This window comes from Liolophura sinensis, chromosome 8 (genome assembly GCF_032854445.1).
Source record: "Liolophura sinensis isolate JHLJ2023 chromosome 8, CUHK_Ljap_v2, whole genome shotgun sequence".
Taxonomy (NCBI): domain Eukaryota; kingdom Metazoa; phylum Mollusca; class Polyplacophora; order Chitonida; family Chitonidae; genus Liolophura; species Liolophura sinensis.
The window spans coordinates 47,755,871-47,879,258 of record NC_088302.1 but is presented as its reverse complement, the minus strand read 5'-3'; the positions used below and the strand labels follow the sequence as shown (position 1 = coordinate 47,879,258).

Below are 123,388 nucleotides of genomic sequence, written 5' to 3'. Positions count from 1 at the left end.
GTAATGCATACCAGCCAGTACTGGGCAAAGTAATGTGTACCTCCCTGTGCTGGGCAAAGTAATGTGTACCTCCCAGTACTGGGCAAATTAATACATATCAGCCAGTACTGGGAAAAGTAATGTGTACCAGTCAATAAAAGACGAAGTAATGGGTGCTAGCCAGTACTGGACAAAGTAATGCATACCAACAAGTAATGGACAAAGTAATGGGTATCAGCCAATGAAAGATAAAGTAATGGGTACCAGCCAGTGCTGAACAAAGTAATGTGTACCAGCCAATAAAAGACGAAGTAATGGGTACCAGTACTGAACAAAGTAACGTGTACCCGCCAGTAATGGAGTGTAACTGAAGGGCAAAGTGCCTGTTATCATTTATTTATTTATTTGATTGGTGTTTTATGCCGTACTCAAGAATATTTCACTTATACGACAGCGGCCAGCATTATGGTGGGAGGAAACCTGGCAGAGCCCGGGGGAAACCCATGACCATCCGCAGGTTGCTGAAAACCTTCCCACGTACAGCCGGAGAGGAAGCCAGCATGAGCTGGACTTGAACTCACAGCGACCGCATTGGTGAGAGACTCCTGGGTGATTACGCTGTGATTACGCTGCGCTAGCGCGCTAACCAACTGAGTGCCTGTTGATAACTTATTATTATTATACCTCACAGAGTCAGTCTTGGTTTCTGTTGTTCAATACATGGCCACATGACATTCCGCAAACCAGGATGTAGAACAATCATGAGCCCTAGGGGTGCAAAGCAGCGTCATGCTTATAAAGTAATATCCCATGTTCATGAGGCAATAGCAAATGACCTTGTGCTAATATCCAACAATCACATGCATTAATTCTACTGGAGTTACGTCCCCTTGCTTGTCTCTGACGTCTAAAGTAAACAACAGGACCATCGCTGTACAATTTCAAGTATCAGCTGAGCAAGTACACTTTTTTTTTTTTTTTATTGTATAGTAAATCATATAGTGCATACTGGGGGATGAGATGTCAGGAATTGTCATATCTCAAGAGATGCTGAATATATTTACATATAGATATTTAAAGAAATAGAGAAAGATCCCCTGGTGAGGAGAATTTACATAAGAAAAAAATAATATTATAAATAAATAATATATTCCGAATATAACATAATGTAGAAAGTTGAGAAGGCGTTTTATTTCTTTTTTCCCCTACACATATATATATTTCTGACAATCCTATCCCTAAGTATGCACTATCTGTATGATGCTGTGTCTGGTGTCAAAGCATGTTTCACCAAACAGTAATGTTGTAGAAGACAAATGCAAATTGCCAGCAATCAACAAATATCAATACCAGGTATCTCATTTGGTGTCCACAGCGTGTGTCACTCTGTACCAACCAGTAATGAAGTAGAAACTGAGGGCAACTACCAAACAGTGGTTAAGATGCTAGGACCAATGTGGAATATGTTTCATCCCAGTCTGGGGCATGAAATTCACATTCCACATTGATCACTGTTCACAGTGATGCCAAAATCATATAAAAGAGCATCACAACATATTTGCAAATATTTTTGTATGGTGGGTATTTGGGCCAGCTTTTGATATTTATCATCAATGTATAATAATGTCCCTAATAAAAATGCGATTTATGTATAATAAATAAATTTGAATACAAATTTGTTGTCTATATCCAAACATACGTATATAATTTGAATTATCATAATATTTATGGATATATTAAAAACATACATGATCAAAATCCAGGTTGAACACATTTATAACATCACTACAGGAAGACTACATATACCAAAAGGTATATACAAAAATTATTTTCAAGTATCTAAGACCAAAGTTACAACTAGCTTTTCACACTCTTTCATCTGAATGATATGTAATATTTACGTTTTCCCTACTTTTAAGCAGTTGACATATGTGGACAATTGTCATGTCTGTCATCAGTTAAAAACCATTTGTCTTCCACAAATATGGTGTACATATTGGGACAGTGGTCAGAAACTTGCCAGAGGTCTGTGGTATACCCCAGTTACTCCATACGGGTTAACTAAACCCACAAAACACTGTTATTAAACATCAAAGAAGCAAATTGGCAAACTGTACCAACGGTAATGGTGTACAATTGAAACAAAAATCACAGATCTCAACATTAATATTGTTATCGTGGTTGGTCTTGGAAGGTTCACATGCAAAACAGAAAGTTCCATGGCAGTTGAAATTGAAATACTGTACACTCAAAACATATCCATCCAAATCTCCTGATAATGTACAGATGACATCCAGATATACATGTATGGGAAAGGAAATCAGGCTTAGTACCCACAAAACCATCACACATTTGATTAGCTGCATGTTTGTGTTAAAATATTGACGAATCAAAATCTTGTAATCTTGTTTGCAAGGATGATGTCACGTCCTCTGAATTATGTACGTTATGTACATGTACCGTGTCTTCTTGTGGCCCAGCAATACCATGCCACCAAAGTGCTGCTGCAACTGAAGCAACAAGCCAAAGACACCAGACACAACACCCCCCACCCATTCACATTATACCGACACCTCTCAGTGCTGCGTGCTAAGCAGCAGCAAGTAAAGTTTTGGAAGTCTTTGGTAAGATTCAACCAGGTTTTGATCCCAGGTCTCCTGACTTCGAGGTGGACACTCCAACCATTAGGCTTCCAGAAGACATAATGCCCTATCCGGTCACAATATGTGGGCACCAAAAAAACTGGGGCAAATACGTGTCTAAAATCTTCACTTTTTGTGTTGAAACTTACACTTTTGCATTTCTATATCATCCTGCCTTCCAAACAATCCTCTAAACACCTTTTGTAAGATCAAAACACCTCTCAGAATCTGATAAAATTTGAAACTTTGAGCCTTGCAGCAAAATATTCCTGATGCTTGACCTGACCGACATGTTTTTAAAACAGGGGAGGTAACAAGGGTCTAGGTACTGGTCTAGGGGCAAAAGAGCTATAGAATGGCTTTTCTAATTAGTGTGAAAAACATACAAATGAGAGAACCCAGACAAACTTTTCTGAATTTCCAGTCTTTATTTTTCTTGCCTTGCTCCAAGCTCAGTACTTCTGGAATGTGTGCACATAATCTTTGATAATCAAATGGATGCCACGTCCATAATATTTATAAAACATTTGGCTCAGAATGCATTATGTCACGGATAGATCGGCTGTACAGTTATCCAATGGTTCATGATATACATGCATAGTGTACGAAATTGTTAACACTGCAGATCCAGGTTCATAGTGTACAATGTCTTGTAAAGACTAGTCAATCAAAAAACATTTCATACTGTTTGTAGAATTTGACAAATGGCAATGTGAAATGAAAGTGTCGGTTTTACTTTCCTTAGATTACAGGTAGCTAGTTGAGTTTGAGGAGTTGATGCTACAGATAGCATCATGTGAGTGCGACTTCAGTAGCACAATTTATTGGTGAGCAAATACCGTGCATTACTATATGATTTAGTGATCTTGCAACATTTGCTACATGCATCTTATATTTTGGGAGGAATTTGCGGTGAATGAGGTTTGGTATATTATGAATTCAATTGTTTAATCTTCAGTCTCTAATAAATAGTTACTGAATGAATAGTTACTAATACGAACTTGGAATTGCGTGAATTGGAAAGTTCAACCATGCTTCAGTGCCCTGTAAAAATAGAACATACAGTATGTCTGTAACACACCACTACCAGCTCGTCACAATCAATGTCGCAGTGAACAGAATGGAACACCTGTCATTGGTTGAATATTGCATCATTGTTAAATTTTATATAAATTAAACGCCATCAAATGGTATAAAATAAATATGCATTGTCCATTATATCGTTTATTCATGAATTGGAGAAATCTGGCTAACAATTGTTTACAGGTTTTTTGATATCAATATATGAACAATTTACAAGTTGTTTCTTGAAAGGTATTCTTCTTCTCTAAGGTAATTATCCCTTCCCCTGTTTTCACTTACCTTCACACCCCAAAAACTAATATACACAAACACACAGGCTTCAAGAGACAAAAATCAATCAAAATTTACAAACATTGCACATAAAAGGATACATATATAAGGAAGTAAAATTCCAACACTTTGACTGATAGCAAGACATGCTTCATATAATGCACTTCATGGGTTAGATTTGTATTTCTTAATATTTCCTGAAGTAATACAAATTAATTCATTGGAAGAGGCATACATAGACTGAAATGTTATGACAATGTACCTTACTTTATGTGCTATTGTAGGTGGAACACAGAACTACTTGTACCTGTGTTTTTCATTATTAGTAAATATATATCAGTTACATGAAAAGTGGGGGCCTTTCTTGTTCAGTTGGTTAGCTAGTGCAATTTAATGACCAAGGAGCCTCTGACCAATGCGATCACTGTGAGTTCAAGTCCAGCTCATGCTGGCTTCCTCTCTGGCCATTCATGCAAAGGTCTGCCAGCAGTCTGCGGTGGGTTGTGGGCTTCCCCCGGGCTCTGCCCGCTTTCTTCCCACCATAATGCTGGTCGCTGTCGTATAAATGAAATATTCTTGGTGTAAAACACCAATCAAATAAATAAATAAACAAATGAAAAGTGTAAAATACATTTTATGGACAAACATTCATTATTTATTAGAGATTTATTTTTTGTTTTCTTCTTCTGGTGAAGCTATGCTCAAGACAAAGGTATATGTGATCTGTTATAGTTGTTACAAGTGTGTACTTATGTGAACGACACACCAGCCCAGTGATCAGTCATGGATAGGCATCCTCTGTCATAGTGTTGAGATCAGTCATGGGTAGGCATCCTCTGTCATAGTGTTGTGATCAGTCATGGGTAGGCATCCTCTGTCATAGTGTTGTGATCAGTCATGGATAGGCATCCTCTGTCATAGTGTTGTGATCAGCTGGTTAGCTGGGTGGCCTTGGAGAGTGTCAGTCTGGGACTACAACTCTGGCTTGACAATCTTTCAGCAATGACAGTTTCCCACACACCCAGATATCCTGGGGACATCAGCACAGTATACTGTTTTGGCTTTTTTCACAAAAATAACTGTCACAATTTTGCACTATCATACAAACATTGTGAATTACTTGTGGACAGGACAGTTTAATCAAGATTAAACTAGTGCACCTCAAGTATCAAACAAGAGCACAACAAACAAACAAACATGTTGACATCACAACATACCAAAGTCATCCTATTAAAAAAATATCATTTAACATTTTGTGGTCATTTGTTTTACATTTCGTTTGGGATAGGCCAGGTTTATTTTTCATAAGACACAGAGCTCTTACATACTGTAGCACAAAACTGCATGATATAGCTGACAATGGTATTGATTGAGTATGTAAATTCCAAGAAATTGGTCTCTTTGTTCTCAGCACATGACAAAAAGGAAAAATTTGGCCTATCTGATTATTTCTTCTTCAAAACTGTTCAATGGTTAGTCCCCAAAATATTTATAATGTTTACATTTCACTTTATACTTTTACATGTAAACCGACTTTTAAGTCGGACAGTAGTCAATCATTTGGAGTGATGTGGTATTTTCTAATCATAACCACAGAAAGGTTTCCCTCACACGCAACACCTAAACCTCATAGTTGTTAACCATATTATGGTTTTCGTCAAACTCAATCTTTAACCTCATCTGTCAACCACAGAAAAGTTTTCCTCACACTCAATCTTTCACCTCATATGTCAACCACAGCAAAGCTTTCCTCACACTCAGTCTTCAACTTGATATCTGTTAACCACTACAAACTTTTTTGTAAGTTCAGGAATGGCACATGGCTTCTGGAGACCTGTCACATGCAGTGGTGTCAGTATGCCTACGGTGGCCTGCTCCGTGACCCTCAAGACACAGGTATTTCTTCTCCCTCAGGATGGCTTCTCCCCCCACTGCCTGTGAATATTATTGAGATGATCGGCTGCCCGCTGGCTGAGATTGAGGGCTGCATGAACCTGGTTTAGTCCTGACTCCCTCAGCAGTGACAAGCCACATATCCCGAAGTAAGTGTGAAGGGCATCTGCAAGGAGAGTGATCAAGCTCTTTGAGAACTGGCTATGTATAGTGTTATAGCTACAGGTAAGTTCAGGTCCGTTTACCTTTTGCTCACAAACACACATTTTTAGAGGCAAATAAATGTAATAAAGTATTACTTTTGTTGCAGGAAATGACCGTACCATATATTTACGCACAGAAGTTTTTACAACACACAATCAGAAGACTTTCATTTAGTCCTTTCAGTGTTGATACATTTGCTGAATACAAATTTCACTGAGAAATATCTGTAATCAACTTCCCGTGTCCATGCAATTCCAATTTAGAATGTCAGTCTACACGCACATTTTGTTTCTTTACAGCCGGAACTGTCCTCCTATTGCAGAAGTGTTCTTTTCCCGTGTTTTTTATATCGGGAACCTCCCATTAAACACAGAAAACATACTCCGCACGAGATTTCTGAAAACTACCACGATTGACTTTTACCCTGTTTCAGTAGCACTGCATGCAAGTCCGGCATACTGGGAGACGGAATTTGTTTGGGTTGTTATCACATTAGGAGTTGGCACAACACCGTCAATGGCTTTATAAACAAAATGTTTACTTCATGATTTCCTCCATACAGTTTTACCCAGATGTGATTTCCGTGTCACCAGCGACAGATAAGATTATTGTTTTGCCTTTCATTTCTCCAGCAAAAATCACGTGAATTGTGACTGGTGGATAGACAAGTGGAAATTTTGGGTCCTGTGATTGTGAACAGCTTGCATCTACATGTAGATAAAACCAATGGATATGTCTAAACTTTCATCTGAGGGGACTCGATTAAGAATTATGTAAATTAAGTATTCATGTTTACGAAATATGGGCAAAAGTTGACAGTCTTTCAAATTACAACACAATCAGCAAGAAATGTTTAGCTACAGCAGTGCAAATGCAATTAGACTTCTTCATTTTGTCTGCTGGTAGGCCTAGTTTGCACTCATGGTGTGCTAAATTCTGCTACAGCTTTATATATGGCAAGTCCTGCAGTTTAAAAAAGGATATTTGACATGACACATGGGTAAAGGTACTGGGTAGTCAAGCTAAATTCCCATTTATCACAAAATAACTATCATAAAACAATCAATCCGTTCTGTAGTACACGTACTAAAATCATTATGATTAAAACTGAGGAAACCATGCTGGTGGTGGTAGGAGCATAGACTACTTCTCAGTGAAGCGTGAGCTTGTGTATCACATTCTTGAACCGTCAGTATAATCCCCTGACCACCTCTGATGCTCTCCTGCGACAACCAATCAGTAAGAATCACAATCACGCAATGAATCATGGAATACACTATCTGAGTCCCAGGGCAAAACTTTAGGTCATTTATTGTATATATACCTGCCACATATTGTTCATAACAAGCCATCTGAATGACTCTTCCTTCCATTTTAAATAACAGTTTTCATATTACTTATGACCTACAGGCTTAAGATCTGCACCCTATATATATCTATGCCTACATAAGGTGTATATAAAGGCAGAGACTTTATGCAAGTTCCTGCAAGAATTATCCCCCCCTGAATTACTGTCTCCTACCCGGGCTATGATCTGGCCACTTGGAGAATCCCCCTGTGATATGACCCTCGGTAGACAGTATGTAAGTTCTGTTAGAGCTGAAGTCTGTCAGAGAAAATAGGCCTAAAAGCTGAAAAAAAAATTTATAATAAATATATAATAATTATACAATAATTAAAGAAATAGTCTTTGAATAAAAATGACATTGTTCAATTTATCTGTATTACTCCCAGAAAACAATCAATTTTATGGTAATAAAGTACTATAGCTAAGTTGCAACTGGCCTAATGAGCAGCTGTACATATTTTTTTAAAACCTATATAATCATAACTACCTGCTACTTATGTGGGCATTGAGAACACTTGTCATGTTTAAAACTGATGTTGTAATGAAGTCAGAAGAGAAAAAGACTTAAGATTAACATGCCAGAAGGTCCCGAACTAAAGAATTTTCAGAAAAACAAGCAGAAGATTAAAGCAAAATTTCATGTGGTAATCTCAATTGCCAAACTATTTATATCACGTCGTGTTTGCAGCAATCATTTTGTCAGTGTTAGGAATAAGCATTTCTGTTGTATTCATTTTAAAAATACCTTGATGAGTCTTAATTTTGCAAGTTTATTTGTACAGAGTCTCTGTATGTTCAGCTCATGAGAACCAGAATGTTTGAGTTTGACCCTGAATATTGTGTACAAATCTGTCTTCGGCAGTTTGAGTCCAAACTATCAAATAAAGTAAAAGGTTTCTGTATGTAAAAGTGTTAAAACCAAATCTTAAATCAGGTAGCAATTCATGAGAAGGAACTGAGTAAGATGTTCACTATTAAAGTTTCTTACATGTATGAAGTATGACATTTAAACTTCTTCTGAAATGACTGCTGTATTCTATGAGGCACCAACATAATACAGTTAGTGGACACATCTGAGTGTAGAATTAGATATTATACATCCTGTAATGGCTTAGTCAGGTGAAAACCGTTTCCACAGAAGTTTTTGTGCCATAGCCGAAGTACCTGCAGTGTGGCTGCCACCCAAAAAGAGTAACAGGTGTCAACTGGTTTGTTTGGTCGGCCATGGAAGCCGGATCGCTGCCGCAGAATACACCAGGTTTTTATTCTCTTCAAGTCTTTTGGAGTAAATGTATTCTCCAACTCATCCATCAGTATTAGTGAAGCTATAGCACAGAATGTTGAGCCCCCTGAAACAGATAAATGTATTTGATGTCTCTCTTAAGACACCTTATTAGCTCTTCATCACAAATTTTTCCCTATTCCTTAAAAAAATTAGGCCATCCTTAAAAAATTCTTTGCTGAGCGCAACCCAGGGACATTAGGAAATTTTTTTGTATTTTTATTTTTGTTTAAGAAAAAGATAATGATTTGAGTGCACTGAGAGAAAAATACATAAATAACCTACATAAAGTCGAAAATCCCTTGTTGATCAGCATACAGCCAATGGACATATTTTTTACCGATGGCGAAGAGCTGGAAACACCTATCATTAATGCATTAATTACGATTTTATTTTTACTTTTTAGACTGTTTAGGGCATAAAGTCTTTTTTTATTTATTTACATGATTGGAGTTTTACATCGTACTAAAGAATATTTCACTTAATTTAATTTAATTTAATGCTTTATTTATTTATAGAGGATTTCCCACAGCCAGTGGCCATGAAGGGTTTTCCTCAACCAGATTATTTACATTTAATTACAACATTTGAAAAATGATATTATGAAAATAATATCTGCTAACTTACAATTATATAGTAATAAATTAGAATAAAGTAATAAAATAGAATAAAGTGGTGGGAGGAAACACAGCCCCGTGCTGGGGTTAACATTTTGAGGCGAGTAACCTTACCATGTGCTTCCAACCCAGGACCTTGACAGAGCAGAGCCCCGTGCTGGTGTTAACATTTTGAGGCGAGTAACCTTACCATGTGCCTCCAACCCAGGACCTTGACAGAGCAGAGCCCCGTGCTGGTGTTAACATTTTGAGGTGAGTAACCTTACCATGTGCCTCCAACACGGGACCTTGACAGAGCAGAGCCCCGTGCTGGTGTTAACATTTTGAGGCGAGTAACCTTACCACGCACCTCCAACCCGGGACCTTGACAGAGCAGAGCCCTGTGTTGGTGTTAACATTTTGAGGCGAGTAACCTTACCATGCGCCTTCAACCCAGGACCTTGACAGAGCAGAGAACCCGTGTTGGTGTTAACATTTTGAGGTGAGTAACCTTACCATGCGCCTCCAACCCAGGACCTTGACAGAGCAGAGCCCCGTGTTGGTGTTAACATTTTGAGGCGAGTAACCTTACCATGTGCCTCCAACCCAGGACCTTGACAGAGCAGAGCCCCGTGCTGGTGTTAACATTTTGAGGTGAGTAACCTTACCATGTGCCTCCAACACGGGACCTTGACAGAGCAGAGCCCCGTGCTGGTGTTAACATTTTGAGGCGAGTAACCTTACCACGCACCTCCAACCCGGGACCTTGACAGAGCAGAGCCCTGTGTTGGTGTTAACATTTTGAGGCGAGTAACCTTACCATGCGCCTTCAACCCAGGACCTTGACAGAGCAGAGAACCCGTGTTGGTGTTAACATTTTGAGGTGAGTAACCTTACCATGTGCCTCCAACCCAGGACCTTGACAGAGCAGAGCCCCGTGTTGGTGTTAACAATTGGAGGTGAGTAACCTTACCATGCGCCTCCAACCCAGGACCTTGACAGAGCAGAGCCCTGTGTTGGTGTTAACATTTTGAGGCGAGTAACCTTACCATGCGCCTCCAACCCAGGACCTTGACAGAGCAGAGAACCTGTGTTGGTGTTAACATTTTGAGGCGAGTAACCTTACCATGCGCCTCCAAACCAGGACCTTGACAGAGCAGAGCCCCGTGTTGGTGTTAACATTTTGAGGTGAGTAACCTTACCATGCGCCTCCAACACAGGACCTTGACAGAGCAGAGAACCCGTGTTGGTGTTAACATTTTGAGGTGAGTAACCTTACCATGCGCCTCCAACACAGGACCTTGACAGAGCAGAGAACCCGTGTTGGTGTTAACATTTTGAGGTGAGTAACCTTACCATGCGCCTCCAACACGGGACCTTAACAGGGCAGAGCCCCGTGTTGGTGTTAACATTTTGAGGTGAGTAACCTTACCATGCGCCTCCAACCCGGGACCTTGACCAATGCCTCCATCATAAGACTGGAAAAAACAAAACCAGTTGAATCAACATACAGGCTGTAATCAGAATTGCAATATACATACAGGCCTGTATGGAATACTTTTGGTGTGACTTTGCTTACATGTTGTTTTCAGATTTGAATGTATTTGAATTTTGAATATATTAGATATCTATATCATAGATATTCTTTAACACTTGAGATATCAGAATAACTCTGGTTTCCATACAATACAAATTTTATGCACAAGCTGCATCTGTACTAACTGGTTCCACAGTCTTGAGTTATTTATTCATTTATTTGATTGGTGTGTTACGCTGTACTCAACAATATTTCACTTATACGACGGTGGCCAGCATTATGGTGGGAGGAAATCAGACACAACCCACTGGAACTCACAACCATCCGCAGGTTGCTGTCAGACCTTCCCACGTATGAAGAGGAAGCCATGATGCCAGAGTCTTGAACTGATTTATTTATTTAATTGATGTTTTTTACGCCATACTCAATAATATATGACTGAAGCCAGCATTATGGTTGAAGGAAACCGGGCAAACTCACGACCATGTTGCTGTTGCTAACCTTCCCCTGAACAACTGGAGCTAAGGTCAAAGAGTCTTGAATTTTATTATTATAGAAATTTAAAATTGTCAGCAACTACAACTTAGTGACATTCCATAGAATAGAAACCATAGTGACCAGAAGATAAGGCAGCTACTGGGCTGTGAGAAGGATGGCTACACGCACCAGACTGTTCTTGACATACTTCTTTACTTTGTCTCTGTTCACCCCAGACCAGTCAGCAATCATGTAACTGATACAACATGCACAGTACACAAATCTCATGTCGTTTTCGCTGCCTTCAGGAACTGGGCAGAAACTGAAAACAACAACAGAGGAAAGCTGTCTCTCTTCATATAAGATGATTTTATAATGACAACACCATTATTAAACGATACACAAAAGGTACTATAAAACTAAGAGTGTGCTTTACAGAAATGAAGAGTATTATGCATAATTTCCTTCAACAGTCAGAAATATTAAGAAATGAAGTCATCAATGAAACTACTGGGAATCTAGGACCAGGTTAGGACCAATTTCTCTACTGCCACTAACTTAATATAATGTCTAATGCCATGATCTCACCACAGTCTATAATGTAACACTATGCAAAAAATTTAATGAAGCCTTTATTGCACAGAATTGTGTCTTATAATACATATGTTTGCTTATGGCTAAGCAACATCCTTTCTGATATGCTGCCAATGTTTCCTAGGACCAGGGACCTGTCTTACTGCCACACCCATTTCTAATGCAGACTCATGGATACATCATGCCAAAGTCGACACTATCTAGTCACTGTACACAGACTCCTAGATACATCATGCCAAAGTCGACACTATCTAGTCACTGTACACAGACTCCTGGATACTTCATGCCAAAGTCGACACTATCTAGTCACTGTATGCAGACTCTTGGATACATCATGCCAAAATCGACACTATCTAGTCACTGTACGCAGACTCATGGATACATCATGCCAAAGTCGACACTATCTAGTCACTGTCCGCAAACACATGGATACATCATGTCACAGTCGACACTATCTAGTCACTGTACACAGACTCCTGGATACTTCATGCCAAAGTCGACACTATCTAGTCACTGTATGCAGACTCTTGGATACATCATGCCAAAGTCGACACTATCTAGTCACTGTATGCAGACTCCTGGATACATCATGCCACAGTCGGCACTATCTAGTCACTGTATGCAGACTCTTGGCTACATCATGCCAAAGTCGACACTATCTAGTTACTGTACGCAGACTCATGGATACATCATGCCAAAGTCGACACTATCTAGTCACCGTATGCAGACTCCTGAATACATCATGCCACAGTCGGCACTATCTAGTCACTGTATGCAGACTCTTGGATACATCATGCCAAAGTCGACACTATCTAGTCTCTAGTCACTGTACGCAGACTCATGGATACATCATGCCCCAGTCGACACTATCTAGTCACCGTATGCAGACTCCTGAATACATCATGCCACAGTCGGCACTATCTAGTCACTGTACGCAGACTCATGGATACATCATGCCACAGTCGGCACTATCTAGTCACTGTACGCAGACTCATGGATACATCATGCCACAGTCGACACTATCTAGTCACTGTACGCAGACTCATGGATACATCATGCCACAGTCCGCACTATCTAGTCACTGTCCGCAAACTCATGGATACATCATGTCACAGTCGACACTATCTAGTCACTGTATACTGGCACTATTCCTCTTTGTACATGTACCCTAATTGCTAAACCAGTCAGGTATAAGAATTTGTCCTTTCAAAATCGAAACCCATCTGTTCCACTTTTGTGGCAGATACTACGTCACCTCTTGGCCCCCACAATTAAGTGAGAAGTTTTTTTAGAGAACATGTATAACATATATTTGTCACAACTGAATGATGTGGCCAACACATACAAAAATGGTGTTAAAATGGCTTTCGTAAAGCCCAAGCAGTCAGTGTGGAAATTAAGTAGTCTGCTGTGATAGCTGTCAAAGCAAATAGGTTGGGAGGAGTGCTCAAATTGGGGCTGCTAAGCTGGTTCCATTCTTCTAGCATGTTCATCGATGACATCATTTCTGAACATTTCCAACTATTGATAGAAAATATACATAAAATAGAGGGGTTATCAAGAAATACAAAATATTTCTCAAAAATCGTAAAAACATACTGTTTGTTTTATACCAGCTCTTCACGTATCCTTTAACTGTTAGGAATGCCTGCTTAGTTGTAACCCTGTCAAACTACTCGTATTTGTGTTCCTTTCAAGCTTTATAAATGTACATACATCTACGTGTTACTTTGAAATACCGGAACCTAATGTATGTGGTCAGGTATATTGGTGGAATTGTCATGAATGACAGATTAGGGTAGTGTTTCGATGTTAATATCAATCCACACGTTACTACAGAACCAGCCATACAAACCTGCCATCAGGTAGCTGTAGGCTTTTCAGTCCCTCCACCACAGCCCTTTTGTTGACCCTGGACAGGTCATCCCCGAGTATGAGCAGCATGGCTAAGGCTGTGTATGTCATGGCAATGTGACCACTGTCATACGGGATGACAGTGTGCTGAGCCTATAACACAAGACACGGAACATGGAATTTGAGCTTCTCAAATTTACAGTATTTTGTGTGTATAAATATTCATTATTTTGCTTGAGTCTCATACTGTAAATTTGCACTGTACAGAATTGGAATTCATAGAATTGCTAGCACTGCTCATCAAAAACTAAACCATAGCAAAACTGAATTACATCCAAAGGGTCTAGTTTCTCCGTCCTTGTGGTATTTTGATACTGGGTATAGAGCCAGCATGATGTAGCTTCATGAGGTAGATGTGGTACATGTATGTGGAGCAAATGATAAAAATTGTACATGTAAATGCTGATAACTGAGCACAATTGCACATGCCCTTTTTATGCAAAAATGAAGATAATGCTTATATGTTAAAAGTGCTTAAGACAGACAGTTTCATAACTTTCAGTGTGTTGCAAAAAACTGTATTTTCATAAAGATGGCTGGACACAAATCACTTCCCTAAATTCATACCGTGGACCAGAAAGCTCTACTGTTTGCACAGGAAAATACAGCACAAACCATTTACCACATGTACCATTATGTGATAATATCTGAGTATTCCGAAAGGCCACGATTAACATCACACGACAAGGGAAGTAACTCTTAACGACAAAGTCTTACTATTCAGAATTCTGCCTTCCCTTTTTCTCTGTACTTGATCTGTCCACATTGGGTTCACTTCAAGAACTGAACATTGATAACCAAAATATCAACCAGTTTTGGTAGTTTATCACAAATCCACATTTACTCCATGTGATATGATTCATAAGGCTTGACTTCTAGGTCTCGAGCCCGGTCAGTTGAAATGGAGATGATGATTTTTAACAAGTAATACTGGTCATATGTGTGTCTTCATTAATTTACCTATTTTGTTTAATTGATGTTTAACCCTGTACTCGAGAAATTTTCATATATAATATTATGAGGAAAGTGTATGGAAACCTGGGTCCCCAGAGGAAACCATTGCCTTTCTCCATGTATTTCTAAAATCTCCTCACAGTCATAGTTGAAGCAAGAATAAAATGGTAACTGGATAAACGTATATCCCCATTAGTCAAGAGCTCGACAGTTGCAGAGGGTTTTTCTGAGTGTACATTATAAATACTCTTATTATTTCTCTTTCCCACAGCTTGTTACTTCAAATAAACAAATCAACGAATAAACTCATGAAATTACACTGATAAAATGTACATAATACAAACTCTGTAAGTCTGTGTTCTTCAGAGTTTAGTTTCTCACCAATATTAGTATTTCATTAATTAGCTTTACCTCTCTATAATCAAAGGCATTTCCAATTGTAGATGAACCCCGAAAACCACACATGCCAATGTTGGAATCTGAAAAGACAAAAAAGAAACAGTTAGTATAGTTCATATGACGTGTCAATATCATGTCATTAAGATCAAAAGTAAAATATAAATATTACAGAAAATAACTTAGCTCTTTCATTTCTTAACATTAGCCAACATGATTGATAGCCTTCTCACATAACCTAATTAGTGCCCCTAACATCATCATTTTTGAGAAAACAAAGATAGCAAGAAGTGGAGTGGTGCTCTATATGGTAGTGTTGAAGAAAAAGAAGACGTTTTCTTCTTGTGATGTCGTCCTGTCTATATCTGCATACAATGGATCAGACTTTAAGTGGTAACATCTCTACAATTGCTTTTAATCAATCAAACTCAGACGTTTATTAATATGAAGTACATTCCAACATTTGCGTTTAGCTTTAACTCCAAAACAATCAAACAAAAAAAAATGCTATTGTAACCCTTTAACCTTTTCACATGTTTGTAACATGTCTATTGTGTAGATTGGTAAAATTATACTTTTGTGAAGTCCAGGAATTGGCTAAACCAACCAATGTACTTTTGTTTTAAAAATCAAATTTAGAAGGTGCAAAAATCACACTGAATCTTGCTCTTTCAAATGTAAAAACGTTGAAGACAATATTGTCTTGTGAAGAATCTTGCCTTTGTTGTCTGGAAGAACTTGCTGTGAATAAATCCACTCAATAATGTCTGGTTTATCCTTGTCCAGGACCTCCATAGCATTCAGTATGTCTAGTCCGGATATGGCAAAGAATGCCACAGTCATCCTAGAGAAGAATAACAACACAGAAATCAATCAATCAACTGTATAGGCCATCCATCTCTTGTTTTTAGCTTCAGTTTCACTTTGAGTCACAGTCTAGGCAGTTATAAAGTATTGCAGAATCTCTTTTTCAATTCATAACGAAAACCGCGTGAAACGGGCTACTGACAAATACATGCTTCATCCAATTCTTTACAGTCCACTGTAGAGTGTAGACCAATCTGTGTTTTGCGCACCGAGTTTCAACCTTAATGCTTCCCTTCCTAGCTCAAAACCTACAGATACAGATTTTAGAGCAATGGACGAAGTCCGGTTTTCGTCACTTGAATTGGTTTTGAAATTTGTTTCGTAGTAATTTTTAATTTCACCAGTACATAATTGAGGGACAATACCTGCTTGTATCCAAAGATGCGTATCTCTCGGGCAGAACCTGTAGACATCGCTGGAAAAATTTGACGTGTTTATTCCGATGGAAAACATCCTTTTCAGAAGTTGCCATGCTGAGTGGATTAACATTTGTATCTCTAAAAACAGAAGAGTTCCTGTGGAAAAGGGGCGTAGGGCTGGTGCTGAAAATCCGTTTTCCTTCTGACGAATGACAAGTGTAAATTTGTTCTTTATCGATTCGCTATTACTTCCTAATTTTCAGTAAATTACTTAACAAGACGTGTATAAATATCTTTACCTAGGGATGGATGAAATCATTAAACATTAAATTGTATTCACGGATGGCTTGATCCGACTTTAACCGTGCAGAAGAATACAGATGTCGCAGCTCTTTGCTGAAATAATTACCCAACCAACGTAGCCCTTAATAAAATAATAGTTCAATAAGGGCCCATTGCAACGCTTGATGAAATAATTATTTACATACATAATTAGAGATCCCGTTCTTCCCGAACGGAATCCCTATTGTAATCGTTCTGTTTTTTTCTTATTATTATTATTTTTTTTGCACCAACTTTGTTAGCAAGGAAACTCCAACACCGCTCAACAAAGAAGTCCCAAATTTTGCTCATATATTCTGGCGGTGAATATCTCGGGTCAAATTCTCCATTTTTTTCTATGTCACGTGGTTCGGCCGCCATATTGAATTTTGTGTAAAACCTTTAAAAATTTTCTTCTCAAGAACCACTGGGCCGATTGTTTTCAAAATTGACATGCAGCTAGAAGGTCACGAGTTACAAAAAGCTGGCAAAAATGGTTGACGGTCAAAACTCTGGATGCTCGTCATTGGTCGAAGTTGTGACGTCACAAATAGTTCTGAAATGTCAGTTGTCCTCAACGTATTCTGATGTATCTTGAGCTGCTGATTCCAAATCTGCTTATATTTTTTTTTTATATCTGTGTAACTTTTTGAGATATAAGCAAAAAAACTTAAAAAAAGTTACGTAATTTCAATGACCTGTAACTCGAGAAATATGAGAGCTAGAAATGTGCAACCTGCACTAAATTGTAGCCCAAGACATGCTCTTTCGAGCATTTGCCAACGGATTTGAGCTACAATCAATAGTTTTCTCGCTAGAAGCGTTTAAACGACAACACCGTTTTTTGTTTAGAAAAAGATGGGATTCCTATTGCTTTAACATGGAGTTAGATGAGGACTGGACTGGGTTTATAATATTTGACCTGATGCTTTCGGCTACACTGTCTGTGATCTCCCGAAGCGGTTGTAGGATGACATTCAGCTATACAGTACTCTGTTAGATGGCGTAGAATTCTAACTACAACAGCAAACGACGTGGACCTGTAAAAGTTAGCTTTGTTTTGCGCAGGCCTTGTCTTCTTTACTATACGCTAACCAGGCCAGGGTGATTGACAGACATAGCCATGTGCCCTGGTGCAAGTGTTGACTTTCTAACAACGGCCTAGATATCAGTAGAGCAGTGAGTCTGTTCATGGCAGGTCGTGGATTGAGACATGAAAGTACAAACTTTGATTTTCTTTTTGCTTTCTTTTCTCTTACCGCTGACGCCTGTCAGCCTGTCAGTCATGTCAGAGTTCGATCCCAGCTTAGCCAATTAGTCAGGCGATGAAAATGTTGTGAATTTCAAGGTTTTAAGTAGGCTGCTAGGCGTAGTTGGATGTTCTGATGACGAATCATTAGAGTGCAATTTTCGCCCATATTTGGAGGTCACTTGACACGAAACCGCTGCAGCTGTGGAGCTGAAAATGACTGAGTACAAAGGGCTATATGGGTACTGTAGGCATCCGGAAAATCATGGAAGTGTGTCAAGAAATGTGGGAGTTGCAGTGCCTCAAATATTGTCCAAAGGTCGATTTGCTGCAGCCTATTTGGCACTTTGACGTCCCCATGTTATATGATGCATTTTAAATGCATTTGCGACTAGGATGAAGGTACGAACATTGTAAGCATGCTACCAGACGTAGTTTGACGTCCTGATCATGAATCTGGACTTCTTTCTTTCCGGCGACGTATAGTTTTGCCGCAAATTGCGATGAAAACGCGAAAAAGCGCTAATCCCACCATATTTGGAGGTGTGGTGAGAGAAAACCGTTACAGCTGTAAAGCTGAACATCACTGGGTGGAAAGCGCTACACACATACTCTATGTCCGATTTTCACCGACTTTGTTAGCAGGAGAACTCCTACACCGTTCAACAGAGAAGTCCCAAATTTTGCTCATATAATCTGGCGGTGAATCTCTCCAATCTCAAATCTGCAACAGGCAGCGTCGAAGATTTTTTCCCGACGTATTGGTCTATACGATGATGAACATATTCCCCTGTTAGAGGTCCTAACCCACCAACACGCCAACTGTGTGCCTGTGTCCCCCGATGGTCACAAACAAGAAATCCATGTTACAGACTAAAACGAATATTATCTTCACTCCTCAGGTCCGCCGGTTTCGGAACTTCCCACAATAGTTCGGCCCAAAGTCTCTTCCGATCTGCGAAGAGGTGAAATTGGAGTGAGTGAGTGAGTGCTTGGGGTTTAACGTCGTACTTAACAATTTTTCAGTCATATGACGACGAAGGAACCCTTAGAGTGCATGTAATGTGCCTCCTTGTTGCTGGACGGATTTCCACCGCTCCTTTATCTAGTGCTGCTTCACTGAGACGACTAATCGAAGGCAAGTAAGCCGCCCCTCCCGAGCCATTATACTGATACGGTCAACTAGTTGTTTTCACTATCCCCTTTATGCTGAATGCCAAGCAAGTAATTTACAACTTCGTCTTTTAAAGTCTTAGGTGTGACTCGACCCAGGATGGAGGTGAATTTGGATGATAATGCCATAAACCTAACCCTCATTAATGTACACTATATGCATTGTCATTCCGACAGATTATGAAAACAATTCTAAGTCTATAGAGATTGATTGTTGATAATCTAATATCTGAGCAAAGCCTACATGGATATTCTATGGAAGTCCACTATCGAAGATCTACGGCACATGGCCCACATACCTGCCTGATTTAGCTTTTTAACAATTTGGTAACCTTTTCTTGGGTTTCTAGCTGGATAAAAAACAATTCTTGTTTGTATGCAAACTTCTTGCTTAACAAAGCTGTTGTACAGTAATATTATGTATACAAGCGGAATACATCAGGAGGTATTATCAGCGGTTGTATCTCTGACGATTCACTTGATTCGGTGAGAGAAATAAAGTATAAACAGGTATGGGCCTGCACACAACCCGCTGATATATGATGACAAACCGGTGATGTTACTTAGGTCCGAAAAGACACTTAATAAAGAGGTTTTCACCTGCAGGGAGGAAAAAATTCATTGATGTGGAAACGTCTTCATCCAGGTGTAAAAGCTTTTACCACGAAGGTAAAATGTCAATCCTCTCCGGCCGTACACGGGAAGGTCCTCAGTAACCTGCAGATGGTCGTGGGTTTCCCCCGGACTCAGCCCGGTTTCCTCCCACCATAATGCGGGCCGCCGTCGTATAAGTGAAATATTCTTGAGTACGGCGTAAAACACCAATCAAATAAATAAATAAATATATAAATCCAAGTCAGAAGATGGCGGAGCTTCAAATTGTATGTGTACATTTATATGAAAACAGTTTTTGTCACGCCGACAAGAGGAATATTTACAATTTTGACATTATTAATTCTCGCTTGAATATAGTAGTACACTCACTGTATGGAGTGCCACGGGTTGTAGCATTTATTACATTCTGCTCATTTGCGTTGTGTGACGATTTCAATCAACGTCACATTCAAAATATTACTACAAAAACTAGCGCGTCAATTGTGGATATTTCCTAAACGCCACCATCAAACCATAGTCAAAGACCTGAGTAATTAGGTGTGTGTACATATATTGTCTTTTCTTGTGGCAGAGCAAGTCCATAACGCCAAAAAACTGCCGTCGCTGAAGTATCATGTCGAAGACACCAGATATGACACCCAACCCAGTCACATACTGACACTGGCCAAGATCGTCCTTGATCTAACCTCTTAGTGCTGAGCAAGGCTGCAACAAGTAACATTTGGTATCATCCAATGCTGCCCCGTTTAAGAACCATAATTACTAAATGTATGCTTGCAGTGGAATGAAAACACTACACTGACATCAAAATCCCTATTATAACAGGTATCTGTGCAAAGTGTGGAATGATCCATGGGTAATACATGTATTAATTATCCTAATACGTGTCGAATTCAGTTCGATGTCTGCATGATAGATTTTTTTATATAGTTAAATTTGTCCCCGATTACTGAAGCACACTTGTCAGCTTACCTGGTATAAGGCTTTACTTATTTATTTTCATATTTATTTATTTATTTATTTATTTATTTATTTATTTATTTACTCATGATTGTATTTAAAAACCGGGTGGTCAAACCGTCACATCTTTAACCATGCAATTAGTGTAACATAACCATCATATTTTATTTTATCGGTTGTAGTGTATGATCTCATGGTGGTATCGTATGGTTTTAGAACTGGATGTTATGAAATTTTGTTACAAAAAAACTTTAATGTGTTCGCTGAGACAGTAAAGCAGGCTGTGTTTGTGCGTAGAGTTTTGCTCTAGCCGCATGTTGGTACACCTACTGTAAAGCAAACCACTCTCCACGCCCATTGTCCACCATGACGCTTGTTCTTGAATAATTATGACTTCATCCGAGGCAATGATTTCATCGGGTTGAAACCAGTCTTATGGAGTTCAACACTATGAATTAGAAACAGTCTTCTAACTGCAAGCGTACAACATATCAATCAATAGGGCTTGTGGCGTTACATGTCACTTATGAAAGACAGTTTTGGACTGATTTTGGCGATAGCTGAATATAGGCAAATAGTTAAAATAGACTATAGTAATAAAATGTCTGCACCGTTATGCACCACTTCACTTGCCTTAAGGCCGATGGCACGATGATGCCAAGCGATTGTGCGATGGCGCGAAGCGACGGTACGTAGTAGTGCAGTATATACGTCAGGTATGCTGCTAGCATCGTGCCACCGCTTCGTGTCATCGTGCCGTCGCTTCGTGCCATCGTGCCGTCGCTTCGTGCCATTACATCGTGAAATCGTGTCGTCGTTTCGTGCCATCGTGCCATGGCTTCGTGCCATGGCTTCGTGTAATCGTTTCATGGCGTCGTGCCATATCTTCGTGCCATCGTGCCATATCTTCGTGCCATCGCGGTATCGCTTTGTGTCATCGTACCATCGCGTCGCATGACCGTGCCATCGCTTGCTGACATCGCAAACAAACTGATACATTTGGGAGAGTAAATGAGGGAATTATATTATATAAATTGTTACTGAGCGAACTGCTTCAGTTTCTTACTTAAGTCAATTAAGTCAATCAATTTCAGAAGATCATATTTGAACTTCGGTTAGCAGAAGTACACAGGTGGAACTGGCGGATAAAACATTTTTCTAGAGTTTGCTTTTCTGGAGATTACATTCTTGGTGAATTCTTGATTGATCAAATCGAATATGGTTCTTCCCTCACACAGTTTGTGGAAAAGAGAGAATTACTAAAGTTGGTTGTTCTTCTTGGAAACTTGCTAGTGGGTTGTTATTCTGATTTGGTGCGGGTTACGCTGATGTGTTAGTTTATTTTCAAATACAGTGCTGGATGCATCATTGTTGTGACTTTGAATGAACAGCAGGCGAGGTATGTGGTGTCGCATACGCATTTGTATAAAACCTGATTCTTCGTACAGTAACAACGCGTTCATCCAAACCAGTCATACCACGCAGAGCGTCCTTTTGGATATTTTTTATGGTGTTTATCTGACCTTCAGTGATATCGTCCCAAGTTATATCTACACATTCCATAGGTGATGTAATAAAACAGTTATACATAGTTTCTCAGCATTTTCTACTCAGGCGATAATTTAGGAAATCTGTTCATGTATAATTTTTATTGGCAGCCTCTACTAGTTTGTACAGTACACCTTACACAGCAAGGTTTAAGAATGACCTAGGTTAACACAAGTCAATTTCTACCAGCATGCTGCGGTCCAGATGAGTTCTGTTGACCTATATCACATAGACCTACATCACGTTGTCGCGTCCCACAGCACGAGGAAGGAGCAACTGAGGTGCGAACAGTAACCGTCCCCGTCCTCTCGCCCCGCAGCCCGCATGAGGACGGTACATCTGTTATGCAGAATTTACGTGTTAAACATTTATTAAAGCATCCTCCAAATGCACTTGACTAGTTGAATAAATGTAATACAAAAGTAACTTCATGTACGACATAAAGTGAATGTTTGTGACAAACAAAAGTTACGAAAAATTAGGCACACCTAGTATGGATGTAGATTAAAACTCCAAAACAACAACATTCCAAACCGTTTTCTACTCACAAAAAAAACAGAACATTTCAGGACAATTCTTTATACAAGCAATCTGTTTAATATGAAAAACTTTTTTTGCTAAAGAAGAAAATCCCAAAATCACACTGAGTGACATCTAAAGCTAACTTTAAACCCATGATCGTATTTCATCATTTAAATTATGTTTAATCATGCAGATGATCTGGATTACAGCGAGGGAAAGTTCGGTCGGCTCAACCTGATATGATACGCCTATCTAATACGGCTATCGAAGTGTTTGTTCACGGCTGGCTAGCATGAGAAGGAAGTAGAATACCGGGGGAGCGCAAACAGACCTAGTCAGAGCAATGGGCAGAGAGATCTCAGTTTATAGGCCGTCTCTACACCTTACAGAGAAGACATGTAACATAAGGGCAACTCGTTAGCAGTCATCGTTGGTGACGCATACGACATCTAGTCGACCACTCCGTGTCAAGTCGATACATACGTTACGGAGCGTCTCAGTCAGGATATCCCATGCTACTCGCGCCGTGGTATTGCGCGATGACGAGGGCTATGCATAGGACTAACGCTGTACCTCCACCGATCATGTAGTATGTCAAAAAGTGTACCTTAAATACACAACCACGACAATTCACTGAGCCAAGGTCGGTTGGCAGACACAACACTTGTGTGTGTTTGTGCGTGTGTAGGACCCCTGGGAAAAAAGTCTGTGCCATGTAAAATTACTCTTGCGCTTGAACGTGTTTTATGCGTGTTTTACGCATTAGTGCTTCAACTCATGCTTACTGAGTGTTATGTTTATTTTTCTGAATGTAACTTTTCTTTTCATCAAAGAGAGTGTTAACAGTTGTGCATGTTAGTACATTGTGAGTCCACATGCGTCTGTCATCACGTTTCGCCATAGCTATTGTGTTAGCTCTTTGCGTCTGTATTTCCCTATACGGAGTTCTCATAGGCAAATTGGGCGTGGGCAAGTTCTACCAGGTGCCCCGAGAGGCCTTACAAAAAACAGGGGGCAACTATGCCCGGGAAGCTGGAACGACAAGAAAGAGCGCTCTGGAGTCGGACTTCGTAGTGGCCGACATCGACTTCAAGTATGCCAAGCCACAGAACGGGGACATCTTCCCGAAAACCCGACCTTTCCTGGCGAACGGCTTGGAAAGGGTCACGGTCACTGCGGAAGATTTCCGAACGCAGCCTCACGTGCGGACAGGGAACGCTTTGATAGATGAGTATGGGAAGAACGATCTGCAGCGGATGGGTGAGAATGGACGTGGCGTTACGTTTGTTGGGGAAGAGGCCAAGGTGGTTCAGGGTCATTTGGCTGCATTTCATGTGAATGTCCTGGCCAGTGATCTTATTTCCTTACATCGGACTGTACCTGATTCTAGGCCCCAGGGGTAGGTATCCAGTCAGGCCTATATATTATTTATTTATGTACTTATTTATACAGATGTGAAAACCACCTCACACATATATCTTACTCTTCCACAGCTTCTGCAGGATTTGTTCAGGTCTTCATGAATTAGAGAATTGGTCCTCTAGATGACAATCAATCAGTTCACTAATAACATATGCACAGAAACCTAACATTACAAACATACAGTATCCTAGGCATTTAACTATAAAATATTCAATAGGTTTAGTATAGGAGGGTTTTCATTGTACATATCCGCCTACCAATCATAACCTGTACATATACAGAGAGACAGATGTACACAGATTGTAAATTTAAGGTCGACAGATAAGCAGATACCGTCTTGTGACACAAAACAAAAATGAGGCCTCAAAGGCTAAAGGTCGGTTTATGTACGTCTTGAAACATCATATATGCCTTTGTTTGGTGATGACAATATGTATAGTAGGCCTTGATCACGTGTTATTATTTTTTGACCATCGACCGGTAATATGACGGAGTTATCGTGTGATAAGTTTAGGATGATTTCTCGGTAAAGACGTCTGCTTGAAAGAGTTTAGCAAAGAAGACTTCTTTGATTTTGGAGAACATATTTTCAAAGCAAGATGAACACTAAACATATTGTTGACCTACTTGCACTACCAGTGAGTCTGTGGTACCCAAAACTGACCTAGTAATCTATAATTCCACCTAAGCCATATCGTCGAACTGTCAACCTTTTTCACAAATATGCATTCATTCATTATACTTAGTCGCTTTGCACCTGCGCTGTCCTCAGGCTGTAGGAACGGAATGTCTTATACAGGTAAAAACCTTTTTACAAAGCTGTCACAAATATGGGAAGTACATGTACTATGATCTCTCCACTATATGTTGTCATGGAAGTTACACCTTGGGTATGTTGCGACTGCTTCGTAAGACGGATCCCTACACGGCTCCCATTTTACAAAGCTGTCACAACGCGAGGGCAAGCACATTCACCGCGGTGACATATCTCTCCATTATGAGTTGTCGTGGAAGTATACCAGGCGTACGTTGCGACTGCTTCTTACAACGAGCCAGTGAGCCTGTATGTATAGAAACATTTCGCCAGTTGTTTGAAGGCGATTGTTAAGACATCTGTGTAAAGAATCTGCCCTTTTGTCTCCGCATAAGAGACGAAGTACAGGCAGTATTGTGTGATCAGCCTCTGGAATGTTTGACCTGAATAGCCCAGCCTTTTTGTCTGTTTGATCTGCAGAGCTCAGCTTTCCCTTTTTCTCGCGCTTGTTAGCTGAACTTCCGGCACTGTTTGTACTGGTTAACATGTTTCTGTAGTCCACATTCCCGTCTTTCTGTCGTCTTCGATACACAATCAATGGTTGCATGAGTTCCGTAATGTATAGACAACATGTCAAGTATACGCAATTTTCCTCTTCTCCGACAAGAAAGGAGATATCTTTAAAGTTTAGAAACTGCTAATGCCTAAATCATCAACCATAATATCAGAAGAGAAAATATATTCAAGGTATTTAAATTGTAAAGAAACAACTGCTAGCAGACAAAATAGACTGAACGTATTTAAATCGTAAAGGAACAGCTATACGGTTAAAATGTGACCTGGAGATATTTAAATTGTATACATGATTATTCCTGTGTCACAACAGGATGCTTTTATGAACCTTAGCCCCATCGAAATATCTGTATTTGTACTCGACTTGGATTTTGATTTGGATGTCTTACCCATGGTAGGATATCGACATGTCTTCCGCATTTACAGTCTTCCGTCGGCGGTATTTACATGAACTGTCAGAATAATGCACCGAGTTAGGTAAATCGACAAGAGGTGGTATTTCACCGATTCCGTGCGACCATTGACCAACTATCACACTTTCGTCGCTGCTCTGGTTTTATTCTTTATGCTTGTACGTCTTTAATTTTAATTTCATACATCAATGCTTCTCTGTTACATGTTGTCAGCCTGATGAACTAGTTATGTATTATTTCTAATCAGTGCTTGTTTTTTTTTTAATAATATCTGTACATGTTTTCTTCAATTTGTAATTTGTGATTCTCAGTTCTAAGCAAGGAATGTGTAGAACAGACGTTTTTTCAAGTTCTCAGCATCATTGCCAGCTAGGCTGCATGGGTCTGACTTTTTGTACGCTTTAACATGATACATTCGCCTTTAGGAATGAGTGTATAGATGTTAGCTGGGACACAGATCCCGCAGCGAATTGTTCCTGTTATGAACACTGATGTCTAGATTTTTTCAGGTCATTGCTTTCAACTCGCCGAAACTTTGTGCGTAACAACAGTTCAACACGCAATATCTCTTCCTGTTTCGTCTGACAGTCCCGGCAGGTTTTATCCTGTTCGTGTCATTTGGCGTAATGTGGATCAAACATCAAGGCTAATCCATGAACGCGCGAGCATTTTCTTTCATGACGTGTTTCATAGGTGTTCTTTGTACGTGACAGTTTAAAGTGTGCAATGATATACTGTGCTTGTAGCAAATGCAATGTAAAGTGTTAGAGAAATACAATGATAGTTTGACTGGAGGGTATCAGTTATACCATTCTCACACCTTAATATAGCGTCAGCACTAAGAGTGTGTGGGATGGGAGTGTGTGGTAAAGTTTCATCTTAGATAATCATAAAGTTGTTAGTGAAACAACTTTACTGAAAGTAACACCCACTTATCTGATAAGCTCATTCATATATAGGGGCTATGTCGTTATTGTTTTTATCGCCAGATGGATGAAGTATGCATGTTCACCGTGAAGTCTACCGATTAGCTAATCCTTCTTATCTATACGGGATTTAGGTCCCGCGTGCTGTGTGGTCATTTCAATCAACGTCACAAGTTATTACTGCAAAAACTAGTGTGTCAAGGTTATTCCATCAAACGCCTTCATTCCAAGTTTCTTAAGTTTTACAATGAGTGCAATTCTCTTGTAAGTAAATATGGACAGAGAGTTCAGAATCTCTGGCACTCTGCTTCATGATTGTGTCTATTTCCACTTAATTTGGGACTAGGGGATGTATATTCATCGTGTTGAATTAGATCGCCACGTTGGATATACGAACAGTTGCAATCGAAGCGCAGCTGAGATACATATTTTGTTATGGACAATTGATATTCTAGCATGGTACACAATTGGAATACTGATTTCAGTCGCCTAGAACATACCTTTCGTCTTTCCAATATCACTGAAAACTGTTGACCGCTCTTCTTTGTATGATTCCGTCCTGTTTTCATACTTTGTATTATTTCTTAGTTCTTTGGTAGTTTATGTTTAACCTCGTTTTGGCTGACACCCGTAATAGACTTCTTCAGTCAAGGAAATTACTGAATAACAAAACAGTGGGACATATGAAATGATTAAATGTTATATTTCATAAAAAAATCATATTTTTTTTACCTATTTTATGGCGTAAAATGGCTTGCGTCATTGCTGTGTTTTAAGCAGTGTAAAGAACCTATCCTGAGGTATTGTCAATTGTCTGTACCTGACAGAAATTCTCCTGGCCGTCTAGTTTGTTAATAACTATAATTTGTAATTGACTGTAAATATTTTCCCAGAAAGCAATTGTATTATCCATGTGCCTGAGGGGGAACTGCGTGTCTTTTCAGTCGATCTGTCTTTTCGTTCCAATAACCGAATCACTGTCTTGTTACGCACAGAACTATTTATCATACAGCTGCTAAAATGCTGAAGCTTGTGTGAGACTTACACGGTTTAAGTGTAATCTGTTTTTCCTGCCATGGCTTAAAATGGAGATTAGCCAGGTATATCCGGAATTGAAACAGCCAAGGGCAAGCGGAACCCAAGGCTGGCAACAGGTAAACTGTTGTCTTTGACACTGTGTTTACTATGTTCTATCACACACTGAGCCCTCTCTAACGGAGTTAAATCATAAGCAACAGAAATATCCACGGTGAAAACTCTCTCCGATTTGAGTGTAGATTTGAATCTTAAACAGGTTGCGTGTTCGAATCTTACTCCCGCTATACTTTGATCGAAGTTGCATGACGATGACCGGTATTTTTCCCGATCTTTGCCCGGCTTCCACTGCTCTTAAACACGATAACCACTTGATAAACACCTAAACCAAATGAATACACTCTTAAAACAAGTGTGTTACATTTAATGCTGTAAATATCACGAGGAGTCACTGCACTTTTATAAAGTGTTAATGTTTAACACTCGCCTAAGTTTTCATATTCCAACTTCATTAAAAGTTGGATTAACATCTGAAACCAAGACTTGAAACAAAGTTTAAAAAATAACACTTTAATGGAATTGGAATATGAACAACTTTGAAGAGTGTTGAAACATTAACACTTAATAAAAACTGGTCAAATACATGTAAACTCCTAAAAGTGCAATCATTCCTCGTGATCTTTACTGTGTTAGAGGTAAAACTTTAGTTTTAAGAGATTGATTGAATTTATTTCAAGGCAGATAAAAATCTTTTAAGGAGCTTTGTTGAAAAGAAAAAGACTGCAGTATTGAGTCATCTGCATGAAGTTACTTGTCATATTTAGTGAATTTACTGTGATAAACACCTCGTGCTTATTACCAGTATACATGTAAGAACAAATAAAGTCCACAGAAAATGAATTTTAAAAATCTTGAGTTGCGAAGTAGTCCCACGTGAAGCCTTTATAAAGAAAAAAAAATGTTCAAACGCCCCATATCATTGGACACACGCAGAGAGTCAACTAAAATATCTGAAGGCTGAAAGATAGGAAAAACAGTTCCGCCTAAGATGAGATCAAGTTCCTCGGGTCAGAGCAAGCGGTTTTGTATTGCTTATATGTATATACATATATATGAAACAACCCCTATATATCTATGAAGGCACAGTCAACTGAACAAATCACTTTAGTTATCTATAAGTTAAGTTATACGTATTTTATGAAATTATTTAAAACTCTCTTTTGTGCAGCTAATAAATACCTATGAATAAAACCGTCAGTCTCCTGCAACCTGTATACAGTTTGTGTAAGAATTTTACCGCCATTTTCCCCTGTTCTAAAACTGTACCTCTCGTGCCACTCTGAATGGTCTTTAAGTGAAAATAAACAATCAAAGCATTATTATCCAGAATAGGGTAGGCGGGTCTTGGTATGGAGACTGGCACACAAACAAACGACGGTATGGGGTCTTCCCGTATACAAAGATCAACGATCAAAATAGTGACCTATGCCAATCTTTATAGGCAGTACGAAAAATGAGGGTTGCACATAGCCACGTAATGTGGTTTACCGTGACACAAGACGCCCTGGTCCTGACGCCTTTGTCAAGAGGTCAATGCGGTATATGTCCTGTATGTAGGATGTTTATAGGCAGCCATAATATACACACGTGGCAGCCCCCTAGTAATATATTGCTGACGTAGGCCTACATATACCACAGGTTATACCATCGCCTTAAGCGACAATACTTTACGTCTCCGCTTTACCGCAGTAGCCCCCTACCACATCCCACTGCTGCCTAACTAGAAGTGCTGCGTCATGCATTATTAATAAGTCGAAAATGCTTTCGCGTGAGGTGATACTGAATGATACTGAAGCAGCATTTAAGGCTGAAAGGAGAGTCTCTTTTAGGGGGTTGTCACTTAGGGCACACAGAATACCAATATATGTTTTGAAAACTGTATTGGTGTGGCAATCACCAGATAATCTGGCTGAATACATCTGAATCATGTTTGACGCATGAATCGCATGGTGTACAGCCTAAAACTGAAATTTTATACGTACACATGTATTATATTAAAATCATGTTAAACCTAAAACGTGTAGGTAATGAGGAATGGAGGATGGAAAGCATATATTATGTTACATTAACACTTTCATAGGTTCTAACATCACACATAATGCCAAAAATTTAGAATCAAATATTACTTAATGTCAAATTAACACGTTTACATGCTGATTCACACTTTCTGGTTGTGTTTCACATTATAAAGGTTAAAAAAACCCTCGTAGTATCGCTTAAAAACGGTCAAGATTTTGTTGTAAGAGTGTGATACTTTGATCGTAACATATACTCACGTTGTTTACCACGGAAGATGCAAAGCCGTCAATGTGATAACAGCAGAAGTTTTAGTTCATATTATTGCCTTGTTACACAATGATTTTGGGGCTAAGTACAAAAGTGTCACACCTACATATGTAAAACAGCTATGTATACATGTTTCACACATGTAGTGGTGATATAGAGTGTGTATTATGAAAAGTTTGTGACACGCAATATCTGTACTAAGTGTTGAGAAGACAAGACAGAATGTGAAATCCTTAGTTACAACATTGCTTAAGGGAAGATGATTATTGCTATACGAGCGTCAAACCATAACACTGGGTGCCGGGTTATATATGCAGAAAAATAGACTTGTCTGGCGGTTTACATTCCCGGGAATCCGCTATAGGGCTGCCTCGTCTCGGTGTCGGTGAAGTTCGATTGGATGCGGTATCATTGATGTTGGAGGGTGTCTTTGAAATGATGTGTCGGCGAAGAAGGAATATTTATTCATATATGTATTTATTTATGTATTTATTTATTGATTTATACTATTTCTTCCATTTCAAAATGTTTTTTTATCAGCATTCAGAACTTGTTTTTTTGGGATATCAAAAGAGGGATATATTTTTAAAAAGTGATCAATTCTCATTTCAAAAGTGTTTTTTTTTTGTTTACAAGCTAACATTTGTTTTAAACTTTAACGCCATACACTAAAATTTTGACTTTTGCAATGACAGTCAGATTTATGGGTGGAGGAAAGCGGAGAGCAAGTGGTAAACCACCGACCTTTGCCAAGCTATTGGCAGTCTTTCCCACATGTGTCGTACATATGTGCATACTGTGTGTGGAAGACATGTGACCTTCAACGAAAGTTAGACTTCGCAGACGGCCATGCACCAGATTGTCTTCTGCCGTTCGTTGTCATCAGTCACACAAGCTGAAGGATGGCGATGGACAAGAACATTCTAGATTCCCTGGTTCCCGGTGATCTTGAGGAACTGATGACAACAAGGGGTCGATGATGTTCGTGAACCGTTTGCGCGGGTTAATGTTCGTTGAAGATCAACTGTTTTCCACAAATATGGCGTGCCAGTAAGATGTCACGTGAGAAAGATCGTCAGTAACTTGACAAAAGTTAGTGGTTTGCCCCTGGCACTCGACTCAAAAACTGACTAAGTGCAAAAATTCTTAAATCAACAATTAACTAGATAACTAAATCTCAGTAACCTAGGCATTGGACTTTGGTTCGGTTCTCCAAAGCTCCAAGTGTTTATCTCTGTTAATAGTTTCATAAATAACACACTGTATGTGTAGTGTAGATCATGACAGGTTCTCCCTCATGGCGAAATATCTACATGTATGTAGGAAAGCTAGATACAGCTTTCACACATGAGTGGCCATGTAGGGTGAGTAGGTCTAAGCCTGCCTTTTGCTATCCTAGGTAAATGCGGGAGAAAGAAGTTGTTGCACTCTAAACTAACTGCCTTCGCTACAGAAAAATCCCGATCTTCTAAATCGAATAAGGTGTTTAGATAGGATTTCGTGTTGACGTTGATGTGCCATGATGGCCTTTCACCATTTCGACTAAGCTAATATTAACCTCGTACAGGTAGAGTCTCGTCCAGAGGTTATGACGGTGAAGGTCAACAGCAATTTACACATCCCTCGGGCTACTCATTTCAAATCTGACATTTGATCTGTGGATGACGCCCACTGTGCACTCAACCAGTGTGTGAGTTTATGATAAAGAAAAAAAAGACAAAAAACATACACACAAAAGTGAGAGTACAGCGGTAACGAAAGTGGGAACTACTGTATGTGATATGGTTATGACAGGACAACCCAGTTTTCGTTGGGGTTTACGGTCGTACTGAACAATTTTTCAGTCATATGACGACGCAGGAGTCCTTAGTGTGCGCGTAGATTTCCGCCGCTCCTTTATCTAGTGCTGCTTCACTAAGACGACATACCAAACGCCCGAGCCATCATGCTGATACGGGCTAACCAGTCCTTGCCCTATCCCCTTTATGCTGAATGTCAAGCCAAGAAGTTACAATTTCTTCTTTCATGGTCTTATGTGTGACCACACCAAGGATTGATCCTGAATCTACCGCTCCCGAAACAAACACTCTACCAACTGAGCTATGGTGGCCGGTGTCAGTTTTTGTCGGTTATGATATTTTTGTTTACAGTGCGAATGTAAATATAATGCGGGGGTGAAAATAGTTTTACTCAAGCAGAGATGTACTAGATTCTATAGGTTGTCGTTGCTTGAACATGCATTTATAACGGATGCCTGACCTCTGATAACATTGTACTTATACATGGCATACGACTGTACTATTGCCCCCTCTCCTCCCCACCGATAAAAAAGCTGTCAGTTATTAGCTACGACTAGGAGTAGTTTTAGAAGCCGGCCATTCTGTTTGTCTGTTGTTCGGCGACTTGTACATACTGTCTTTTAACCATTGGGCATCCATGTAACGAGTATTCTTCCTCTGTCACTTGGTACTTCGTTCCTCGAAGCTCATTGTTGAAGTGTAGGTTAAGTATTCTTCCTCTGTCACTTGGTAGTTCGTTCCTCGGAGCTCTTTGTTTAAGGGTAGGTTAAGTATTCTTCCTCTGTCACTTGGTAGTCCGTTCCTCGGAGCTGATTGTTGAAGGGTAGGTTAAGTATTCTTCCTCTGTCTCTTGGTAGTTCGTTCCTCAGAACTCATTGTTGAAGGGTAGGTTAAGTATTCTTCCTCTGTCTCTTGGTAGTTCGTTCCTCGGAGCTGATTGTTGAAGGGTAGGTTAAGTATTCTTCCTCTGTCTCTTGGTAGTTCGTTCCTCGGAGTTGATTGTTGAAGGGTAGGTTAAGTATTCTTCCTCTGTCACTTGGTACTTCGTTCCTCAGAACTCATTGTTGAAGGGTAGGTTAAGTATTCTTCCTCTGTCTCTTGGTAGTTCGTTCCTCAGAACTCATTGTTGAAGGGTAGGTTAAGTATTCTTCCTCTGTCACTTGGTACTTCGTTCCTCAGAACTCATTGTTGAAGGGTAGGTTAAGTATTCTTCCTCTGTCTCTTGGTAGTTCGTTCCTCAGAACTCATTGTTGAAGGGTAGGTTAAGTATTCTTCCTCTGTCACTTGGTACTTCGTTCCTCGGAGCTGATTGTTGAAGGGTAGGTTAAGTATTCTTCCTTTGTCACTTGGTACTTCGTTCCTCAGAACTCATTGTTGAAGGGTAGGTTAAGTATTCTTCCTCTGTCACTTGGTGCTTCGTTCCTCGGAACTCATTGTTGAAGGGTAGGTTAAGTTTTCTTCCTCTGTCACTTGGTGCTTCGTTCCTCGGAACTCATTGTTGAAGGGTAGGTTAAGTATTCTTCCTCTGTCACTTGGTAGTTCGTTCCTCAGAACTCATTGTTGAAGTGTAGGTTAAGTATTCTTCCTCTGTCACTTGGTACTTCGTTCCTCAGAACTCATTGTTGAAGGGTAGGTTAAGTATTCTTCCTCTGTCACTTGGTACTTCGTTCCTCGGAGTTGATTGTTGAAGGGTAGGTTAAGTATTCTTCCTCTGTCACTTGGTACTTTGTTCCTCGGGACTCATTGTTGAAGGGTAGGTTAAGTATTCTTCCTTTGTCACTTGGTACTTCGTTCCTCGGAGCTGATTGTTGAAGGGTAGGTTAAGTATTCTTCCTCTGTCTCTTGGTAGTTCGTTCCTCGGAGCTGATTGTTGAAGGGTAGGTTAAGTTTTCTTCCTTTGTCACTTGGTACTTCGTTAAGTATTCTTCCTCTGTCACTTGGTACTTCGTTCCTCAGAACTCATTGTTGAAGGGTAGGTTAAGTATTCTTCCTCTGTCACGTGGTAGTTCGTTCCTCAGAACTCATTGTTGAAGGGTAGATTAAGTATTCTTCCTCTGTCACTTGATATTTCGTTCCTCGGAGCTGATTGTTGAAGGGTAGGTTAAGTATTCTTCCTCTGTCACTTGGAACTTCGTTCCTCGGAGCTGATTGTTGAAGGGTAGATTAAGTATTCTTCCTCTGTCACTTGGTAGTTCGTTCCTCAGAACTCATTGTTGAAGGGTAGGTTAATTTTTCTTCTTCTGTCACTTTTTGCTTCGTTTCTCGGAACTCATTGTTGAAGGGTAGGTTAAGTATTCTTCCTCTGTCACTTGGTACTTCGTTCCTCGGAACTCATTGTTGAAGGGTAGGTTAAGTACTTTTCCACTGTGACTTGATACTTCGCCCCTTGGAGCTCATCTTTGATTGATACGTTAAGTACAATTCCGCTCTGACTTGGCCGCTTTAAGCTCATTGGCATTCCACTGTGTAAGCATTATGATTATGTTAGTGCTAATATCGATCTACTGTACAAAAAGACGCGCGCTACCGTTATATTACGATCCAAGCTGAAACGTCAAGCAATATAGAAACAAACCAGATGATCTATCACATCTGACGTTCTTCTCCGGAACAACCATAGTGCTGTTTAGTGGCTAATATCACCATGGTAACCAGTAGTGAGAGGTGTCTTCTGATAGGCAGAAATTATTTCAGCCATTCGAAATTCCCGCATCCAGAGCTATTTCTGAAACTTTTTTCTCTGAAGTAGACAATATCTCCCACATGTAAAATTTCTTTCCAAAAGCAACTTCTGTATGTGACCAAATGGCTCTGTCCTTCAAGAAACCCTGATGACTAATGATTCACCTGTGTTAAAATGCCCTCCAACTAGATAAATCAGAAATGTGATTCCTACCACTTACACTATGTCTGTTGTATGAATTGTTAATATGATCACGAGGTGAAGATGAATGCTTTGACACAATGACGTCCCATCTGAAATGTGCGTGTATATTTACATGAACGCAGGCGTAGAGAGGCGACATGTAAGAATGTTTTGTGCGCATGTGCGCATATATTGTTGTGTACATAACCTTTTGCCCATAATATATGTGGTTGGGTGATGAAGCAGTATTTACGTGTTTGACGTGTTATCTCATCAGTTTTGCAACTTAATGGGGGCGTTAAGGCTTCTGTGTAACATTGAAATATAATAAAATAAAAAAATTAAAAAAAAAAAACAGCCCATAAATGTGGCGACGAGAAATTCTGTTCAATGAATGGATTTTACAATGTGAATTTGGGTAAACCTAAATTAATCAAATGAAAACTTCTTTCTCTGCAGACAATTCTTTCAAAACTACAACCTGCTCTAATACAGACCTAACATGTAATATATGGAATGTTACAACCAGAATTTATCCCATGTTACACGATGCAATGTAACACATACTGTGTTTAGCTCCTTTCTTCACAGACCGACACTCTGCTCGAATGGCTGGCCTTATTTCACGGTCAGTTGTAGTTATCTGGTTTTCACCTCGTATCACAGACATACCACATACATTCACACACTTACTTGTACCTATATACGTGCACCTGCAATCACGCCGGGCGCTCTTGTTAAATAAAAATTAGCGTGTGTAGTGTATTGGGCTAGTCGCACATAAATTATGCAATAGGCCACGCAGTTATAGCTGCGGAAGCAGTCCACAGGGTTTTCACTTCAACCTTCCTGGGATAAGGAGCCATATGTAATGTATTAGCATGCAAGGCTTAACAACTGAGTCCGATTTGGGGGCCATGAATTATGGTAGTGTTTCACATGTGTAACTTTTAATATAACTTGGTTTTGAATTTGAGAGCCTGCAAGTAACATATTTCGTCGTTCAACACTTTTCACTAAGTTTGCGGAAGGCACATGTAAATGGGTACCATGTATATATGTATTTGTAGTCTTTTCCTATAAGAAGTGTGTTTGAACCTATACCCATCAGTAGCGCGTAGTTACCCTTGCGGTGGACTCCAGGTTTCCCATGTTTACCTTACTCTTCAAACAGGCCTGACCGCTCAGCTCAACTCAGCTGGTACCTTAGATCTTAATTTATGACCTAGTGAATTAACTTTTCACGTACCCCTTTCCAATATGCGACATGGGTTTAACTAAATAGTTCATTTCCCACAAGGGAAGAATTGTAAAACATACTTACGTCTATCAAGGCATGTCTTACCCTTTAAGGCGCAAATATTTATTTTAAGTCGTACTCAAGAATATTTCGCCTATACAATGGCGGACAGCATTATAGTGGGAGGAAACAGGACAGAAAAAGGCGCAAATATAGTATGCTAGGCAAGAATTATGTTGGATACTGGATCATATTGGCCGGACAGCTTATTTACTTGCAACGTGTAAGAAAAATAGAACCTATTCGGCTAGAGTCATATTTATAGATACAAAGTTTAGATGACAAAAGAATTAAAAGAGTCGACATTAAAGGTAAAAGGAAAAAAAAAGAATTTGCTAGATTCCTTTAATCTTTAATCATTTTTATGCTCAGGGCACACGACAACAAACCATTCACTTTACAACAACCACAAACATGTTCTAGCTGTTTGAACTGCGTAGGAATGTAGATATAGAAGTGCCACTTTCCTTGTCCATATGCTGGTAGACGGAGAGCTACATTGAGAAAGCTGAAGACATTGGGCGGCTGTAGCCCACGTGGAGCAGAAATAAAGGCAGTATGTGGAAGCTGTGGTGAATAACTATACATTGAAAGGCGACGCAAGGCATAATTTTTTTGAAAACAGGCGTTTGTTTTAAACATTATAAGGTTTTGCTTTCTTTCTGTGATGTTTAACCAAATATCCCTGTATAAACAGCTGGGATACCCGCCTAATCTCGTTAAGCTATAAGATTCTCTCATTGTAGCTCTCCGTGCATCAGCATATAAAGAGGGGACTTGTGGTTATGTATCTTCACGTGAGTGCTGCCATTATATGACCTATCATATATCTGTTTCTTTTTTTGATTAAGGAACTTATGCACGTTGGGAAGTAGGCGTGATTTGTGGATATACGTGATCCATGCCATTTAACCCTGCTTTTAAGACATACAGGTCTTGACACTGTAGTAGCACTTTAAAATCCAAGGCGAATTTCACGATCGAGGGAATATTTCCTTTATTGTGTTTGCTTTGAAAATCTGTATCTGTTGATAGCAGTATTACCTGAACAGTGTTTTTCAGTCAAGGCAGTGAAACAATTTTCTGATTAAGTCTCAATGTATGCAAGATAAGTTCAAGACCTTAAGTGAAAAAAAAAATGCTTTGTAGGGGTGCCCAATTATATGCGTCCATATTTAAATACCGGGGTGAAAAAAAGCCTTCCCTCCTCGACCTCCTTCCTTTTTTATTGATTTTGTCAGGGCTGTATATGACGTGAAATACTGGGGTCAGTAAATCAGGCTTCTTTTAAGTAATTACCAATTTATCAGACAAGGTAAACGAGTCTTAATATTGATTTTTTTTTCAAATTAAAAAAGGTGTGTCTACCTATAGCGGTTAATAGCATAAATCTTAAACTGATAAGACAGAACCTTATCTAGCCCAGTTTCAACTGAAGGATGAAAGAAAACACTCAGTTTTCATTCATATTGTAAGCTTAATGCTACTTTGAATTGGATGAGGGAGAAAATGCATACTCCATTCAGAAAAGAAAGTGTCTGTTAAGCCTAATAGAACTCTTTTTGTTCCTCATTGGAGGGAAAAAACACAAACTTCCCGCGGAGTTTCCGTTTCCTTTCCATCGACCCATATACACGCTTCCGCCATTCCCTGTTCCCTTGTCATTGGCTCACCCACACTCTTCCTCCATGCCCTGTTCTCTTGTCAATGGCCCTCGCACAATCTTTCTTCATGCCCTGTTCCCTTGTCAATGACCCTCACACACTCTTTCTTCATGCCATGTTCCCTTGTCAATGACCCTCGCACACCCTTTCTTCATGCCCTGTTCCTTTGTCATTGACCCACCCACACCCATCCATCCTAACATGTTTCCTTGTCATTGACCCACCCACGCTCTTCTGCCATACTCAGTTCCCTTGTCAATGACCCAAGCAAACGCTTCTGCCATACTCAGTTCCCTTGTCATTGACCCAAGCAAACGTTTCTGACATACCATTTTTTCTTGTCATTGACCCAAGCAAACGCTTCTGCCATACTCAGTTCCCTTGTCATTGACCCAAGCAAACGTTTCTGCCATACTCAGTTCCCTTGTCATTGACCCAAGCATACGCTTCTGCCATACTCAGTTCCCTTGTCATTGACCCAAGCATACGCTTCTGCCATACTCAGTTCCCTTGTCATTGACCCAAGCAAACGCTTCTGCCATACCATGTTTCCTTGTCTTTCACACACGCACACTATTCTGTCACATACTTCTTCCTACGTATATACAGACCCACGTGCCTTTAGCATTTTACAATTTCACATCACCAATTTTGGCTGATTATAGTATTTGTTTTACACCGTGTTTTAATGGAAAATCCTTTGTTGCAGATGTAGTCACTTGAAATACCCAATCGATTTGCCAACAGCTAGTGTCGTCATTCCCTTCCACAACGAATGGCCGTCGGTGTTAATAAGGACGATATACAGTATTCTCAACAGAAGCCCACGACATTTGTTAAAAGATATCGTACTGGTTGACGATGCTAGCGACATGCGTAAGACTTCTTTGTACTTGATTTTCGATCGGGGGGGGGGGGGGGGCGTTGGGGGGGCTCTCCGTGGGGGTTAGCACGCGAGCGTGGCACAATAACCTAAGAGTCTCTCACCAATTCTGTTGCTGTGAGTTAAAATCCAGCTCATGCTGACTTCCTCTTTGGTCATACGTGGAAAGATCTGTCAGCAGCCTGCGGATCGTCATGGGTTCCTCCGGAGTCTGCCCGGTTTTATTCTACCATAATGCAGGCTGCCGCCCTTTTAGTGATATATTTTCGAGTACGGCGTAAAACACCAATCAAATAAATAATAAATATTATTGATCTCAACTTAGCACTCTCAGATCTTCCATTTACGTGTCGGGCGGTCTAACCGCTAAACTTGAGCGGAATAATCATGGGTACGATGCTAAACACCAAGTAACTATGCAGGTTTGGTTACTTGATACTTGCTGCATATTACTAACGCTGAGTACTTTTTTGCCTTAATTGAATTAAATGTTGCAGCACCAGACTGCGAGATAACTGATGCCCCATACTGACACACTAGCAGTCAACCATTCTCAAAACTTCGACTCGTCAGCTTATTCTATTACCGCATGATGGGGGAATCTGTAGTCACAATTAATTCTACAGGATAAGCTAGAAAAAGGCTCGCTGTGCTGTAAGCTATTTCTAAAATGTTCACATGCAAACCTATTAACTTTTTCCATCATAAGAAAAGATTATATCTGAAAAGCTGTGTTTTTTTAATAGTGTAGTAGTGAGGTGGTTTTTCTGTCATGTTTCCGATTTCCTCCAGAAATCAACCTGACATCTGTCCTACGGAACAGCTGGGGGGCTTCCGTGGCCCAGTGGTTGCGTGATAGTGCAGAACAATGACCCTTCACCAATGCGGTCGTTGTGAGTTCAAGTCCAGCTCATGCTGGCTTCCTCTCCCATCATACGCGGGAAGGTCTGCCAACAACTTGGTAGACGTGGGTTTCTTCCTGGCTCTGTCTGGTCGTATACGTGAAATATTCTTGAGCAAGGCGTAAAGCATGAATGAAATAAATAAGTAAACAGAAACCACAGCCAAAAAAACCTGTTGTATACTGATCCAGTTCTGACAGCATCCACTGATTGGTCAGATACTTGTCGCTTTACAGTACGTGATTCTCTGCCTTCCCACTCTGGTCCTGTCCTTTAACCTCGAGGCAAACTAATCATGAATATAGATTGTACCCTACATTAACCAAATAAATACCAAGAAATAAGCAGGAGAACCATTCATGGTTTAAGCTGAGCTTGGTAAACCGCTCGACGACTACATCTCCAAGATGTTCCCGGAGGGCATTGTTAAGGTCGTTCGTCTTCGGAGGAGAGCTGGCTTGATCAAAGCAAGGCTGATCGGGTGGAAACAGACCACTGGCAGAGTGCTGGTCATTTTTGACAGTCATATGGAGGTGAATCACTTCTGGTAAGTTCTGGTATGGTGCGTATCCTTTATATGCTCTGTGAATAGCGGGTTCTTCGGTGAGAAGAATTGGCCATCGTTGGAAAACCTTCTGTGTATCCCAGTATTATCCTTTGAGAAAAATCTTTCTCAGAGTGTATTTAAAACCCGTTCCTCTCAGAATGTGTAAGAACTCGTTATTCTCAGAATGTGTGAAGAACCCGTTATTCTCAGAATGTGTGAAGAACCGTTATTCTCAGAATGTGTGAAGAACCCGTTATTCTCAAAATACTTAAAGAACTGACCCCGGGATGACAGGTCGATCTTAGAGTCTTTTGAAAGAAGAAAGAGATTTTGGAATGCGGTTTTTGCATATTTAAACACAAAGATATATAACCACAGGTGGGGTTGTATTGCAACCATGCATTCCATGCACTCCATTGCGATGCATTTCATCACATGAATTTGTACGGAAGAGACTTTACTTAACAGTTAATGCTAATCGTTTGTCATAATCATTATCAATTATCAATGCTCATACTCACAAGTCTAGTTAAGGTGAATATATTTATTTTTAATATGGGAACTTATACAGACTTTAACCTAGGGAAAGTTTGCTCTTCCGGTGTTAAAGAGCCATTCCGGTGCACACACATTTCAGGGTAAAATTGCTAGTATGTGCAAACGGTTTATTCACATAAAGACACGCTAAGCTTTTTGGGCAATTCCCCGCAATGCAAAAAACAAAATGTTCGGTCATTTCCGGACAAATTCCTGGTGTGACGTCATATCACGACATTTGACGCTACTATGACTTCACAAAATTCCAGATGACGTCTCCTGCTCAGAAGACTACGTCATCCGTGAATGAGCTATAGTGTGATCGAAGACGTTGCAGATTACGTCACTGCAGGAAAAATAACGTCGCTCCAGGAAAATGACTCGAGGAATTTGTACGGAAATGGCCGAAATTTTGTTTCTGTAAGCACTCGGTATTAGTAGGATTATCTGAGAAAATTCATGTATGGTATATGAAATAACGCATTGCTAGACAGGATATCTTTCTTCTTTCATACATCAAAGGAAGAATTTTGGTTAAAATGGCTCTTTAAGAACTCTTAACGGTTTGATAAAATAATAATTCGGCCCTAGAGATGAACAATAAGAATACAATACTTTTGTAAATTTCCCAATCAGAAGTAGAAAACTTGATCGAAAGCCAAAATTTGTTAAATAGGTTTTACCGTGAATTGTTAATGTATACCTATATGTAACACGTTGCAGCTATACTGAAATCATGCGTGAATCCTCATGCCCTCATTTACTATAACCTTGTCATGGTGTGTGTAATATGTATCGTAATTATAAGGTTGGGAATTACATTTATTACATATTTTTTATTGTATTTGATTAGTTTAAAGCCGTGCTCAAGGCGTTTTCAGAAAGTCACATTTGTGGTACAGTGATTACCCCCACTCCGCAGTAACTAATATAGAGAAAGATATTTCAGTGAGACTGGAGTGGGCTAAGACAAAGTCTTGCTTCTATGAGTGTTTGGATCTTTCCACACGCTTGTCATGTAACAGAAAAAGAGAAGAAAAACAGAACTAAAAAAAAGAACTGGCCTTACGAATTTGGCATCCACTGTCATTCACAACTGTTGTCAATTTCACATTTTTTCCACATTTTTTGTAATGTTGCCGGTCCTTTATCGAGAAGAACTATCCGTCTGAAGGAATCGTATTATAGTAGGGAGAAAACAAATAGCAAGATTTCTACATTAAAAAGCTGTGTATTTTTCTTCTTTTCGCCTGAACGTCACGGATAAGGTTAACACGCCTCAAGGGGAATAACTCTCAGAGAACAATGTGACAGATTAGCAATTGTCTCAGAAGACGATCAATTGACCAGTGAAGTCGCGTGGTCGATTCCAGCTCAGATTCAGTTGTGGCCTTAAGTTAGGAAGTTTGTTTTGTATTAAGCAAGGTGCGGTTTTCTTCCTGTTAAGTCCGGTTCCTCTATCCAGTCTGACAGCCGTTATGAAAGTGAATATTTCTAAAGCGTGGAACGCTAGTCAAATAAATAAATATTTGCAGCCTAGTTTTAACCTTAACAGATATCAGATCACTGGAATCGTGCCGGCGCACGTCTAATTTATGTGTATCTTCATGATAAACGATTTAAGTGATGTCACTTTTCTTGGATTTTTTTTTATACAAAAGAGGTATTGGTTCATCACGTACATGTGTTCGGATTGCCAACTGAACACAATTTTTTAGTGAAGTTGATGCAACTTTGATGCTAAGAAGAAAATCTGGCCTCCATCATGGTCATATAGCGAATAAATGACACCAGCCTTTTTCTTTCCACAGGTTAGAACCTCTGTTATATGAAATTAAGCAGGACCGGCAGATCGTGGCTCTGGGAACACTGGACTACATCAGCGCGAAGACATTTGAGTACGAGTTCCACTCAGACTACATGACCAGATACGGCTTTGACTGGCGCTTGGTATTCTTTGAGACCTTCTTTCGGAGGGATTTGACGTGGAACCTGTCTCCTGATCAGGCTAGGGCGTAAGTCTCAACTTTGTAATCAGCCTTCTGATTAGCCCAGAAAGTAAGCCCCAACGTTTGGAATCTGTCTTCTGATTAGCCCAGAAAGTAAGCCCCAACGTTCGGAATCTGTCTTCTGATTAGCCCAGAGAGTTAGCCCCAACTTTTGGAATCTGTCTTCTGATTAGCCCAGAGAGTTAGCCCCAACTTTTGGAATCTGTCTTCTGATTAGCCCAGAGAGTAAGCCCCAACGTTTGGAATCTGTCTTCTGATTAACCCAGAGAGTAAGCCCCAACTTTTTGAATCTGTCTTCTGATTAGCCCAGAGAGTAAGCCCCAACGTTTGGAATCTGTCTTCTGATTAGCCCAGAGAGTTAGCCCCAACTTTTGGAATCTGTCTTCTGATTAGCCCAGAGAGTTAGCCCCAACTTTTGGAATCTGTCTTCTGATTAGCCCAGAGAGTAAGCCCCAACGTTTGGAATCTGTCTTCTGATTAACCCAGAGAGTAAGCCCCAACTTTTTGAATCTGTCTTCTGATTAGACCAGGCTCTAAGTCCCAACTTTTGTAATCAGTCTTTTGATCAGCCCATGCTTTAAGTCCCAACTTTTGTAATCAGTCTTTTGATCAGCCCAGGCTCTAAGTCCCAACTTTTGTAATCAGTCTTTTGATCAGCCGAGGCTCTAAGTTCTAACTTTTGTCTACACATGAACATGTATGTTCTTATGTAACGTCTTCCTGTTAGATTTCCCCGGCTAAATGTCTGTGTTTCCTTTCAGAGGGGTGATTACGGTGGGAACTGGTTTCGCTGTAGAGAGCGATTACTTTGAAGAAATCGGCTCCTACGATGAGGGTATGGAAACTTGGGGAGGTGAAAATATCGAACTCGGTTGGCGGGTAAGCCTCTTTTTAAATAAGCTCTCGTACATGTACCTAGCTTTATGCCAATATAATATGGAAACAACCTTTATGCAGTGATCTTTTTAATGTGAGACCATGTGACAAGGTTTCGGGTCATTGTTACCTCGTTTATGTTTACTACGATTTGTTTTCCAGTCAGATTCCCAAAAATCTTCAAATGCTTTCCAAATATTTCTAGAGTTAAAGAATGGTGGTTTCTTAGTGTTTTATGTGGCGCAGCTAAGGCCTTGATGTTATTGTTGTGTGCCCGTGTATAAACTGCTGTCATTGTGTGCAGTTAGGATTGGCTTCCATTTCCATTTGCACTTTCCTATTTGACCTTTTAGAAATTATTTATTTTATTATTTATTTGATCGGTGTTTTACGCCCTACTTAAGAATATTTCACTGATATCACGGCGGCCAGCATTATGGTGAGAGGAAATCGGGCACAGCGCGGGGAAACCCACGACCCTCAGCAGGTTGATGACAGACCCTCCCACATACTTTTAGAAATTAAATAGAATAATAGAATAACATTGTTTTCCTAATATCATTGTTCAAGTGTATTCTTTATGAACCAGGTAAACCTGTCCCGGGATTTTTTTAAAAGAGATATCTGAGACATAACGGTGCAGTCTTGGTCCTGGAGAGGGAATTTGTAGATTCTTGACCAAAAAAAAAAAAACAAAAAAAAAACAACAAAACCGTCGACAGGGATCATTTGAACAGCAAGCCAACCGTAAAACACGAAGGATCTCCGCATGGGATGTGAAACTAGAATAGTGACGATAATGTAATTACTGGCAAACGGTCACACATAAGCGGTGAAATTCGGCTTCTGTTAGTTTACCTCAGTTAGTTTAATTCTTTCATGGAATTGCTTAAAAACAGCAACTTACTCGCCCCCTTGACCACTTGTCCTCCAGCAATTTGACCGAAGTATCAGGAGGGAAATGCTTCTCAATAATTTGCTAAAGGTGGGCGTTTTATGCGTGGTACTTTGGTATCCTCCACCCATAAAGCTGATCACCGTCGCACAACTTTTTTAGTATACTGTTACAAGACAATCAAATTCATAAATACGTAAATCGTGCGCTTTTACTTTGTGTTTCAAAGGAGTAAGAAAAAAATATATTGTCGAGTGGCTGTTTGGTTTGTTTGTGGCAGGTGTGGATGTGTGGCGGAAGGATGGTCCATGTTCCCTGTTCACATATAGGCCACATAGCTCGTACACAGCCCTATTCATTTCCTAAAGGACGCATGGAAACGGAAGTTCTGAACTACAAGAGAGCCATAGACGTCTGGATGGATCCTCTGCACAAAAACTTGATTTATGACCATTTTCCAAGTATGAAAGTAAGCTCTATGGTCTGAATTGTACCTGTGCTCATAAAATTGATTTATGGTCATTTCCCAATTATGAAAGTAAGCTCTGTGCGTTTACATTGAGGCCTTACCACAAAAACTGATTTATTGTCATTTCCCAATTATGAAAGTAAGCTCTGTGCGTTTACATTGAGGCCTTACCCCAAAAATTGATTTATGGTCATTTCCCAATTATGAAAGTAAGTTCTGTGCGTTTACATTGAGGCCTTACCACAAAAATTGATTTATGGTCATTTCACAATTATGAAAGTAAGCTCTGTGCGTTTACATTGAGGCCTTACCCCAAAAATTGATTTATGTTCATTTCCCAATTATGAAAGTAAGCTCTGTGCGTTTACATTGAGGCCTTACCCCAAAAATTGATTTATGTTCATTTCCCAATTATGAAAGTAAGCTCTGTGCGTTTACATTGAGGCCTTACCCCAAAAATTGATTTATTGTCATTTCCCAATTATGAAAGTAAGCTCTGTGCGTTTACATTGAGGCCTTACCCCAAAAATTGATTTATTGTCATTTCCCAATTATGGAAGTAAGCACAATAGTTTCCATTGAGTTTGTACCCATAAAAATTGATTTATGGCCATTTCCCGACCATGGAAGTAAGCTCTGTAGTCTGCATTATGGCTGTGCCCATAAAACTGATTTATGACCATTTCCCAACTGGGAAAGTAAGCTCTCTAGTTAACATTAAAGCCTTACCCCAAAAATTGATTTATTGTCACTTCCCAATTATGGAAGTAAGCACAATAGTTTCCATTGAGTTTGTACCCATAAAAATTGATTTATGGCCATTTCCCGACCATGGAAGTAAGCTCTTTAGTCTGCATTATGGCTGTGCCCATAAAACTGATTTATGACCATTTCCCAACTGGGAAAGTAAGCTCTCTAGTTAACATTAAAGCCTTACCCCAAAAATTGATTTATTGTCACTTCCCAATTATGGAAGTAAGCACAATAGTTTCCATTGAGTTTGTACCCATAAAAATTGATTTATGGCCATTTCCCGACCATGGAAGTAAGCTCTTTAGTCTGCATTATGGCTGTGCCCATAAAACTGATTTATGACCATTTCCCAACTGGGAAAGTAAGCTCTCTAGTTTACATTGAGGCCTTACCCCAAAAATTGATTTATGGTCATTTCCCAGTTATGAAAGTAAGCACAATAGTTTTCATAGAGCCTGTACTCATAAAATTGATTTATAACCATTTCCCGACCATGAAAGTAAGTTCCGTAGTTTACGTTGTAAAGAAAACAAAACCTTCATCTGTGCTGATTCTCACAGTAAGTACTAAGTGACTGTATGAAGGTAGCGCACATTGACTTCTTCTATGTTCATTTCCTAAATATGAAAGTCAGCTTTATACGTCTGATGTATGATCATTTTTACGTATGAAATTACTCTTTACACTTATGTTGTCACAACTGTACACGCGATACTAAATCGGAAACTTTGATACAAATTTGTTATCTAGATAGGTAAATCTTTGATATGCTTTTCATGTTGGGATCAAACTATTGACAAAAAAATATTAATTCTTGTTTTTCCAGTCTTTTGCAGTACATTTCTGCTAAAACATTTGTGAACAGAAAACAGTTCGTTATTGAATGTAAATTGTAAAATGAAAGGATAATGCGTAGACTAATTGTTTTCTTCTTCTTCACAAAACGCTGTACCTTTTCCACTTCACAGACCGTTGACGTCGGGGATATAAGTGATCGACTGGAAATAAAGGAGAAGCTACACTGTAAAAACTTCACATGGTTCTTGGACACGATATGGCCAGAGCTCACTGTCTTCCCGGAAAATGCTCAGGCCTGGGGAGGGGTAAGATTTTGCAATGGTAGAAGCATCTCTTCTAACTTTATCATTTTAAAATCTCATTAATTTGCGTTAAATATGTGGTGTGTGGTTAATATATTAAAAAATACTTGAAGTGCAACCCTTGAAATGAATAAATGAATGATTATGGCTTAACGCTCATTCAGCCATATTGTGACCACCCTTAAAGTTGCAGTCTTGTGATGTATGGTATCTCATAAGACACAAGGCTACATCCTTCTCACTACAAAGCCCTTCACTTCCTGGACTTAGGATAAACATGCGGAGGAACCGTGGCTTATTCACTGAAAACATCTTCTGTGGAATCCTGGCACCTCATCATTATTGCGGAAGTCTCCAAAGCTATAGCATCTCTTTCACACATCTCTAAGCCACATCATTTCTGGGACACTTCTATCACTGCAATTTTTCCAGTATACCAATCTTATGATATTTCTATTTCTGTTACAGTAAACATAAACAGGTATATTTAAGTTAACTTGCCGCCGTCGTAGAAATGAAATATTCTTGAGTACCGCGTAAAACCCCAATTAATTAAATAATTAAATAACAGTTGGGTTAACTATTTCCTCCTTATAGGTTTCAAACCGGCACATACCTCTTTGTTTGGACAACGATGACTACCTTTTCCAGGCGGAGCAGCAGTTGTTCGCCAAATCTTGTACTTACAAAGTCTCTTCACAGGTAAAAACGTCTCCGCTTTATTCTCTCTCGGATCGATACTGCATGTACTCACTACGAAGTGATTTCAACTTAACAAAAGTTTAATATCCATGTGAAACGATTTAAAAAGAAACCCCTTTCAATTTATGTTAAAAGAATTGTTCATGCTGGCTTCCTCTCCGGCCTTACGTTGGAAGTCAGCAACCCGCGGATGGTCGTGGATTTCCCTCGGGCTCTGCTCGGTTTCCTGTCATCATAATGCTAGCCGCCGTCGTATAAGTGAAATATTTTTGAGTACGGCGAAAAAGATCAGTCAAACAAATAAATAAATAAATCATACCGCGTAGCAAGTTCAGGCAACCTGAACACAGGGTGTCATGGCGGTTGTCTGGGTTTATTATGTGTCATTCATGGCCATCGTAATATCATCCCTGCCAACACTAACGTGACCAACCTAATTTGAAATTACCGCTTGACCCCAAGGTCATATCTAGTGATTGATGCGAATTTGGGTCTCGGTTTAAAACTGTTCTTCTCCAGCTGCCTAATCGTGATGGCTGACGATTTATGAAATGAAACCATGAACTACCACTTTGAAAGAATGCATTAGAAATTAAATTTCCTCTGAAAAGCAGACAAAGAGAAGTGCTGGAAAGCCCGGTAAAATGCTACAGCTTACTGTCTATCATTCTTAGAGTTGCATTCCCCTAGATGCGTGAATTTTCAGAAACTAGGTTGTGGGCTATCAGTTGTCGACTTGCCACAGTGTTGAGTGTCGTGGATAAAAAAAAAACGAGTTAACCGTGTTGATTCTAATATTTTCCTTCCTTTCTAGAGCTTTTCTTTGAAGGAATCCGGACAGTTCAGAACCTCTTTACAGTGTGTTGTTGTCAAAGAAACGCGTGTTGCATTAGAAGATTGTCTGCTAGAACCTAACCATGAATGGAAACACGAAAAGGTAAATAAATATGGTTACACACTGCAAAATATGAAACCTCATGGAGGAAACTTTATTCCAGCAAATAGGTTCAGCTTAGGTCATTGACGACACAATGACCAGCATGGTATTGTTGGAGAACAATGTAATGTCTTTGGAAGATAAGTGGTTATAAACCCTCTGAAGTTGGGTCCAAAAATCGGACTAAACCACCTGCCCTTGACAAATAATAGTAACTGACAAGGGGCGTACAGACGCAGGCCAGGTTGGTGGATGGCAAATTCTCCCTAATGAATTAATGTAAGGCCACCTAACCGTGGAAATCCGGCCTCTTGCCAGTTTTCCTCAGTCAGGGTTTTATTGTGGATATTTATGTAAATGCTTTAATAGTGGCAAATTAAACACCTCCTGACGGCTTCCGTGGCCTCCGTGGTTAGCGTGCCAATGCGGCACCATGACCAGCCTCTTACTAACTGTGAGTTCAGTTCAGCTCATGCTGGCTGCCTCTCAAGGCCGTACGTGGAAGGGTCTTTCAGCAACCTGCGGATCGTCGTGGTTTTCCCCGAGTTCGGCCGGTTTCCTCCCACCATAATTCTGGTCGCTGTCGTAAGTGAAATATTCTTGAGTACGGCGTGAAACACCAATCAAATGAATAAATAAATAAATAAATAATCATGTAGACAACCCATTAGTATGTTTTCGACTTTCTTGTTCATTTTCAGAATGGGCAACTGCTGCACGTAAAATCCAACCTGTGCCTTGACCTTGAAGGAGAAAACCCCGTCATGAAGGCCTGTGATCCGTCCGCCAGCTTTCAAACCTGGACATTTCAACACTATAAAGCTTGACCTGCTGCTAATCTTACCGTTTTGTCATTGCAAGTCGCGGGAGAAGTAAGATGGATTTTTGGAATCCTGCATAGCGCTTGTTAGAACTAGCTGTGATACCAACAACAGATAGCTGTATACTTTGTTTATTTACAGTTTTTATTTTACATAAGATCTTAAACATAGCCACTAGCCGAAATACTCATTAAGTTTGGTGTAAAATGACGAATTTTCAAAGTAATCATGGTTACGATGGTAATGTGATTCATGTAAAGAAGTGACGTTTGTGATTGAAATGTGGCTGTTGGTCGTCTTTATCTCAAACACAGAATCGAATTGGATGGTACTGCTTAAATTTTGGTCACAACAGCTTTCGCAAGCTATGTAGTGCTTAGGAGTCAGGCAAGGGGACACTTGGAATTGGTGATGGATGGGTGCTGATATTCCTCACTTTCACAGACGTCATGGGCAAAGTCATAACGACTACAGGTTATACAGCGTAAAAAAATTAGATTATACCGTGTTGATTTAGGGCTCAAAACGAACCCTGGGCTGATCTACGATCTCAAGTGTCCACTCTCAGACAGATTGGCGCGATTTTTGTTTGTTTTGTCATGCCAGAGAACAACGAAAGCTTCCTATTAGATCAGTTAACAGCTGCCATTTTTTTTAGTTTGAAGCGTTCTAAGAATCCGTCGCTTTCGCAAGCATAGATGATCATATTTACCTTTTTCTGGTGTGCCGCCCAGATGTGATACGTGTGTCGCCCTCTTGTGAACAATTTATTCTTGTCCACCATTTCGTACAGCCATGTGTGATGAAGAATAAATGTGTTATCACCAGTGATTTTGAAGTCAAACATCAGCTATTACACGTCATTCCACTCAAGTAAACTTTTACTGTGAGTAATTTCAGAAAGGGGCCATCTGTTGCTATATAGAATAAAAAGTTTAACTTTTTCATTTCGTTTGATGTGTGTTGAGATTGAAACTTCTTGTGTTTAATAACCATGTAAAGTGATATCATATTTATTTGGCAGACGATAATAGAACCTCATAAGGGCTGTATATCGAAAGCTATGGTTAATTGGATGCAAAAGTTTGTTTCTTTTTGTGCGGTTGAAGTTTATAATAATATCTTTTGTTGACAGCTAATCTTCAAATCTTAAGGTAACATTACTGTGGATTTAGTGTGATGCCGCCTGAAGTGAGTATGTATTCTGTATAAACATCAACAGAATTTTACTATTCTTGTGTTTTCTGTTATATAAAATAAACTCATTTCATGTCTCATTAATGATTCCCATATTTTGTTTATGGTGTTTTTGTAGTTTGGTCCTTTCACAACAGATTTAACTAGTTAGGATGAATGAATGGAAAGTATTCACCGCAGAAACGCAATGACAATTGTAAATTTTATAAGTACAGTATAGTGCTATTCGGGGTAGGCCTATGTCATCGTGGTAATCTGTTTTGGTTTGGGATTGTATTTTCTAGACATCCAAACAGACAATCGCATCCCCGTCGTCAGTCAGTCAAACTGGACGTTCGCGGTCAATAATTGCATGACGAATTTCCAGAACAGCGTTCGACGCAAATCATCGAAGGATGGATTCATCCAAAGAAAAGCAGTCAGCAGAACACTGATCATAAATAAGGAAAGTAACTCCAGAGAAATTCATTTTGACGATATCAGTATTTCGACTTCAATTAAGTCATCCTCAGGAGAAGTCTGCCAAGTGTAGCACGTTTTAACTGTATATACGTGTATACAGTAGGCTCCCAAAAAAAAGCATAATTCACAATCTCATCTAATAAGATAAGCCTTGTAATAAACAGTTATGATGTGATTTTAATCAGTAGGACAGATTTGGCAGTATATACTACGATGAATTGATTACTGTGCAGAGAACAATATGGCATAACAGGCGGTATCATTTCACAGTTAACTGTCAATAAAGTGGACAATAAACATGTACGTCAATAATACGTTAAGAGTATATTATAGTTTTTTGTTATAGTAAGATAATGTACATGATGACATATACATGCAACTGGTTATGCACGGATCTTTATAAATACATGGATCTTTATAAATATATAAATAGATATATATGCATCTTTATAAATATAACAAAACGCGTTGTGAAGTCATTTACTAGCTTTAAAGAAGGAATATTGGAAGATTAAAATAAATAAATAAATAAAAAAATAAATAATAAAATAAAAACGCAGTTGTCCATGGTTTAGCAGGGGTCTATTGTGTCTTATTGTAGGGCGTCCATAAACAATACCTCGTTCTAGCTGAGCGAGGTGTCAATACTCTGAGTGTTACTCAACAATTGGAGGTATATTGGAGGCGGTGGCATATCATTGAGTTTATTTGGAAGGTATATTAAGTCGTTAATGTGTTGGAAATGTTCACATTCAAATACGTGATCATCAGTGATGACTGAAAAATGAAAACTACTGACTGCTTTCGTTTGCACGAATCCGTCCTTCGGTGACTTGCCTCGAACGCTGTTTTGGAAATTGGTCTTGCAAAAAACCCAACCTGTGCCTTGACCTTGACCTTGAAGGGAAGACTCAAGAAATATTCCAGACGAATGGATTAAATCATTACCCAGATCATTTAGAACACACGCGCACGCATGGCAACGATGCAGTACAGAGTGACTCTGTCCTCCTCACTGGCACGTCTACATTGTCCCTCACAATCGTTGGTCAGTGATGAGGAATATACACAAGAGGCGATCATTTTTTATCAATAGAAATCTTGGATAAATCACGCCTCCTTCGAGACATAACAAAATATGAAAACAGCCATCAGTCGATTTGGTCGTCATTTCATTTATTGTATTCACCATTGTATTCACTATTTTAACAAAATCAGTTTGGACGGACATGAACAGTAAAATAAACTTCCAGCACTTCATGCACCTGCATACAGGCCCAATCCAGAGATTCTAATCAAGACCAATATAATTTCGTAAAGTGTCAAAGAGATCCCGCGTTATCTTGACACAGACCATACGTACCGACGCCGTACATGTATTCAATAAACCGCTCTGCTACTTCAGACCCATGCGGGATCATACGAGGTTTTGCAACCGGTTATCTTAAAGCTACAAGCTGATTACAGAGTATTGAACAAAGAAACGTCACCCCCATCTTTCTGGGTGAAGGATTAACAGTGGTAAGAGAGGAAGACTTTCGAGATGGTGACGTCAAAGATTTGCAAAGGGAAGAAGTCTCGTGGAAGTAATGTGACCTTTTTGCCTTTCCCACGAGAAGCAAGGGTCGATTTCACACTGTGATTTTGGTCTTCATATATTTATTTATTAATTTCATTTTTGTTTTATCCTGTACTCAAGAATATTTCACTTATACAACAGCGGCCAGCATTATGGTGGGAGGAAGTCTTTATATAGGCCTACCACGTCATTAATAATTCTTCGCTTGCGGTCCCAGAAGTTAAACATTTAGATGGATTTATCTTAAAATTACAGCCTGCAGACAACGCAGGTTTTGTGAAATTGACTCATAGAACCCCAGGTATTGTACTTTATGCATTCTTGGCAAGAAGACACTAACTGTCAACCCCCTTCCCTAGGGCCAGGCGTTTTCACACATTGCCGAAACGGAATGTCCATTTTTGAGCAGCATAATTTGGAATGCAAGTGTTAATTATAGGTTCGTTGCTAGGACTAAGTTCCAGACATTTCCCCGTTTTGATGTGACGTATAGCTCCGTTCTGAAAAGTACAATAAAACAAAACTTATTCGAAATGGCTAACCAATAAATAATGGGTTTATATGTTTATGTATTGATCTGATTTACGTTACTTGTATTACCTGTTTATCTGTTGGGAAAAGCAAGTAGAACGCAGCAGTATTCTCGGACCAATACCCAGTGATGGATACTGATCCAGCGTCTGTCCTAGCAGATCCCAATAACCAATACCCCTCAATACACCTATCGATGAACGCTGATCCGCTGATCTCAGACCAATACCCAGTGATGGATACTGATCCAGCGTCTGTCCTAGCGGATCCCAATAACCAATACCCCTCAATACACCTATCGATGAACGCTGATCCGCTGATCTCAGACCAATACCCAGTGATGGATACTGATCCAGCGTCTGTCCTAACGGATCCCAACAACCAATACCCCTCAATACACCTATCGATGAACGCTAATCCGCTGATCTCAGACCAATACCCAGTGATGGATACTGATCCAGCGTCTGTCCTAACGGATCCCAATAACCAATACCCCTCAATACACCTATCGATGAACGCTGATCCCCAGAATTGCAGAGGAAAGCCAAAACCATCCAACCTCGACGGGCACCTGACCTACATTCTGAAGAATTGGAAGTATTGGTAGGCGGGTTACTTCTTGAACACTTTGAACATCCCTGACTTTATTACAAATGTTAACATTTGACATCCTTTGATGCCTAAATATCTCGCTTTATCTCGTAGTTCGTGGTGAAAAGCCATGTTACTGACAAAACAGACACTGTTTCACCACGCTCTCTGGTTGGGATTTGGCCGGCAGAACGAAAATTAATCAGTCTCTCAGTCACATATTAATTTGATTAAAATCAAGATTCAATAATTTTGTCCTCTTACCTTTTCGTGTGTCCAAAAATCCTGTACTCCTTGGATGCAGTCGTCAAGCTTAACTATCCCTTCCCCATCATTGACCACAACACAGTGTAAAGACGAGCGAAGGCGATTGCTTTTGTCCCAATTAAATCCCTAATGAAAGTAGGCACAATGTAGTTGAAATAAAAGTTGGCAGATTTAAATAAAGAGAGTATATTTTCGTTAAGAAGTTTAATTTTGATTTATATGCCAATATCATATCCAACTCAGTATTTTTATATACGGTTATATCGCCAATTCACAAGTGTAAGCATATGAAGTCTGAAATGGATTCAAAAATGCTTCTCTGTATGAAGCCGGGAGAGGTTTCAGATTAAACCTAAAATATCTGCGATTACTCACCTGATTTGCCAGTTTATGTGTACACGGCTTTGCCATCAATTTGTCTTGGTAATTAAACAAAAAATCATTGGTATCCAGACAATATTCTGTAGCAGGATTTTGCACCTGAAAAGTAACAAACGATTTGTAGGTTAAAACTGGCAGGGAATTTTCTTCAATTGTCTCACAACTGATACAACGGACCTTACTTTCAGTTAAAAAGCCAGAAATTGAGTAAACCAGTTGGAGGTACCTGACAACATCGACCTGCCGGCATTGAACGTTTGGAAACCCTGTGTCGTGATTTGTGGCGATCACGTTTACACAATAAAACTTAGTCATACATTCAATGTTTCTAGCTCATTTTACATTCACTATCTGATTTCGTCCACTGATAAACCCTGAGTTAAAAATCCTCAGTTGGGCCTTTACTACCTTTCGAATAAGGTTAAATACCAAACAATATATGCTTTTAAGGACTTTTTGTTGAATATGATATTTACAAGGATTTACCAGTGATTGAAATCAACACCAATAACATAACTTGTATATACATGTGGTTAAACTACAAAGTGTGTGAGCTTGGCTCGCTGTTCACAGTTTAACATTTCACAATTCAAAAAGGACCATTAATTACATTCCCATAAAAAAACATTTATATTAAGAAAAAATACACATACAAATCGTACACACATTACACGAACACCACTTGGCAAGTCCTCGAAAAGGCGTCAAATGTTTTGACGTCTGACGTCACTGGACTTCTATTTATTGAACACCCGTCATACTTCATCCCGAGACCAGAGGTAACTGTCAGGCGAGCTGCCTGTACCGTGCTGAGCACAAGCCAACATGTTATGATTAATGCCAATCCTTCAGTTAATACGCTAGGATGATCGGACTAACCATTCATTCCAGCTCTTACTTACTGATTACTGTGATTACCAGAATGAACGATTGAATCTTGGACTTCACAAACCGACTAATGGGCTGAATGAGTGATTCACCTAACACTACTGCTCTACTCACCGATCCCCAGGCCTTAGCATTTCTGTCAAAGACGTTCAGTTCTGGCCAAACGTTGTCAATAAACCACGTAAAGTTTTTACACTGTAACTTTTCTTTCAACTTTATTCTTTTTGTAAGATCACCAACATCTATTTTCTGCGTGAAAAAGAAAAGAAATTAAATAATCTAGTCTGATATTATACAAATGGACAATAATATCTAGTAAATTCTCAATTGTACGTTTGTTCTCAATTGTACGTAAGTTCTCAATTGTACGTAATTATGTCGTGACAGAAATGAATCATTTTGAAACAATACCAAAATTACAAATATTCAAACGAAAATTTAATTCATTGAAGACTTTGTTAACATAGGCCAAGAAATATACAAAATATGACTGCAATTTTTATAATAGCATAAATAAATGTTGTGCAGTAGATTTGGGATATGATAATAATTACATCCCTGTCAACAGTTATTAACACGAAACATTAAATGATAACAAAGTCGAAATGAGATAATACGGCTTGAGTATACTGCAGTATTTATTACAGACAAATAAAAATTTAATTAATTATAAGAAACCTGTTTTTTTGTTTTTTTTTTGTTTTTGGAAAAGCTATTACAAGCGTATACAGATTTTTATTACGATGTTGCCCTATTCTAAACACTTACGGCCATGTCAGGGAAGTGATCATATACGAATCGTTTATAATCTCCCATCCACACATCCACCGCTCTCTTGTAATTATGAACCTCGACGTTGAGTCGACCCCCAGGGAAGCTATATGGCTGGGGTCGGGCAATATGACCTATGTGGGAGCATGGAAGATGTATTAATCTTCCGCCACACATCCAAACCTGGGAATGGAAAACAAAGCAATTTTTGTTAATAACCGGTATCATCTTTTTTCAAAGTGGTATAGATGGACCCAAAACATCCGATGTCCCACCACCCCTTCTTTTCATTCCATTCCCGCTGAAAGCTATGTCATGACATCACAGAAAGACTGACATTTGTAACCACTGTACAGGCCATTCAGGCCTATATGCAACAATGCTGATAATGATTGGTCTAATGTGTCTTTTGGATTGACAGTTCGAAAATATCCGTTATGGAGTGTTATGACTGCCATTAACCAACAAAAAATAAAACCGCGTTCAATCGGTGCGATTGGAATCGACTAGTCCACTTAAAACAGAGTATATCCTCTATTTTATGCAACTGTAGCATTCAACAGATTTCACCTCATAAACCCGGCTATACGAAACAGACTTTAATTCAACGGTGGAGTCAATACGACACTGTGTACATGAACGCGACTTAATACGGTGATTGGGAGAGACTGAACTAGTTGCTTACCCTCCAGGCCATCTCCAGGTTCTCACCTCCCCACACGTCCATCCCCTCGTCATACGCTCCTATCTCTTCAAAGTACTTACTGTCTATTGCAAAAGCTGCACCCACCATCACGGCCCCTCTGTGTACAGCCAACAAAGCGAATAAATTAGAGACCATTTATCAATACAATATTTCTTTGAGAATTAATAATGAATCTGACTTAAATTTAAAGTGCATGTGTTACGAAAAGAAAAAATAAATAAATAAAAGTAGAATATTTATCGAAAGGAGTTGTAGGCCATCACAAAACTACACAAATGTCATTTTGGTTATGTGCGGCACACAAATGTACTTTATTTTGTATAGATGTGGAAAACTGCCTCACACCCACCTCATTTTGTGCACATCCGAGATCTAAAATTACGTATCCACCTCATGTAAGTATGTTAGTACCTACACATCTGTATAATTTTATCTCAATTGGTGTACGTGGGGTACACAAAACTATACACATCTATATCATTTTTGAACGAGCGATACACAAATATATACATATAAGTCTAAGATCGTCGCGTGATCCCGTAGTCACAAGTACATCATGTTTATTGCTTAAGTGTAAACTCTTGTATTACAGAAAAGTTAAAACGGGTCAAGCCGACAGCCTGAACCAGGTGCAAATCAACTGAGCACGTGTAGCCTGACTTACATTCTTGGCTCTGAGGCTTGACGGCCCGCTAATTGTGCGTTCCTCCAGAACGTCTCAAAGAATGTGAGCTTCCAGTCAAAGCCATATCGAGTCATGTAATCTTCGTAAAACCTATAATGGAATGTTTCAGGGTGCACGTAGTCGAGCGTTCCCATGGCAACCGTGTGACGGTTCTTTTTTATTTGCGCCAGTAACGGCTGAATCCTGTAATTGATAAAATGGGACATTTAAGATGGGCGAAAATAATGTGAAGAAAATTAGAAACAACCCTAAAGTTCAGTATGGCGGTTATAATCATTTATTCGTAAATTGAAAACTAGGGGTAAAGTGGTAGAGTTGTATTTGAGCATAATTAAACTCATCAGTGGCTCTCGCTTCGTTTTACACAAACAACCTCGAAAATTGCAGCTACAACCAGCTAAATATAGTTATATTGATATCGATTAAAAAGGTCGCTGTAAAGGCCGCGGCGCTTCACAACAATACAGGGGAATAACTCTCAGACCCATCCGGGCATTGTCCATGGTAACGCGCTCAATGGGGACTTTTGTCCAGTTACGTGCAGCTATAAACCTGACTGCTACATGTGAAATATTTTTACGCCTTAAAATCTCAAATAAAAAGTAAATTAAAGAATGAATAAATACAGAAAAGCTCAGAGGTTATCTTTTTTACTTAAGTCTTTGACAAGAATCTTTTCTTAAGAGTAAATTGCGAATGTTTCAAGCAGACAATTGCGTATTGATGATAACATCATCAAAGTAAATATTTCAAAATGGGTGTCCGAGAAACAAAGTGCGGCGCGTCTACATGTACTTCCGTCAGTAAACTGACCAGTCAATGTTGACCTCCATGTGGCAATCGAAGAATATAATGACGTCAGAGGTAGTATGTTTCCAGCCAATCATCCGGCCCCTTATTAAACCCATACGCTCCGGCAAGTGTATGATTTTGACGATACCATGGGGAAAGCTTTCATTGATGTATTTGTCCAGTGGGTCTTTCAATGATCCTAGTAGAAAGTCAAAATTAAAAACATAGGATTATATGAAACGAGAAAAGGTAGCTTGAAAAAAAAAGAAAACAATGGGGTGAAGAAAAAAAATCAGTTCGAACCAACCAGACCTGCACTGATTTGCTTAATTCGAATGAATTCCGAAATCAGACGACGAGCTCTGAACTCAAGAGACACACTTAAACATTTCAAGATCACTGGAATGCAGGGAGTCGCCAAAAATAACCGTTCTATACGCCTGAGGCACATTTTATGTGGCGTTCCTACATATCCTGTGAATGTGCCTGACTGGAAACAATAACTGCCTTGTGACGAGTATCCCCTGAATTACACTCCTGGAAACAATAACGGCCTTGTTGTGACGAGTATTCTCTGTGTTACCTGCTACAGAACTGCCCTAAATAGCCCGGTGATTTTATATCCACGTAACATACAGACATATGACTTTTTGTTCCAGCTACGTGTGAAGATAACGAACCACAATGTATGTCATTACCATGGTAACCAGTACTGTAGGCCTATACAGGCATCACGTCGCCACGGATATTACATAATCGTATGTAACGCAAGAAGGGCTTCGTACAAGCGGACCAGAAAATTGGAAATGCACACGATCTTAATAATTTGATCAGTCTGTATAAAAGGTTCTCCTGCATACTAATCGCCTTGGTACATCGTAGAAAAACCTGTTCGTTTGTTTTTTAGTATCTCTTCATCAATTTATAACGAAGATTATTGCACTACCAGGTTGTAGTGCGTGCCATTGGTGCCATAAAGCGGACTATCTATGAATATGATTATACATTTGTTGTCTATGACATTACAGTAAGCTATTTGCTTAGGTTCAGCTTTTGACAAGAGTGAACGTGCACCTGCATTCGTACACATATATATGCTAAGTCTGCAGTCCAATATCAAATATCTGACTTAAATATTCAGGAAAAATGTGACATTTTTAGACTTTTTGCCAGTAATTCACTTAAGACTTAGATTTAAAATGTCTCCTAAAACAAACCAGAAATAAATAAATAAATAAGCAAAGATATTTTGAAGTTTTTGTTTAAGTTCAGATTGCTGTATACATTATATACTTGTTGATTATATGAATATATGCTAATTCCATAAATATTTTACGTACTTTTATTCATATAATCTAATGTTTATCACAAAGATAAATACGAAGTATGGCTAACAGTATATCGATATTTTTACGACGCCAGACAACGGTGCTGCTCTTTCATGATGCGGCTTTTCGGGACCGTTATGTGTAAATGCATACGGAGGATAATGCATATTGATAGTTACATGACAAAGTCATTTTTTGAAGTGAATGATGAAAGATATCCCATGTGAAATGTCGAGTAAGTTTTCGCCTTTTTCTTTCACAAAATCAACATGTATATGACATTCAAACGTTTCTGTGGAGCATTTCATTTATTATTTATCCAATTACGAAGTGGTGTGTCAAAGTCAACTCTTCCAGCCATGCAATGAAGGGAACATAAGGAAAATAAGGTCAGTTCACTTACCCATAGTGCTGGCATCGTCCACCAGAACTATTTCTTTAAGAAGGTGACGTGGAGTTCGATTGATGATGCTATACACGGTGCGTAGTAATATGGAAGGCCACTCATCATAAAAAGGCACTACAATGCTGGCAGTTGGAAGATTATCCGGGTATTTAATTTTTGAACACCTGGAAATGAAAATAATCAATCACGTTATATGCGTCTGTACATAATTTTGAAAAATATTTACAGGTCAGTGAATGGCTGATAAGATCAACGTCTGGTTGGATGATTGTTTAAAGTGGACAGATGGTTTAATCGTTACAAAATTGTTCAGTTAAGTGGATGAGTAGATGTCTGGATTGATGAATATGCGATACAGTAGAGGGTTTGGGTAAGTAGACAACTGTGTATAATCGGACTCTTGAACATGAGAACAAGTGCTACATAAAGTGGATAAACGGACGTTTACACATGAGAACAAGTGCTTCATTAAGTAAATAGGCGGACTCCTGAACATGAGAGCAAGTGGTTCATTAAGTGGATCGGCGGACTCTTGGACATGAGAACAAATGCTTCATTAAGCGGATCAACGGACAATCAGATATGAAAACATGTTCTGCATTATGTGGATCAACGGACGCTTTAAGATGAGAACAAGGGCTGCATTAAGTGCATCAACGGACAATTGGACATGAGAACAAGTGCTTCATTAAGTGGATTAAGGGCCGATTGGACAGAAGAGCAAGTGCTTCATTAAGTGGATCGACGGATTCTTGGACATGAGAACAAGTCCTTCATTAAGTGGATCGGTGGACTCTTGGACATATGAACAAGTACTTCATTATGTGGATCAACGGACGCTTTAAGATGAGAACAAGGGCTTCATTAAGTGCATCAACGGACAATTGGACATGAGAACAAGTGCTTCATTAAGTGGATTAAGGGCCGATTGGACAGAAGAGCAAGTGCTTCATTAAGTGGATCGGCGGATTCTTGGACATGAGAACAAGTCGTTCATTAAGTGGATCGGTGGACTCTTGGACATATGAGCAAGTACTTCATTATGTGGATCAACGGACGCTTTAAGATGAGAACAAGGGCTTCATTAAGTGCATCAACGGACGATTGGCCATGAGAACAAGTGCTTCATTAAGTGGATCGGCGAATTCTTGGACATAAGAGCAAGTGCTTCATTAAGTGGATCGACGGACGCTTGGGTCTGAGAACAAATGATTCATTAAGTGGATTAGCGGACTCTTGGACATAAGAACAAGTGCTTCATTAAGTGGATCGGCGGACCCTTGGACTTGAGAACAAATGATTCATTAAGTGGATCGACAGGTGCTTAGACCTGTGAACAAGTGCTTCATTAAGTGGATCAACGGAGGCTTTAAGATGAGAACAAGTGCTTCATTAAGTGGATCGGAGGACGCTTGGACCTGAGAACAAGTGTTTCATTAAGTGGATCGACGAACACTTGGATTTGAGAACAAGTGCTTCATTAAGTGGATCAAGGGACGATTAGATTTGAGAATAAGCCTTGCATTAAGTGGATCGACAGGCGCTTGGATCTGAGAACAAGTGCTTCTTTAAGTGCACCGACGGACGTTTGGACAGGAGAACAGGTGCTTCATTAAGTGGATCGACGGACGATTGAACCTGATAACATGCGCTTCATTAAGTAGATTGGCGGACGCTTGGACATGAGAGCATGCTTCATGCTTCATTTAGTAGATCGACGGATGGATGTGACACGTGGGAGAGTAATACAATATAATATGAATATAAATTGTTCATTATAAGTGTGTATATTTAGTTTATCGGACGGCTAATAATTACATTAACCACCACACCGGCTGGGTTAATAAGCTGAAAGTACCAGCTTGGTGGAACTTCTGTGCGAGGCAACCAGCTCTCTTGTCAGATGGAAACATTTTTACGCCTGACCCAAGTTTCCCTATAGGTTGCATAAAGTCAGCTTAACGCATAAGGACGTTTCTCAAACTAAAAGACACATTATATGTACACACACCTAATGATTCCTCGTCGTCAACTAACAACGGGGTTAAGTCTTAAGCACCATGTAAAACTCAAAATATGCATACATACATACGAACTAAACGGCTGTAACGGCTGGTAAAACGTACGACATTTACGACAAATTCAAATATACCATTAATGATTCCCATATACAGACATAAATAATTCAGGTATACCAAAATTAATGATTCCCATACACCGACATTAATGATTCCGATATACCGACATTAATGATTCTCATACACCGACATTAATGATTTTCATATACTGATATAAATGGTTACAATATACTGACACTAATGATTTCCATATACCTACATTAATGATTCCAGTATACCGACACTAATGATTCCCATATACCTACATTAATGATTCCCATATACCAGCATTAATGATTCCCATATACCGGCATTAATGATTCCCATATACCGGCATTAATGATTCCAATATACTGACATTAATGATCGCAAAAGATTCCCTTGCACTCGACAAAGGGTAGGCCAGTCAGGTATAAACTGGGAGTTTCTATCAACTGGAGATCAGTCAACTTGTGAGCAAGCAAAAAGAAAGACGAAAAAGGGCAATAAATAAAGAAATACTCTGAGGAAAAAGCAGTACGCCTACACAGGACATACACCGTCATTGAGAAAAAAGAACCATTTTCACTACATTTAGTACAAGCTCTGAGGTAAGTAAGCAACACGACCAAAGTTGTAAAGCTATTAACACAACCATTCAAGCGGTAACCAGGCTACTGTTTACATTCGATGATATAATTTGGTTTGTTGGGTGAAATTTCTAAACATACGTACAGAAGTGAAATAACTATCTTCTAAATGGACTTGGGTTATCAAGTTATGAACACTGTAAAAAGCTTGCCCACCCCACCCACCCCCATCCCAAGCCCTACCCCACACCCCCACCCCACCCCCACCCCCACCCCCAAAAAAAAGAAAATAAAAAAAAAAAAACTCTATAGATAAAGAAACCCAGAGTACCGTCACGGACTTAAACCTAGTACCATAATCATGACCAGACCGTCAGCACTTTTGGTCAGCTAACACTGTCCTAGGGTAGAAGCTCTAGTTCTACTTCGCTATCTCTAGTTCGCTATCAATGTCGTATACATAACCCAAGGTATCGGGATCAATTCCTGCTAGGAAAATCCATCTTGATTAAAACATAATCTAACTTACAGCAGATGAAATGCGAACTTGTACAAATATGTTGTATGGTTAACATGGCCATTTTTTTTCAAGTAATGACAAAATAATATTAAACCTTAACATCAGGTTTACTTAACAAAGTAAATTACTGTTATCAGACATTAACCCAGAACCACGGAGAACCAGCAGCCGGGTGTCACAATTGTGTATACTAGAGAGTGACTCAAGGAAAAAAAACGTAAAATGAATATTGTAAAATGCGATAATGGTATTTAAACGACAAATCCCTTAAGACCCTGATTAAGTGATTCTGATTATATAAACAAGATTAATGTTTTGAAGGCACCTGGTCTCCTCGCATCAAACAAGGCGGCGTTGTGTTTGATGCCTGCAGACTAGATGAGACTGCACAGCAGTATTTGGCATACTGATATCATAAAGATCAGACATTGCGCCTTCAACTTACACATTTCATTATGTGACGTACGATATTTATGGTACGCGATATTCACTGGGTGGTGACGTTTTGAGTTGAGGTACATGAGGTGTTCTGCGTTATGAATTTTTGATCTGTGACACATGACGTGTTTGGCATTGTGAGGTATTCAGCTGCAGAGCATGAATTATTTTGGGCTGTAACGATTTGAGTGGCCGCTCATGAAATGTTTTTGGTTGTGAAGTTTTGAGCACTGGTACACAAATTATTTTGGGCTGTAACGATTTGAGTCGAGGCTCATGGAGTGTTTTTGGGTTGTTAAGTTCTGAGTTTAGGTACATGAATTATTTTGGGTTGTAATGATTTCATTTTACAAATACTTTGTGAAGAAGCATATATGTTACCAGAAGGCGATCCGTTGTTTCATAAGTAATCCTTCTGGTAAACTGTATGAGCCAGGACTTACATGGTTTATGTGGGTGATATTTCGCCTTCACTTTCAGTCACCCAGGTCTTGCAGCAACCTGCGGATGGTCGTGGATTTTTCTCCCATCATAATGCTGGCCGCTGTCGTATAAGTGAAATATTTTGGAGTACGTCGTAAAACACCGATCAAATAAAAAAAAAGTAAATCAGTCACCCAATGGTAGGTTTTTGTAGGAAAGCTACGTATGAAGTTTAATGAGTCATGACAGGTGTTCGAATACACTTTAATAAGGCATGTCTGAGTATAAATTAATTTCTGTCAATGTAGAGGCCTGTGGATAATTTTAAATTATGATAACATGAAATGCTTTGTTCTTCGTGATGTGACGACAGGAAAAAGACCACGCATTTATTCATTTTTAACTGGTATATAAAACCCAAGGCTGTCTTAATAATCAATTAATCAATGGCTCATTGTGTTACGGCTGGAATATACATTCAACAACTATTAAAATGTTTCGTGTCAGGTAAAAGTTGGAGTGCAGCGGTCAAGTTTACAGCGCACCCTACTGGAAGTGTCAGTAACAGGGAATCTATAGTTGCGGCACTTTGTGTTTACAGGTCAGTTTGGCCGTGAAATGGAGGATAAAGTACCAGCGTCATCACTGAATATATAGTTGCAGTATCTTGTGTGGTGTATATTAAAAGGGACCCCACTTAGTTTTATTACTGAATAAAGTTGCAGTATCTCTTTTTGTGTATATTCAAAAGGACATTACTTAGTTTTATTAGTTTCATTACTGAATATAGTTACTCTACCTCGTTTTCTGTATATTAAAAAAAAACGAGTATATACAGAGCAAAGCACACAGAAATGTCATTACACAAATCTAAAACTCGCGCCTTTTTACGTGTATCGGTTTCTGGCGTTTGGTATTCGTCAGTGTTCCTTTCTTACTTACAACACCAAAAATGCACAAGGGCAATGAACATATCTCTTGAGCTTGTGAATGTAAACTTATATCTCTTATTATGGTTTTATGTCACAATATAATCACATGAAGGGCCAGCCGATTTTCTCATAGCGTTTCGCTAACTACGATCCTCAAGAACGTTTTGTGGAGAAGTCGCTGACGGAACAGCGAGTATTGCACAACTAGAACAATCTATCCGCCGTGAAAAGAGTTTAAAACAGGGCGTACCGGACTCAAATAGTTTACACAACACGCGAGTGTGTATTTTCAATTCCCCTGCATGCATGCACTTGCAGGCAAATGTGAGCTTTCTGCAGCGGTTTAACCTTGTACACAAACCACAACACCAAAATGCACTTATAACAGGTTTCCGCTGTTTAATATATACAAAGACGAACACCAAAAAGTATACGCCTAAATAACTGAAGCTTTCAACTACATGGGCGTAGACGCACCTATACAACAGCAATGTTTATTTTAGTATTTACACAACTCTTACCTCCGTCGCCAGCCTCGACGAAATTACATGGAAAGGACTAACCAAATTCGCTTGACAACAAAACTGATACCTACTTACCCACTGGGCCGAGAATCAGGTACCATCCGATTAAGTGGAATTATATCACTAGCTAACACATTCACTTGGTACTTTTGCATGTGAGAATCCACAAGTTTTTTCTCCGCTCCTGCGAAATTCAACCCCCTACCGTTCTCTCCAGCACGAGCGATATCATTTTTACCGTAATCGTCTATGAGGCGATTTCCGGTGATAAGGTTGGGATCCCCCCTGAAGTCTACAGCGGATACTTTAACAACATTTTCTTTGAAAGGTTTCCCTTGACGGTGAAAGTCCTTGAGACCTGTGCGCCCTCGAAGATGTCCGCTGTTGTTAGTTAACAATCGGAAGGACACCAATCCTGTGCTGCGACCCACCAATATTCCGTCCAGGCGGTCAGTGTCCCGATGTAAATCCGAGGTCTTGCCAACGTGAAGAAGATCCAAAGACTGAAGGGCCTGCAGGACACATAGAGCGACGAACACTGAGAGCAGTCCGAAGAACACACTCCGAACTTTGACTCTCATCGTTAGAATGTGTTCCAGGACGGAGTCGCCGTGTGTGTGTTCGCGTCACGGGAGAGCGTGGTAGCGTCTCATAGTTCCTGTGTATGTATAGAATCGATGGATTAGATACAAATACACTGACAGAAAGGGCTATACAAGTACACTGACAGAAAGGGCTGAAGGCTTATAAAGCTATGGGGCATGGTTCACAAAACAGATAAATAATTACAATCGTGAAGCACTATCAGCAAGCCGAAGTACTTCCTCTGTTTTGTGTAGAGGTACTATATAGCCATATCCCAGGCCCCTGCCCTTGTTATGTGACGTCTTCCCTATTGTAGCAGTACTGTACCGTGCGAAGTACGAGGGTGCTGAACGAGTCCATGCCACCAATAGTTAATCTTCCAATTCTCCATATCAAAGGATACATGATACGGAACTCTAAAACAAATATTATGTTTCTATGCCAAATGGACAGAATTATGCCCCTGAATTTTTGCTAAAAAAATTATTTTGGTGGTATTTTTATACTTCTGTATTATGCATATTTTCCGTCATCGGTCGGTTTTTTTTTTCGGAATTACGTCATTGTTGATCTTGCTCGGAACTTGGTGAACACCACCCGAAGTGTCTCGAGCCCGGTGAACGGTGTCGATACAGTGTAGGCAAGGTGACATGAACACAGATACTGCATGGCTTCTTCGGGCCAGCATAGCGCCCCCTCTGGTCAACACCCGCCCGATTCGATCTGCTACCCACACTCCCGCCACCATTCGGTGTGTCCCGCAAAGAGTTCTTTTTAAACAGTGATCATCGTTGACGTCACCGCTGCAAGCTACTAATTTTCGAACTGGCCGCTGGGGCCTAAAGAAAACTTTACTCTGAAGCCATTTTTACTCCCAGAATTTGTTTGTACGGTTATATGTTATTACTCGTCATAATCTGCACGTTAAGACATAAAACCAAAGCGTTTCATGTATCCTTTAACATAGGTCAGATGTAAATGTCGCAGAAAATAACTTGTGTATTTAAGCTTTACTTTAAGTAAATTTTAATTTTACACTGACTTGCATGATACAAGGGAGTGTAAGAAACGGGTGAAAAGACCGACGCTGCACATGCGCACAGTGTGAGCGTTGTACATGCGACGTCATCAGTCTTTGCGTAGTTACGTGAAACGTGGCGCTCCACCTGTGGAGATGAAGGAGCAACAGCTGAAAGCCGTTCTCACGTTACTACTCCAAAGCAGGCGACGTCACCGAAAATGCCGATTGGCACACGCTCGCTCTTCGCGACTGTTACACTGTGTACCATTATCAGAAAGCATGGTATGTTTTCGTCCACAATTAGCCAAAATTTATTAAATCAAGTTTATTTCATGTTTGGCACAACTTAACACCACGTCCTTATTAATGGACAAATGTTTATGAGATGATTTGGCCATGTAGCATGTGAATTGTGTTGATTGTTCATTTGCCGAGAGTCTTCGTCACTTGTCTTGTTTTTCAACAACAACGACGCATATTACAGCTAGAATACATGCTACAAGGACAGGCGCTTGTAGCCATTTAATTGGTATACTCGTAATACTCATTCTCTGTATCAAAACAGTCCTGGAAGATGTAAATCTAAGCGTCAAGTCCGACATTAATATACCATACGTAGTCCGTAAAAGGCGTTCCAAGTCGATAATCACAAGATCCATTTCCAAAACAACGTTTAACACTAACTCCCAAAGACAAAGGTATGTAAGAAATAATACAAATAAGAAACAAAGCCGGTAACACACAAGAGAGAAGTGGTCATCAGTTATTCTTCCTTTTATTACGTCACAATTATTTGTGTATGTGTGCTCATATAACATATATGAAGTACACACACACCGCAACGTCACAGAAGAAAACAGTGCGTTCTACTGTCATTTGGACCTTCTCTGAAGCTTGTGCTCGAGTCTCCCATTAAAGACGTACAGCAGAAAGAGTGAAACCAGCGTAGCGACGACATTGTGAGAGCTGGCAAATGGTCACACGTAGCCGGTGAAATACGGCCTCTTGTCCCTTTACCTCAGCGTATTATTCTAACTGTTTATGTAAATGCTTTAACTTTACCGTGGTTTAAATAGAATTAGGTAAAAAAAATGCAGTGATGTGAATTGCAAATTATTAGACGTCACCGTTAACTTCATAGTACCAATACAGAATCGCACAATTCAACTGTCATATGTTTGTCTTTATAAACAAACATCTGTTTAATATAGACCCTTATTCAACCACTTATTGACAGGCCACTAATGTGGAAGATCCAGTGCTTGTCTGAGTTAAGTCGTAGCGGTACCCTATCATTTTAGTCTCAGGTATTCACCACTGCAAGCTTGGTACATAGGGACTTAAATATCAACGGTTAGTAGAAGTCTGTAGAATATTTATTGTGCATATATAAGCCGTTTAAGGATCATTACATGACTTGAAACAGTGTTTGATGTGTAGGCTCTATACAACATACCTGACCTATATATTATATATAAATTTATATAACTACACGTATAGATCCGCTATCTGCCTGATAAACTCCATGGACCTCATGTTGTAGTGTATATATGTATATATATATATATATATATATATATATATATATATATATATATATATATATATATATATATATATATATATATATATATATATATAGTAAAGTGAGGATAAACCTCCCACCATAATGCTAAGCGAAATATTCTTGAGTTTATTCGGCGTAAAACACTAATCAAGCATTTATTCATTTATTTATTTCATTGGTGTTTAACGCCATATTCAAGAATATTTCACTCATACGCCAGCATTATGGTGGGATGAACCAGTCAAATAAATAAGTAGAGTAACTCTGATGTAGGGATGGTCAGTATATAACATTTATACACGACAGTTATTTCCCTGATCTCTATGTGCCAAGTTTGCTGTGCACAGCATTGAATTGAGATGTTCATACTATTTATTTTATATAGCTTCTTTGTTGTTCACTTTACACATAGACACAAGCATGGAAAGATAATCCTTTAGTTACAGTCTCAGATTAAATGTTAACGCCACATTGTACAGGATAACATGGACTGATTATTAGGCGAGGTTGCATTGGGCTATACAGTCTTCTCGTTTTACACTAAGGGGCTGGCAGATTTCTGCGAAAGACATTTTTTTACATGACCATGGAGATTTTTGTACTTAAAGCGATACAATTTCCAAGTTCAAAACAGATTTCTACTGACACTCATAGCCTGTTCGAAAACAAATAGGCGCCGTCATTTAAAGGTAAGTACTTCACCTTGTTGTCGCATCAAATTCCACGTCAGTCAGCTCCGTCCGCCTATCGCATTGTGATCTTGAAAGACTTCGCAGTCGCCGGTTCAAAACTCTAGTTTTTTCAGTCACCTCATCTACAGGCAGTATAGAAAATGTCTATATAAATCGAGCTATATGTATATCCCGCTGAAATGAAACCGGGTTTTCCACAAAGGACGCTTTCGTGCCAAGTGTCCTTTCCGGCTCGACCTCATTTTTTTTATCATGCATAAATGCGGACTATTGAGTTACTATGATACTTAGCTATCACTTGTACTAGCTGATTTTGTGAGGTGGGTTTATAGGAGGTATGGCTGATTCTAGACCTGCCTGAACACGTCAGATGTCTTACATCCACAGTTGGTCGTTAGCTATACAACTGTAGCGCTCTCTGTCCGAACGTGATCACAATCTAGTGGGCAGCAATAGCATTGTGAGTGCATTCATTGCATAATAGAAACATTGTCTATCCAGGGCGCCTGTAATTTGAAACCAAGGTCGATCATGGGCATAGAATATATTTACATAGTAAATAAGTGAAAACACCACTGTTTTATATCTTCCTATAGGTGCGCTTGTTAGCCTTAAAGGTAACTCGTGTCACATTTAAGGCTATATAGATATTATTCATGACTGTTCAATCACTCGTGTATTATTTATATCTTACCTGTTTGGCGCGTGCCCGGCTGGTCCACCTGTGTTAGCCCTTTAACACAGAACAGGTACGCAGTCAACTGGAGAAAGGGGGGATCGCTGTAGCACGGCCAGGTGATCATGTCGTGGTATGACAGAGCACTGGCTTTGTGCTCAATCATTGCTTTTCTTCACCTTGGCATGGAAGTCCTCTAATTGTGCCCTAGAGGTAGAATTTCACCCATCATCGAAGTGTTATAGGCCAACAGCCAGCGTTGTTAGTTGTTAGTCGTAGAACATTCGTGGCACAGGCAATAATATTATGCCAGCCTGCTGGAGTTGTCGTAGAATGCCCACTCTATATTGCCGATGCGGGTTTGTTCAATGATCACTCTCCAATAACCTATTTTACACATTTCTGGCTCTGTCGAGCATCGATTCCACCAGCTACAGCGTCGTTGCCGAAGACCATCGCGTGGAAGACGGCGGAAGGAGACGTGAGTAATTTGCTCGCTCTTTCCGCCTTCCGCTCCATTACTATTTCCACACCAACAACCAATTTGGGGCGAGGCCTTTATTTTTTTTTTTCATTTTTACAGGAAAAGATCAAATTTCCCGTTGCTCTATTAGAAAGCTGATATTGCGGAACAGTCAGACGGGACAGCGCAGTACAAGGCCTGTCAGACTTGGATTTGCTTAGTCTTTGCTTCGTCGTCAAAGATCCATAAATTCCACCCACTCCGATCAAATTCGTCTCTCGACCGACTCGAGCCTAGACTTTTGTAAACCCAGACTATAATAAATCTTGTTTTATTAAGGAAATGAATCAGTAGTTAACCACAGCACACTTCCCAGCAATAGCTTCGTGGATTAGGTCTCTGTGCGAGAAATCTGTTTATTAGTTTTTGCTGACGGAGTTTCACACGGCATTCATAGAACGATGGCAAGCAGCGTTATACAGTGTGGACATTCATATAGCGGTGGAGCGCGACGTTACTCAAGTTAGGCATTCATGTAGCGGTGGCAGGCAGCGTTACACAGTTTGAGCATTCATGTAGCGGTGGCAGGCAGCATTACACAGTTTGGACACTCGTGTAGCGGTGGCAGGTGGCGTTACACAGTTTAAGCATTCATGTAGCGGTGGTAGAGGTGTAGTAGAGGCAGTCGGAGGTCACAGGGTTTGGGCATTCATGTAGCGGTGGCAGGCAGCGTTACACAGTTTGAACACTCATGTAGCGGTGGCAGGCGGCGTTACACAGTTTAAGCACTCATGTAGCGGTGGCAGGCAGCGTTACACAGTTTAAGCATTCCTGTAGCGATGGCGGGCGGTGTTACACAGTTTGAGCATTGATGTAGCGGTAGCAGGAAGCGTTACACAGTCTGGGTTCTCATATAGCGGCGGCAGGCAGCGTTACACAGTTTGAGCATTGATGTAGCGGTTGGTAGACAGCGTTACACAGTTTGGGTATTCATGTAGCGGTGGCAGGCAGCGTTACACAATCTGGGCATTGATGTAACGGTGGAGCGCGCAGACATTACTCAAGTAGAAACGGGCTTGTAGCGGTGGCAGGCGACGTTATACGGTTTGAACATTCATATAACGGTCATAGGCAGTATTGCACATATATGGCGATGATGATCAGGATGGGTTTAAACTATTGTCTGTTTCTTTTAACTTGTCTATATCCAACTCTCTGTAAAAAAAATTGCCCTTTGTTAGTGACATGTAAAACTCCACACATTGATACATTGGTAGGAGTTCCCCTGTCTTGCGTTACCGGCATGCGTTCAGTGGACCGTATCTGGGAATTCTTGCACGTTCCCCCCGGTTTGCAGGATTGTCCACCCATGACGTAAGGTAATGCAAGAGGGTATGTAGTTTTGCGGGACTACCAGTCATTCTGTACACGGACACTCTTTCCTGCTGGCGTTTGGTAGTAAATGATCCCAAGTAGATGAAACATCTAAATGCGGATGACAAGAAGATACGCAAACCCATCTCATCATCTGATGGAGTCAATATAGACAACGTTTTACGCTAATGTGTTGAGTGGAAAATAAATCTTAATAAATGGTTAATCCCTCTTTTATACGTCAATTCTGTTATATTCGTAATCATTCTAGTAAATAAATAAAATGTAAGACTTCGTTCACACGTAGTCATATGTTAAGTGGAGATAAATCTTTCTTTCAAGATACAAAAGTCATTTCTATACGTGCAACGTCATAATGTATTTATTCCTTTACCTGTCATGGGTTTAAGGTAGTACTTAAGACTCACTTCGCCTACACGACAGCGGTCATTTTGTGCGGATAGAGGAAACCGGAGAGCACGAATGAAACCGTTCGCTTTTGTCAAGTCGCTGACGAACTTCCCCACGTGTCATATGCACTATATTTCGTATTTGGTAAAAGGCAGCGGACAGTAGTCTAATGGTTAAAGGCGATTTCCTCCTCATCGCTAAGACACACGATCAAGATACGGGTTCATACCCGTCCTTGGAGAAGGAACCTATAGATTCTCCCGCTCTCTTTGCTTTCTGCGGCCTTGGTGACAATAGGTGATCGACGACGGTCTTCCACCAAATACGGTGTGCATATTCGTCACACGTGGGAATGTTTGCCAATAACTTGCCAAAGCTCGGTGGTTTATTCGGGGCATCCTTATATAGCCTAGGGGCTGCTAACACAGTTGGTAGAGCGTCCGCTTCGGGAGCGGTAGATCCAGGGTCAATCCTGGGTCGAGTCACACCTAAGTTGTTAAGTACGACGTTAAACCCCAAGCGCTCACTCACTCACTCACTCTCTAACTCACTCATAGCCTTGGGTTTGCTTCATGACGTCATTCAGATATGAAGATTTGTTTCAAGGCTATAGATACATGTGCCCATAGTCAAGGCATATGCGCTTACCCGAGACTGCAATTATTTATTAACAAAAATGTCTGACAGGTAAATGGAAAATCTGAAATGCCGTTTAATCCAATATTCCCAGCTATGATATAGTGTCTCTATACATATACATATGTATGTACCAGTAAGATTGAATTCATATAGAGGTATATATATATGTGTACACAAACAGACTTTAATCTTCATAACACCTCGTTTCCTCGATAAGAAAGATACACCTACGCTGCACGCGTGTTTATCTACCACCACCACGACACAATTTGATATCATGACGGCCATATGTGTTCAGAGGTTTGCTGCTAATTACCACTGTATACCAACCAATGTGCCACGTGACTGGCTCACTGTTTTGGCGCACATCTGTTTATATGTTACATGATAGGATCATACAATCTATGTATCTATGACTAGCATTTACAACTTTAGGTTAAACCTTAAACTGCAGCTGAGTAGGTTAATCATTAACGATGGATTTTAGCAGGGAGCTATCGTCGGCGAAAAACATCACTAAACACTAAACATCAATAAATCAATAAATCCCAGAAAAATCAAAGACACACGTGAATCTTGTTCACACTTTTCTCCGTTTCGGCTTTAGCGTTATCGTTGTTTTACATGAGACGATGTCGTGGCGACGACGACAATGATGAAAACGACTATGGTGGTGGAGGCGATGTTGATGATAATGGCAACAGTCAAGGACAACGTCAACTGGATAGAGATTACAACTGTACACTTCTCCATATTAGTGTTTCGAAAATAATGGCACAATTGCTGAGGCAATAACTTGACAAAGAGAGCGTTCAACATAGGTTTTCAATGAGTTACTTTCACCACAGCCCTGATGACCTTGTTTAGGCGCATCGGCACAAGTCATATTGAGGACATGATTGCAGGTAGTAAGTAAAGAAATAAATTTAACATGGACGGCAGTCACTTTAGAATGACAGATAGATCACTTGTCTTGAGTGTTTTAAAATGAAAAGGTTGCCATGACCACACAGGAAATTGCAAGATTATTGTCATTTTTTCCCTTCCTGGCCGCTCCATTAAGTGAGTGATTGCATGTAAATTAGTGAGAGTGTTTTATTCACCAGCTGTGGCGTAGGTGAAATTAGGTCTGATCTGTTGGAAAAGTGCATGTGTTTTTTCCGGCCTGTTTACAGCACCGAGATCCACTATATGATATAGGCGCTTATCTCGGGCCAGAGCGCATGCCTATTCTATCACCCTGGTAACTAGTGCACGTGGGGAGGAGAAATTTGAACCGTGTACAAGGCGAAACACATTCTTATCTGGCAGTTATGATGGACTTGCGTTCGCTCGCTCATTAGAGCGAGTTATAAAAAGCCTACGTTGACATTCAATGTTGAAAGACTGGTGCAGGCGTGGAATACTGTACATTATTTTTAAATGGCTAGTACTAAATATATATGCTACCACATTATACAGCTCTAATACAGCTCGCAACATCTTTCATGACCCCCTGACATGTAGATATTGAATATTATACCAAAAACAATACCATACGAACGTAATGCCATTAAGTTAACACTATGCTGGCAAATCAAGTGGCGACTTCAATATGTACAGATGGAGAACCTCTTGCGGAAACGGAAATGTCACGTGGCCGTATTTCACCAATACAATTATTAGTATCAGACTTTTGTCATTGCCTTGGTTTGACTCGCCTCATTTTAGTTCTTTCAGCATTCTTACACGATATCACAATCCCAAAAATATGATTTATAGAGATGTGTTTGACAAGGGTTCCAAGGCTTGAAACATGTCTCACGAAGATCACGAGGAACATACCTGCGAGCTGGTGCAAGAGGGCATTTCATTATAGGCCTACCAAGTTTTAAGTCGCAAATCTTGAATCTAATGTTCTACCAACCGACACATAATAAGTATGAATTTCTGAAAAGGTCACATGTAATAAGTTTTAATTTAGGATTTAAATTGCGACTTAAATTGTGAACTTTAGTAAAACGTAATTCTCTGTGTAGTCGATTGTATGATGATGATGATGATGATTATCTAGATCATGATAATCCTTAAGTATAGGTTTTGACTGCGCAAACACATTCAAGGCGGAAAAAGCCAATGTCGTGGAAAAGACTTCTGAGGGAGCAATACATATTTCTGCCATAGCTACAAACTTCTACCATGGCTAGAGACATTCACGAACCAGACATATGTTAAACCAGTCTACTGTAGTCAGTTGATCAACTTACCCTTTTGGTCGTGCATCAGGTAACATCCTGTTCAACGCCACCAAGTCACTGGCAAAAGTGTTCACGTTAAATTTGACTTTTAGCCGATAAAAGAGTCGTCGTTTTTTTCTATCCACGGTCACCTGTACAGGGTTACCGTACTCACCCGGCCCCTGAGGGTCATTTTCACCATATTTGTCAATAAGGGAGTTTCCGGTGAGCTCCCTTGGGTCTGATCTGTATTTTTCAGCAGAGATGGTTCGTGGTTTAACACGTGAAGATCTCCCTTGGCCATTGCTGTAAACGTCAAGGCCGATCAGAGATTGTTTAAGTGCATGAGTACCAGTGGAGAAATTGTGACGAATAATGGCGTTACCCGGAAGTTTGTTGTGTTTTGGTGAGGGAAACACAACTATCGCTCGTTGAGTATCGCCGATTCTTTTACCATACAATAACAACATCAACGTCGTGACAAAGAATGTAAACAAAAGGAACAGCAAGGCGAAATATCGACTTGGCAGACGCATTGCTTTGTTACATCCGCCCGACAGTTGCGTCGAAGACGTGCTAGCATTGTAAACTTTATGGTGGGCGGTAGTTAGGTTCACACGGCAGCCTCACCCGTCAACTCGTGCATTTCTCGGTTAAGTAGAAAACCAGTTATAGACGCTAAAGCTGCACTCGGTACGGAGGTTCTCCATGATTAAGCAGTCAAGAAGGCAAGCATGACAGAAAAAAATTTTCGCCAAAGAATCCGTGCAGTAAAAATTAGGCCACTTTTTGTGGCTTGGAAAAGCCTTAAAACAACAAGCAATCCAACCATTCCGCACCAAAAGCCTTATGACGCACAAACTAGACTACGCAAAAGAAATCCTCTAAGCGTTTTTTAATGGCTCTGGAACGCAGCAGAAAAGGGGCAATTTGTCTTTCATAAAACAAGAGCAGACCGTTGTCATACACTACAAGCACGGCTGATTCAGGACATGTCGTTGGCATGCTGCACTTCAAACTTTACTACCATAATCGGGACAAGCCCATGCATTTCAACCATACTAAGGACATACATGTACGTAAGAATCAGATATTTGAAATCCTAGAATCTTTACGTTCTTTGTACAGGATAGGTGCACTGAACACAGAATGGGACGTGAAAGGTGCACGATGCATTGAGTGGGGATCATAGGTGCGCTGTACTCTGAGTTGGACGTCATAGGTGCACTGTACTCTGAGTTGGACGTCATAGGTACGCTGTACTCTGAGTTGGACGTCATAGGTGCGCTGTACTCTGAGTTAGACATTTTATCAGGGTGTCTAGCTCGGCATAAATGAGGTCTTAAGCTCAGTTCGACTCAGCTCGATCTTTATGTCGGGTCCTAAGCGCACGCGTATGCCAAATAACGACGCGAATGAACTGGAGTCCTAAGCTCTGGTGTATACCGAGAATTCCAACGCGGTAGTATCATAAATACGCATTGAGACCGGCGTAATCCAGGCATACTACAGTCTAGTTCTTCTAGCGAGTCGCCTGTATTCAGCTGTCTGTAAAATCAGTCCTACTTGCAACCAAAATTGCCTTGAGCCAGTGACACGTAACAACACAAGCTCTACACAACGATGTGCTAGAAGTACGTCATTTTTCTAATTTATTATGTTAAACTTCATAAGCCTTGTATAGTCAAAAGCACAAGTTAGCTAAACAGCTGTCGACTTGTATTTAAACCTTATTTCTGACACCGCCATATTTGACATTGTTCGCACGTTTTAGTATTACATAACACTCTAAAATGAATTGTATTCCCTGTCTTGTAGTATATTATCTCACAGTGCATGTAGTATGGTTTTAGAGTTAGGAAATTCTGTTATAAAAAATACAATGTAGTCTATTCGCTGAAACAGTATTGTATCTGTGTTACTGAGTGGAAATTGTTCTGCTGCAACAGCAAGTTGGTGCAGCTATTGTAAAACTAATTACATTTCACGCCCATTACTGAGCACGCCACTTCAGACTTGTTCGTGAATAATTATGACGTCGCCCGAGGCAATGACTTCTTGGTGTTGAAACCAGGCTTATGGAGTTAAACAGTATGAATTAAATAAAGTACTGTAAGTGCATTTTCCTTCCACCAATAGAGACAGCTGAATACAGGGACTCTAATAAAAGAAATGTCCTTGCAATGTTGACGGTAACCCTCAAACAAACAAATAAACAAACAAACAAGCATTTACATTGTGTCCCGACAGGTGGTTTTAACACCTATGACGCGAACAGTATATTTATGGTACCGCACCGTGCAATGTTTTCTTTCCAAGATTTATATTAATCTGAAACACCAGTCTCTTTCCATGTTAACTCCCTGAAACACCAGTCTCTTTCCATGTTAACTCCCTGAAACACCAGGGTCTTTCCATGTTAACTCCCTGAAGCAAATGCTATTTTGTTATTCCAGATATTTTTTGTTGTTATCAGATGACTGGATACACCTTGAACATCTTTCATCTAAGGTTGATGTCGTAGGATTTGTAGAATTCTACTTAAATTGAAAAGAGTTGAATGTTGGTACCAGTAACAACCTGTTCAAACATTTCTACAAACATAAATTAGGCTAGTCTCGGATCCGATGAGAACAATGATTGAGATTATCGTGAACTGTTTCATATAGACCGCCACCTATACGTGTTTGAAAACATTATTCTCACATTATGAAACTGGAAAAACTTCTACACTTGCAAATAATAAGACTAACACAGTATCTATACCAAACAACTACTGACTCTGGTTGGTACCAAATCCCAGCCAGTAAGCTAGTCTTCAACATATCGTGAAATTACAGACAGCATAAAACTGACATTAGAGTGACCATTCGTTAACCCTACCACACCTAAGGAAGGCAAGCTTCATTTAAGACGACAGCTGGGTTGAGCCCAGGCTGCACCCAGTCATTGTTGGCAAGGGTATAACAAAAAGCGAATACAAGCAAATCAAGGAAAAGGAAGAAACCATTAACCTTTCTCGCGTGTACCCTACATACATGCACATGCGCTTACAGACCAGGGGAAACCATTGACCTTTCTCACGTGTACCCTACATACATATGCATGCGCTTACAGGCCAGGGGAAGCTATTGACCTTTCTCACGTGTACACTACATACATATGCATGCGCTTACAGGCCAGGGGAAGCTATTGACCTTTCTCACGTGTATCTTACATATACATGCGCTTACAGGCCATATTGGTGGAAGACTAGTGGTTTTCAAGGAACGCATAAGATTGCAGAAACGACCACGCTAACGATGTCCACAACTGGTTGTCAACAAACTCGATTGTGACCGAGACCAATGAGAGCAATCTAGAAATGCCTTTTCCTTGGCCAAAGTGGTAATGCATGAGTGAGTCAAGATGATAATACAGCAACGTGCAGTGCTTCATGATATGTACTGGCAAATACCGGCATGATATTTTTATGTGCCACAACCACGATTAACACAACCCAAAATGAAAATAATCCCCATGGATGTATAATTTAAACATTACCACATCTTCATAAGTACTTCAGATTTCATGTTAAGTGACAAGTGCCAAACCAAGATGTCACCAGAACCACTTTAATAAAACGTTTCATACGACGTGATTTGATAATGAGCCTTGGTCTACAGCATAAAATGTGATACCGCACAGAAAATGTATGGCCTATTAAAGGAACCAGGTCGATAAAACTTTGTACATTAGTTTGGAAAGATCTCTGCGTGCTTTCTCTTTCATAATGAACGCCTGCAAGCTTAAGATTTCGCGAAGCTTGAGCCATTTTCTTACACAGTTTTGGGTTTGCAAGTATTTTTTAGAATCCTCAAACGTCTACAGGCAATCGTTTTTCCAATTAAAAAGGGACAAGATAAAAAGCTGACTTAGCATGGTGTAGAACGTTTGAAAGCCGCATTGAAAATTTAAGACATAAAAGATCATCAACCCACTGAGTGTCCTTGAGATTTTAAGTATGAAAATGTCTATTAGTGTGGATTGCACAGATTTAAATATAAAAGACTACAGCGTAAAACCAGAGCAGCGACAACAGTGTGATAGCAACCAAATGGTCACACGTCGCCACTGAAATTCGGCCGAGTGTAAGTTTACTTCAGTTAGGGTTTTATTGTAACTGTTTATGTAAATCAGGCTTAAATGTCAACAACGCACCTGTCTCCTGCGTAAAAGAAGAAATTCATTGCAATTTATTAGATGTCATGCACTGGTGTAGAAACAAAATGGTTTCATAAAATGCTGTAAGATTGCTGACTCGACGAGAACGCCGTGGTTGAACGTATTTTAGAATACCATCCTTGTACAATCGGCATCTGATTTATACTTATTGCCCTTCAAAAGTGGCGTCAAGTAAACGGTGTTACGTAATTATGAAACAGCATTATTTGTTATCCTTAATAACACATGTTAATGGGGTGAAAAGTTCGACTCGGTACGACTTGAAAGGTCTATATATCGTTGTGTAGGCTCTACACACGTACCCCTCATTACGCCATCTTGCCAATGATCTCGTTTTACCGTTAGCTCTTAGTTTCACTGCTGTTACCATTTGATCTCAATGCTGCAGTTCAACTCTACTACAGACCTACATGATTAGTGGTTTTTTGAAGTCTACGCAGGCATGGTTACAAAAGTTTATTATTTCTGACAATACGCCATGACGTATGAAGGCTATGTACAGAGAGAACGGCGACGGTTCTGAGCAGACTCCGAAAGAGTAGCCAATATAGATTTCTTCCCGGGAATTGACAAATGAAGGAAGTCAGACTTCTTTATCGCATATTCACTTCACTGCCAAAACTAGATGGCAAAGAAAACCTGAAAAAAGTCCCTTTTTATTATTTTGTCTAAGTATTAAAGAAAAATGAGATTTTATCAGTTGTTGGCGCCAATCAACCTGTAGATGATACATAGAGAGACTGTATGGGAAATATGGTGGTAAATTAAAACCTGCTAAAAACGCAAAACCTCGGCACGCTCCTAACTCTGAGAGTCACAATCGTGTGTAAAACTGAGAATCATTATACCGAACCACTCCACTGAACAAAAAAGACTTTAAAACTCGCTTTGTAGGGGCCTTAATGGATTGAAGCCTCGCCAATAAACTTTAAAGACATATTTTCAGTCCGAAATCTGAGGATTGCGAATGAAGGCTTGTTGCCAGTGTGGAGATATATTCATGATGGACGGGAGCCTGTATAGCTCAGCTAAACACCCGCATAATTACAAACAGACAGCAGCTTCTGGCTAAACGCCATAAAAACCACCCATGCTCTCACCGACTTAGTTCTCACCGAACTAAGCCTTCAAAGTTAAATGGGAAACTTCCTCTTTCCTTCGTCCAAACAGAGTTACAGTTTTTTTTATATTTTGGAAAGGCTCACTTGACTTTACTGAAAGGAAATTCTGCTGGCGGATCTCACAAGTGGATATTCTGCTAGCGGATCTCACAAGTGGATATTCTGCTGGCGAACAAAAAGCATGTGGCCAATTATCTAAACAGGTCACTCGAACTCATTTCCCATTTTGAAAGGTCGCTGAACGCAAGAAAGAGACATGATAATTTTAAGGCTTGCGAAAAACCAGCCGGTTTGTATGCATATTTTATAAGGAAACTGATGGGATTAGGAAAAAGTTGATCAGCATTCATTCCTGGAAACATTTGACCCAAGCTGATACAGAGAAAATAAAACGTGAATGTTACATTTTCTGGTCACATAACTACACTACATTCTCTCATCATTTTTCTCCGTGTTGCTAGCAATATGCAGACATTTAGATTCTAGTATTTGGGTAATACGGCCTAATTCATTCCTAACTTCAGAGGGATTTTTTCGGTTAGAATATTTATGACCACCCTATAAAGTTTCGTTTTGTGCTTTGAAATTTTGAAAAACATTTGAACAGAAAATCAATTATCCATTAATTTTGTACTGAATCCCAGTACAGAGAGGCACATTAAAGAGCGACTCATTACACGTGTACACTTCATAAGAATTTCTTCAAGGGAAAAAAATATCCAATTTGTCCATAAATCCCACATTAAAAATTCATGAATTTGTCTACGTTAAATTAATTCAGCGTTAATAGATAAAAACCAGCCATAAACTTTAATTGATGGCTTTACAAAAGTGGGTCTTTTCCAAAACGATATCAGGCCCAAGTGATATGTCTGATGTTGAACGGCAGCTTCGTGGTTCACCTCTCTGTTACCGTAAAACCAGCTGTAAGGCTTTGGCCGATTTTGTGTTTTGTTTTCTGCCTCTGTATTAGCAGGTAGAAACTTTGATTGTCAGTTTTACAAGTGATTCTGTTTTATTGTACATCAGACCGAGGAGATACTGTTTGACAATGCAGATGTGGATAAAAAACACGCTTCTTTTTTGCTTCTTCTGTGAAACAAGTTTCTCGAATGGCTCTACTTCCAATATGGAAATGGGTCATACAAGCAGTGCAGCCGTAGCACAACATAACAACCCCTTTAACATCGTTCTTCGACAAGCACTATTGCAATCCGCGCTTTTAACCGAAGTTCAATTTGAGTTATAGCCAACACAAGTGCGATACAAGAATTAGGTCTCGCTGATCCACAGAAAAAAATGCTTTCACATTAGGGCTCTTCATTAAAGAACTTCATGTCGATGAGTAATTTGCCAATTTGCAGTACTGCAATCCAAGCTTCAGCATTCAGGTTTCTTTATATGAGGAGTCCCTTAAGCTGCGCTCGTACAAGTCGATTGCCGTATTCGTTGCAGTCGCACAACAAATGGAGGCTTGGACTACTTACTGGACAATCCCGTAATGGCCACAATCTTGATTGACAAGAACCTGTTCCGCTCGGTGAAAAATCAATACATGCTTTAACAAAGCCGGTGTATTTAGACGGCAGACTGATAGGAATAGCTGTGCAGGATTTCTTAATTCTTATATATTTAGAACAGATTTATTACAGTGCCTGAGAGACTGGCGTCTCACAAGAAAGTATGAATGATAACAGAGTATTGCCGTTCCACTGCAAACGAAATAAAATCTGCATAAGTTCTCCCCGGCCTGTGTGGACTATTAACGAGTGTTTCTGTAAATAACCCACGGCTGCAGACGTGCATACCCCATGTATGTGAAGCGTCACGTTTCATGGATTTTTTTTTTATCAAAAACATTTACCAACGTATTGATTAGGTATTGCTTATGTTACACAATCGCATGTCGTGTCAAGGGCTTACTTAATAAGAATCTTGTTTAAACAGTAATTGTCTGGAAGATTTTTGACACTTGGGATCTATTTATGATATCATATTTGGTGGATTTTATAGATTTTTATTGTACCATGTGCATTTTGAAGTAGACAAACTCGTGCATATTGATGCACACACAGATGGTACACCATCTGGTTATATTCTATAAAAAGCTGATAGTTTATGTAATTTATGGCCACCCTTATCTTTACCTACATGTGAGTGAAAAAACTGCAGGTTATTTTCGTACACTATGTATAAGTTGGATTTATGTTTTACATTGTGCTTAAAAATATTTACCTCATGGCTGGGGGTTCCCGACAATTAGAGGACGACGAAGCCTTGTGGCGTTTTGTGCAGTTTAGCCTTAGTTTTCCTCCAAATTGGTCTGCAAGTCTATGTCACATGTGTGAAAGTTCGTCCGTAGCTTGCCAAGAGTTGACGATTTAAACCTCCGGTTTTCTTCCACACATAGCCTGGTTTAAACAACTTTTCACCTGATAACCTCTTCAATGATTTATTTGATTGCTGTCAAACGCCATATGAAAAACACCTTTCACTTATTCGCCGATTGCATTCTTTTATTTTTTATGAGAACAGGGTGCACGGGGAACTGATGAACTTTCCCACGTGTGACGTACAGATACGCACACCATATTGTTAGATGTAGTGATCTCCAACGAACGTAGGGTTGTTCAAGCAGTGACTCAAGTGTCGATGGCCGTTTGTCAAGGCCCCACGATTAATGGAATGAATGAATGAATGAATGAATGAATGAATGATTATGGCTTAACAACGATCAATGGAAACTGGGAAATAGACAAGCTGTACTCCTGAAATATAAATCTATCGTGAAATTCTGCAGTTTAAAAGAAATTCAAAGCAAATCAGATACGCCTAACGTGCAACAGTGACTTGATCCCTTTGAAAACAAATGAGGAAATCAAAGTTGGCACTGAAAAGATAAAGTAACATAAGTGTAAGAAATGCTTTCGCTGCTTAGACGAATAGATTAAGTGTAATGCATTACAGAATGATTAAGTGTTTCATTACCTAAACAGATTAGGGCATAATAATTGGACGCCGGGCTTCTGTAGTTGTGGATCGTTTTTACTCTGGGACATTTTTTTTCTCGAAAACGTATGAGTGTACACTACACCCGTATCTCAAGCATGATTAAACACATGGTGTTATTCGGTTTAAAGTTTAGGAATTACAGAGATCAACATTAAACCCATTTATTAAGCAAGCAAAAAAAAAATATCACGTAAAAGATAAGTGTGTCTCTTCATTTATTTTCCAGTTAGAATTTAAAAACACGAAAGTAAATTCACAGTTATGTAAAACGATTGATGGCCGAGAGTTGAACGAGGCGCTTGTCCTTTGAATGACAGGACGTTAGAGTTGTTGGCTCTTTGCTAGCCTCAAACGAGGAATTTTGGAGATTCCTGGGCTTGCACTTTTCAAGGAGTTTCGCTGACAAAAAGTGGTCAGCAGCGTTCTTAGTGCCGTTAACATGGTCTTACATGAAGTTTATAGACGTCCACCAAAATGAAATACAGCTAATGTTCCAATTCGCTACACTCTAACAAATCATTTTTTGCTTCAACAATCGTTTATTCCCCGCAGGCTAGACGAGGCCGTCGGTTGAAGGCTGTGGGATACGAACTTGTTCAGGTACAATAAAATTAGCCAACTTTAAGTATAATTTGGGAACATACAGGCTTTCTCGAGTGCCAGGCGCCGCCCAGGTAAAAACAAGATAATTCTCTGGTTTATCTTGATTTGTTAGAGCGCACCCAAGCACCTTCGGCCAGAGCGACGGACTTCTCCTTTAATACAAACAGCACTACCGTGTCTACCAGCTGGAGAATAAACTATGTACCAATAACAAATGCATTCTTCACTCAAGGCGAAAACCTAAGTTTTGAACGTGGGTAAGTTTGTTAGTTTTCACAGAGATTGTTTTCTTTCATTAACATAGTAGTCTACATAATGCCACACATTTTACATATTTAAAAGTGATAAAAAATATAAGATAAGGAAATAAAGAATGTATTTCATGATGAAAAAACTTTACCAAAATACGGTACTATGCAGGCTTTCCATCAGACTGTTTTTTGATATCTTGGCTTGAATTACCATGTTTTCTTGACTGATAAAGATTTCTTAATTTAAGTTTACTACGCTGAGTATAACAGAGTTTTGCCAGAAAGGACACGTTCTTTGTGTTACATAACACGCTCTACAACATAAAGATGTTCATCTAAATTACATAATCCACGTGTTCTTTGTGAGTTAAACGCCGATCAGCTGAATATTCAAATAAAGATTAGTCTTAATCTGTGGTATACTCTTATTGAGGTATAAAAACGCAATGATTATTTGTTTGACGTTCAATGCCGTATGTGTATATGCCACCTTAATGTTGGGGCCTATGCCATACTCATGAACGATTATAGGCTTAAAGCCTCTTAGGCACCATATTGATGGAAGGCAAGTGAACTTCATGGAAGACGAATTAAACGGTTAAAGGACGCTGACAACCGCTTTCTGGCACAGCGCTCTGTTGGCATAGCCGCATATACGTGATCAAGGCAGATACAAGGCTTGAGATACCCTTCTGATCTATAATCATGTTTGGGCGCATACTGACGAAAAGTGTCATGCCATGCATGTAATGAAAATGTTGATATTATATGTTTTACTTGCACAACATAGTAAAAATGAGGTCACACCAATTTCCTCTCAGGAAAAACTAACTGTTATCCTTTTATCTAAGATGGTCTTACATATTTATCTGGCTTAACCTTTGATCTCGGTTTTCTTTCATTCGATAAGATCGATATAAGAGCTATCATAGTTTCTATTTACTTCGCTGATAAAAACGTAATAAATTATCTGAACGAATGCTATGCACAAAGTGACCCACCCATTCTACCCGTGTTCAAATAACGACGACACACTTAGTCATTCAGGTTAGACATAAGTGTTTTTCCTTTTAGTAAGAGTGAGAAGAAATGAACATATTCTGTGGTTTCTGTCGTTTTTCCATTGTAATTTTACACGAAAGATGTCGTCATAAGCTCGTCTGATGCATGTAACACAAACAATTATTTTGGTTAAAGTAAAGACAACACAAAATGAAACAGAAAACTTGGTTAGAAACCACAGAAACGCGGAAGGGACATAGTTTTGTAATTCTTATTTTTTTAGCCTTCTAGAAAAACAGACAATAAAGAAACTGTTCTGTTATGTGTGGGAAATTAATTTCCCTTGTTTAGTTTTTCGGACGTGCTTGGTAACTCTGTATCAATTAATTCTAATGTGAATTCCTACCGAGCCCTGGAATACGCCGTATTATAGAGAAATTGGAACAACAATATTGCGTCACTCAAGCCCTATACTCGTCAATCTGTATGACTCAAAAGTACATGACGTCACAGCGGAAAAGGGCGCTTTCTGAAATTATATAAATAGCTCTCGCCTGATTGGTTGAAATCGATAACATGGCGACTGTTTCGATTTTCTCAATGAGCACGCTTCGTAAACTTTCACTGGGATACTTTTTCGATACATATACACATTTTATTTATACACGTGTTATTTTTTTAATACCTGCATGTGAAATACCAGAAAGACATATGCCTATAAGACATATGGTAGAAAGGCACATTTATTCTTAACTACACAGGCTTCGTGGGGAGAGCCTGTGACACCCTTTTTTGCCTATTTGGAAAATTTAGGGACAACAAACCAAGTTTTGTCCACATGGCATGCATGAAAAACAAACATTATTACACTAACAATGCAGTAAATGCCATTAAACAACACACGTGACATTAGAATATATCCGCATTTTATTTATTTTAATTTTATTGCATTCTTGTTTAATGGCATGTACTCGAAAATATGCATATATTTGGCATATTGTAGAAAACAAACAGACTGATGTCACATTGAAAACTTCGACCGATGGTATGGCAATGGCGTGACATTGCTAAGAAAAAGAGGTAAATCTACACAATGTATGGTGAAGCGTGAGTGAGTGCTCGGGGTTTAACGTCGTACTTAATTTTTTCAGTCATATGACGACGAAGGAGTGTATGTCATGTGCCCTCTTGCTGCAGGACGGATTTTCGCCGCTCTTTTATCTAGTGCTGCTTATCTGAGACGCCTTACTGAAGGCAAATAAGCCGCCCCGCCCGAGCCACTATCCTGATACGTGTCAGTCGGTCGTTTCACTATAGCTTTGTTGCTGGACGCCAAGCGAGGAAGCTAAAACTTCCTTTTTTTAAGCTCTTAGGTGTGACCCGACCCAGGATTGACCCTGGATGTACCGCTCCCGACGCTGACGCTCTACCAGTAGGGTGAAGAGAACAGGCTCATGGTTACTCGGCACAGACAAAACGTGAGACTGATGCATGGGGTGTCCAGCAACCGTTGTCTGAGAATGTCACAACAGTCGATGCCTGATCCTAACATCAATTAAAATCAGAAACACTGAGCGAAATTCCAGCAGTGATGATTAGAGCAATCAATTAAAGCCCGTAGTTTGAACAGGCATCAGTACATCCGACCTCCTCACGCTGACGCACGTCGTCACTCTGAGCGGAAAATCTCATGAAATTTTAATACTCTCTTTATCGTCTCCAGAGGCTTGGGTTCAGTGATAATCGTCTTAGGATTATTCATGATCAACACCTTCAGAACTGACTCTATGACCATAAAAATATCCTCCCACGTTTCTAAAGGATGCCTTCGTTCCATACACATTACAGTGAGCGGAAATGTACGGAAGGCCCCACTGACCAAAACGCGATGGGGTACCTTTCCCCGCCTGAAGTTATCCTGACTTAACCTGTTCATTCCCACCTTTGTGACGAAGATTTCTTGACAAAATGGTAACGTATTACATTACAAGAAAACAACAGGCAATTCTGCTTTGACCCGAGACGCCATTGTCCAATAAAAGGTACACCACTCGAGTAAACAATGAACAGTATCCTTGTGTTCATGCCTTAAAGAAACGGTCAGCTAAAAATGCGCCGAGGTGTTGAAAGGTATATAAATACAGCAAGAAATTATGCTAAAATTATTTACATGCATACCTTTGGATTTATTTATACAATTATTATAGCTTGCTATGTATTGGGCCATTGTCTATCATAGTACATGTATTTAAACATCTTTACATGGACATTTACACGTACGTGTGGACCTATATTAGATTTTATGTAAGAGCCCACTTACATCCCTCTTGAGACATGACAATTACTTCGATATATAGATATAAATATTTCATTTTTAATTAGAATTAGCATCATATTATGTGTTAAGGAACATGAATTTATATGTACAGTTTAAGTGAAAGTAGAAGCAGTTACAAGACTTAACAACTAACGCTGTGAGGAATGCTGTTTTCATCAATGTCATAAAACTGTCTGTTAGTAGCCTACACAAATTTTTCGTCACTGAGAATGCTGTTACTATAGTTGGCCCCGTCCCCCGCCCCCCGTCCACTACCACCAACACCCACGGCACCCCACACACAATCACCCCATATCCAAATACCGCATCCCATCTCACAAGCAATCAAGCGGATGTGTGAGAAATGCCAGTGGTTCGTATACACAGTACACTGTCCAGTAATTTCAAGAATACTTAAATCCATGTACGCGCAGAGATCATGAGCGCAATTTAGGTTTCTGTCATATTCTGATACATACACACATGGCAAATAAAGGTCTTAATAGTTCAGGACACAGAAATGGACAAACTTTGGCATAAAGCGACACATGCAGTCCGCCTGCATGTACCGGAAAGTATCGTGTATGCCATCGAAACACTGTAACTGGCGGGCGAGCTAAGGGTGGACTTGAAGGATGGGATCAAAATATGATGTTTTTATTTTCCAGGAGACTTTGATATACCCCCATTATGGCGGTTCTGCTATGATTGAGGACGTTAATGTCAGCACTGAAGCATGCTGTATAACCACGTTTAATCCGCGCCATACTTTAGCAATTGGGGTGAAAGCTTTGGGAGAAATTAATTTCCCCGCTCAATTAGAGAGATTCATAGTCATGGAACGATGGGGATGTAAGGGGATTGTTTGAATTTCCCCAGAGGCACCAGTAATTTAGGCTGATTAAGTTAAAATCATCATAAAATTATCTAATTGTTGCTTCATAAGCTTTGATGAATAGCGTTAGCCTATCACGGAAACTGGCACGGAAATTAAAACCGACTCTACCAACAAAGAGTGGTGAAAGATTATGACAGTACTGGAAATGATGAAATAGAAAGAGCTCTTGAACATTCATTCAAGATAGATTATAGGCTTATGTGACCTTCTATATTGCTTTAAAAGGGAAAGTATATACATGTAGCACTGCAATATTGCAAATGCCATTCTGTAATATTTAGTTAGAAATTTCTTGTTTGTTTGGGATTTATGTTTTCAAGTATAAGCTCACGAAGGAGTACATAGCCAGACGTTGATGTATCTAGAGATCCTACAGTTATTCGCTGTGAGCTCAAAAGCGCACAGTGAGTATGGGTGCGTTTTTTGCACAGCTGTCATTCACTTTGCAAATTTCTTTCTTTATCGTCTTCTTAACCTCCATATGATGGTTAAGGGTGCGTTTTTTGTACAGCTGTCATTCACTTGCAAATTTCTTTCTTTATCGTCTTCTTAACCTCCATATGATGGTTAAGGGTGCGTTTTTGGCACAGCTGTCATTCAGTTGCAAATTTCTTTCTTTATCGCCTTCATCACCCCATATGACGGTTAAGGTTTCATAACTCGGTCAAGCAGTGACTAATATGCTGAGTTACACATTGCGGTAAGTCTTTCCCACGTTGGAAGCTGTGAGGTTCACACGGAACCTGAATGTTTAACTATGCTCCTGTTGCATCGAAAGAAATGACATTCACTCAATGTACATGGCTTCATGCAGAAATAGGCTTCACAAGAAAAAAAAAGCCCCCATAAAACTAAAAAAACAACATTATTCATCATCATCATTAAACCCAGGAATCATTTTCATGTCAAGGAGGTATAAACGTAGATATTACGACCAGTTTTTAAGCTATACTGTGGTATCTCTTACTGGGTACTGCGCATACGTTCTATTTTCATCACTGTCACCGCTATAAAAAATTTTATACAGAAATTCAGGAGGTGTTATTAAAAAGCCCAAAACCTTTTTCCTATTAATTCTTGACATACATGCTTCCCTTTGCCTCGGGTTTATTAGTGGAGCAGAAGTGGATTGCTTTTGAGTAAACCAACGACCATCGACAGGTACCTGTCAGATTAACTGACACTTGCAACCACAATGACTTAGGGTCTTATATAGTCGTTTTAAGCATGTGAACCAGTAAGCTCCGTATATATCATTAATCGTATAGATATATGTATACTTGAGTTTTTACATCGTACTTGACAAATGATGACGAGGAGTCATTGGGTGTGTGTATATATACCCTGTGACAAGGTGAGTTCATGCCACCAAAGTACTGCCGCCACTGAAGTATTATGCCGAGAACACCAGGCATAACACCCCACTCCGCCACATTATACTGCATGACAACAGGCCCGCCAGTTCTGTTTCCTTGCTCTAACCTTTCAGTGTTGAACGGCATTCTTCAATGGAGGATCTATTCTCAAATGGATTGCTGGCTGGATGGGTTGGTGGCGAATGCTGACGTATAGATGATTGATATACACGCTGCATGTAAACTGATTCATCATCTTCATGTTCATCATGATTATTATGATAATATTAATATTATTGGCTGATATGGTTAAACCGCTGGCTCGCTGCTAGAGTCAGACCCTTGACCAATAAGGTTATGTGTTTTAATTTAACTACCGCTTCATCTGGTAAGACTTTAAGCCAAGAGGATAGCTCACTACAGTTCCTCCACCAATAAACCCAACCAACATCATTCACGTGAAAAATGGTAGAGTCTGGCATTACACATCAATCCAACGTATAAAGAAATAGATGGATGACTGATTGATTGGTCGGATTGATTGATCCAACGGAGAATGGATTGTTGGACGAACAGGCAGACTGATAAGAATTTAATCTAGATACACAACATGGCAACAACGGTGAAAGAAATCCCAAAAGAAAGATGATTGCTAACGAAAGCGTCAGTTCAGCGGAAGAAAAAAAAAGCCATAGTTGTGCAAACAAACGATCTTTATGTATTTCAATTCTGGCAATAAGCAAGAAATATCGACAGTATTGGCGGAGAAAAAAGAGGATGTCAGCGAAGCGACTCAGCTGGTTTCTGAGTGTAACAAGGATGTCCACTTGGGAACAGTTCAGTATTTCATGGGAAATCAGGACATTGCTGGGGAAGTATCTACTTTTTTCTTTTCTTTTCTTTTACAAAAATGATTTTACTGACGTAAGAGTTAGATCAACAGAAGATTTCCATGCAGAAAGCTTGGTTTAGTTTAACCCATGGTTTCATACAGCTCAGGTTTGCGTGCCATTATTTGGGACCAGAAAGATTTGTTTTTTGTTTACTGTTAGCGTGAATTTCGCTTCTGTCAGTACTTTGAGAGAAAGATACTTTTCTATATATAAAAAAATTTGCCTGGTTCATTCCTCTTTAGTGTTCTCGGAAATATACCGGTCACATACACCGTATAATAAATGTAATACCATCAGTTCACGTTCAGTACTATATACTGACTTATTTTCGGTCCAATTAACTTGCTTTTTCTCCAAGTAGGCCTGATTGACCATGACCTTCTGACCTGACACAGTGACCTTTGATATGGCATCAAAAACACACAGAGTAAAGATTTGGCTTGGTACGTTTAGAGATAAGACTTGGCGTTAAATGTTCCCAGAGGATTGAATTGGATCAAGATTTGAGACACTGAATCTTGGTACTGGCCCAATGGCACTACACCAGAGAGGTTTTGCCTCGCAGTGTATATAGTTACATACACATCACTGTTTAGAATCAAGACATTTGAAAACGAAGCATAAAGAACAGCTCACACAGAAAGATATTAAGGCAAGCAGAACCGTTGGCAAAACGAATAGGTAGATAGATAGAACCCTTGACATAACTGATAAGTAGGCAGACAGAATTGTATGCAGAAGGGATAAGTAGGTAGACCATTGGCTAAACGGATAAGTTGGCAGACGGAACCGTTGAGAAAATACCGTATATGGAGGCAGGCAAAGCCATTGACAGAACGGATAAGTAGGTAGGCAGAACCGTTGAGAGAACGAGTTGGTATACAGTAAACAGAACCCTTGACATAACGCCGGGTAGGTAAGTAAACAGAACCGTCGACAGAAGGGATATGTAGATAGAGAGAGAACTGCTGACAAAACAGTTAGGTGCATATATAGGTAAACGGGTTGGCAGACAGACTAGATATTGGTTGTACGAAAAAACCGATAAGCGCAACCAGGCTAAATTGTAGGCAGAACGCATAGGTAGACAGACCAAAACAATATTAAAACGGACACTGGGTATAGAGAATTGTAGGTGCATGGTTACTGAATAGATAGATGTGTAGCCGTGCTGGATAAAAAGAACTCCTGGCAGAAACGATACGTGGTAGTTAGAATCGCGGATGGGTGTGTAGAATACAGAAGCGTAAGAATAAAGAAGTTAGTGAACAGAGGCTTAGACAGAAGTGATGGTAGATCTAGAGTGGAAGTACTAAACGTTATCATCATACAGAAGCCTGAAGATGTAATTCCTTTTGTCCTCCAGACCGTGTTCATTGGGTTCACTGTCTGACATACAGGCATGTAGTGAGCACTTTTACCACTATTCTGCCCAAATGATTGCTTTCTAGCTTGGCGTTGCAAGAACTCCGTCCTTTTACTTATACCAAGAAACTGAACAGGAAAGATCCGTATCGGTGTATTAGTGTTAAAGGGACGGAATCAGGTTCAGTGAAAGCGTAACGTTGTGGCCATGCCACAACTTGTTCTGCCAAGGTCCATCTGGTGCTGCTGACATCCTGTTGGTATAAGAAGGCTCTATATATTCTATCTCAACTTATCAACGTGTCATCTTACACGTGTTGGTCCCTAAGGTACAGCTGGGTGACTAAATGAACCCTTATAACGTAGCACACAGCCTTCGTTCAAGATACCAAATTAAATTAGCGCCCACTGAACAGCAGGTCTCTTAACCTTGCCTGACTTGCTACTGTAAGGACGGCTGAGCCCCAGGGAGGCAGCTGAGTGTATGAGGGCTCCTGTATCCATCAAAGCGTCAATCTCTGGGAATAGACCTGCCTCTGCCAAGGGCGATAAATATGAGCCAATAGGCACGTAATGCCAACAATCACAGCTGTTCAAACTGAGATAAAGATGGAAACGCCATTTATCCGGAAACACAGGAGTCCCAGTATAGTGCTTCCATGCAAGTAACAGCCCAGCAAGTTGGCAATGTATTAAGGAAGCTACAGAGTACCTCCGTTGTTTATTAACGTGATCCCTAAGGTGACAATCCCCCATACCCTGCAGGGTGCCATACCATGCACTGCCAGATTATTCCAAAGGGATAATAGTGGCAGGTAAAACTTTACTATTGAACCTCGTCATACAAATTAATTGTTCAAAATTAGCAAGGGTTTTGTCGAACCTAAAGAAACATTTGCGTTAGAAATAGCTGTAAAATAAATTGCAAGGTAACTAAAGAAATATACTGACCGTCAAAACTGATCTCTGATGTAATTTCTCATGCTTTAAAGAAAAATTCTGGAGCCTTTCTTGAAATACGGACACGTACATTTACTGCCTTCTTCTGGATCACTAACTGAAAAAATGTTTGGGCCAGTTAATTTCATTACGAAGCAGAGGTGGAAAGGTCACGTGGAACACTGGCAGGCGACAAAGTTGGCTCAGTAAACACTATGATGTGTCCTTGTCACAGTCTCTTAACTGGATGATTAATCCGCCAGAGCTACAATATGACATGCCTCTAGTTCATGACTTGGCACCATGCGAGAAACACACGTAAAGATCTAATATACCAGTTAGTTATGAAGGCATATCACTGACATGGTAGTTACGTACGTCATGCTGGCTTCCTCACCTGCTGTACGTGGGAAGGTCCCACAGCAACCTGCGGATAGTCGTGGGATTCCCCAGGGCTCTGCCCTGTTTCCTTCCACCATAATGCTGGCCGCCGTCGTGTGTGAAATATTCTTGACTACGGCGTAAAACACCAATCAAAATAGATCAAAATAAAATAGTTACGTACGTCAGTATAACATTACATTGTTTGACTCTTTGTACACACAAGACTATGTTGGCTGAAAGTATACATTGTGACTTCGACCTTTGCGACTCTGCGTGTTCCACAGGGTCAGGAAGATCGCGGAACACTTTGGAACCTCAATTTCTGTGACCTTCGTGACCCACAGAGAGCACAGAAGGCACTGAAAACTCTGAGGGCGCGGCTTCGCGTGTTCCACAGGAGCACGAAGGTCGCGGAGAACGCGGTTGTAATTGATTTTGATAAAGCCGTGACCTCCGCGTTCTAGAAGGTCTCAGCCACAATATCAGACGAATACTTGAAGAAATATACCTTGCTACCAAAAAGCAAATTAAGGATACTAGCATTTAAAATATGTTTTTAAAATATATCTAACTTTTGTATTAGCGATAATAAAGAGAAAATTGTTAAAACAAAAATGGGCGTCACAGGTAAGCGTTGAAATTCGGCTTCATTTTATCTCTTTTAGCGTTTTATTCTAACTGTTCATGTAAATACTTTAGACGTAGCAACTTACACGCTGACTGTATTTATGAGTTAGAGGAGATTTACTTATTATTAACGAATCACAACTGGTCTGTCTGGAGCTCGATTCGAACATCATTGGACATGGATTGGTGACCAGTAGCCGTTTTACACAGTGTTCGTTTTCAGCAAAGGGCATGGAGAGGTTTGTTCCGAAACTGCAATAACACTTCGCTGTATAGTTCATCACGATACACACAAATGTGGTATATTGCTTATTATAACTGGATAATGTGTCCACCTATATAATATACCACGATGCACTCAAATACGCAATGCTGGCGTAAAATTACAACTGGGTAATGTGTCGATGTATGTACCATGATACACACAAGCAGGCCACGATGAATATACAAACTGAACAGTACATCCACTTATATGATATATCCCGAAAAATTCAAATATGTCACGTTGGTTATTCCAAATGCCCCCCCCCCCCTCTCAAAAATCTTCCCCCTTATACTACGGTACCTGTTCCCTCAGATATTACATGCTTCTTATTACAGTTAGGCAATGCTGGCCATTCCACGTGTGTAATATGTCAACCCGTTGTATACCACGGTCGGTACTCACACGTGTTCTGTGTTGATATGTCTGCATTCTGGGGACAATATCTCGTCAGGAGGGATTCGCAGCAGATCGCGCGTAATCCGTCAGAAGCTCTTCCGGGCCTAAAGTAAAGTCTTGTTTTCACATGTCACTTTTCTGTAATTCCATGACTTAAATTCCATCAGAGCGCCGTAGGGACTAAAGTCATGACACACCTATATTTTCACTTTAAACCACACTTGACTGGGACAAACGAGTGCTCAGATTTTATGTTGTCACTGAAGAGTTAAGCTGTAGGTATGAACTCATACAGTGTTCGACTAAAAGCGAGAAGACATTGCCACTCTTGTTGTTTATTAATTTTTTTTATTTCATAGGAGTTTAGCACCGCACATAAGAATATTTTACTGACAAGACGGTGGCCAGCGTTATGGTATGAAGAAACGACCATCTGCATGTTGCTGACAGACCACAGAGGAAGTATCAGCTGGACTTGATCTCAAAGCGATCGCATTATGTGCAGCTCGTGGGTCATTGTGCTGCACTAGCAGCACGGAGGCCCCCGACACGCGTGTCTAGGGCAGATATAATTATCATTTTGTTTATCAGTGACTCGTTTATAGGATTAATAATAAGTATAGAAAAAAAAAACATGTCAAAAAAAGAGTATCAGTAATGATTTGAACAATGCAGGAATTTTTACACCACGAAGAATACTACGTTTAGTTTACATCAGCATAATGCACGTACAGACTATTCGTAATCCAGACCGGCACGAGGGAAGGTCTTTCAGCAACCTGCGGATGGTCGTGGGTTTCCCTCGGGCTATGACCGATTTCGTACCACCACAATGTTGGCCGCCGTCGTATAAACGGAATATTCTTGAGTGCAGCTCAAAACACAAATCGAATTAAAGCTGTTACGTTCCTTACAGCGATCCCGGGGACCAAGCATCAGAGCCCAACTGAATGTCAAATAAAAATCAATGTGAAAGTGTCTCACTGAACTAATTTGCCATTATCGGAAGAAATTAAGCCTTGGAAAACACCTGTTAACCAACAGATGCTAACACACATAACGACGAATAGCTTTATTCACCTGCCGAAGTACACATACAGCATCACAAAAATGAAAAATAATCAACTGGGTTTGAACCGCACACCACCAGCTATCATATACAATGCGTCTGGTGGTGAAAACCACCACAGCGTCTTGATCGCGCTAGGCCCTGGCGATCGCCGCACCTAGTTAAGTATGTAGATTTCATAGGGTCCCATCTGGTTTGCTTGGGCTCAGTTCAATTTTGAGGGCGGGCGAGGACAGATTGCATGTAGGTGACAGGAAATGTTAGGAGACTATAAAGACATGAAATTTTGGTCTAAACAGTTAGAAGGAGTAAGCGGTGTTGTGTGTTGTTTTCTGTAAAAAAGATCTTCAGTCCAAAGCCATGGAGTACGGTTTCGTAGTTACTTTTCTGTGCGGCATCCTACAACCCGTCTCTTTCTGATGGACATGTAAGGTCTAGACCTGAATAGAAACTGGAAACCACGATATTTCTTTAACGGTTGAATTTGGCCTAATAAGAGTAACATGTTTTGGGCTCGTCATGACTCAAGGTGTGGATAGATTTCTCGTATATTTCGCCATGGCATTGGACTTATATTCCTGATAGAACGAGGGTATGGGGAATGCCTTAGGGATTGTTGAGAATTGCCCATGATGCACTGTGAACAGGGCTGGCTTTACGTGCAAACATTGAAAATTGTCCGTGGATAGCTATGGACAGGAGGGAGAGTTGTTCATTTCTCGGTTTGAATGACAGGCAGGTAGCTTACCTGCAGCACATGTATAGTAAGTAATACACAGTTACCTCCAAAAGCTGTGTTAAATGCACAGGCTGACATTTCTATTTGTGAAGTTGAGTGGTGTCATTTAAATATTTCTAGTGAGAAAATTATAGATCATAGCTCTGTTGGCATGCACCAGAAACTACATGTCATGGGCTACAATTTGGTGCAAGTCTCAGAATTGTACCTTTCATAGTTCTCGAGTTACAGGCCATTGAAATTACGTGACTGAAAAAAGTTTTTGACTATATATCAAATAGTTACAAAGATAGGCAAAATCCTAAAGCAGATTCGCAATCAGCGTTACCAAAGGCACCAGAATACATGAAATTATTATCAAAATTAGACACCTTTTAAGACGTCATAAGTATGATCAATGGCGAGCTGTCAACGTTTTCAATGTATGTTCAAATTTTTTTTCAAACTTCTTAAAACTGGGATCACTCTACAAGTATATCATATTTCAAAAGAACCCGTTCGTTGCTTCTTGAGAAGAAGATTTTTAGTGGTTTTAATCAAAATCCAAGTTGGCCACTTTGTCACGAGACCAAAGTTAACCAAAAACAGCCCAAATTACCTCATAGCCTTGCTTAAGTGGCATTTAGAAGTCGGTGAGGGGATACTCCTGGCCGAACTGAAGAAAGACAAGTCCATAACCATAGCACCAGCTGATAAAGGAAAAGCCGCAGCCATTCTTGACAAAACAGATTTTAACAAACTGGTAGACAACTTACTAACAGACCAGTCCACATACCGAACCCTGAAAACTGACCCCACCAACAAGTTTGACCGGCAACACAGATCCCTCCTGAACCAACTCAAAACCAGTGGTGAGATCACACCTGAAATCCAACGTAAGTTAACAGTGCAACACCCCCGTGCACCGTATGCCCGTGCAACCATCAAAATCCACAAGGACCCTGTAAAAGCCAGGTTACTGATATGCTCCAGAGGAACTGTCTTCTATAACACTGCCCAGTACCTCACGAGACTACTATCACTATGGTCTAAGGCTGCCGACTCCTTTATCAAAGACTCAGCTGACTTCTGTAACAAAATACGTCAGATCAATGAACCCTGCAAACTTGTGAGCTACGATGTTATTGACCTATTTACCAATGTCCCAACTAGCCAAGCCCTAGATGTCATAAGAGACAAGATAACAACCACTCCACCGACGACATCCCTATCCCCAGATAATATCATCCGCCTACTGGACTGTTGCCTGTCATCCACTTACTTCACTTGGGGTGACACAATTTATGAGCAGATCCATGGCCTCCCCATGGGATCCCCACTATCCCCGATTGTCTCCGAGATCTACCTAACTGAACTAGAGAACAAAGCCTTAGCCACGTCACCCATCCAGCCCATCTGTTGGATGCGAAAAGTGGACGATACCTTCGTCGCACTTCAACACCACCAAGATCCATCTGCCTTACTTGACCACCTAAATTCACAACACCAACGCATCAAATTCACCATGGAAACTGAAAAAGACCAACAAATACCATTCCTAGATGTCCACGTGAAGAGAACAGCGGACGCTCTCCAAACCACAGTGTACCGCAAACCGACCCACTCCGACCAGTACATCCACTACAAGTCCAACCACCCGCCCAAAACCAAGACCGGCATCATCTCCACCCTCACAAAGAGAGCTAAACTCATCTGTAATAGCAACTTAGATGAAGAGATCCAACACCTGCGCACAGTTTTCACCCACCTGAATGGATACCCAGCAGACCAAGTAAATAAAACCATCCAGAAGTCCTCGCAACCTGAACACAATCAACAGCCTAGAGTCCACGTGGAAGGCCCCGGTATACGAATCAACCTCCCCTACATAGGTCCAACCAGCCACAAAATAGCCCGCCTAATAAAACAGACAACTGGAATAGAAACAGTCTTCAGAAGCCTGACCACACTAAAGACCCACCTACATGCCACAGGAAAGAAGACACCAACCAAACCCCAGCCTCCCAAAGGAGTTGTCTACCAATTAAAATGCAGCTGCAACAACTCCTACATAGGTGAAACAGGCAGACAGCTTCAAACCAGAATTAAAGAACACCAATCATCAGTACAGAAACTTGACTCCAAATCTGCCATATCTGACCACATACATGAAAACCCATCCCACAACATCAACTGGAATACAGTCAGGACACTTAACATGAATCAGCCCCATTGGAAGAAACGAAAACTACAGGAAGCCATCCAGATTAAGAGATTAAAGCCCAGCCTGAACAGAGATCACGGCATCTACCTCCCCTCAGCTTATGATCTGCTAATCCTCCAAACCGCTCAGGAACCCCACCGAGCCTAGTCAGTACCCCAACACTCACCCCAGGACACCTTAATCCCCTGAGGACTGTTTACCCTCTTTTTGTTTTATCTGTTGACATTTGCTTCTCTTGCCATATATAAGCGCAGTGGTAATTTTGATGTCATTCACTTGATAACGATGCTAGTATCTGCATCGAAACGTTGTGTTAAATAAACCAAGAAGTTGTACATCCATAAGAATGCCTTGTCCAGTGTATTACCTCATAGCCTTGTTCCTAGTCACCAAATTTCAACAACATCCAATAAAAATTTTTATAGCTCTTAAATCTTTCAATGAAACGGAAAAAAGATACTAAAAATCCAAACGATTTCAATATGTGACCCAGCACTAATAAACAAATAAAATTAATAATCCAGTGGTTAGATTATCTTGCAAATAAGGAACCTTAAAAGGAAGCAAATGCAAATGCTATGTTAGCCACAATGCAGAGGAAGTGAAGGTGTGCAATTGCACTCACTTCCTATTGAAATAAATTTAATTATTTCAATTGGTGTTATCGCAACCTTTTGCGACAATGCAGTAATAATTCTTATTCAGGAGAACTCCTGGCTCAAAAGTCATAAACTGAAGTTCTATTTCCTGAACTTCGACATCTATCACAAAATTTACAATTAGTATTTAAGTCTATGGCACTTCTATGTATTAAAACAAACTAGGTAAGTCGCACTTTTATCCCACTAAAAAGAAGAAATCGAATTAGGGATCAATAAACAGATCACTTAAAACTATGCCTTAGTGTACTGTCATTTATTTTTTTAGATTTGTGTGAAAGAGTTAAAGACGCTCAAACATTTGAATTACTTTTGGTTTATGGACCACACCATATCAGAGGTTAGGAACTCGTCACATGAGGTTTATCCAACTCTAGTTACGACACACAGAATGTTGAAATAATCCCTTTTTATCTATGAGTAAAAGATGACTGAAATAATTTCCCCCCAAATCCCTTCCTTTTGGTGATCATCAGGGAAAAATGTGATGTGACGTCAGAGTTCATAGATATCATCAGTATGGCTCATACAGCCCACCATAGTATTCAAATATCTGAATGCCTCAACACTTAAAAAATATCTAAAAAAACAAATGAAAGTATTTTTACGCATAGTTTTCAGTATGTATGATGAAGCTTACTTGATATTTTAGCTTTCTTTTACTAAAGGTCAAAACAGCTCTCTGATCCTTTGGCTTGGGCATCAAATTGGCATGTTTCCAGTACGTCTTCACAGGCCGATATATCTTGGCATTGCTTTGCGTTTTACATACCGCCTTTTATATTGATTTCACATGATAAATTTGGTAGGACATTCGTTTTTGTTCTGAACCAGAAATACAGGTATTAAGAAGTTTGTATATCTCCAGTTTTATTATTACCAGACGTTTGAGCCGTTCATATAAATATCCACAGTCTAGAAGTCTTCCTGATAACCTTTGCTCTTTCCATTGCAGATTACCGAGTACGGTAACTATTCCAGATGGTGTTATTGGTTCTTCGTGTAGGCCCTGGCACCCGGTGGTAAATCGGTGACTCCACACTCGTAACCGCTCCTGAAATTACTCGCTCAGACGGCTCCTCGATGAGACAGACTCCATCATGATAACCTTACCCGGGGGATTTGATTTAACCGGGCGATCAGAGCCTCGGCTTCCCGAGCGAGAACGCTATCGATTCATAAAGTAATCCATTGGTGTCCATTCCAGGCAGTCTCTATACGAGGACGTCCGCCGTTTAGTCTTCAACTCTGCAGTGTTAGCAAGCTCTGAGAACACAGCATTCATACGTCATGACCGCTCACCAGCATTTACGCCTAGGTATATTGATTGCTAATAAGGTATATCTAGTTGCTGTCTTCAGACTCCCCTGGGAACCAGATCCATCGATAAGCCTTTTCTCCCTTAAATCCTCGTCGACCATTCCCTGTATTTATTAATGATTTCATCTCTCCGGCACTCATCAACACTGGTGTCCCGTGGGAACGACCCGTACCGTCACAGATACTGAGCGATGTGTATAAGCTGATTTTCTTCACTACCATGCTGATCTGCTGAGTGGACTGTGCAGGGACTTCAGTGTTTCAGTGTTCAGTGTTTTATTCAAAATTGGTTCCATACCTTTTTGTGCCTCAGAAGTATGTATATATGGTAAACACCGATAAGACAACACAACTTCCTTAATTAAATGGCTTCATGTCTGTGTATATTCTGTGATGCGCAGGCACAAGAATAATATTAATGCTCTATATTTAAATCAAATTTGTCAAGTCAATGTCATGCTTACACAAATAAACACACCAGATATACTGAATGAAAGTCATTCTTGCATTACACTTTTCAACTGCTAGGGGCCTCCGTGGCCGAGGTGATTAGTTTGCTAGCGCGGCGCAATGACCAGGAACCTCTCACCAATGACATCGCTGTGTTCAACTCCATCAGTTCATGTTGGCTTCTTCTCCGGCCGTACGCGAGAAGGTCTGTCAACAACCTGCGGTTGGTCGTGGGTTTCTCCCCGGCTCTGCCCGGCTTCCTCCAACCATAATGCTGGCCACCGACGTATAAGTTAAATATTCTTGAGTAAAATACTAATCAAATAAATAAATCAAATAACTATCAACTGTTGTGTCCTGATAATAACAGGGCGGCATTTAGGTTTCATTATAAGACACTAATTAATGTTATTGTCTTCGGCCGCTTTCAATGATCTCCATATGTGAATCCCAAGGTACAAACCGGGTTGATCCACTATTCAAATAAAATCTTGGATTGTAATATTTACTTCTAGAACAAGAGACTCGTAAACACACAAGTTACAAATGAAAAAGCCGTGTCTTTCTACTAAAATAATTCTTTAATTATACAAAGGGTCCTCCGTAGCTCAGTCGGTTAGCGCGACTCAGGAGCCTCTCACCAATGCAGTCGCTGTGAGTTCAAGTCCAACTCATGCTGGCTTCCTCTCAGGCCGTAAGTGGGAAGGTCTGTCAGCAACCTCCGGATGGTCGTGGGTTTCCCCCGGGCTGTGCCCGGTTTCCTCCCACCATAATACTTGCCGCCGTCGTATAAGTGAAATATTCTTGAATACGGCGTAAAACACCAATCAGATAAATAAATAAATTATATAAAGGCTTTATGTAACAACGTGTGAGCTTAAAAAGTGTTTCAGTAAAATCTCTTCACACTTCAGTCAGAAAAATAGTTCAGCTCTTCTCTACATGAGTAAGGACTTCATTCACCTGTGGATTCAAAAATATAATTATTCAGAGGTAGTTTCACTTGAAAGTATAGGTATGTCTACTGGTCTTGTCGGTCAACCTGTCCACCGGTCTCTCATTCTGTAGATCTGTCGGCACACTAGAAGGTCTCTCGGTCAATGGGTCGTTCGATTGATCTAGATTTTCATTCTGCCCGCCCATCCTTTCGCCCGTCCGTGCGTCTGTAGATCTGCTGGCGCATCATGGAAGGCCTCTCAGTCGACGGATCCATTGATAAGCCTCCCACAATGCTCGTAAATCCACCAATCCTCGTGTCTGTAGAAGGTTTCTCGTTACACTTGTCCGATTTTCCTTTCTGTACGTCCGTCCACCAATCTGTCTGTAAATACAGGCCTACGTGTCACACCAACAGGGAACTCGGCGAATGTATCGTTCTTTTGATCCCGCCTGCCATTTTGTAATCCGGGCAGTCCTGACTGCAAACCTGCAAATCATTAGACCAATGAGTAGCTTGACTGGTCCCATCGTATCTTTTTGTAGGTCAGTCGTCAGATTGGTATTAACAGCAAATTTCCTGAAGTGTGCTGAGAAGCGATAAGTCATCGTCAACGCCCATGTGGCCCTGATAATGATAAGTCATCGACAACGCCCATGTGGCCATGATAGCGATAAGTCATCGACAATGCCCATGTGGCCCTGATAATGATAAGTTATCAACAACGCCCATGTGGCCCTGATAGCGATAAGTTATCGACAATGCCCATGTGGCCCTGATAGCGATAAGTTTTCGACAATGCCCATGTGGCCATGATAGCGATAAGTCATAGACAACGCCCATGTGGCCGTAATAACAATAAGTCATCGACAACGCCCATTTGGCCGTAATAACAATAAGTCATCGACAACGCCCATGTGGCCCTGATAAAAATAAGTCATTGACAACGCCCATGTGGGCCTGTTAAAGATAAGTCATCGACAACGCACATGTGCTCATGATAAAAATAAGTCATCGACAATGCCCATTTGGTCCTGATAACAATAAGTCATCGACAATGCCCATGTGGCCATAATACGAATAAGTCATCGACATCGCCCATGTGGCCGTAATAACAATAAGTCATCGACAACGCCCATGTGGCCCTGATAGCGATAAGTCATCGACAACGCCCATGTGGCCCTGATAACAATAAGTCATCGACAACGCCCATGATAACAATAAATTATCGACAATGCCAATGTGGCCCTGATAGCGATAAGTCATCGTCAACACCCATGTGGCCCTGATAACGATAAGTCATCGACAACGCCCATGTGGCCCTGATAACAATAAGTCATCGACAACGCCCATGCGGACATGATAACAATAAGTCATCGACAACGCCCATGTGGCCGTAATAACAATAAGTCATCGACAACGCCCATGTGGCCGTAATAACAATATGTCATCGACAACACACGTGTGACCGTGATAACAGTAAGTTATCGACAACGCCCATGTGGCCGTAATAACAATAAGTCATCGACAACGCACATGTGGTCGTTGCGCAATCTAATGTTCGTACACACATCAGCTGTACGTCACATGTGTGAAAGTTCGTCAGTAACTTGCCAAAGTTCGGTCGTTTTCCCCGGCCACTCCGGTTTGTCCGACGATACTGAAAAACGACCGCAATCGTGTAGGTGAAAGACTCTACAATTAAGTAAATAAATAAATTATGCCTATCTATTTATCTGAATGCGGTTCATTCTATAAATACTCAAGATTTTAGTCCGTGAATTGACAGTAATGATCAGCTACATTAATATTAAATACATTAAATGAGCTTAGAATATATTTTTTCATATAGAATGTCATATATAATGCCATTAAGAGCGTAGGATTTAATGATACTGTGAATACTAAGTGTTTAAACTATAAAGGGTTAACTATACTGAGTAAGGAGATGTTTACATCAACATTAAATATACCAGATAAGTGTGCATGGCGCCAAGATAGCGCCTATATAGATGTTTCTATGTGTCCGTGCACGTTTTTATCCTGCTTGGCTGGTCACTGTCGGGAACGAAGCTCAAGGCGAGGTGAAGACTTATAAACCCACGCGACTCTCATCGAGCGTTTCCCAACAAGCTTAACGAAGCGTTCACTGTAGAAGATCACAGCAACCTACCAAATAGGCATACCGTTACTAGGAAGGTACTGTATGTGTATTCTATCCGATTATCATCCGACAATGCCCTGACCAAAGGATATCAGGGTGCAATATTGTCCCGAGCAAATGTCGGACAATAAGAAAAATACGATACCAGTCGTCCTATCGATTTCCATTGTAAATGTGTTTCTATCCTAACATACTATCAGATCTTCGTTGAAACTACTGCCCGAGTATATCACACATCTTGCTACAAAGACAATGAATTTGCAATATCGTCTTACATCTAGGAAGTAATTCTTTCCATTGATGAAAGGCAATACGTAAATTATTTCGAACGTAAAGATGCACACGAGCAAATGGTGTACTACTTGCCAAAACTTATTGGGTTTTACCGACGATCAACGACAAAAGCTTTTAGAAATTTATCTGTACAGGTTTAAGGGATTGAAAGTTGCAATATTACAAAAACAAAGTAATGAAAATTTGCCATGCCACCGAGCATCACAATTGCCAGTATCTGTTTGTCGGAAGATTGACACTGTAATAAAAACCGATACAAGCTAATGGTAACCGGAATATTCAAAGCTACGGCATGCGGATTAGAAATTCACAACACTCTTCATTTATGAATTTCAGTTGAAGTTACAAATAAGTACTTCATATCTAACTATATAAAGTATTTGCTTCTTTGCAGCAGTAACTGGTAAAGTGTACGATGTCGTACGCATATCATTGTATGCATACACGCGAAGTATCATTGTTTCTCCGGGAAAATGTACAAATGATCTTGAAGCTTTCTATTCAATTATCTTTCTCAGTAGCCTTCACTTCCATTTCTTTCTTCACGCCTCTCCTTGTTCTCTACTAATGTCTGTATGACATATATATCGCAACGATGTGTTACCGCATTTACCATGGTGATCTATATGTCTTCAACATATGTTGTCATGGACACAAATTCTTTGTATAACGGGTCCAGCACTATTTTTGTTGGTATGTCAGCACAGGTGACTGAAAACACACATGTTACTCCCGATTGACCCAGCTGGCTCCCTGTGGTCTCGTTTCGGGATGGCTTCCGTTCCTGACTGGGAATTCAGGCTGCCTTTGTTCATTTTGCAGCCACGATTGCCATTTGCATTTAGATGCATAGACCTGCGGTGAATATCAAATACCCGGGGAGTGTTTCAACGTTCATCACTTTTCATTTGTACTCGCGTAGCACAAACCTCGCACGCAGACCGAGCAGTCACGTGGAAGCAAAAATCCTGACCAGTTTGTTCATGAGTACAATTATATACATCCCGCCGATAGCATAATCGGCTCTCGAGTTCCACCTGGTAGTCATGTTTGTCATTAACTATGTATATGTTGTCTATACACACACTGCACTCTCATATAACGCCGCAGACTGATTGTATTCAAATCACTAAGATGCACATCGGAAGATAATTTCTGGCTTGTATGTCCCTGCACGCTGGCTTTCTGTGTAGAAAGTGAGAAACTCTGTTTCGCAAATCTTTCTTTCTTACTCACTGGACAGTGTGAGCTGATTTGAAGTGTAATAGCTCGAAATCTTTCTGTAGTCGTGGTGACTGGATGACAGTTCGTCAAGTCTTCTAGCCTAAACAGTTTCTCGCCACGATATACATGGTTACAATATTGCCGAAGTTTTAAACCGTAATCATTCATTCATTCATCTATTCACCCAGAACTACAGGAAGAATCTTAATCTGGAGTTTGTAGTGTTAGTCATTCTGGCATGTCGGGCGTGTTTCTCTTCCATATCTGAGTGCCTGGAAATTTTCACTGCATCAGCAGACAAATTTTAATTGGCGATGTACTCATTTACAAATCCGGAATTCTACATAAATGTATCTAATCTAATGATTAGATACATTTAGATTAGATACAGAGTGGTACGAACCGTTGAACATATTTTCCTGGAATTCTAACATTTAGCAATAATACCCAATGGTAAATATGTAATCTTGGACATAATCTATCAGCACTTTTAGAAGTAAGAACAGTTTGAGTTTCTGACTACACTCGCGTTAATTCCCTGCCTTGGTTTCACGAAGCTTTAACTTGTTAACCTCAAAAATGTTAAGCATTAAATTTCGCATGTTCCCTTCCATTATTTTAGCTGAAATTTGTTGCACAATAATTTGAAATAGAAGAATAGAAGTTTTAAAGTGATTTGAAATTTTGACTTAAGTCCGCTTAGATCACTTCGGTATTGCGGGGCCTGGGCGTCTTTGGAAAATAGCGTTAAACAATATAAAGACCCTAGAGATTGCTAAATTAGATCTTACGTGTGGATAAGCAACATAAGCCTTACACAGAAAACTCACCAGGACAATGAACTGTAAGTCATCTGTGCATGTAAATAAAAACGAAATTAAGAAATAATAAATAGCAGAGAAAAAGATAGAAAGAAACAAAGAAAGAATTAAGGGAAGTCGGACCAATCCAAGAAAAACATTCGGCTGATGTATATTTGTTGGTTATATATTACGTTATTGGTTTGTTGTTTTTTTCTTTTGTTTTTTTCCCCATTTGGTCTGAATCATTAATTCTGACAATGTCCTAACACATTACTTTTTAAAGAGGCCATGCAAGGGAGCATGTGAGTAGGTGACCGATTAAGTTTCATGTATTTTCCACGCAGATGTCTACTTAAATACCTTAGGCTGGATTGAATGGCAGTGAACCGATTCATTATACGAACTTTTCGATTGTCCCGTCGGCAACATGTCCAGGATATTGATTACACGGTATCATTCCTTCTTATTTTATTAACTTCGTTTCGAGTTGAAGCAGGAACAATTGGGGAGACGGGCCCAGTACATAGAACAGGGAGGACATTGTTCTTGCATGTTGATTTAACCGGTTTCGTGTCATTTTGTTGAATAGAATAATACTAATATACTGGTTTGAAAGGAGCTGGGGGAAATGAGAAGATAATTATATTTTGAAGCATTTGCACAGCGCTTAGATTTGAACTCGTGTCGTATATTTGGTACTAGACATTTTGGCAAAAAAAATTTTGAGCTGAAAATTCATACCAACGAACAGTACCTCAAATCGTTCTCATTCCAATACCCTCAGATGACTGCTCTGTATTATATACACTGTATATTCATTCGTCACAGAAATCGGAGGAGGACAGACGTCAGTAAAATAATGAGACTCTGAGCGGAAGAGAAACCATCCCCTGCCAAAGTAATGTCACTGATGGTCAAAAGAAAGTCTAGTTATTTATTTGCTTATTGCATCCTCTTCTTCCGATATCTAACTCTGGGGTCATTAATTGAGAATATGCCACATAATGTATGAGGTCATTACCGCAATCTGATTGCCAACGTCTTATTGTCTAAGTGCTTTCCACGCCACAGCGATAAGCCTGTACTGTATGTATATTAGTAACTATATTAACTGCGTGGCTTGTCTGCTGTGTGCTATGACATTTCTCACGATTAACTTGTCTGCTGTGTGCTATGACATTTCTCACGATTAACAATGAAAAACGTTTTTAATAACACACAATATGCATATATTCTTCACTTCGAATTATTAAAGAAAAACACGGTTATCTGAGTAGCTGCTATACCGGCAATCATGAATAAAGCTAGCTATTATGAAGTAAATCCCTTTTCATTCCCCTTCTATATTAGCATATCTCACCGTCTGGTCCTGTTATACTTAATAGTTATAGGCCCACAATGAAACCACGTACAAGTATAATAGCATAGCCATATTTAGCTATAATTCATACTTTTCATTAATATTGCCTTGTTTGCATATTAATAGAGCTCCTGTTCGACACATTCATCTCCAGTATAATCATTTATACGTGTAATTTCCCAAATACTTCTCAGCAGAGTTATTAATGAGAGCCTGTAAGTTTTTGTCGTCAGGCCATGCATATGTTACATTTTATAGCCATCCTAAACTAGACAGTCTATAACTAATCTCTCAGTTATAGCTTTTACACTTGATATAGCTTTAATGTTCATATATTCGACCCCCGTAAAGCCATGTTTATAAATGCTATCTCATACATGAAGTAAATAACACTGTATGAGTTCCATAGAAAATATAGCCGTTACACCAGACGGATTCCGAGCTTTATACGTCATTTTTACTCTGCATGTTGTAAATATTCACGTGTGCTGTGTTTTGTTGCTTTTAAACCCAAGGTGACACTGGCAGGTGGGCATATAGCTGGGTTCACCTTTGCTCCTGAATGAATATACACACTGTGACTTCATGCAGGACAGCAATATACCGCGTGTCCGGATATACAGCTTTGTCTCAATCTAACTTTCAAGCAATTAAACCTTATTACCAAACAGGTTTCTGCATGCAATTTTATCATTCTTGGTATAGGGTATCACGTGAATGATAAAATACCTTAAATGATTCTGTACGTGCAAAGGTCTGCCAACAACCTGCGGAAGGCCATGACTTTCCCAAGGGCTATGACTGGTTTCCTGTCAACATAATGCTGACCGTCGTCAAATATTATTGAGCACGGCATAAAACATCAATCAAATAAATAAATGAATTAAAAGGTTCATGAACTCGTGTCTCCAATATGCATACAGTGAGAGCCGGTTCGTGAATTAGGGTCTCCAGTATGCACAAAGTGAGAGCCGATTCATGAATTTGGGTCTCCAGTACGCACATAGTGAGAGTCGGTTCTTGAATTCGGGTCTCCAGTACGCAATAGTGAGAGCCGGTTCATGAATACCGGTCTCCAGTACGCATATAGTGAGAGCTGGTTTATGAATTTGGTCCTCCAGATTGTAAGAGATGGTTTATGTCTTACACATATGACGATTAAACGGGTTGCTTGGGTTTCTAAGAAGTGTTTATGCAGATTACCAAAAGTCTTGCCATATCTGATCCCATCCAGCTAAATCTTTAGTCATTATTTGAAACATTTGAAAAACTAGTGCAGGGCCGGTTGAAAAGATTTGTGACGTTATTACCTTATTTGCATACGTCATTTATACAGAGATTCCCTCCTTTGTAGATAGATTCAAGCACAGATTGCATCATTGTCAAATATAATCGATTGATTTGTGAACTTATTTATTTATTGATTGGTTGATTGATTCATGCGCTGATTCGAGTTGGTCATATCTACTCTATAGAACAGAAAATGCATACGTCCGAGTAATTGCATGAAGATGTACGGTAAAGCGCCAAGCTGAAATGTGTTCAAGCTACAAATCCCGGTGCGTAATGACCCAGGAGCCTGTCACCAATGCGGTCGCTGTGAGTTCAAGTTCATCTCATGCTGACTTCCTCTCCGACCGTAAGTGAGAAGGTCTGAGTTTCCCTCGGGCTCTGCCCGGTGTCCTCCCACCATAATGCTCGTCGTCTTCGTATAAGTGAAATAGTCTTGAGTACGGCGTAAAACACCAATCAAATAAATAAAATAAAGAAATACAAATCCCCGTGTTGATCTGTCATTCTGAACGTCCAGGTGAGATTAAAAAGCAATGGAACATCGGCAGATGAAAAGGTGTTGAAAAATAAATCATGCAGTGGTTGCAACGTGAAAAGGCACTGATCTTAATTAGTGGGCGTTGAAAAAACAATGGTTGCGCCCTTAAAGGAATTCAGCATCATTACAGTTGCTGAAGAAAGCATTGGCAAGACAGTAGGAGGTGTACATTTAATAACAGAGACATGGAATGGTAACCATACAACTTATGTCCATAGGAAACGTAATCGCCGGTAGACTATCTGAGTTAGTGCGTCTTTACATGCCATGTCACTGACCTTTTCAATCCACCCCTGCAAAAGTTTATTATATTTGACCGAGATGGAACTGATGAAGGGAGATAACTTCGAAAAAGTTTTAGATGACAAGCCCTACATGTACAGATGTCAAAAGGGTGAAGATAATTTTCCAGCTTGTCGAAATTAACAACGGTATACGTGGCTCATGTGGATTGTTCATATTTGTGCTTTTTGTCATGTCTAAGATATCTTTAAGGTCTGGGTTACGGCACTTATATGACCTTCATGGATGTCCATGGGCTGTACTTGTTCGTCATTCTTCTATCTTCCTTCATTCTTACATGTATATTGTCATGATATTACATAAATTGTTTCTGATTCAAGTTTGTGTTTTAAAATAAATGCTGTTTTTCTCAGAATTTCCCGAGCATAAACGCATGCGATCCATTTAAAAAGTTTTAACAGTGTATCTTACCAAAACAGAACAGAACAAAAACACCAGGGCCCACTTTCACAAAGCTCTCTTAACGTTACGAGTCCACAACTAACGTGCTTCGTTAAACCGGGCCCTGGGAACCGGGCCCAACATATTGCTTTGTTTGCTTGCGGTATGGTAAGGCTATACCCATATAGCATTATTTGTTTTTTTTTATGTAGTACTTTCCATGGCTCTACCAAAATGTTTGCCCGTCACACATGAAAAGCATTCCAGAGATAAGATTTCTTTCACGAATGAATAAAATTATAATGATTTAAAAGCATATATTTTGAAATGTATAATTTATTATTAGCGATATGCAAAATATACAGACAAAATGGCAGATATATACTTATTACCAAACGACTTGCATGCAATGTCCTGTTAAATTTATACAATCAAGACTTATCTTCTTCAGTTTTTCAGTTCAGACACAAGTTAGGGAATGGTGGTGCTTCTTGCCTGCGGCTAACGCTAACTGGGTACATAGCGACACTCTATGCCACATCAACGAGGTTCTCCACTTGGCAGTCCAGTTCAGTTGAATTAGAGGAATATGCATCAAGATTGCTAACACTTGTTGAGCTCAAGCAGATATAGGCTATATCATCATCGTCCACACTGTGGGGTAATGATGGCAAAATGGTTTAAATTAAGAAAACAAACGCCGAGTCAATATATGTTCTGAAAACGTGGTATATTTCAAAATATTGTCATAACTGTTTATTAAAAAATTGTAAACAACCAATCAAAATTTATGGAAGTCGTCGTTTTATATTTTGTATTTATTTATTTTTTACGCCGTACTCAAGAATATTTGACTTTTATGACGGCGACCAACGACCATCCGCAGGTTGTTGGAAGACCTTCAAACGTGCGACTGGAGAAGAAGCCATTATAAACTGGATTTGAACTCAACGCAACGGCGTTGGTGAGAGGCTACTGTGTCGCTGTTCTGGGATAGCACTCTATACAATCGACCACGTCGAAATCGTCTTTATACGTTCTGAAAAAAAAGCTCCCTGTTTTCAGAACATATGTTGATCATTATACATAGCTTATTTAAAAAATTAAAGCATCTGACAGTGTAATTAAATACAATTTTATCAACACTGTTCTAGCATAATCATTGGAAATACATGTTGATATTTTTACAACATTTTCGAATAAGAAACAATGACATATAGTGTCATCGCCAAACCCTTTCATTTGTAACTTCATAAGCTGGAGACTTGTGAGAATATTAGGCCTAGATACTATACAGGTATTTAGTCTCAGATTAAAGCTTTCCATAAACGCTTTATAAACGCTTAGCTGAATGTTGAAATGTATTAACTAGTATTCTATATGGAATTTTGCGTCGTCTTAGACACAATACTAATGAGTTTGGACAGGCCACGTGCTGGGCACGTGTTGCAGGCATGATGTTGCACTCATAAAGGGGAGACTACTCTGATGGTCAAACCGTTCTGAGTGGGTAGCTGGCATATAGTGAACGTGTTTTAGACATTTTTTCCAGTAATTTGATGTATATTTGTTGCTTGCAGTCGTAACAACCAATACGACTCTCTGAAACATTTACACATCGCTCTCAGTCTGTAATTGGTGTTTTTTTCATGGTTGTTCTGTTGTCGTTGTTGTACATTAGATTATATATATATATGGTTTATATATGTATATATATATATATATATCTCTTTTTGTTAAGGTGTAGAAGCTAGAAGAGCAGGAAAGCCAGAATTATGAGCCAGCCAGTGTCCGATGGGTTACTTCAGCTTGTCAGACGATGCAACAGTTTCAGTGTTAAAGGTAGACAAGTCTTTCGTTGAAGGCCTCACGGCTGTATTGACTGCTAAGATGAAAGATTGAAAGTCAGTTATGGAGGGGAGGTAATTTATACAGCCCCACTCCATTCTTATGAGATTAGTACTGATGTCCAATGTCCAGGGCTAAAAGAGACAAAAGCATTAGAAGTGATCAGTACATGCACTGGGGCGTACATATCCTGTATCATTTTATTTAATAATTCTTAACACATTTTATTATTTTATTATTTATAGTTCTTGTAAATATAGTATATTATGATGTAGCATTGGAAGGGGCATGTTAAATAATATTTTATCAAATGACTTTCTAGTTTGTTGTCACATTGCCTTTAGTGGAAATTGGCCTTAACACATCAGTTACCTTTATTATAGAATTACATACATGTTTTTTCTGCTGAAGCTAACACTCTGAAAACACGAACACAAAACAAACATAAGATATAAGATATCTTGCACAACAGTTTTGTTTAGTCAAAATATCCAAATGTGTGTACCCAACAACTAATAAACTTTTCTAACTTTTCTTTTTCTCAGACAGCGTGAAAACATGCAAGAAGTTTTTTGTAGAAGGGAAACAGGTAGGACTGATTCGATCAAGTTTTGGGGAACAAATGAAAAAGTTTCCAGATACGTTTACTTTCTCGCCTGATGGGCAGGAGATACATCTATCAGACAGTTTAACAACAGTGGAACAGAGAACTGACAATCTAGATGCTGTGCTACAGAAGCTGAGACAAGACCACACATTTATGGGCTTGAGAGGCTGGAGAGATGAGGTGAGAGGCTTCAGAAATACCTTTGTGAGCTTGATATGTATTTCTGAAGCATTTCATATTTATCCCTGCTGGAGGGGTAGACATGAGATGTTTCAGAAATACATTTCCAGGGTTTCCACTAGGTGCGGTTTGCATCTGGAAAAAGAACCCATTTCCCTGCAAAAGCTACCGAAAATTCCCCCCTCAGACATTAAAAATAGTGAAATAAAGGAAAGTCTTTTCAATGGTCAGTGGAATATTTGAATTCTTGTACAGATATGTTGACGGTAATAAATAGTTAAAGCATCAAACAAACCAATCTGAACACTCGCCAAACTCTTGTGTATCTGCAAAATCACCGATGAGTCTCGTTCCTTTATTTTTTCAAAATGTCTACTCATTAGCATTGTGTCCAAGAAGGATGACCTAATACATGTGGGGATAGTGCATGATGCGCTAATGGCCTAGTGTGCTCCAGGATAATAGTTAGGATGCATAGGCCTATAGTAGGCCCGAAAATCCGGCCTATGGATAGTCTACTGACCTCTTCGTACGTCAATAATTTTGGGAAAATGCTTTTAAGAGTGACAAGAAATGAACATTTGACATGCGAGATGATGTGCCCTGACAGGTCAGAAAGGTAAATAACAAGTAACAATCACTCCACATGTAAAATGTCAAAGCAAGATTAATGGAATAGCCTAGCCGGTCTAAAATCCGGTCTAAGGATGTCTTATATTTACCTGTCTTATAAGAACGCTGCCATCCTTAGCCCGGGCGATGTCTGCACCCGATTATGACATTGTATCTGTATTCAGCTACGCCATCTGCAAAGCTCTCTGCATGTGCAATACTTAATATCCCTGTTAACTTAAAACATGGTCTTTCCGCAAGCTATGACATTTATGCACCTTTAACAGCCATTGACACTGACCCTTATTGGATATTTCCTCAGAAAATCTCAGTCAAACTCAAAAGTAGGGTCTGTTTTGAGCTTCTCACCGCATGATATCGTCTACCAAGTCGACCTATATAGGTACGTCAATCATATTGACGTCTACTATTGAGAATCTGACATCATGTAAAAATATATCACACTGTTATTTAAGTGTTCCAATCTGTAGAACAACTCAGCATGCGAAAATGGACAACGGTGTTGTTTTGAAAGCTTATTGTTGAGTGAAGTAGAAGTATGAAGTGCCAGATGCTTTTAAGATCACAAGCACTTGACGCCGTGACTACGAGTATTTTTTTTTTACCACCAAAAGTCAACCACAGATGCGCATGTGCCACGCGAAAAAACAATAACTGCATGTGTTACATGAAGACCTGATAACATTTGTAAATAGAACTAAAAAAGCTTGAGATGCTTTTCTCCAGTAGGCACGATGTTAGCTGCTTCAGAAATATGTTTACGAGCTTGTGAGGCTGGAGGAATGAGGTTCACTTGTTAGAGATGCATTTCTGAAGCATCTCATGCCTACCTGTCCAGCAGGTTTACACATTTGTGTGCTTGAAAGGCTTCAGAAATACATAAGGGTGCTTGAGATGCTTCAGAAACACATTTATGTGCTTGAGAGGCTTCAGAAATACATTTATGTGCTTGAGAGGCTTCAGAAATACATTTATGTTCTTGAGAGGCTTCAGAAATACATTTATGTGCTTGAGAGATTGGAGGTTTGAGGTGAGGTATATGTTGGTCTGGCCACAGTTTTAAGTCAGCAGACAGTGGTGACTTCCACTTGGTGCTACGTGGTAATCCTCCGCCTAACCCTATATACCATACCGATCAAAAAAGAGTACATGTACCAAAAGCATATATGTATCAATTAAAAGAATGAATAAATAAATTAACCAGAAACAACTTTTTTCATTTTAGAAATACGATGTGAGGCAGAAATATGAAGACAAAACGCTGTTACGGATGGAGAGATCGGCTACATGTATGAGGTTTCTAGACGGTCAATAAAATTATTACTTTTTTAAAAATTTATTGCTGGAATTCGTGGTAAAACCTAGTTAAACACATTTGGACTGTATGTTGAAGGAGAAAAAACTTAAAAACATGACACTACAGGCTGAAAAGAGCATATTTTTTTATATCTGGTGGTGCCTGTTGCCTAATTTTGCGATTTTTCCTCGCTATACACATATAGCCTGAAAACGGCAAAGCTGGCATAAATTGCCAAGACCATCGCATCCTCCATCTTTAATACCCTGTAATTTTTGCTGGTGGTTTGTTGCCTCTCAGCCAATGAGAGTAGTTAAAACTGCCGGCTTGTTCGTGTAAACTCGGAACCTACGTCCAACATTCTGGTTTCCCGATCGTCAATGGAAAGCGAATTGTACTGTTCGCTACCGTCTGGGAAGAAGAGTTCTACTTGAAATGTACAAACTGCACCGTGGTGGTTTCCGACTGCAATTCTCCTCCTAACACAGAAGACTTCAGGACTAGTTCTTAGGCAAAATGGAGTCACCCACAGCAGATTTTGGCGCTGACTTTATATATAATTTATCAACTTGAGGTACATATTAGAATTTTTGATGGCATGCACCTGCGAGGAAATGCATACTCTTTTCAATGTTATTTGATTGATGTTTAAATTTTCTCATTTAAGGTAACTGAAAAGCTGTATCTGTAACATTTCTGCAAATTTCTGTTTCTGTTAAAATAAGTTGTCATGGTATTGATTTTTGTGCACTACAACAGTGAAACTAGAACTGTACTAAGTACTGGTACAGGTGCTAAGGTGCGACTGTACTTTACTTGTCGACTGCAGTGTACATGCTCTTTAGTCAGTAGACATTTTACCATTTCTACTGTTTCCAGCTCTGTTTGGAGTTTTACAATACGGCACACACATCAATGGTTATACATATAGGAAGGATGGTCAGATGATGATGTGGATAGCACGCCGTTCTCCCACTAAACCCACCTGGCCTGGAAAACTGGACAATATGGTACTATACATGTACATCCTCTGTGTAGAAAATATATGTTCATTTTTTGTTTTAACTACATTATGTATTGCAAATGACCTATAATTTCACCCTTGCCTAATTGTGATAGTTCTAATCACCTTAAAAACAATTTTTATGCTTACAAATTATAAGCAGAGCGTATTATGTTTAAACGATATTGTTCGTCTGTCTGCCTGTCTGTATTCTTGTCCGGGTTATATCTCCAATTGTATTCCACAGACTTTTAGTGTTTGGTGGATACATACATACACAGATGATGATGTATCGCGATTCACATTTGTCCAATTCCATGGTTGTCATGGTTACCAGATTGACATTTCTTTATGTATTCTATATTTCATGTCTGGGCCATAACTCCAACATTTTTCCACATATTAGTGGAGTGTTAATTATCGGTGTATACATAAATACACAGACGACAATGTGTCACGAATCACATTGGTCCAGATGGCCCTTTTCCACATTGGTCAGATAGCCCTTTTCCTTATATATACTATATAAATAGATATAATTTCGTGTCCGAGCTACAACTTTAACTGTTTTCCGCATAAAGTTTTCATTTTTGGTGAACGCATTTGTCCACTTGCGCAGTTGTCATGGTAACCACATAGCTATCATCAACACTCATGAAGATTCCTCTCAGGGGTTATAACCATCACACTGCTGCTGGTATTCTTTTTATACATTTCAAACCAATATATTTGTTGGGGGCATGTTGTATTCACCTGAACTCTTGTTTAAATTTGCTTAGACGATAGAATGATATCATTTTGTACCAAAGGTAATATTTTATGACATTTGTTTTGAGTTTAAAATTCATATTTGGGGGCAAAATTTTAGGTCATTTACGTCATCCATAATACTGTTAACTTGTTCATCTGTTATTGAGTCATCAAGTCGCACTTTGCCATCAAAGAGTCTTGTTTTTCTGACTGGACTATTGATATTATAGTACACTACATTACTGTTGTGGACTGTATGTATATTCTTACAGTGTAAGCCTTTTGAACTTTTACCTTTGTCAGTGTGCAGGTGGGTTAGCATCAGGCTTGGATGTTCTCACGTGTGCAAAGAAAGAGTGTGAGGAAGAGGCATCAGTTTCGTCAGAACAACTAGAAAAACTGAAGGCCGTAGGGACAATTAGGTACAGTAAGAGTTTTCCAGTTGTTGTGTTTTCCAATTTTAGTAGCTTGTGGAAATGAGTCATTAGATTTGTCTTCGCCTTTCATCTACATGGTTATTAGCAGATAAAACATTGATTTAGACTCAAAGAGAAGACATAATCCAAGGAGATTAAGTTATAACGTAGCTTTTGCAAAAACTCTGATAAGCTCCATTCACGTGGCCAAAATTTATTCCGGATCTGATCTGAACCGGTTTAAATCCAAGCCAGGTGTAAAAGTGCGTGCGTTCACACGACCATGTGGCCAAACCTGTTTTAAGCCAGTTCAGGGATTTGCCAGTTCACACAGTGATATTTAGCCAGTTCAGGGATTTGCCAGTTCACACAGTGATATTTAAGCCAGTTCAGGGATTTGCCAGTTCACACAGTGATATTTAGCCAGTTCAGGGATTTGCCAGTTCACACAGTGATATTTAAGCCAGTTCAGGGATTTGCCAGTTCACACAGTGATATTTAAGCCAGTTCAGGGATTTGCCAGTTCACACAGTGATATTTAAGCCAGTTTAGTAATTACGACGTCGTCCTGACCTCCACGTATCTGGGGCATTTAATCCAGTTAGCATGCATAGGGCACAGATAAACCTTCTCAAGGCCAGAAACTGGCTTAAAGCCACCTCACTAGCAGAGGCAAATAAACTGCATTAAATGCCCTGGCTTTGCGTTCACACAAGCAGTGTGGGATTTTGGTAAAAAAGTGCATTTTTAGGGGCAAATCTGCATCTGAAACTTGCATTTTCCCTGTAGAGCATCATCATACATTGTGCCTTCTAACATACCTCAGTACACCTAAGTTCAGTAAAACTCTAGAATCAGGCAAAATATGCAACTCATGGATGAAATATTTGGTCATTTAGATGTTACATGCCACAGTGTATTTCATGGAAACTGAGGCACATTAACTGATGATTCCGGTGTAAGAAATACAGATCTAGATTTGGTCCCTAAAAGCCTTTGTTTGTATTCTATTTTTACTTGTACAGCTATTTCTATCAGGATGAGCGTGGGTTGTTTCCTGAAACACAGTTTCTGTTTGACCTTGAGTTGCCGAGTGACTTCACTCCAGTCAATGCTGATGGAGAAGTTGCAGGATTTCAACTATTATCCATCCCAGAGGTACGTTAGAACAAGTTGTAATAAATTGCATTGCTTGATCAGGAATTCATATAAACAAAAATTAATCTACTAGGGTCGGAGACGGATGGTAACCAATGAAAGCAGTCATTTACAAGCTGAAACACACAAATAGCCTTTGTTATCCTAATTTGTTGTGTTGAGATTACCTCAGAGGTTTAGACTGTAATGTGAATTATCATGTGTGGAAATATTTCTGATCAAAACAATAAATGTGTTGATATTTCCATTTCAGGTTAGAAAGCTGATTGTTTCAGATAGTTTCAAGCCAAATTGTGCGCTAGTCATCATGGATTTCTTGATACGATGGGGATTTGTCTCTGCTGACAATGGTAAGCATTTGCTTAGGAATAACCTAGGTGTTGTTGGATGTATGTGTCAGTTTGTCAGTCCCCAAAGTCTTACATAAGAACCCACATACAGTCTTACATAAGGACCCACGTACAGTCTTACATAAGAACCCACGTACAGTCTTACATAAGAACCCACATACAGTCTTACATAAGGACCCACGTACAGTCTTACATAAGAACCCACATACAGTCTTACATAAGAACCCACATACAGTCTTGCATAAGAACCCACATACAGTCTTACATAAGAACCCACGTACAGTCTTACATAAGAATCCACATACAGTCTTACATAAGAACCCACATACAGTCTTACAAAAGGACCCATGTACAGTCTTACATAAGAACCCACATACAGTCTTACATAAGGACCCACGTACAGTCTTACATAAGGACCCACGTACAGTCTTACATAAGAACCCACATACAGTCTTACATAAGAACCCACATACAGTCTTACATAAGGACCCACGTACAGTCTTACATAAGAACCCACATACAGTCTTACATAAGAACCCACATACAGTCTTACATAAGGACCCACGTACAGTCTTACATAAGGACCCACGTACAGTCTTACATAAGAACCCACATACAGTCTTACATAAGGAGCCACATACAGTCTTACATAAGAACCCACATACAGGCTTACATAAGAACCCATATGCAGTCTTGCAGTAGGCATCAGAAATTTCTGGGAGAAAATGATAATCATGTATTAGGTGACACCGATTTCATTTTATGGTTAACTTGTGAGCCAACACTAAAATCGAGAAGTGAATTCAAATTGAAAATCACCCTGTTTATTTTGTCTGATCTTAATGTTTTAGATGATTTTCCAGTTTTTCAAGGGTTTCCAATCCCATTCCTGGGACAGTCCACATTTCTCAAAAATTAGATGACTTTTCACTTTTATTTTTATACTTATACCCTCCTCTTACATTAAAACAACATTCATTCTGCCCATAAAGCAAAGATTTAAATTGGTGTAAACCATTAGACTTATATTATGTATTGAGTATTGTTTAATGCAGGCTTTGATGTCAGGAATCACTGAGAAAAGTGAATAATGCAAGGTTTTCTTCCTGTGTTTCAGAGCCTCACTATGCCATGCTGGTAGAGGGTTTGCATTATCCCCTTCAGAGTGTGTATAGCTGAAGAGTATGGATGTAGTAACAACAACACCACAAGTGCTGAAAGAGAAGTTTTAACAAGGGAGAAATGGAGTGTTGTTAAAAGGTGTTGAAAACCTGAGCATTGTTGTTATTGTGACAAAGTATCAGAAAGGATGGGAATCTTGTCCCGGAGGATAGATATGGTACAGTTCCCAGTGTACAAACCAATGGGGATCATATAGACCTATTAAATACACGAGTAGTTGGCTGAGAGTTATGTGCTAGCAATAGGTTAGGCACCTCCTATACTCCTGTTCACAGGGCCAGTACAGATTAAGGATAATTTGAATGTATTTAATAATTGACAGTGTATATTAAAACACCTGTTGTTCATGCATATGTCGCTATATTAAGGCTCTGGATACCAGTGGATACCTTTGATGTGTCTGGCAGTGAGGTTGTGTGCATACATATGGTAGTATGTAAAGGGTCAGAGAGATGACTTAATTCCCATGCCGTGAAAAAAATGTTGCATAAGACAGAGCAACTGTCAAATGGTAGATAAATATACTGTTGTCGACTTGTAAATCTTCAACCTTTTCAACCACTAAAACACTTTAAATCAGTGGAGTTTTTGCTTACAGTTATAATAAAACTCACCCTAACATGATTCATTTGTGTCACTAAAAACGTCATAAAATTGTGGAAACCCTTTCTCTACTCCTGATAGTTCTCTCAGAATGTTTCAAAATATTGGTTGCAGAAACAGGTGAAAAGGTTGAAGAGTTAGGGTAGGTTCAATGATAAATAATGAAGAAGTCCAGGCGTGACCAGGTAAATGTAAAAGGTTTCACAAGCTTTCGACCCACATGCCAGGATCTTCATCACGCAAGATCTTGGTCTTTGGGTCAAAAACTTGTGAAACTTTCTACATTTATGTGGGAATCTCTCAACTTTATTACTATTAGTAAGTAAGTAGTGAGAACTATTTACTAAAATCTTCTTTGTCAAAAAGTGTTCCATTATCCAATGCCAAGAGTGTATGATTTTTTATGGGTCCTAATGGTAATGGGTTTGTTTTAATCTCTCAATAATGAGGATGCATTTTATTAACTTTTAAATACATGGCGCATTTTTTGCTCAACTGGGACAAAAACCAAATATTGGTTTTCAGTCTGTTGTTTGTTATTCTATCTTATGTCATAATTGTGAAGGGCGTTACATTTATTTATTTATTTATTTATTTGGTTGGTGTTTTACGCCATACTCAAGAATATTTCACTTATACGACGACGGTCGGCATTATGGTGGGTGGAAACTGGGCAGAGCCCGGGGGAAACCCACAACCATCCGCAGGTTGCTGACTGACCTTCCGACTTACGGCCGGCGTTACATTTAATACTGAGGAGCTAGAGTAAGCATGTGACATAGGATCGTGTTGCTCTTGTACACTAAATCATGCATTGTGGCGTATTAAATTGTCAGGTTAATCCTGTGGACATAAATACACCACAGGAAAATAGTTCATACCTGTATAGGTGAGGTAATTGTTGGTTTGATGGAGCCCTGCCTCAACCATTTTACCTCTTGTGTTTATTTTAATATACCTATGTATATATACATGTACACCGCGTAGTTGGTGACTGATGGCATATGTATGTGTTTATGCCTAAATATGAAGCAGATTAAAGAAATTCATTAAATTTCATATCATGCAGCAGTTTTTTTTTTAGTTTTTTTTGGCGAGTCCACTGCCAAACTAGTGCACCGCCTAAAGAAGATACAGGCATTATAACCCTCGCTTTTCTTGCCCATTACCTCACCAAGCACCTAGATGGTAAAGTGGCACTAGCGTTTGAGAAAGCCTTCTCCATGGCGGTATCCGAGGAGTTGAGGCACAATAGCAGATATACGCCATTCATGCCAAGACATTTAAAAAAAATTGAATTCAGTGAATGGAATTCTTAACTTTATCAATAAATTTGTATTTGCTCTCCCAACTTTGTGATAGTTAACTTTTTTTACACCTACCGTCACATGCGTGTATTCCTAAAAATATAAATGCAAACTTTATCAACTTAAAGTGGCACCAGCGTTTGAGAAAGCCTTCTCCATGGCGGTATCCGAGGAGTTGAGGCACAATAGCAGCTATACACCATTCATGCCAAGACATTAAAAAAATATTGAATTCAGTGAATGGAATTCTTAACTTTATCAATAAATTCGTATTTGCTCTCCCAGCTTTGTGATAGTTAACTTTTTTACACCTACCATCACATGCGTGTATTCCTCAAAATAGGTGATAAATGCAAACTTTAATTTGACTCGCACTGTTTTTGCACGAATAGACGCATGTGGCGCAGCCGGCCGTTCGTACCAAGGCGTTGAAGTTCCAATCGATGTGGTGTGCATGCCTGGACTGATATTGGTATTTTTCTAGTGTACAGTCTTTTTCACTCAACTTGTCTCCCCCATGTCATGAGAAAATACCTTCCCCTTCCTTAAATTCCACACAGGCATTTAAATATAAATTTAAAGAAGTCGCCGAAGTGATGGTATATTTCTGCCCCTTTTATAGAGAGTAATACGGGTAAAAGTACGCTCTCCTTACCTCCTTAACCCCCCCCCCCCAACACGCTTCCTCCGAATAAAACAACAATCAGCCCAAGAGAAGGCTGATATCGACTAACAATGTACTACATACGAGACATATTACTCCGAGTTAATTACTAAGTCAGTGGCCAAAAACGATATCGAAAGGACAAATGATGATTCCTGTTACGTAAACAGGGCACGTTTGATTGAGCCATTTTCATTGCCAGGAAATTCCTGCATTCCCCATTTCTCACTACTCGACAGGCGTTGGTCGAAGGCTCTCGTAAAGCGGTGTGCGCACGATCTTACATTCGCCGAAGGCCGTTTGTCGACCAACAATATATGGCGTATAAGTATATATTTACGTATTAATACCGCGACCGCCATCATATACTGAAGACTTTTTGGGATGGCATAAAAGAAGCAATCGAATAAATCAAATATTTGATCAGGTACAAAATGCGATAACGATTCCGTGACTGAGTCACGGAAATCAGATCATTCCCACTGGAAAAATTGACTACACGCCATTAAAAAAAAAGGCTATAGTCCGGCGTGTTCTGAGAATACCGTGTTGGTTACTGGCTTACTTAGCCCTTAGCTAAGCATGATGCAAGTACAAGCCGACTTCTGTTTTCAAAGTTGTAATTTTCACGATCCCATGACGTTTTTCTTATATCTGACGATGGTCGTTGGACAAACGATGTAGGTGTATTGCACCGTGGGGGTTGAAAGTTCGAATCCATGACGTTTAGTTCCAACTGGATCGAGATTTCTTCGAGATGCTGTTATATAGGCTCCGGCTATAGTTACACTGTTACTGGAGTTCCCTAATACATGCGAAATTAACATGTATTCGTAAAAAATAAGCAAGAATCGTAATCACCACATGAGTACTAAACTCTTACGTTACTGCAGTTGGATAGTGGACAGAGCGCCTGTCTCATAAGCGGTTGCTCCGGG

General features: G+C 39.7%; 5 protein-coding genes across 9 annotated transcripts; 3 read left to right on the top strand and 2 right to left on the bottom strand.

Annotated features, from left to right (window-relative positions):
* Positions 1-4,272: 4,272 nt before the first annotated feature.
* On the bottom strand, positions 4,273-16,508 carry LOC135473616 (geranylgeranyl transferase type-1 subunit beta-like). Its single transcript, XM_064753476.1, has 9 exons — positions 16,402-16,508; positions 15,889-16,013; positions 15,185-15,252; positions 13,761-13,912; positions 11,501-11,633; positions 10,730-10,775; positions 8,584-8,768; positions 7,594-7,702; positions 4,273-6,033 (listed from the first exon to the last, which is right to left on the bottom strand). Exons 1-9 carry the CDS (start codon positions 16,506-16,508, stop codon positions 5,885-5,887), a joined length of 1,074 nt encoding a protein of 357 aa, XP_064609546.1. The 3' UTR covers positions 4,273-5,884.
* Positions 16,509-23,111: 6,603 nt separating this feature from the next.
* On the top strand, positions 23,112-51,306 carry LOC135472743 (inactive polypeptide N-acetylgalactosaminyltransferase-like protein 5). The gene is made up of 10 exons (XM_064752405.1): positions 23,112-24,182; positions 38,591-38,757; positions 40,036-40,213; positions 42,562-42,765; positions 43,521-43,638; positions 44,811-44,999; positions 46,721-46,855; positions 47,450-47,554; positions 48,369-48,491; positions 49,193-51,306. Exons 1-10 carry the CDS (start codon positions 23,659-23,661, stop codon positions 49,316-49,318), a joined length of 1,869 nt encoding a protein of 622 aa, XP_064608475.1. The 5' UTR covers positions 23,112-23,658; the 3' UTR covers positions 49,319-51,306.
* Positions 51,307-52,126: 820 nt separating this feature from the next.
* Positions 52,127-75,631, bottom strand: LOC135472715 (polypeptide N-acetylgalactosaminyltransferase 1-like). Of its 3 annotated transcripts, XM_064752354.1 has the most exons (12): positions 69,979-70,770; positions 69,295-69,406; positions 65,495-66,077; positions 59,894-60,060; positions 58,184-58,361; positions 57,350-57,553; positions 56,665-56,782; positions 55,977-56,162; positions 55,323-55,457; positions 54,315-54,419; positions 53,937-54,065; positions 52,127-53,050 (listed from the first exon to the last, which is right to left on the bottom strand). In XM_064752354.1, the coding sequence occupies exons 3-12, from the start codon at positions 65,998-66,000 to the stop codon at positions 52,922-52,924; spliced, it is 1,857 nt and encodes a 618-aa protein (XP_064608424.1). In that variant the 5' UTR covers positions 66,001-66,077; positions 69,295-69,406; positions 69,979-70,770; the 3' UTR covers positions 52,127-52,921. The 3 variants fall into 3 exon arrangements, with proteins under 3 accessions (XP_064608424.1, XP_064608425.1, XP_064608426.1); XM_064752355.1 differs by lacking the exon at positions 69,295-69,406; XM_064752356.1 differs by lacking the exons at positions 65,495-66,077; positions 69,295-69,406; positions 69,979-70,770 and adding an exon at positions 75,094-75,631.
* Positions 75,632-94,041: 18,410 nt separating this feature from the next.
* LOC135473615 (uncharacterized) lies at positions 94,042-98,873 on the top strand. Its single transcript, XM_064753475.1, has 2 exons — positions 94,042-94,054; positions 97,129-98,873. Exons 1-2 carry the CDS (start codon positions 94,042-94,044, stop codon positions 98,871-98,873), a joined length of 1,758 nt encoding a protein of 585 aa, XP_064609545.1.
* Positions 98,874-111,932: 13,059 nt separating this feature from the next.
* LOC135473843 (uncharacterized) lies at positions 111,933-120,976 on the top strand. 3 transcript variants are annotated; one of them, XM_064753757.1, is made up of 9 exons: positions 111,933-111,958; positions 112,194-112,294; positions 112,846-113,087; positions 114,946-115,009; positions 115,897-116,027; positions 117,074-117,192; positions 118,212-118,344; positions 118,598-118,694; positions 119,812-120,976. In XM_064753757.1, exons 2-9 carry the CDS (start codon positions 112,228-112,230, stop codon positions 119,871-119,873), a joined length of 915 nt encoding a protein of 304 aa, XP_064609827.1. In that variant the 5' UTR covers positions 111,933-111,958; positions 112,194-112,227; the 3' UTR covers positions 119,874-120,976. The 3 variants fall into 3 exon arrangements, with proteins under 3 accessions (XP_064609827.1, XP_064609826.1, XP_064609828.1); XM_064753756.1 differs by having other exon boundaries at positions 114,946-115,027; XM_064753758.1 differs by lacking the exon at positions 111,933-111,958 and having other exon boundaries at positions 112,263-112,374; positions 114,946-115,027.
* Positions 120,977-123,388: the final 2,412 nt, after the last annotated feature.

Excerpts from the sequence above, each read along its gene's own strand:
- LOC135473616 (XM_064753476.1), bottom strand. The coding sequence starts at position 16,508 with ATGGCAACTTCTGAAAAGGATGTTTTCCATCGGAATAAACACGTCAAA. Across the intron at positions 10,776-11,500 it reads AGTATGTCAAGAACAGTCTG|TCTTATGATGGAGGCATTGG; the intron begins GTGCGTGTAGCC and ends TGTTTTTTCCAG. Across the intron at positions 6,034-7,593 it reads GTGGCCAGATCATAGCCCGG|ATGCCCTTCACACTTACTTC; the intron begins GTAGGAGACAGT and ends CTCTCCTTGCAG.
- LOC135472743 (XM_064752405.1), top strand. The coding sequence starts at position 23,659 with ATGCGTCTGTCATCACGTTTCGCCATAGCTATTGTGTTAGCTCTTTGC. Across the intron at positions 24,183-38,590 it reads CCTGATTCTAGGCCCCAGGG|ATGTAGTCACTTGAAATACC; the intron begins GTAGGTATCCAG and ends CCTTTGTTGCAG. Across the intron at positions 38,758-40,035 it reads TGACGATGCTAGCGACATGC|CTGAGCTTGGTAAACCGCTC; the intron begins GTAAGACTTCTT and ends TCATGGTTTAAG.
- LOC135472715 (XM_064752356.1), bottom strand. The coding sequence starts at position 75,599 with ATGCGTCTGCCAAGTCGATATTTCGCCTTGCTGTTCCTTTTGTTTACA. Across the intron at positions 54,066-54,314 it reads CACATAAACTGGCAAATCAG|GGATTTAATTGGGACAAAAG; the intron begins GTGAGTAATCGC and ends TACTTTCATTAG. Across the intron at positions 53,051-53,936 it reads ATTTTTGGACACACGAAAAG|AACGGAGCTATACGTCACAT; the intron begins GTAAGAGGACAA and ends TGTACTTTTCAG.
- LOC135473843 (XM_064753756.1), top strand. The coding sequence starts at position 112,228 with ATGAGCCAGCCAGTGTCCGATGGGTTACTTCAGCTTGTCAGACGATGC. Across the intron at positions 115,028-115,896 it reads ATGTATGAGGTTTCTAGACG|CTCTGTTTGGAGTTTTACAA; the intron begins GTCAATAAAATT and ends TACTGTTTCCAG. Across the intron at positions 118,345-118,597 it reads AACTATTATCCATCCCAGAG|GTTAGAAAGCTGATTGTTTC; the intron begins GTACGTTAGAAC and ends TTTCCATTTCAG.